This window comes from Lathyrus oleraceus, chromosome 7 (assembly GCF_024323335.1).
Source record: "Lathyrus oleraceus cultivar Zhongwan6 chromosome 7, CAAS_Psat_ZW6_1.0, whole genome shotgun sequence".
In the NCBI taxonomy this organism is placed as follows: domain Eukaryota; kingdom Viridiplantae; phylum Streptophyta; class Magnoliopsida; order Fabales; family Fabaceae; genus Lathyrus; species Lathyrus oleraceus.
The window spans coordinates 317,744,029-317,888,207 of NC_066585.1; positions in this window are offsets into that span (position 1 = coordinate 317,744,029).

A 144,179-nucleotide genomic window follows, 5' to 3' on the forward strand; every position below is an offset into this window, starting at 1 on the left:
ACACGTCCAATACATCACTGGAGCAAACCACCAATCATCTTCTCCGATGACCTTGGCCGGACTGGTTCTCTCATTACCATCAAAAAAACTAAAAAATAAGGACATAATCTTAAAGAGAAAATGGCACTGATCACGAATCTGACCTCAATTCAAACTAACTCCAAGTATATTGAGAGATACATGGAGTTGAATTTTGAGGTGTATGAACTGAGTTGCTTCGATTTGACCTCAAAGCAACTCATTCTTCTTGCCTACATTGGTAGGACTTCATACATCCAAGGATCCAAGAGAATTGATGATAATTGAGAGAGAATCGAAGAGAAGAAAAATCTAGAAAAATACCTTCAATGTTGTGCAGAACTTGATCTCTCTTGCTTCAATTCGTGTTTGATCTTGCTCAAGAAGCTTGCAGAAGTAGCTTAGGATTGGTATAAGGCTTTGGATCCTGGAGTTTTTGAATCCCCAAACAGTCAGATTCAAACTCAAATTCCAAATGAAATTTCTCAGGTTTTCCTTTCAAACATGAGGGTTTCAAGTGTGGGAGGCAAAGATGGTGCGCAAGGGTCCAATTTCTGATGCCAATGGCCTCTTATTTATAGCTCAAGCAAGTGTTATTTGCACCTTTCAAAATATTTCCAAATTTGGCAAAGTGAAGTACACGCTTTCATGGGCATGTACAGGCCCATGAAGCTACTCAATTCAGTCCATATGCAAGTGTAATTGAGTATGAATATGGATTGTAATGCAAGGAAGAAGTGTATTGATGTTTGAAGATTGATCCTTGCCAGTTGATGCATCCATGTTCAGACCATACGCAGACCCCTCAAACCTTGTCCAAAATGAATGAATTTGGACTCTTTGGAAAGGTTAGATCAAGATGAACAACTCTTATGTTGAATACTTTTCCATTTGGAGCTTATATTATGATGAATTTTGAGGTGGAAGTTTGGAAATTCCAACATGTTAAAAATCTTTCTAAGTGTCAAGCCATATGTTCAATTATTCCACCTGGGCTAACTTTTTATATGACCTTCAAATGAGAAACATGTCTTTATCAAAGTTTTAGATATTTCAAAAATATTCAAAATGGTCACAAATTTGACATAATTTGGATTTAGGATGAATGAGTTATGCATTTTTTAAGTTGAGGAAAATGAGTTGTTCAATGGTATTGGTCCAAAATGACCTATAATGTATCCTTATATCACATGCTCATAAAAGTTGAATTAGCTCTTCCTCCAAACATAAATTTTAAGTAGACACCTTTAATTGGATTGTGAAACCTGGAAATCTTTCATCTCATAATGTTTCAACATAAAAAGTTATAGTCTTGGGAAGTTGACTTTCAAATTAGGGTTTAGACAAAATGACCGATCATGTTTCAACATAAAAAATGCATTTCCAAGAAAAACTAGCTCCAGACCTCAACATGAAAGTTGTTCGGAATGTCATTTAGAGTAACTTTTATCTTGGAATCATTTTAATATGATGAACATTTTAGGAGACAGGGTCTAGGGGAACCCAGTTTTGATCAGATGAATTCCTCTGGTCAACCACCATCAACCACCTTGATAGCTTGCAATCCTTTTGACCTTTTGGACTCATGGGAGATAATATATGCATAAGATGATGAAATTTGAAGTGTCCCTTGAAATATTTGATCAATTGGTGAAGAAGCTTGTTGAAGAAGTTACTCAAGATACCTAGATGAACTAGGGTTTCCAAGGCAAACCAATTCCAAACTCTTGAAGATTTATTGATCAAAATAACATATGGAGATCATGGGGAGTCATATGTGATTACTTAGAGAAATTATGGATCATTCCTTGGTTGAGCTCTTAGCAATGAGGGTCTTAAACCCTAGATGTGAACTTGATATATCAAAGGTGATCATGTGCCTCACCTACAAAAGAGTTAGGAAAATGCAAAGACATATTTTTGGTATTTTGGTTAGTAAATGATAAAATAACAAGTATGATACAATCACATGGTGCTTGGTGATCTCTCCCAAAATAAACCCAATTAATGAAGGGTGAGGAGAATGCCAAGGTGTGATCCCAATGCTAATGTATATGATGTGAATAGCATGAGGGATCTTAGGGTCAAAATTAGAGTCTTACAGCCATAACCAGGCTCACCTGAGTCTTCAGTTGGCTGATCTCTTCCTTTAATGCAGCTTGGCCTCGTTGGAGTTCTTCCGCAGTAACTTGATACATGCTTTCAGTTCTGAGCGTATAATGGGAAATCAACTAGATGGGTAGAACAAAAGGTCGTATGAGATTTTGTTTATGAGATGAAAATCATGCATGAATGTGATGTTTTTTTTATGATGCATGAATGTATGATCATGTATGAATGGTACTCAAGCATGGCTTCATAACTATGAGATGTATGAGGTATGAAATTGAGTATAACACTGATTGCTTTCAAACAGGGATTTCACTGGGTATGATATAGGGTTCTTTAGAAACAGGGACCTCAAAGTCATGAATTCATCTAATTGTTTGCCATTTATGGAAAAAGTGTGTCGGTCGACAACTCCATCAAATGAATATATTTACGGGTTAGGTCTTCATACCGATCCTCGTGAGAAAAGCTTCTTGGGGACCCACACTATGCGACCATTGACATTGGGTTCTAGACAAGGTTCTCAGAGTCATGGATTTCCTTGATTGTTTTCCACTTATGTCAATTTACTTGCTAGGCGTTAGCTCTGTCAAGGAAATCTATTCTCAGTGAGGTCTTCGTGCTGACCCTCGGGAGAAAAGCTTCTCAGGGACCCGTACTACGCGACCATAGTTTCTAGTTGGCCAAAGGTTCAAGGTTCTATGAAGGTATTTAGAGTCAGTGATTCTAATGAAAATACTGACGCTTACGCCAAAAGCTTGACGATCATCAATATCCTCAAAATAATCTACTCTAAGTGAGGTTCTCATATCAACCCTTACGAGAAAAGCTTCTCGGTGGCCCATACTACTCAACCTCTCCTATCTCAAGTTTACTCTCTATCTAGACCTGGGTAGAGTGTTTTTCCCATAAGGTTTTTCTTGTAATCAATAATGTCCATTTTGTACTTCATCCTCAAAGAGCCATGTAACATATGAGATGATGTCAACAAAGACATAAAAAACCAATTAGATAAAAAGATAAAAGCAAGAAGAGATAAACGTCCACACAGGCAAAAAGACAACCAAGACCAGGCTTGACTTGCTTAGGGAAACCGAGTCCCCAACAGAGTTGCAACTGTCGCTACACGAAAACTGATCGGACTGACACATAATCGCCACTAGATTTTATTTATCCCTATAAAAATAGGAAAGAGAAAATAATCGATAAAACCCTCTAAAGAAAAAAAGTGAAAAGATTGGTATCGCAACCAAATATGGGTTCAGAAGTCGGTAATGATAGGGGAAGGTATTAGCACCCCTCACATCCATCATATTCGATGGGAACCATCTAGGTTGTCTATATGCATGGGGGTTTATCTATCTTAATGCTTATATGCTATCAAGAAGAAAAGGGGAAATGGTTGGTTTTTTTATTATTGTGCTCGCCAAGGATTGAGATCCTTGTGCCTACGTATCATCATCATGAAATGAAGAATCAGAGCTTCGTAGTTCGGAGTATAAAATGTTTGTGTGTTGGTTGTTTTTACCTTGAAAAAGGTTTTTGGAATGATGCCCTAAGGCGCAAAAAATAAGTTTGATGTGTTGATGTTTTTTTGAAAAGAGATTATTTTTTATAAGAATTTCACTAAAGACTACGGGCAGAGGTGAATATTTCAGTCAAACAAGTCAATTGTCTTGTGTCCAAAATACTCAAAGTAAGGGTAGGAAAGCTCCATTCTTACTCATTCTCCACCACTTAAGGCATGTGGCGTACAATTCTAATCGTATTTTTATTGTATTTTGAATTTGATTAAGAAAATTTGGCTTGACGTTGGATCAAGAGTTTATTGCCTATTGATTTTGAAATGGTAAGATACATAGATATTTACAAAGTAGTAGATGCGAGAAATAAAGGGTCTCATTGTAAGGTATCCCAAGAGAAATCCTTGTGTGTGCAAAGTGACTTATACTAACAAGTGGATAATGGGTTTACGACATGTCTTCCTAGGGTAGTGACATGAATTCCATTCTTACAATAAAAGATTGTAAGTCACTGATGATATTCCAAATTAGAGCAAAAGGTCAAGGATCATGATCCAAGGTTCCAGAGAAATGGTCCTAAGGAGTCCTCTAAGTTCAACAGTGGGTCATAGATGAATTTAGTTTTTTTGGTGTTTTGATTTTATCATGTTTCTGTTCTTTTTGATTATACAATGACAATAAATAAATGACAATAAGAAAAATATAAGATTAGGTCAACAAGTCGATGGTTAGTGATAATAGTTAGTGATTAGGTCAACAAGTCACCTAAGGATAATCTATCCACAAGTCAAAGGACACAAAATATGGTGCACTAAGGGATAACATATCTTTGATTTAATGTGTCAAAAACAATCCTTTGATCATTTATCAACAGGTTTGAATCAAAAAAGATTTAATCGACTGAAGCATCCATATATTAATGATTGGAAGTATGGAAGATTTCATCACCCAAGTAATCACAAATTAAATTTAGATAAGATACAAATTAACCATCTAAATCCAAATGTTAGTGATTAATGATCAATGGAAAGATTTAATTGAGTTAGGACACTTAAGCGTTGTGTTAAGCAATTGTAAGTGGACTTATGTAGAAGCCACGCCTATCTGAGGACGTTCTATAATAATGTATGTGCTAAGCATGTTAGAGGTCTAACACAAAGTTAGTCTCTTGAAACAATTCAACACAAATGAAAAATATAAAGGCAACTGCTCAAGCAACTGAAGGTCTCATCTAGTCATCAAGAGATTAAAACATGATCAACTAAGGGAAACCTATCAACACCTCAAAGTGTCAAGAATGATCCATTGATCATTCATCAACATGTTTGAATTGTCAAAGGTTTAATCATCATTAGGACCAATCATCTATGATTCTTTTGACTATCATCAATCAAATATCAATAATAAAAGGGAAAATGGTCAAAACATAGATGATAAAAAATGATAATAATAATAATAATAAAAGTATTGATGAAATATATTTAGTAAAAAAATTGATTAAAGAATGAATAAGAAACAAAATAAAATTGATTAAAAAAATATTAAGTAAAAAAGAAATAAAGAGAATACAAAAGAAATTAAAATAAAATAAAATGGGGGTATGAGAGAAATCTGGTGGTAAGAAGGAAAAAACAAAAAAAAAACAAATGGGCCCTGGGAAAAGCCCAATCCAAAGGCCAAGTGAGAGGAGAGTTTGAGCTCTCTAAACATTTCCCCCCTCGTTCAAAAGTTTGAAAACACACTTCATCCTGGCTCTGCCGTGGAAGATCTCTAAAGAAGAACTCAATAACACCAAAACCTCTGTTTCCCTCTCCTAAGCATGAATCCCCAGCCTAAGTCTCCTAATTCCTAAGAATGAGGCCTAATCGAAGGAAATAGATCAAGAGCCCTAAACCTAAATTTAGAAATTAAATGTGAGGAAGGAGGAATCAAAGCCTAATTCCTTAGGGTTTTAATTCCTCAGGAAATAAGCTACATGATAGTAACAAGAAAATGGTCAAACAAAGAAGATATGGTTTCTACCTCGTCGGAGAAGACAATTGGAAAAGGCAACGGTTTAGGTAAGTTTCCTTTGTTTTATTTTTGTTTACTTCTCTTCTTCCCATGTTCGAAGTGAGCGAGAGTTAAAGTGAGAGTGAAAGGTTGGCACGAGTGTGAGGGTTGGAGAGATTTTGTGTTATTCTGATTTGTTTAAGGTTTGTGTATGGTGTTTGATGTTGTGTTATGTTGTAGTGTTTTTTCATCCTTTGATATTGCTCAGACCCGATATCCCTGCCGCTTGCTTCTTCCAACCTCTCTTTTATAGTGGAAAGAAAACTAGGGTTTTTTGGTTTTATTTTTGATCAAATGAGGGAAAGAGAGTGGTGGAATTGGAATTGTAGAACATGTCTGCTCCAATATGTGTTTTTGTTCTGAAATGTAACCGTGCCTTTGTACCTTGCTTATCTAGTTTTGGACTATTGTATTTTTTTTCCTTTTTACTGCCTTGCCAAGTGTGTTTTACTGCAGTAAGTGAGTTGGATGAACTTGGTCTTTTGGAATTTGATTGAATTGATGTGGTCATTGTTGTTAATTGTTTTTGATAGTTGCTTGTTGTTGACTGATGTTAAGGTGAGTTGATGCATTTGGGTTGCCGACTTGGCATGGACGGATGAGGTTGTAGGAGTTATAGTTGCTTGTAATGGATTTTTTTGATTGTTGTATGCTATTTCTTGTAAGGTGAATTGGTGATTTAGATTGATGCATTGCAGGCTGTTTGATGAATTGGTTGAAGTTGTTAAGTGGAATTTGTGGCAGGCTAGTTTGGTAAGTTTGATTGCTTGTAATGTTGCTTGATGGATAAAGTATGAATCATGAAGGGTGCATGATTGCAAGGATTATGGGACTGTGATGACGATTGAGGTTATGATGCTGCAAGGGATTGCAAGGTGTGCTTGGATGTTGAATGAATGTTGCAGGTCTAATGTTTGTGCCTTGGTTTGTTCATGATGTAGGTTAATGCAAGGTCTGGCTGGCAAGGCTACAGGATGTTGTGACATGTTGTTGTGTCTATTATGATGTCTTGCTGCAAGGTTTTGTATTGTACTGATGCAAGTTGGTTTTGATGTGTTTGTTGAAGCTTGATGCATTGCATGGTAGATGTTCACTAAGTGATTGCATGACTTGTTTGTATTGCTTTAGATTGATGCTGAAACTGATGCTTGAATGAATTGTGGAATGATAAAGGCTTGGTATGGAAGTTGATGATGGGTGGAAGGGTTTTGAATGGAGCCAATTTTGATGCAGAATGATGCAAGGTTGTTTTGGAGGCGTTAGTGTTGTTTGGCTTGGACTATTGGATGATTGTTGCTTGGTGAAGCTAGCAGAAATATACTTAAACGTATCGAACGCTCGAACATACAACAGAGTTGCCATCAAACTTTATTTATTCCTGAAGGAAAGGGAAAACATCGATAAAACCCAGCGGAAAGACATATGCTAGGTAAGGAAGTCAGTTATGCAAGGGGAAGGTATTAGCACCCCTAACATCCATGGTACTCCATGGGAACCATTTTGATTGTTCTCGCTCGAATAGGTGTGATATCTAAAGATTACTCACAAAAGAATGAGGGAAAAGGAAGGAAATAGATAAAAAGCTCGGTGAGGATTAGGTCCCTCATGCCTACGTATCCTCATGGTGCAATGAGGAATTCAGAGCTTCGTAGTTCAAAGAACTAGTGGTGGGAGATGAAAGAGTTGTGATCAGAGGTATGGTGTAAACCAAAGGATTATATAATTGAACTCCAACAAGGGTGAGAACATGAACGCAAGAGTACAACTGGATTTTACTGATACGTGGGCTAGCATGGATGCCGCTATAAGGTAAAGCCGAAAACAAGGAGAATTAAGTGTTTGGGGACGATCCAAACAACTCTTGGTTCATAAGGTGACGCAAGATGTAGCACAAAGGGTATATTGTATTTGGCTCAAGGAATAGGTGTACCACATGGAGTGAATGAAGGTAGTATATGAATGTAGGGAGATGAACGGAATGAAGTGACCAAAGTCATATAAATGAGTATTTGGTAAGAAGTGACTAAAGGAGTATAGTTTGAAACCAAGAGGTAAAGGTGTATTAGAATCCATAGGAAAAATGGGATTTGTACGATAGAGGGAAACTGACCTTAACTGATACGTGGACTAGCATGGTTGTCGCTATATGGTATGGCCAAAAAAAGAAGGAATTAAATGTATGGGTACGAGCCAAACAACTCTAGGTGCTAATGTGGAATGCCGCTATATCGTCCTAAAAGGATGTATCTGGAATTCCAAGGAAAACTGTATTTCGGTTTCAAAGCAACATTATGTCTCTAGGGTGAACGGTTTATGATCGAAGGTAGATAATGGATCGTGAAAGATATGAATGGTTCCCTAAGGCGGAAGGAGGAATATTTAATAAGTATGCTCACGGAGGATTCGAATCCTCGTTCCTATGTATTCTCACTATGCAATGAGAAAGTCAGAGCAATCGTAGTTCGTGGAACCACAAGAACAAAGAGAGAGATAAGTGATGAAAAGTATAACTTGCACCAACAGAATGGTATCAAGAGGTATTTGTATAAGCAATAGGGCCTTACAAGAATAACCCAATTTTAGGTTAACTTCCATGGAACAAAGAGAGAGATATTTGTCTAAGCAACAGGCCTTACAAGACAAACACCACTTCAAGGAATGATTGTAGTATTGTAGTACAAGGAATAGTGTATCACTTGTTAGGGAACAAATTATTCAAGATCAAAGAAGAATGGTATCTTGGATCCATAAAAGAGATAGACTCTGAATCGAAGAATAAACCAGCGTCTTATCCTAAAAAGAATGAATTAAATGTTTGGGGACGATCCAAACAACTCTCGATTGATGAGGTGGACTGCCGCTATATCATCCTAAATGGATGTACAAGGAGTCCAAGGAGATTTATATTTGATCTCAAAAAGATGGTCTTGATTTATGAATGAAAAATGATTGATTGATAAATAAGACAACCCGTAAAGAATCTGAACTCTCTTCCCTACGTATCCTTATAGTGGAATAAGAAAATCAGAGCTTTTGTAGTTCAGCCCACTAGGGCTTAAAACAAAATGATTGATGAGGCAAAAGAAGATGATTTATTGGAATATGGAATAGACTTGATAGTTATTTGGTAAGAACCACACTAAATTCTATGAGTAAAGGTGGATACGATGAGCAACGGGCCAAATGTCCCACACCCAAAGATATCCTAAATGAGGGTAGAAAAGCTCCAGTTTCATCCCTTCTTTACTAACTAAGGCTCGTGACATTTAATTCTCATCCTAACCTTTAAGTTGTTGTAGAAGATTCTTTGTTGCTTCTTGTGATGATGATCAAGACCTTATCAATCATTCGATTCGAATTGCACTAAAGTCTATGAATAAACGTGAATACAATGAGCAACTGGGTCAAGCGTACCGTACCCAAAGATATTCATAATGGGGGTAGGAAATCTCCTGTCTTGTTCCTTATTTATTGCTTAAGGCTCGTGTCGTAACTTGTATCATAATTGATAAGTTGTTGGTGTAGTCCTTTGCTTGTTGCATGATACTTTGTGAGGAGAGGGACTTGCCAATTGTATGATTTGAATTGTGCTAAAGTCTATGAATAAAGGTGAATACAATGAGGAATTGGGTCATTCATCCCACATCCAAAGATATTCAGAATGGGGGTAGGAATTCTCCAGTCATATTCCTTCTCTATTGCTTAGGGCTCATGCCACACAATTCTAACTTTGGTTTAACAACTTACAGAAAAAGTCTTATTAAGTGACCAAGGGTCTTTTGTCACTCCATACTGTGGGATTATACAAAATCAAAGGATTTAGTTGATCAAAATTGCTTTTGATAAACTTTAATCGAGGGTTTAATTTGATTTTGAAATAGGTTAATCCTAATCTAATGGTTAGAATTAAATTCAAGGGCTATTCCTAAAGCAACATGTAATTGGTTAGTAAAAAAACTTGATTAAAATTCTATGTCAGAATTAATCCTAGGGGATCATGCAATTATTGTTCAACGTTTGATTAAAATTGTATGTGAAATTCTAATCCTAAAGGAAACATGTGCTTCTATGGCTAAAATGACAAAACAAGCCCTTAAGGGGAAAAATGGTCATTTCACTAAATATATTCAATTATTAGCACAAATTAAATTCAAGTCAAAATCTAAGTATGGTTTAAGATTGTAATCGAATTCTAACACTATCCTAAGGTTAGAAATTAATCAAAATCAATTAAACTCTAAAATCAATTAAATTCTAAAATCAATTAAATCCTAATTAAAAATTTATTTCTCAAGAAACTAAAACTACACATCGAGCTATGGATAAAATCGACATCAATAAAGCCAGAGTTGCCACCGCGCTTTTATTGTTTCTAAAGGAAAATGGAAAAAGTACGAACAAGACCAAAAGATAAGAAGTTTTCAAATCAAAACTAATAAAATGTCAGAGATTACAGGTAAGGGGGATGGTTACACAGAGGAATGGTATTAGCATCCAAAGTGTCCTAGGTACTCCTAGGGAGCCCTTTTTTGTGTGCAAGTGTTTTGGTTGAAAAGATGTTTGATAAAAATATAGATTGAGGGGATGAGAAAATAATTCATTAATTATATTTTGTGTTTTACAAGACCTTCGGTCTTATGCCTACGTACCAACATAAAAATGAGAGATCAAAACCACGTAGTTCATGGTAAAAATTCCAAAGGACTTGATGGATTGATTTTAACAAAGTTTAAAAGAAAAAAAGGGCAGAAAAAGGCCAAAGACTTAAATGAGGTTGTTAGTTCTTTTTTGTATTTTGAAAGTAAAGTCAATATGATTAAGTTTATTGACAAGTTTGATTTAAGAAAGTGTTTGAAAATTGAATGGCATAAGGCCAAAGTTTCTACTCATTAAAACAAGTATAAGTTGAAAACACAAACAAAGAAGGTTTTGAAATTAGGGAGAGATTTTGAAATTAAAGAAGTGGGAGGATATGAAGGGACTACTCTAGACAAAAATTAAAAGTTAAGAGTTGAAAAGATCTGACCAATGGGATGCAATCCACAAGACAAAAATGTCTGATACAAACCCATTTCCTTTTGACTTTTAAGAAAGCAATAAGCATAACCACCGAAGAAATCAATATGAAGATCATATGCATCAAATAAAGATGGCCATAACATCCAAGCAAGCATTCCAAAAGCAAGTAGTCTTCAGTGTCTTCAAAATGTATCAGATGAAATATTCCATGTGGAAAAATCATAGAAATAATCATCATATTTGAACAATAAGATCAAAATAACAGCTTAAACACAGAGACAAAGTGGCAGTCAAACCAAAGGGGAACTCAATGCTTGGTATCAAATGAATGGCACTGGCCAAGATAGCTCAGTCTCAAATAATGGCATTGACCATGTCCTCAAAGCATAGGGAAGTTGCCTATTCTAATTTCAAAAGTTCATATCAAGTCCAACAGTCCACCAAGATATTTTCTAAGGTTTTTTTTGTTATTAAGTAGTTTAAGATCCTAAGACCGCAAATAGAACAAAATCACAAGCACACAATATATCCAATCACAAGATATGGCTCAAGTGAGCAAAGCGAAAAGGACTGAAACATAAACAAGTTGCATGAAATGTAAATGGTAATGAATGATAAAGATACTAAAATTTAAATTGCCTTAAGTAAATGACATAAAGAGTAAAGCAAATAATAAAGGAAGTTAGTCAAATGTTAGTGAAGAGTTCAATTTGTTTAAGTCATTCTTTGGAAAACACTCAACCATTTACTCACAAGTATGAAGACATGAACCAAGACATCATCTATGAGAACAACTCCAACTTGGATAAATCAACAAGTATGTCACTAGCTCTCATAAATGGAAAATTTTCCATTCTTCATACAATGCCATGAAGAATGGGAGACTTATAATCTCACTTACATGAATGTTATACCTTTTAGGAAAAAATTTAGCTCTATGTTAAGCAATCGTAATTGGACTTATGTATAAGTCACAACTATCTGAGGCAGGGCAATAAAAATATTAGTGTCAATGCATGCTAGAGACATGGTACAAAGAACCAAACTCCTAAAGCATACCACACACAAAAATAAAATGGGAGGGACCTATCTCAATCAGGCTCATGTTGATTCATCTGACACAAGGTCATTGATGATTCAACTAGCATTTGACTTGTAGAGAAATCATTGGTCAATGATGGATTATGGAAGAAGAGGGATGAAGATGAAGAGTGAAGGGGAAATAGAAACCCAAATTGATCATATGAGGAATTTCACCTGATCAATATTATCCATTCATTTTAAGGGATAAAATGTACATTTCATCAATCCCATAAATCCAATAGTATTCATCAAATGGAAGTTTAAATCAACCATGATCAAGGCCAAACAGAAGATCAAACAACACAAGGTCAACCAAATGGCTCAACAATATTTTTAAACAATTAAACAATTAAAAATCAATTTTAAAATGAATTAAGTTGCATTTTAAAAAAGGGAAAAAACCTCAAATCCCTTCAAATCACCAAATAAATGGCCAAGGGATTTATCTTAGGTCAAACAAGGTTAAAGGACCTTAGACAAAAATATTGAGAATTTTTAGAAATTCAGAAGTATTTAAAAATATTTTAAAATAAGTCAAAAATCATTTATTTCATAAAAAATATCAAAATTAATCCAAAAAATGATTTAAATTCAAAATATGGAAGGGAAAAATATTTAAAGGTTTTTTGTGAAAGTCCCCTATTTTTTTGGATTAAAAGTGAAATTTATATGAATTAAACTAAATAAGAGTATTTAAAATAAAATCAGAAATTAAAATAAAAATAGAAAAAGCAAGGGCCATCAGATCTCCCATTAATTGAGGTGGCATATCTGATGACCACACGCGTAATGTCCATCATAGACATAAGTCAATGTGTTGCAAACATAGTCAATGAAACCAAGGGCCATAATTAGAACATTGAATCAAGATCAGATGGTTGGGACTAAGCCAGCCCACCACCGGAGCTAGGGCTCCGATCATCTTCTCTTATGGACCTCACCGGACTTGTCCACGACCAAAGTGTACCAAAATTCAAGATCTATATACTATTTTAAAGGAAAAATGATAGAGAGCACGAATTTGACCTCTAAATTTCTCAATTCTCACTATACATAGAGATATGTGGAATTGAAAATCGAGGTGTATGAATCAAGTTGCTTCGGTTTAACCTCAAAGCAACTCAATCATGTTACATACATTGGTAGAACTTCAGACAACCAGATATCAAGAGAAATGATGGAGAATTGAGAGAGAATCGAAGAAGAGAAAATTCTGAAAAAATCACCTTCTATTTACAGCAATGGGGCTCGATCTCTCTTCCAAATTGCTTGAGCTTTCTTCTACCAACTTGCAGGAAGTGAATTGGATATGAAAAGAGCTTGGACCATTGGAGTTTCAATCGCAAAACAGAAGGGGAATTGAAGCTCGATTTCATGTGAAATTTTCAAGGTTATCCTATCAATGGAGGGTGGTAGAGTTGCTGAATCAAAGCTTGGGCAAAGGGGTCCTCAATTTTGAGCAGCATGGCATGTATTTATAGGCTTGGGAGTTACTTTCCAGACACTTCCAAATTCTGTCCAAAAATAGCAATGTGGTTGCATGCTTGCATGGGCGTGTACAAGGCCCGAAGAATGATGTGTACAAGTCCAAATTTGTTTCCTAATGATGTTGAAACCTTAATAATGAAGCCATGCATTGTCAATTGAAAAATGATCATGAAAGTTTCCATATGGGGCCATGCATTACACCCATACGCAAGTCACTCAAAAATAATTCAAATGCCATGATATTGGAATTTTTGGAAATCTAACATGAAGGGGAACAACTTTGATGTTGAAACGTTTTGATTTGGAGCTTAGATCATGATTAATTTTGAGGTGGAAGTTGGAAGAATCAAACATAGTTGAAAATTTTCTAAGTTAAAAGTCAAATGACCACTTTTTCCACCTTGAATAACTTTTTCTATAAGCTTAAAATTACTTTGTTTCCTTATTAAAAGTTGTAGGTCTTTCATTACTATTCAATTTGGTCACAAATTTGACACCATTTGAATCTTGCATGAGGGAGTTATGGATTTTAGAAGTTAAGCTAAATTGCTTGTTCAATGATGATGACCCAAAATGACCTATAATGTTTCCTCTTGGTACATGCCCTTGCAAATATAATTTGACATTTCTCAAAGAATAAAAGTTGGAGAAGAGATTTTGAAATTGACCATGAAACTTTGATGGTCTTCAACGCCACAAAAATTGAGCAAGTTATGGTCCTTGGAAGTTGACCTTCCATCTAGGCCACAGACAAAATGACCTATAATCTTTCACCATAAAACAAGACTTTCCAAGAAAAATTAGCTCTTAATATCAACATGAAAGTTGTTTGGAATGTCATAAAGAGTAACTTTGTGCTTGGAAGCATTTTAATATGACAAAAAATTGTAGTAGATAGGGTCTAGGGAACCCTAGATTTGACCAGTTGACTTCTCTGGTCAACCTCTTAGAACCAACTTGCAAACTTGAAGTTATTTTGCTCTTTAGGACTCATGGAGAATCATATATGCTTAAGATGATGTTAAATGAAGTATCCCTTGAGACCTTTGACCAATTATTGAAGATACTTGATGAGGAAGTCACACAAGATATCCATATGAATTAGGGCTTCCAAGGCAAACAAGCTTCAAACTCTTGATGAAATCTTGATCAAAATGACAAATAAAGAACGTGAGGATCCATATATGATGCTCATAACCAATGTGATCCTTTATTTGATTGATCTCTTGCACTGAGGGTCTCAAACTCTATATATGAGCTTGATAAGGCACAAATGGATGCACACACTACCTAAAAAAGAAATAAAACTATAATAGAAATATTTTTGGCATTTTAGTTAGTAAACAAAGGAAAATAAAGTATGATACAATCAAAAGTTCTTGGTGATCTCTCCCAATACAAGCCCAATGAATGAGGGGTAAGGAGGATACCAAGGTGTGATCCCAAAGCCAATGCAAATGATGAGATATCATGAGGGATCTTAGGGTCAAAATTGGGGTCTTACAGCTGCCCCTATTTAAGGACATTCTAGCTGAGGATGTGAAGGTTAAAATCTCCATACCAACTCAGTAGAATGGACTTAAAAAACAACATCAAGAAACAACTTTGGTCCCTAAGAGACCTCATGATGCATATGATATGAATGCAAAAATAATCTTTGTAGGGAATATGTTTCCACAAAGGAAAAGAATCCGGAGATACTTAAAGTCCACAGGAGCACAATGTATTCCATAAGGAAAACTCATTGGGGAGACAGAGACTCTGGGGATAAAAGCTATTCATAGGCCAGGCTACGACTTGAAAACTGCTGGAGACACGAGGGAATTTTCCATGAAAATAAATCATTGGAGAGACTCGGCTGCAGGAAAACTAGATTTGCAGGGGAAGAGAGTAAATCAGAACGGAGCCCAAATACTCAAGCAAAAGGAAATTCAATTTCACAAAGAAATACGAACCCAAACTCAACTAGGGAAGAAAAACTTCAACACCAGGAGTAAAAGAGATATATTATCTACCCCCAGTTATTGGTTAGGAAGATAATATACTCGGACAGAGGGGCATCCGCTACCGGTTAAGGTAAACATATCAAAGATGACTCACTGAGGGAAAATGAGGAATATTCATTACCAGTTACTGGGTAAGAATAACCTACTTGAGAAAAAGAAATCAAATAGGATTTATAACTACATTTTTACTAGGTAGAAGGCCAAAAGAGAGAGTATCCGTCACCGGTTAAAGTGAACATATCAAGGATGAACTCAAAGAGAAGAATATTTGTCACCGGTTAAGATGAACATATCAAGGATAAACTGTCGGGAAAAATAGGATATACAACTACCTTTTTATTGGGTAGAAAACCTCAAAAGAGAGTATCCGTCACCGGTTAGAGTAAACATATCAAGGATAAACTCAACGGGGAGAATATGATTTATATCTACCATTTACTGGGAAGAATACCGAACAAGATAATATTTGTTACTGGTTAAAGTGAACATATCAAGGATATACTCTCTGGGGAAAGAAGGATTTACAACTACCTTTTTACTTGGGTAGAAGACCAAATAAGTAGGATTTACAACTACCTTTTTACTGGGTAGAAGACCAAACAGGAAGAATATATGTCACCAGTTAAGATGAACATATCAAGGATAAACTTGTTAGGGAAACAAAAAAGAAGAATCCGCTGGGGAAATCAAAGAAGTAAATTACCTTTTACCGGTTACTTGGTAAATCACAAGTAAAGTACTCAACCATCAAGAAGGATATTACCGGTTACTAGGTATTAAACTTTTGAGGACCAAAAGATCTATCTAGGTAAGAACAAGAAAGAAACGGTCAAATAAGACTCAAGCCAATGAGGATATAACTCAAAGGGAGTGGTTCCATCCAGATAATGAACTGGGGTGGAAACTGGAATAACAATCATCCACAAGGAAATAACTATGTGGGGAAGGAGAAAGGATAAACTCTTCCTACTTAAGGGGATGACACTCTACAATTGAAGGAGGACATAGACACCAAATCTACATGGGGAAAATAATATCACTAAAGAAGGGGATAAAAAAAAGGTCAATGCGACAAAATGCACAATGAAATATCTGATGTTACATTTTATGCATGTATATGCATGAATATGTATATGATTATGCTGATAAATGAGCACAAAGGGTACAACCTGAAGATCTGAATCATCACAACTAGATACTCGACTAATCACAACAAGAAGGGAGCATCAACTGGAGAACCTGCTAGAGATGAAAATAAATCATCGAGGATAAAAATCCTAGTCTGGTTGGGGAGAGGCATGGAAGACATGCGTCCGACCAACAACTGCTGAAAACTCAGCGCTCTAAGAAGAAAAAAAAAACTGTAGCAACCAAAAGGATCCAAGTAAATCCAAACTAAAACTGAACTCTCAAAAGAGGAGGATATCTTGCTACGGATAAAGCCAAGATTGACAAAGTTCTTGCTTTGAACTCAAACTCTATGGGAACGGAGAAAATACAGACTAGCAAACTCTATGGGGGACAAAAGCACTGCTAAGGATATCGATCAAAATGTTCAGGATAAGAGAGATCTGTTGAGGATCCACATCTCAAGTTAAGGGATATATATATATATATATATATATATATATATATATATATATATATATATATATATATATAGATATATATACATATATATATATATATATATATATATATATATATATATATATTTCAAAGCAACAAGTCAACATTACGGGGAATTTTAGATCAACACCATATCAAATGGGAGACAACCCTGCAGGGGACAACATGGATATTGCTCAGAATCAAATACTGTCTGAATGAAGAGATCTTCTATTAGAAGATGGAACTTTGCTGGGTATCCAAGTCACGACGAAAGGCAAAAATCCGAGTGGGGAACTAGATAAGTTATTGGGGGGAATTCCATCAAAATTAAACTCTGTGGGGCTTCACTAGGGATGCACCAATCTTCTAGGACAACGTAGAGACCACACGAGGATACAAAATCAGTAACAAATTTCTTGGAGATTGATAAATAAACCAATGTCAATGTACCAACATATCAACAAGATCTACAGACTCACACAGGGGAGAAACTTCCACGACTACGCAACAAACAAAAATAAAGGTGTTAGGGATCTGAAAGATAAATCAAGGTTTCACTGAGATCCAGGGTTCATTCACAAACACAAAATGCAAACTAAGGATGAAAATCATAAAGCCTCAGCCGGGGACAGATGATGAACTACAAAGAGAACAACACATCAGCTATATTGGGGATGATAAATTGCTTAGGGAGCAACTCATCAATCATGTTGGGGAGGAATGGCGAATTATTGGGGAGGTAAAAACACCAACAAACTTCTCAAGAAAGACCAACAATGCTTCACACATCAAGAATTATCGTTCTTAGATTGTTGTTGACATTCCTTTTTGAAATCGATTGTTCTTAAAGTAAAGTCCCTATTATTTAAGAAAAATGATTGTTCATTGATTTATTTATTTCAAAATTATAATCATAAAAATTCAACTTTATTAAAACAGAAACAGATAAGAATAACAAACATTTGGATAAAAGCTCAACTTTATTTAATAGAATGGTAGCCCGCAAATGGCGGGACCCCATGGATCTTTACAAAGTTTGAAAATGGTAATTTACATGGAAAAGGGATACATTGAATATAATGACCACTACTCTTCCTACCAACTTTAAAATCCATTGTACTTTTGTCTTTGGTTGAGAATGATGAATCAGAACCAAATGACTGTTCAAAACTGCCTCAAAGATTAGGACAAGCCGGATGCAGTTACTTGCTATAATACCTAATTTTTTCCTAGACTTTCCCAAGGTGGGGTTCTCAATATACTGGGATAAATTTCTATTTTTATGTCTCTAACTTTTTCCTGGATCGCCCTTTTAGGTTTTCAATCCACTGATACGCTCATTTTTGCCTAAGCTGCCCTTTCGGGTTTTCAACTTAGCGATATGTTCTTTTCTTTTTTAGGAGAAGTATTTCTTGACTGCATCAGCATTCACAGGACACATGAAATCTTCACCATTCATAGTTGTAAGAATCAATGCACCGCCTAAGAAGGCTCTCTTAACAACATATGGGCCTTCATAATTATGAGTCAATTTGCCCCTAACATCAGGTTTGAAAGATAAAATCTTCTTGAGCACGAGGTCACCTTCTCTAAACACAGGAGGCTTGACCTTCTTATCAAAAGCTTTTTTCATTCTCTTTTGATATAACTAACCATGACACATGGCATCCAATCTCTTCTTTTGAATCAAATTGAGCTGATGAAACCTGGTCTGACACCATTCAACTTCAGTCAACTTGGCTTCCATCAATACACGCAATGATGGGATCTCAACCTCCATTGGGAGACAACTTCAATGCCATAAACAAGAGAGAAAGGGGTTGCCCCTGTTGAAGTAAGGACGGATGTACGGTACCCATGCAAAGCAAATGGGAGCATCTCATGCCAATTCTTGTATGTTACAACCATCTTCTGTATAATCTTCTTGATTTTCTTGTTCGCAGCTTGAACAACCCCATTGATCTTCGGTCTGTAGAGAGAAGAATTATGATGTGCAATCTTGAAGTCTTTGCAAAGAGCTTCCACCATATTATTATTCAAGTTCGACCCATTATCAATAATGATCTTACTTGGCACACCATAGCGACATATAATATGATTCTTGATTAATCTTACAACAAGTTGCTTGGTGAAGTAATCAATAGCCATAGAATGAAACAATGTTCGTTCGATGTTTTGGGCTCAATCATGCCAATCATATCAATTCCCCACATGGAGAAGGGCCATGGAGAGGAAATGACATTCAACAGTGTCGGAGGAACATGAATTTTATCCGCATAAATTTGACACTTATGGCATTTATTCACAAACTTGCCACAATCATATTTCATTGTCATCCAATAATAACTTTCTCCCAACATTTTCTTTATCATTGCATGTCCATTGAAATGAGTACCAAAGGAACCTTCATGGACTTCAGTCATCAACAAATCTGCTTCGTGTCTATCCACACATCTGAGCAAAACCATATCAAAATTTCTCTTTTAGAGCACATCACTATTTAGGTAGAAGTTGCCAACTAATCTTCTCAAAGTCTTCTTATCTTTGAAAGATTCCCTAGACGGTTAAATCTGACTTTGGAGGAAACATTTGATATCGTAATACCACGACTTATCATCTTTGACTTCTTCAACAACAAACACATGAGCTGGATTATCAAGACGCATCACAATCAAATTAGAAACTTCCTTCCAAAAATTTATCACAATCATGAAAGCCAACGTTGTAAGAGCATCTACCATCCGGTTTTCATCTCGAGGGATATGATGAAACTCAACCTTTGTGAAGAAAGTTAATATTTTCCTTGCATAATCTTTGTATGGTATCAAACCGGGTTGGTTCATCTCCGATTCACCTTTGATCTGATTCACAACCAAAGCTGAATCCCCATAGACATCAAAATATTTAATTTTGAGATCAATGGCTTCTTCGATCCTTATAATGCAAGCTTCATACTCAAACATATTGTTTGTACATTTGAAGGTCAATCTGGCTGTGAACGGAAAATGAGTGTCTTGAGGAGTAACAATCACTACCCCAAGGTCCTTACCATACGAATTAACAACTCCATTAAATATCATGCCCCAACGGGAACCATGTTCTGGCCCTTCTTTAAGCAATGGTTCATCACAATCTTTCATCTTTAAATACAAAATCTCTTCATCAGGAAAATTATACTGCACTGACTGATAATATTCAATAGGTTTCTGAGACACTTCCTTTAATCGCTTCCTGAGCTCGATATTAAATATCATACTCAGATAACAACATCTGCCAACGGGAAATCCTTCTAGTTAAAGAAGGCTTTTCAAAAATGTACTTGATTGGATCCATTTTGGATATCAACCAAGTAGTATGATTCAACATATACTAGCGCAGACGCTTAGCAGCCCAAGCCAAAGCACAACATGTCTTCTCAAGCACATAATACCGAGACTTATAATCAGTGAATTTCTTACCGAGGTAGTAAATTCCATATTCTTTCTTCCCATATTCGTCTTGCTGACCAAGAACACAACCCATACTCTCTTCAATTATAGTAAAATAGATTATCAAAGGTCTTCCTTCAATAGGCGAAGACAGAATCAGAGGCTCAAGGAGATATTCTTTGATACTGTCAAAAGCTTTCTGGCAATCCTCGGTCCAATCACAAGACCGATCTTTCCGAAGGAGCTTGAATATAGGCACACATGTGGCTATCATATGTGAAATAAATCTTGAGATATAGTTCAAGTGGCCGAGAAAACCTCTGACTTACTTCTCATTTTTTGGCGTAGGCATCTCTTGTATTGCTTTGACCTTGGCAAGATCAACTTCAATACCTTTCTCGCTGACAATAAAGCCCAACAACTTACCAGAGCGAACACCAAAAGTAAACTTATTGGGATTCAAGCGGAGTTTATACTTTCTCAAATGCTGGAATAACTTCAACAAATGCTCAACATGTTCTTCTTTAGTCATTGGTTTAGAAATCATATCATCAACATAAATCAGATCATTACGTTCAGTGGGTTTGAGAACCAACCTACACAATGATTTGATATTTTTATTTTAATGGAGTGCAAACAGATATTATGACGGTGTGGGAACAAATTATTGCTTATTTATATTTTTTGTGATTACCATTTTCAGAAAAAGGAAAAAGTAAAAACAAACATCGTAGATGTGGATGAATAAAATTGTATTTTTATTGATGATAAATTTGAAGTGCCCAACAATGTTTCACTTCTCCCTTAGGCATAGGAGAATGATTTTTATTTAAAAAATAAAACAAATTACTTTGAACGATACATAACAACGGGAACGTCTACAGCAACCCACTTGTTGCAAGTCTGGTCGTGTGTCACGAAGTTGGCATAAGCTTCATCTTCATCGTCATCTTGAATAACTGCATCTAAGTGTTGATCATCCCCTTGAATGAACTCTCCACTGCGGAAAACTTGTTGCATAACTTTGATAGTGCTATTGAATGACCCTTGCTGAAATCCCAGACCAACTTTGTTCTTGTTCTCAATAACCAACACGACCCCACTTGTCGGTGCCACCAACTTGAATAAGCTCTCTTGCATCCTTCAGAGAAGATATTGATGCTCGGTCTTCTTCAATTCATCAGCAACAGATAAAGCTTAGAACGGAGTTCCAACTTCTTCTTCAGCTTCTGCATAGGTGAAGGATGACAAATGGCTTACCAAAAGCGCTTTCTCCCCCATCAACAACTATGAGCTTGTCGTTCTTAACAAATTTCAGCTTCATGGATCCATGGCCTACCCAACAAAAAAAAGTAATTTGAAAGTCACCCAGACCTATCTTGACTGGAAGGTCCACCTCTCCAATGACAGTTTTTCGGGAACCGTCAAACACTTTTACCACCACGCCACTGTACCTCATAAGGGAACCTTGATAAGACAATCTTGATAAAGTTGACTTGGGCAACACATTAAATGATGAACCAGTATCAACCAATAGTTTGGACGGAGCATCCTCTTTGCAATTCATTGAAATGTGGAGTGCCAAGTTGTGATTTCTACCTTCCTCAGGAATTTTTTCATCACAAAAGCTCAGGTTATTACATGAAGTAATGTTGGCAACAATGTGGTCGAACTGATCCACAGTAGCATCGTGTTCCACATAGGCATGCTCTAACACTATCACAATACAAAATCAAATATATATAATCACAATATATGGCTCAAATGAGCAAAGTGAAAATGGCATAAAAACATAAACAAGTTAAATGATATTTAAATGACAATGAATGGTAAGTGACTTGTAATTAAATTGCATAAAAATAAATGACTTGAAAGTAAAGCAATATTAATAAGAATTAGTCAAATTTTAGTCAAGGTTAATTATATGTTAGTGGTATTTTGCTTTTCAATTGATTAAGTCATTCTTTGGAGAAAACTCAACCATTTATTCACAAGCATGGATCCTTGAACCAAGACATCTTCCAAAGGAAGTAAAAAAGGCCAAGTTTCCACATAATACCACGAAAGATGGGAGACTTACAATCTCACTTACTAGAATGCTATGCCTTTAGGGTCAAATTTAACTTTATGTTAAGCAATCGTAATTGGACATATGTAGAAGTCACAACTATTTGAGGTCAGAAAATAAAAATTTAGGTGCTAATGCATGTTAGAGATTTGGTATAATGAACCAAACTCCTAAAACATGCCACACATTAAACGAAAAGATCAAAAGGATGGACCTATCTCATCCATACTTGTATTGGTTCATCTGACACAAAGTCACTGATGAACCAATTAGCCTTAGGATATTGAGATTTCATTGGTCAATGAAAGGGATGGGAAAGAATGGGAATGAAGATGAAGAGGGAGGGGAGATGAGAGAAACACAAATTGGTCATGGGAGGAATTTTCTCAAATTAAAATCATTCATTCATTTTGGAAGATGAAATGTACATTTTATCAATCCCCTAAATCCAATGATTTTAATCCAACAAAAGTCAAATCAACCTTGACCAAGGCCCAAACAAATAGTCAAACATCACAAGACTATAAAAATGGCTCAACACAATTTTTACATAACTAACCAATTAAAAATCAGTTTAAAAATGCATTAAAATACAAATTAGTTTGGTCAAAATGTAAAACCTCTTCAAACAGCAAATAAATGGCCAAGAGATTTATCTAGGTCAAGTTAGGTCAAATGACCTTAGACAAAAAAATTTATTATTTTTGAAAAGTCAAAAGTATTTTTAAACAATTAAAAATATGTACAAAAACATTTAATTCATGAAAATATCAAAATTAATCCAAAAAATAATTTTAACTAAGAAAATGAAAGAGAAAATATTTAAAGATTTTTGGTGAAAGTCCCATATTTTTTGGATTAAAAATTAAATTATTATGAATTAAAAAAAAAATAAAGCAATTAAATGAAAAATCAGAAAATACAAAAAAAACAAGGGCCATCAGATCTCCCTCATTAATTAGGGTGGCAGATCTGATGGCCAAGCGCGCGCTTCACACCATACACCTCAGTCAATGCGTCATAGGGATGGTAATCATAAGGAACGACCAGGATTAGAACATTTAAAAAAGATCTGATAGTTGTGAGGCATGGCAACATACCGCCGGAGCTAGCGCTCAGGTCTTCTTCTCCGGTACACCTCACCGGACTGGTCCACCACCAACCACCACCAAAATGAAAAACAAGGACATGGATTTAAAGAAAAAATGCTCAGGAGCTCAAATCTAGCCTCAATTTCTTCCAATTCCAAGTATATTGAAAGATACAGGGATTTGAATTTTGAGGATCATGAACTGAGTTGCTTCGATTTGACCTCAAAGCAACTCAATCTTCTTGCCCACATTGGTAGGACTTCAGCAAGCCAAAAATCACAAAGAATAGTGAAGAATTGAGGGAGAATCGAAGAGATGAAAATTCTGAAAAATTACCTTCGAGGGAGCTTCAAACTTTCTTGATCTTGATTCCAATTGTTCTTGACTTTGTTTCAGAAGCTTGTAGGAAGTGATTAAGATCAGAAAATGGCTTGGACTCTTGGAGTTTCAATCTCAAAACAGAATGAGATTTGAAGCTCGATTTTCAAATGAAAACCTTCAAGATTATCCTTTAATGGTGAGGGTTTAGATTGCAGGTTCAAAGCTTGGGCATGAGGTCCTCAATTCTGAGCATGAGGGGTTGTATTTATAGGCTATGAGATTCATTTCCACACACTTCTAAATTTTGCCATTTTTAGCAATTTTCAATGCATTCTTGCATGGGTGTATGATAGGCCCATCAAGTGATGCTATCAGGTCCAAAAATGCTTGAGAATCATGCTGAAATCATGTCATGTGGCCATGCAATGTTGAAATGAATTTGATCATGAGAATCTTCCAAATGGTACCATGCATTACACCCATGTGCAAGTCCTTCAATATTGATCCAAATGAGATTATTTTTGACTTTTTGGAAAGGTGAGATCAAGGGGAACAACTTTCATGTTTACCACCTTTTAATTTGAAGCTTGGGTCATGATTAATTTTGAGGTGGAAGTTTGTAAAATCAAAGATAAATGCAAATTTTCTCAGTACCAAGTCAAATGTTCACTTTTTCTACCTTGGATAACTTTTGCTATGGACTTCAAATGGAAACCGTTCCTTCCTAAAAGTTGTAGCTCTTTAAAACCTCTTAAATTTGGTCATAAATTTGACCTCATTTGGATTTGTAATGAAGGAGTTATGCATTTTAGAAGTTGGGGAAAATCACTTGTTCAATGGTAATGGCCCAAAATGACCAATAATCTTTCCTCTTGGCACATATATTTTCAAGTTGAATTTGAACATCCTCAAAACATAAAATTTGAATTATACATATTGAATTTTATCATGGAATTTTAATGTCTTTCATATCATAAAAACAGAGCAAGTTATGGTCTTGGGAAGTTGACCTCCTAACTAGGGTTCAAACAAAATGACCTATAATCTTTCACCATAAAAAATCACTTTCCAAGCAAAAATAGCTCTAGACTTTAAAATGAAAGTTGTTTTAAATGTCATTATGAGTAATTTTGACTTGGAATCATTTTCATATGACAAAACATTGTTGGAGATAGGGTCTAGGGAACCCCAGTTTTGACAAGTTGACTTTCTCTAGTCAACCACCATGAACCATCTTGCTAGCTTGCCATTCCCTTGATTATTAGGACTCATGGAGGATCATATATGTATAAGATAATGTAATATGAATTATCCCTTGAAATATTTGATCAATTGATGAGGAAACTTGTTGAAGAAACCACACAAGATGCTCAGATGAATTAGGATTTCCATGGTAAACAAGCTTCAAACTCTTGATGATTTATTGATCAAAATGATATGTAAAGATCATGGGGACCCATATATGGTGCATAAAGTCAATGTGAACCATCTCTGGATTTATCTCCTTCCTTTGAAGGTCTTAAACACTAGATATGAGCTTGGCGAGGCATTGGTGAGTACATACACTACCTACAAAAGTAACAAACTATACATTGATATATTTTTAGTATTTTGGTTAGTAAATAATGAAAAAAAAGTATGATTCAATCAAATATTCTTGGTGATCTCTTCCAAGACAAACCCAATGAATGAGAGGTAAGGAGGATGCCTAGATGTGATCCCAAAGCCAATGCATATGATGAGATAACATGTGGGATCTTAGGGTCAAAATTGGGGTCTTACACACATACTAAAAAAAGGTCAAGAGGGAGGGACCTATCTCAGTCATACTTGTATTAGTTCATATGACACAAGGTCATTGATGAACCAATTAGACTTAAGACGTTAGAGATTTCATTTGTCAAAACCTAAAATCCCTTCAAAACACCAAATAAATTGCCAAGGGATTTATCCCAGGTCAAACAAGGCCAAAGGACCTTAGACAAAAAAATTTCACTATTTTTGAAAAGACATAAGCATTTTTAAATAATTAAAAATATGCAAAAAATCATTTAATTCATGAAAAATATCAAAATTAAACTAAAAAATAATTTTAATTCAAAATATGAAAGAGAAAAATATTTAAAGATTTTTGGTGAAAGTCCAATATTTTTTTGGATTAAATATGAAATTTATATGAATTAAACAAAATAAAAGGATTAAACATAAAATCAGATATTAAAATAAAATAATAAAAAACAAGGGCCATCAGATCTCCCTCATTAATTGAGGTGGCAGATCTGATGGCCACACGCGCGTGTTCCATGGTAGTCTTGAGTCAACCTGATGTACGCGTGGTTACCAATGGCAGTGGACCAGATTAGAACATCCAAACATGATCAGATGGCCAGGAAGTGTGCCAACACACCACCGGAGCTAGGGCTCCAGTCATCTTCTCCGGTGACCTCCACCAGACTAGTCCAACTTCATCTTAATGGAAAATGAAAAACAAGGACACTATTTCAAAGAGAAAATGCTCAGGATCACGAATCTGGCCTCGATTTTCTCCAATGCCAAATATGTAAAAAGATACAGGGATTGAATTTTGAGGATCATGAATTGAGTTGCTTCGATTTAACCGCAAAGCAACTCAATCTTGTTGCTTACATTTGTAGGACTTCAGCCAACCAAAAATCAAAGATAATGGTGAAGAATTGAGAGAGAAACGAAGAGATGAAAATTCTGGAAAATTACCTTCGAGGGAACTTGAATTTTGCTTGATTTTGCTTCCAATTGGCTTTGGCTTGACTTCAGATGCTTGCAGGAAGTGAAATGGATCAAGGAAGGGCTTGGATTCTTGAGTTTCCACTTCAAAATTGAAGTGAAATTGAAACTCAATTTTCAATTGAAAACCTTCATGATTGTCCTCTAATGGCGAGGGTTAGGATTGCAGGTTCAAAGCTTGGGAAAAGTCTCTATAATTCTGACCATGAAGGGTCTTATTTATAGGCAATGCAATTGGTTTTCACACCCTTCCATCAAAATTCCAAAAATAGCAATTCAGTCTTGCATGGTTGCATGGGCGTGTGATAGGGCCATGGAATGATGTAGTCAGGTCAAAATTTCATCATGTGCAATGCTGAAACTGTGGCATGTAATCATGCAATGGAAATTGGAATGTGAACATGAGATTCATCCAAATGGAGCCTTGAAGAGAAACCATGCGCGAGTCATCTAATTCTTGATCAACCCGAAGACTCAGTGGTATCTGAAGACTATCAGATGGTGTGCCTTGTCCTGGTGTGAAGGATGTCCCAACTGATGTTAGAACATCCAGTGAAGTGGTCTTCTGTTCTGGTTAGAAGAGAGATTGACAAAGAGTGTGAATGTGTTCAGCTAAGAGGGTTGAACAGAGGGTGTGCTCTTGAAGACATGAAGATGCGTCTTGTGTTTTCCATTCATCAGTGGTCTGGATTCTCTATGAATCAGGAAGTATGTAAAGGTCCAACTTTGGGATGTTAGATATGCCCATGGGTGAACTCCAATCTTCAAGATGAGAGTGGGGTGTCCATGACAGGGGGAGTTCTGGCCTTGAAGCTACAAGTAATCATCAAGCTTGTGGTCTATGTGTACTCAGATAACCAGGTATGGCACCTTGTCAGCTATCAGGATGCTGTGTCAAGGCTGAGTGAGCTGAAGAATGTCTGACTGAATGTCATGACATTGCCCTGGACAATGCTGCTAATTGTAACACCCTTCTAAAATACCCCAAATATTTAATTTAAATAACAACATATATCAATCAGAGTAAATATGCAATTAAGGGTGTCACACAATTACTTCACACCATTCACCATGATAACTGTCATGCTCTTTTATTAATTCAAAACATAAAGCATTTGCACAATACGCAGCGGATAGAGCTTACATCAATCATGCAAAACATGTAGCATATTACATGTAAACTGGTTCACAACCAACAATAAAACATTTAAAACATCCCATCCCGATGTTACATCTACCAGAGCATGACCCACTAAGGAACTACACTAGACTTCAAGCACTAGCTCCTACCCAATCACTGCTCGTTACCTGAAAAATAGTTGTAAGGGTGAGTTCCTCAATCGATATAATAAGCATTATAAAATATCATGCAATGTTAAGTAATTTAACACATTTCATCATCCTAATCATAACACACATTCAGTAACGGCACATCAACTCAAACATCATACTCAACACCAACATAAAGCACACGTATAATCTCAATTCATACTCAACACCAACACAAAACACACATATAATATTGGAATACATCCATTCATATTATACGCCATACATACACTATGCAATGAGACTCCATGCATGCGGTACCGACTATTCGTGAACATATAGTTCAACTTCACCGACCAAATCCAGGTACGGCTACCAAGCTCACTAGTCCCACTCATTTGAGACCTAGTGACTCACATCACTAATTCCTCACCATGGGAATTAGCTACCACCCCAAGGGCCATACTATGCACGCTAATCACCTAGCATGCAAACATCAACAACAGTCCAAAAAATGACTAACATCACTAATTCCTCACCATGGGAATTAGCTACCACCATAAAGGCCACATTATGCTATGCCAAATCACCTAGCATGCAACATCAACAACAATCCACAATGGACATATGCTCACACTCTAAGCCATAAAACAGTCCATCCACAATTACATACATAATATATACATTCACAACATTATGCATATTTTCACACATCATCAGCATATTTATCACATAATCATATCATGTCATGCCAAATAATTCAGTCACAGTATTAGCACACTCTACTAATACCTATCCTACTCAAAACAACGGGAAATAATCCCTACTATATCACACACCGATATAGGCCAATCACCAATTATGTTCACAACATTAAAATATCAATTTTTCCAATTTCCAACAGTGTTAACCGGTTAACGCCCTGGGTTAACCGGTTAACGCAACACAGAACACGCTTCCTGGCAAAACTTGACAGTGTTAACCGGTTAACGCCCTGGGTTAACCGGTTAACGCAGACAGAACAGCAATATTTTCATAACTCACAACAGTGTTAACCGGTTAACGCCCTGGGTTAACCGGTTAACGCAAGCAAAACAGCAATACTTCACAATTCCTAACAGTGTTAACCGGTTAACACCCTGGGTTAACCGGTTAACGCAAGACAGAAAGCTGTTCCTGCGCTAACACGAAGCAGAATGCAGAATTCTCCGCATTTTCCGCCGTTGGAGGACTTCCGGACCTCCGATTCCGATTCCGTAAAAAGCTATACGTTCGGGAAAACACAACTCACACAAATACAGATTCAATTACAGCTTTAACACAACTTATCCAACACAATTTTTCAGCATTCAACATCCCAATTAGGGTCAATTCAACGGTTTATCACTACCCATTACATGTTAACCCATAATACCCATTAAACGACGATAAACCCCCCCTACCTGAGTTAATCCGGCGAATCTTTAAGCTTTAAGCTCTTCTCTTCTCCAACCTTCTTCCTCTTGCTCTGCCTCTTTGCCCTTTTCCTCTTTTCAGTCGCTTCTCTACTTTCACGTGAAAACTCTTTTTACCAAAATGGAACTCTTTTTCCTTATTTCCAACTTATATATATATTCCAATAATTATTATTCCAATAATAATAATAATAATATTCCAATAATTCCAATTATTTAATTAAATTAATAAATATAATATTAACTTAAATTAAATAATTATCTTATTTTTATCGGGGTGTTACAACTCTCCCCCACTAAAAGAGTTTTCGTCCTCGAAAACATACCTCAAGCGAATAACTCCGGATAAGACTCCTTCATCTGACTCTCAAGTTCCCAAGTCACATTGCCACCTGCTGGTCCTCCCCAAGCTACCTTTACCAAAGCAATCTCTTTACCCCGCAACTGCTTCAACTCTCGATCCTCGATCCTCATAGGTGATGTTTCAACAGTCAGGTTATCTCTCACCTGTACATCATCTATTTGGACCACATGCGACGGATCAGGAATGTACTTCCTCAATTGAGACACATGAAAAACCTCATGCAAATTCGCAAGTGACGGCGGTAAAGCGATACGATAGGCTGCCTCTCCTATCCTCTCCAAAATCTGATAAGGACCAATAAATCGAGGTGTCAACTTCTTCGACTTCAAAGCTCGACCAACCCCAGTTATCGGAGTAACACGAAGAAACACATGATCTCCCTCTTGAAACTCAAGTGACTTTCTTCTCTTGTCGTGATAACTCTTCTGACGACTCTGAGCAATCCTCATCTTCTCCTGAATCATCTTAATCTTTTCCGTAGTTTGTTGAACAATCTCCGGTCCAACCACAACACTCTCACCGGACTCATACCAACATAAAGGCGTCCGACATCTCCTACCATACAAAGCTTCAAACGGTGTCATACCAATGCTCGAATGAAAACTATTGTTGTAGGTAAACTCAATCAAAGGCAAATAACCATCCCAAGCACCTCCCTTTTCCAAAACACAAGCTCTCAAAAGATCCTCCAGTGACTGAATCGTCCTCTCAGTCTGACCATCAGTCTGCGGATGATATGCAGAACTCAATCTCAGCTTAGTTCCCAAAGCCCTCTGCAAACCTTCCCAGAACTTTGATGTAAATCTAGGATCTCTGTCCGAAACAATACTCGACGGAATACCATGCAAACTTACAATCTTCTCAATATACAACTCAGCTAATCTCTCTAACGGATAATCCATTCTGATCGGAATGAAATGAGCCGATTTCGTCAATCTATCAACAATCACCCAAATGGCTTCAAAATTCTTAATTGTTCTCGGTAAACCAGAAACAAAATCCATACTGATACTATCCCACTTCCACTCTGGAATAGCCAACGGTTGCATTAGCCCAGACGGCTTCTGATGCTCAATCTTTACTTCTGACAAGTCAAACAAGAATAACAAAACTCGCAATTTCTCTTTTCATTCCCGGCCACCAAAATAACTTTTTCAAATCATGATACATCTTCGTAGCCCCAGGATGAATACTCAGGCCACTACGATGTCCTTCCTCAATAATACTCTTCTTAAGCTCGGTAACATCCGGAATACACTCCCGATTACCAAATTTCAAAACACCATTCTCATCCACTCTGAATTCACCACCTTGACCTTGATTCACTAGAGTCAACTTGTCCACTAAAAGCACATCGGATTTCTGACTCTCTCTAATCTCATCCAGAATACCACTTGTTAACTTCAACATTCCCAATTTAACACTATTGTGAGTACTCTCACACACCAAACTCAAGTCTCTAAACTGCTCAATTAAATCCAATTCCTTAACCATTAACATAGACATATGCAATGATTTCCGACTCAATGCATCAGCCACTACGTTTGCTTTACCCGGATGGTAATTCAAACCAAAGTCATAATCCTTCAGAAACTCTAACCATCTCCTCTGTCTCATATTCAGCTCTTTCTGATCAAACAAATACTTTAAACTTTTATGGTCACTGAAAACCTCAAATCTTAACCCGTACAAGTAATGCCTCCATAACTTCAGAACAAACACCACAGCTGCCAACTCTAAATCGTGTGTCGGATAGTTCCTCTCATGAACCCTCAGTTGTCTCGAAGCATAAGCTATAACCTGCTTATTCTGCATCAACACACCACCCAAACCCAACAATGAAGCATCACAGTAAACCTCAAATGATTCCGATGGACTCGGTAATATCAGAATAGGAGCAGTAGTTAACCTTCTCTTTAACTCTTGGAAACCTTCTTCACATTTTGAGTCCCAAACAAAAGCTTGCCCCTTTCTAGTCAACAACGTCAACAGTAATGCCAACTTAGAAAATCCCTCAATGAATTTCCTATAATAACCTGCAAGTCCAAGAAAACTCCTTATCTCAGAAACTGACTTCGGAGCTTCCCACTTAGATACAGCTTCAATCTTAGAAGGATCAACAGCAACACCATCTCTTGAAATCACATGACCAAGAAAACTAACCTCTTCTAACCAAAATTCACACTTGGACAGTTTAGCAAATAACTTCTTTTCTCGTAGAACTCCTAAAACCACCCTCAAATGCTCAGCATGCTCTTCTTCAGATTTCGAATACACCAAAATATCATCAATAAACACCACAACAAACTGATCTAGGTACGGATGGAAAATCCTATTCATATACTCCATAAATACTCCAGGCGCATTAGTCACACCAAAAGGCATTACAGAATACTCATAATGTCCATACCTTGTTCTGAAAGCAGTCTTCTGAATATCCTCAGTTTTCACACGTATCTGATGATATCCCGACCTCAAATCTATTTTGCTGAACACACTCGCACCCACTAACTGATCCATCAAATCATCAATCCTCGGCAAAGGATACCGATTCTTGATCGTCACTTTATTCAGTTGCCTGTAGTCCACACACAACCTCATAGTACCTTATTTCTTCTTAACCAATAACACTGGTGCACCCCACGGTGACACACTCGGACGAATAAATTTCTTATCCAACAGATCTTCCAACTGACTCTTCAATTCAGTTAACTCAACAGCAGACATACGGTACGGAGCCATCGACATCGGCCTAGTACCAGGTAAATCAATCGAGAACTCAACTTCACGCTCTGGCGGTAATTCATTCACTTCTTCAGGAAACACATCAGGAAAATCACACACCACAGCTAGATCGCAAATCACCAGTTTATCTTTAGCCTCCAAAGTCGCTAACAGCATAAACAACTCTGCCCCATCTACTACTGCCTCATTCACCTGCCTTGCTGATAGAAACAAACTCTTTCCTTCCTCATTCTCAGGAAAAATCACAGTCTTATCAAAACAGTTGATATAAACTCGGTTAAACACCAACCAGTTCATACCCAGAATAACATCAATCTGCACTAGTGGAAGACACACTAGGTCTATCCCAAAGTCTCTACCAAAAATACTCAAAGGACAATTTAAACAAACTGAAGTAGTAGTCACTGAACCCTTCGCAGGAGTATCAATCACCATACTTCCATGCATCTCAGATATCTCTAACTTAAGTTTCACAGCACAATCCAAAGATATAAAGGAATGAGTAGCACCGGTGTCAATAATAGCTACAAGAGGAAAGCCATTAATATAACACGTACCTCGGATCAAACGATCATCTGCAAAAGTCTCAGCACCCGATAAAGCGAAGACCTTGCCTCCCGACTGGTTCTCTTTCTTCGGATTAGGACACTGTGGGCTAATATGACCCACCTCTCCATAGTTGAAACAAGTCATAGTCTTCAACCGGCACTCTGCAGCCAAGTGACCACCTTTGCCACACTTGAAACACTTCTTCTCAGTACTGGTACACTCATGGAAACGATGTCCAGCCTGACCACATCTGTAACACTTAGCAGGGGCACTGGAGTCTCCCCCACTAGGTCTCCTCATCCCACTCTGTCTCTGGAAACCTTTGCCAACTGCATACGGCTTCCCACGATCATTCTGATTCTTGCCTTTCCTATCAACCCTCTGCTGATAGCTCTCCGCTCTGGCTTTGGTATCCTGTTCAAAAATTCTGCAACAGTCAACCAAATCATAAAACACTCTAATCCGCTGATACCCAATAGCCTGCTTGATCTCGGGACGTAACCCGTTCTCAAACTTCACACATTTTGAGAATTCCCCAGTAGCCTCATCATAGGGAGTGTAATACTTCGACAGCTCTGTGAACTTAGCAGCATACTCAGTAACAGACCGGTTGCCCTGCTTCAATTCCAAGAACTCTATCTCTTTCTTTCCTCTAACATCCTCTGGAAAATACTTCCTCAGGAATCTCTCTCCGAACACAGCCCAAGTGATCTCAGCATTCCCAGCAGATTCCAACTCAGTGCGGGTAGCAACCCACCAATCATCTGCTTCTTCTGACAGCATATGCGTACCGAACCTGACCTTCTGGTTCTCGGCACACTCAGTCACTCGGAAGATCCTCTCAATCTCCTTCAACCACTTCTGAGCACCATCTGGATCGTATGCTCCCTTGAACATTGGAGGATTTTTCTTCTGGAACTCACTCAGTTGACGAGCAGCTCCCATTCCCACAACATTCGGATTTCCCCCAAGTACTCCAGCTAGCATACCCAGAGCCTCAGCAATCGCAGCATCGTCTCTACCTCTTCCAGCCATCTCTATTCTGAGTTAATCCAACAAGATAAAACAATAAGTACTGATAGGGTTACCCAACACCTATCCCGTACAGGGAAAACAGAATAATTATGACTCGACTCGACCGACTATGCTCTGATACCACTAATGTAACACCCTTCTAAAATACCCTAAATATTTAATTTAAATAACAACATATGTCAATCAGAGTAAATATGCAATTAAGGGTGTCACACAATTACTTCACACCATTCACCATGATAACTGTCATGCTCTTTTATTAATTCAAAACATAAAGCATTTGCACAATACGCAGCGGATAGAGCTTACATCAATCATGCAAAACATGTAGCATATTACATGTAAACTGGTTCACAACCAACAATAAAACATTTAAAACATCCCATCCCGATGTTACATCTACCAGAGCATGACCCACTAAGGAACTACACTAGACTTCAAGCACTAGCTCCTACCCAATAACTGCTCGTTACCTGAAAAATAGTTGTAAGGGTGAGTTCCTCAATCGATATAATAAGCATTATAAAATATCATGCAATGTTAAGTAATTTAACACATTTCATCATCCTAATCATAACACACATTCAGTAACGGCACATCAACTCAAACATCATACTCAACACCAACATAAAGCACACGTATAATCTCAATTCATACTCAACACCAACACAAAACACACATATAATATTGGAATACATCCATTCATATTATACGCCATACATACACTATGCAATGAGACTCCATGCATGCGGTACCGACTATTCGTGAACATATAGTTCAACTTCACCGACCAAATCCAGGTACGGCTACCAAGCTCACTAGTCCCACTCATTTGAGACCTAGTGACTCACATCACTAATTCCTCACCATGGGAATTAGCTACCACCCCAAGGGCCATACTATGCACGCTAATCACCTAGCATGCAAACATCAACAACAGTCCAAAAAATGACTAACATCACTAATTCCTCACCATGGGAATTAGCTACCACCATAAAGGCCACATTATGCTATGCCAAATCACCTAGCATGCAACATCAACAACAATCCACAATGGACATATGCTCACACTCTAAGCCATAAAACAGTCCATCCACAATTACATACATAATATATACATTCACAACATTATGCATATTTTCACACATCATCAGCATATTTATCACATAATCATATCATGTCATGCCAAATAATTCAATCACAGTATTAGCACACTCTACTAATACCTATCCTACTCAAAACAACGGGAAATAATCCCTACTATATCACACACCGATATAGGCCAATCACCAATTATGTTCACAACATTAAAATATCAATTTTTCCAATTTCCAACAGTGTTAACCGGTTAACGCCCTTGGTTAACCGGTTAACGCAACACAGAACATGCTTCCTGGCAAAACTTGACAGTGTTAACCGGTTAACGCCCTGGGTTAACCGGTTAACGCAGACAGAACAACAATATTTTCACAACTCACAACAGTGTTAACCGGTTAACGCCCTGGGTTAACCGGTTAACGCAAGCAAAACAGCAATACTTCACAATTCCTAACAGTGTTAACCGGTTAACACCCTGGGTTAACCGGTTAACGCAAGACAGAAAGCTGTTCCTGCGCTAACACGAAGCAGAATGCAGAATTCTCCGCATTTTCCGCCGTTGGAGGACTTCCGGACTTCCGATTCCGATTCCGTAAAAAGCTATACGTTCGGGAAAACACAACTCACACAAATACAGATTCAATTACAGCTTTAACACAACTTATCCAACACAATTTTTCAGCATTCAACATCCCAATTAGGGTCAATTCAACGGTTTATCACTACCCATTACATGTTAACCCATAATACCCATTAAACGACGATAAACCCCCCCTACCTGAGTTAATCCGGTGAATCTTTAAGCTTCAAGCTCTTCTCTTCTCTAACCTTCTTCCTCTTGCTCTGCCTCTTTGCCCTTTTCCTCTTTTCAGCCGCTTCTCTGCTTTCACGTGAAAACTCTTTTTACCAAAATGGAACTCTTTTTCCTTATTTCCAACTTATATATATATTCCAATAATTATTATTCCAATAATAATAATAATAATATTCCAATAATTCCAATTATTTAAATAAATTAATAAATATAATATTAACTTAAATTAAATAATTATCTTATTTTTATCGGGGTGTTACACTAATTCCTTCTAAAACATAAAGTCAGTAGGAATTATGAAGGTGATGTGTCAAATTCTGGTAAATCAGAATAAGCCAGATGGCTACAGCTGTATGGTACAGGGGGAGTAACCATCTGCTGAAGTGTGGGAATTTGACTGTATCAGTGCCAGATGTCAAGTCTCTACTGGAGGTATGACAAGAACCTTGGAAAATGTTAAATACTAGCAGAATGCAGGAAAAAGCCGTGTGAAATGTTAAGACATCGCATGCAACATGTCTGACTGCATATATGGAATAGTCTCCATGCACTGGAACGGCTGTTTTGGAAAAGAAACAGTCAGGAGCTATAAAAGGTATTCAAAGATAATTTGAGATTTTGTTGGTGATTCTCTGACGGTTTCTCAGCAAAAATAAATGCATCTTGACCAAGCATTTATTTCTACCGGAAATTCCTAGGCACGGGGTGGACTATTTAAAGGATGCAATAGCCCTCTTCCTCTCACAAGAAAAACACTCCATTCTTAGAATCATGGGGTATGTTAAGGTTTGGGCAAGCTGTGCCTGGATCTGGTTTTGTGAAGGGTGCCTTTACAAATGTTTAGCTAAAAAGGGGGAGAGAAATATAGTCCTGGGGTTGAGAATGTACCAGAAGCAAGCCAACTGTGGATGTGGCAGCAAACAGAAGTTGGCATCAGGCACAAAATCCACCAACTGGGTTTACCACTTGTGTCTTGTGATCTGAGTTAAGAAGACAGTTGTGCCCTGTGATCTGAGTTACATTGTCTATGTACTCAGCATTACATACTCTTCAGGAAGCTCTCTTGTTGAGGGGAAGGGCTCTGGTACAACTGTGTCTTGTTCCCCTACTTCCTCATGTACACCAACATAGGTGTTTGTGGTGGTGGAGAGAATGACAGAGGCGTACTTGTTTTAGCTAAAATTTGCCAAAGGGGGAGATTGTTAATACCTTGGGATTGGCAGTAATTTTAGTAAAACAAATAATGTAATCACCTCTGTTGTTTTAATATGTTGGGTTGAAGAAATTCAACATCTGGACCAACATGTCATGTACGATGTCACGACATCAGGTCTGTGACATCGCACGTGTGTAGAAAACTGAATTAATTAATTCAGTATATATTCTGGGATCAGCAAGGATATCTGGTGAATATCCTAACTCCCATGTGGAGGTCTTGAAGACTCAATCAGAAGATATATAGGCTCAAAATATGGAGATATATATGGAGAGATTTTAGGATTTAAGACCTTGTTTGTAGCAGAATTTTCTGCTGAAGTTGTAACAGCAAAGAACAAGTCTGCTGCGATTTCTGAAGGCCCAAATCCAGTTGGGTGATTAGGTTATAAATAGCTGATTGTAACCTAGTTTATGTAAGCCTCCTAGAATGAATGTTTAGGGGTGTGTGTAAGGTAAACCTCCCAATCTGTGGGAAGGTTACCATGTGTATCTCAGTGGTAAATCCTGAGAGTGTTTGTAACTCAAAGCGTGTAGGCAAGAGTGATTTTGTTCTTGAATGAAGCTGTGAAGCAAGTTCAAGGTGTGTTAACATTACATTGTATTTGTAGTGATAGGAATGGAAACTGGAGGTTTCTATCTAGGAGTTCCTAGGTATAGATTGCATTGGGTAGGGATTAAGTGAGGAGTTGTAAACGGGTGAGTTTAACTCTGAATTGATACTACTAATAGTGGATCTTCTTCCTGGCTTGGTAGCCCCCAGATGTAGGTCATGTTGGACTGAACTGGGTTAACAATTTCCTGTGTTTGTTTTCCTTCTGCATGTGTTTATTACTGTCATAACTCAACAGGTATTCCAGTCAGCTTATCAAGATGATAACTGACCTGGCATATAGCCTTCAGTTTGAATGTCAATCAGAAAGTTGTAACATTCATCAGGGACAGTACATACTGAATGATAAGTAGGTTAACTGTAGTTCAGTATTTATTTAAGTCTGTTCTTCTCAAGGATGACAGACATGGCTGAAGGATCATAGTGAATCTGTCAAACTGGATGTTTTGACAGTTGATACTGAAGGATGATACTGAAGTAGAGACTAGTTGGTCTTTTCCAGTATTGCAAACTTAGCACAGCGAGTTTCCAGGAACATAACCGAATCAGCATATGTTCTGGATGTCGAACTGAATGTTGTGACATTCATTCCCAACAGCAGGTGCTAAAGTGTAGGATGATTGGTTTTTCTGGTTCAGTATTTTTCTCAGGGATTCAATAGCTTAGAGAAAAACCAGGAAACCAACTACTAACCTACAATTAATGAACCTAACAAATAACCAAATTGTTAGCAATCTAATAAGTGGAAATTAGATTAACATGTTCAATCTTTAATTCAGGAAATACAATTAAAAGATACACACACTGGAACAATGTAACAGATGATGTCCACAAACAACAGTAAGACATCATGCTGATAACTATGGAAGAAAACAACAGAAGTGAGTGCTAGGTTTGATTTCTGTTGAGTCCTTCTTCCTGATGCACAGAACCAGGGGTTCATACATTCTAGGGTGACATAGAATGAGATGTCGTGACATCTATGAACCTGTGCATATTAGTACAGTGGTTAATAACTATCTTGCTGTATTAGGTACAATATTAGATCAGATGTCATGACGTGGAGTATAACATCTGAATTCTGACTACACCAGAATTTCACAAAGGCAAAGGGAACCAAGATGCTAATGATCCTTGAGGCTATGCAAATGCAATGTTATGATGCCATGAGGGATCTTAGGGCCAAAATTGGGGTCTTACAATGATCATGAATGACCAAACCTCTAAACTCACTCTTGTCCATTCTTGATTTGCTTCATAAAACTCTTTGATGTGTATGCTTTTGGTGCTAGGGATTCCACCTTGATTCAAATTTGAGGAACCATTGCCATGAGCTTCTAAGAGAAAGAGTTACAAGATGCCTTGAAGAGCCTTCTAAGAGTTCATTTGATTGTTGATTGCTTGTGTTCGTGTTTATGTGATTGCTTATTCCAAAGGATGGGAGCTACTTGGATCATCCATATGATCTCAAGAGAGGAACTCCTTTTGTGGTTTTGTTCTTATCCCTCACCTCTTTGCATTACTTAGGATCTTAGCCATTCTTCTTCTTCTCTCCACTCTAACCCAAGCCAAAACTTTTTGTGCAAACATTTAACCTTTGTTTTCAAACATTAGAAACCTAAGCATTATGCTTTTGATTTTCAAACTTTCTTTTCATAACACTTATTTTGAATTGAACTTCTAAGTCAACTTTGACCATATTTTGGAAATACTTTTCATTGGTAAATATAACCCATTGAATGGCCACTTTCTTAATCAAATTTTTTCATAACCTTTAGCTATTAGGTTTGAGTTATCCTTGAGGTAGATGTAATACTCACCTATATCCTTAGTGATGGACAATGAGTCTTCCATGCTTATTATAGGGTTAACCCCTCACTAGCATGTTGAAGTTATCCTCACATGGTGGATTTGTGGTTTGGTTGAGTTTTCTCCCTTGGATAACAAAAGATCTTAAGGATTTTGGACCAATCGATTCCCCAACTCATGTTTGAGATTTTTACCCCGAACTACGAGGTTTTGATCCTAATCTTTTTAAGATGGTACGTAGGCAATGGGTTTATCCATCCAAACAAAAATGTAAATAGACTTGTATATTCTCTTCTCATCTCTTCAATCATGTTTGCACAAACAAATTTTTTCACAAAGAAACAACCTTACAACAAGTGTGAAAAGGGCTCTATAGGAGTACCTAGGATGTTTTGGGTGCCTAACACCTTCCCATTGCATAACCAACCCCCTTACCCAGGTGTATGACTCTCCTTTACTAGTTTTTGATTCGATAAAACTATCAGGTTTTTGTTCGCTTTCTAACCATTCCTTTGGATAAATAGAAGTGCGGTGGCGACTCGACTTGTATGATTTACCTTGGATTTAGTCAATATCTCTAATGGTAACGAATACCCCGCTACAATAATGAATACTCATGTATTTCATAAAATGATCCATGTCCCATACCATGATCATCTCTCGATAATCTCCTCAAGATAACTAAAACCATATCCAGAATATTTGGCACTATGGCTTCTCAAACCGCAATTTTCAAATAAACGTGTTCACAAGTAATAATATAATACGTATCCAAATCAGATATGAGTTCAATACTACCAATCTACCCCGTGTTACATGACCAGAGCATTGACTCACTACTTAGTCTCTAAAGCAAAGCACCGGAACTCTCCAGCTAATCTCGAGTGAGTTACCGTCCACTTACTTCCGCAATACTACTCTGTAGTATCTGCACGATGCCATGTAAAGCAACATTCAAACATAAGGGTGAGAATTCAAATCATTATGAAGAAGTATAATAAAGCACAATGATTAAATCAACAATGAACGGAATTCATCACACCTTGTATAACCATGTCAATAATATTAACCAACATTTATTTCACATGTTTCAAGCACACATAAAAACTCAGGGAGTATAATATTACAATCCAATACTATATTCCCAATTATACACATAACTACAATTATCACATAATCACATATTTTGCCAAATTATGTATCTAAACATCACCAAATTCAGTTACTATATCTCATACACACCTCACAATCACATCAATGCAAACAATCAATTATCACATAACTCTAATGTGACTCAATGCAAGACATGTGACTCTAGGCATGTGGTACCGCAATGTGAAACCAATGTTTCAACGCTTTCCGATTCAATATCTAGAATCCAAGCCACGCTTCCGATCCGGACAAGATCAAAGCCACTACGTCTATTTCCAATTAAGGATCAACGTCTGCTATGCCTATTTCCAATTAAGGATCAAGGTCTATGTGAACCCACCGTTTCACCGCTTTCCGATTCAATATCTAGAATCCAAGACACTACATCTATTTCCAATTAAGGATCAACGTCTGCTACGCCTATTTCCAATTAAGGATCAACGTCTATGTGAACCCACAGTTTCACCAGTTTCCGATTCAATATCTAGAATCCAAGCCACTATGTCTATTTCCAATTAAGGATCAACGTCTGCTACGCCTATTTCCAATTAAGGATCAACGTCTATGTGAACCCACAGTTTCGCCGCTTCCACCATGAAGTCGACCATGCCATGAATGAATGTACAAATACCAACACATATGCAATTAAGATCATCTATACCATCTTAACATTCCACATATCACCATAATTCAACTCTATGAATTATCCACCAATGGTACATATACACATTCATAACAATATATCATTCACAAATATAGGCTAATTATCAACTACGCGCACTTAAATTGCATTTCAAAATGAACACAGCTTTTAAAATCTCAGTTTTTCATTTTTCAACAGTGGTAACCGGTTAACATTCGGTGAGTAATCGGTTAACACAAAACAGAATCAACTTCTGGGCAGGTTTTTGAGCAAGTAACCGGTTAATGCTCGGTGGGTAACCGGTTAACGCAAAACAGAATCAGCTTCTGGGTAGGTTTTTGAGCAAGTAACCGGTTAACGCTCGGTGGGTAATCGGTTAACACAAAATAGAATCAGCTTCTGGGTAGGTTTTTGAGCAAGTAACCGGTTAACACTCGGTGAGTAACCAGTTAACGCAAAACAGAATGCAGAATTTTCTACGTTTTTATCGAATCAAAACCTAGTAAAAGAGAGTCAGAGATCTGGGTAAAGGGGTTGGTTATGCAATGGGAAGGTGTTAGGCACCCAAACATCCTAGGTACTCCTAGGGAGCCCTTTTCACACTTGTTGTAAGGTTGTTGTTTTGTGAAAAAATTTGTTTGTGCAAACATTTAACCTTTGTTTTCAAACATTAGAAACCTAAGCATGATGCTTTTGATTTTCAAACTTTCTTATAATGTCACACAAGTAGTTGTGGTTAGACATTACTCTTTCCAATATAGACCTTAGAAGCCAAGGACCTTAGTTTATGAAGCCCGTCTTGGCCTATTCTTAGGATGTAGTGCGAAAGTCGTTCAAGTGTAAGATTTGATACGATTGTTATGCGATACTACACTCATAAGAGTCTCTCTTGAGAATATTTTTGGAATACGAGTAGCCGTTTATCCGATAATATCCGAAAGATGGGATGGTGGCTATGGGAACCTCTTGTAGAACATTTTTGGCAGGTTTAAACCCTAGTACGCTCCCTTTGGGTGGTTCTTAACCGAGACTTCATGCTCGTGACTTGCAATAAACCCTTGAGTCGTGGTTGATCCGTTCATGTGTCCTTAATATCAATGGAACTTGGGTGTTGATAAGGTGTAAACCATAATCCACTAAAATAGATGATTGATATTAAGGATGACATGATCCATCCCATGACCTTTGTTTGGTGTGATTTGCTTGATCCTTGAGTGTGATTGTTGCATTCATGCATTCATGCACCCATTTGCATCCATATTATCAATAATGAAGAAAATTTTCAAGGAATTTAAGAGGTCTATTTGCAAATTTTCAGACTTGGAAAGACAAAGAAGGAATACAAGAAGTACAGTTTCAGACAACCAGATTTGAAAGAGTTAAGGAACCTGACATCCTATGTGTTAGATCCCTTGGGTTTCAAGGCTCATTTTTTGAAGCTTCTTACTCTTCTGACTACTCAGGTGGACGAAGGGTTGATGAGTGTATTGGTGCAGTTTTATGATCCTCTATACCGTTGCTTCACATTTCCGGATTTTCAGCTTTTTCCCACGCTTGAGGAGTATGCCTATCTTGTGGGTACACCAATTCTAGACCAGTTGTCGTTCAGTGGCTTGGAGAGTATTCCTACTTCTCAAGAGATAGCTGACGTGTGGCATATAGATGAATCTCTGGTTGGTGCTAATATGACTACCAAAGGTGGAATTCAAGGTCTCCCTTCTGAGTTCCTCATTACTCAAGCTACTATGTATGGGAAGGCCATGAGTGAGGACGCCTTTGAGGCCATATTTGTACTTCTAATCTATGGGTTAATGTTGTTCCCCAACATCGACAAGTTTGTAGATGTGAACGCTATTAGGATTTTCTCTACTCTTAATCCCGTTCCGACTCTGTTGGGTGACACTTATTTTTCTTTGCATATGAGGAATGCAAAGGGTGGTGGTGCCATTGTGTGCTATTTGCCTCTGTTGTATAAGTGGTTTATTTCTCACTTACCGCAGACGGTCGCTTTCAAGGAGAACAAGGGATGTCTACGGTGGTCCACGAGACTTATGTGTCTCACTAATGATGATATCTCTTGGTACAACCGTGTGTATGATGGCGTGCAAATTATCAACTCTTGTGGTGAATTCTCCAATGTACCTCTTCTTGGTACATGTGGTGGGATTAACTACAACCCTGTTTTGGCACGTCGTTAGCTTGGGTTCCCCCTGAAGGATAAACCCAATAACATTCTGTTAGAGGGTGTGTTCTTTCAAGAGGGTAAAGATCCCCAAGGCTTGAAAGCTAGAATGGTCCGCGCTTCGCGCAAGATTCATAGGAAAGGAAGGAAGGAGTTAGGTCCTAAGAATTGTGTCGCTTTGGAGCCTTACACTGATTGGGTTAGGAAGAGAGCTTCTGAGTATCTCATGCCTTACAAGTATCCGAGACCTACACCTTTGGTTGTGGTTGGGTCGTCAACCCTCCCTAACCAAGAAGTAGAGGAGTTGAGAGACGAAGACCGTTCACGTGCCTGGATCCGTAAACGAGAAGAGTTGCTTCAGCAGATTAAGGAAAGGATGCTTTGATTGAGTTTCTTGAGCATCAGGTTATTGATAATCCTAATGATGCATGGACTTCTCTACTTCCTCAGTCTTCCAAGTTTTGGAAGAGGAAGTACGATCGACTCGCCAAGGAGAAGGCAGATATGGAGGCAGCCTATGAGGAAGAGGTGAAGAGGCTTCGCGCAACTTATCTTCCTGTGTCCCGACCTTTAGATGATTGTTTCTAGGGATCCATAGGATGATTATTTTCCTTTTCTCTTGTATGTGGTTACCACTGTTGTACTTCTTTGATGTAAAACTATTTTCCAGATATTAGTGACAAGATACTTCCAAATATGATAAGTGTGTAATATTTCCAAAATTTGCAAATAGAACTCTAAAGTTCCTTCGAAATAAAAATAAATCATATGCACGAGCATTGCATGCATCATGTGCATAAGCAGGTTTTGTTCCCAGCTTCCTGTCCTATGGTCTAACTCTGTGTTCTTCATTTATTTTGAAGACAAGCTGAGTCACCGGTACTACACCAGAGCCAATTCTTCAAGACTGATGGATCATCTAAAACAAGAAAACCGCGAGCTGAATGAGGAAGTGGCCAGGTTGACTGCCTTGATGGAGTCATTCTTGGCCGCTCCGAGCCAATCTTCTCCAATGCCCTCAACTCCTCCCCAGAGGACGGTCATCTCCGAAATCGTGACCTCTACTGTGCCTGCTGCAACTGCTCACTTCGCACCATCCATGCCAGCCGGGTTCCCTTGGGGAATGCTCCCCAACTTTGTACTAGAGGGTTTCGCCCCTACTCTTGCTTCTCTGCCGACATCTAGCCCGATCCTTTCAGTGCCACCTCCCATTGTGCACACGTTACCAAGACTCGAAGATACCATCTACCACTCTGAACCATCTGAGGGCCCAGATGTTTATGAAAAGATGGATGATATGAAGGACCAATTCCTTGAGCTTCGCAAGGAACTGAAGACTTTGAGGGGGAAGGACCTCTTTGGTAAAAGTGCTGCTGAGTTGTGCCTTGTGCCCAACGTGAAGATCCCCATTAAATTCAAAGTGCCTGACTTTGAGAAGTATAAGGGAAACACATGCCCTCTCAGCCATCTTGTGATGTATGCTCGCAAGATGTCAACACAGACTGACAACGATCAACTCCTCAGCCACTATTTCCAGGACAGTCTGTCCCGTGCCGTTCTCCGGTGGTACATGGGTTTGGAGAGTTCGAACATCCGATCTTTCAACGATCTTGGAGAGGCCTTCGTCAAGCAATATAAATACAATATGGATATGGCTCCTGATAGGGACCAATTGAGAGCAATGTCGCAAAAGGATAAGGAGACCTTCAAAGAGTACGCCCAGAGGTGGCGCGAATTGGCAGCTCAGATAGTGCCTCCCCTTGAGGAGAAACAAATGACCAAGATCTTCTTGAAGACCTTGAGCTCGTTTTACTACGAGAGGATGATAGCCAGTGCTCCCTCAGACTTCACCGAGATGGTGAATATGGGGATGAGATTGGAAGAAGGGGTCCGTGAAGGACGCTTAACCCGAGATGAAGGCTCTTCACCAAAAAGATATGGAAGCTTTACGAAGAAGAAGGAGGGAGAAGCACATGCCGTGTCTTCCCATGTCAAAAGAAGACCCTCTGTGCAGAGGAAGACTACCCGTCCGGTCAATAATCAGCATCAGGTGGCTCATATAGCACTTGTTTTCAGGGAAGCTTAGCACTTTCAGCAACCGCAAACTCAGCAATATCGACAACAACAACAGCAAGCCTACCAGCCTCGAAATAACAACAACAGTGCCAGCACCAGCTATGAAAGGAAGAGGGTCACCTTTGATCCAATTCCGATGACTTATGCCGAACTTTATCCGTCGCTGATCGATAGAAAATTGATTACTCCGCGAGACCCTCCCGCTGTACCTGCTAACCCCCAGTGGTGGTACAAGCCTGAGCTTCATTGTGTGTATCATTCTGGTGCTCCCGGACATGACGTAGAGAACTGTTATCCCCTGAAGACCAAGGTGCAAGACCTTGTGAGAAGCGGGATTTTGTTTTTCGAGGACGTGGGTCCGAACTTAAAGAAGAACCCATTGCCCGAGCATGGGAAGACTGTCAATATGGTCCAGGGCTGCCCTGGCAAGTACAATGTGAAATATGTCAGTCATATCCGACAGTGGCTGGTTGAGATGCATAAATTGCTGTGTGACTATAGCCATTATGAGCATGATCACGACAGATGTAGAGTCTGCTCTATTAATCAGAGAGGATGTCGCCAGGTGCGCAAAGACGTGCAAGAGATGTTGGACGAAGGAGTCATTGAGATCCTTCAGAATAGAAATGTCGATGAAGATGAGCCCGAAGTCAATGTGATTTCTCCGGTATTCCGGATACCCGAACCTGTTGTCATCAAGTATGATGGTAGCAAGCAAAAGGCTTCTCCTACTCTCGTCATCAAACCAGCCGGACCTGTACCGTACTCCTCTGAGAAAGCGGTTCCCTATCGCTACAACGCTGTGGCAGTGGAAAGTGGGAAAGAGGTGTCCCTGCCTTCTTCATCTGTCATAAATATTGCTGATGTTAGCGGTTTGACCCGTAGTGGTCGTGTATTTTCAGCACTGCCAAAGCCTCAAGCTGGTGCCGATTTTGTTGAACGCCCGATTGGGCATGCTGTGAGCACTCCAAATCTGACACTTGTTGTTAAGCCCTCCTCTACGTTGAGAACTCCTACTTCTGTTGGCCTGAGTGGCAATATGAAAGAAGATTGTGATGAGATGCTAAGGCTCATCAAGAGAAGCGAGTACAACGTTGTAAACCAGCTTCTACAAACGCCATCCAAAATATTTGTGTTATCATTGCTTTTGAATTCAGAACCACACCGAGAGGCTCTTCAGAAGGTGTTGGATGTGGCGTACGTGGATCACGATGTCACGATAGAACAATTTGACAGTATTGTTGCAAACATTACCGCTTGTAACAACTTGAGCTTTTTTGACTCTGATCTCCCCGAGGAGGGAAGAAACCACAACTTGGAATTACACATTTCTATGGGTTACAAAGACGACGCCATGTCCAATGTGCTGGTGGACACTGGGTCATCATTGAATGTATTGCCAAAATCTACTCTTACGAAGCTGTCATATCAAGGGCCTCCCATGAGGCAGAGTGGAGTAGTTGTGAAGGTTTCGATGGGTCTCGTAAAACTGTGATTGGTGAGGTCGATCTCCCACTCAAAATCGGACCAAGTGGTTTCCAGATTACCTTCCAAGTTATGGACATTCATCCATCGTATAGCTGTCTCTTAGGCAGACCATGGATTCACGAGGCTGGTGCCGTGACATCCACCCTACACCAGAAACTGAAATTTGTAAAGAATAAGAAGCTGGTGGTGATAGGGGGAGAAAAGGCTCTCCTGGTCAGCCATTTGTCTTCCTTCTCTTATATAGATGCTGAGGATGAAGTTGGAACTCCGTTCCAAGCTTTATCTGTCGCTGAACCTATTAAGAAGGGAACTTCTTCATATGCTTCCTACAAAGATGCGAAGTTGGCCATTGAGCATGGCGCAAATGCTGGTTTGGGGCAAATGATTGAGTTAAAAGACAACAAGTCCCGGGCTGGCATAGGTTATTCTTCTGGGGTTTCCAACATGCAAGGGTTGTTCAAGAGTGGAGGTTTCATCCACACCAGTCAAGACGAGGAGGCTGCTGCCATCTTGGAAGAGGACGAAGAGGATTCTGGCAACTTCGTCATCCCTGGGGGGATCTGCAATAATTGGGTCGCTGTGGATATTCCAATAGTTATCCATAAGTCAAAGTAATGATCATTGTGTTTAAAAACCCTTCTCCCAGGTCAAAAGGAGAAGTGATGACATTGTTGGCGCATAAATACAATGATATTTTCATTCTATAGATTCATGTTAAATGTTTGTTTTTCCGATTATTTTCCCTTTTCACTTTTGCATGAAATCGGTGATCACATAAAACCTAAAAAAAAAAAAGAGAATAAAATCAATCTTTTCATCTGCATAATGATTTGCCTTGTGTGAATTCTAAAGCTCTTTATATCCAAAATCATTATGCAGGTTGATCAAACCCATTGAACATAATGATCCAACACCATCTCCCAACATTGAATTCCCTGTATTTGAGGCGGAAGAAGATGATGATGAAGAGATTCTCGACGAGATTACCCATCTACTTGAGCATGAAGAGAAAATCATTCAGCCGCATCTTGAGAATCTGGAAACAGTCAACTTGGGGTCTGAGGATTGTGTGCGAGAAGTGAAGATTGGGGCACTCCTGGAAGAGTCCATTAAGAAGGGGTTGATTGAGTTGCTACGAGAATACGTTGACGTCTTTGCCTGGTCATATGAAGACATGCCTGGTCTAGATACTGATATTGTGCAACATTTCCTACCTTTAAAGCCTGAGTGCGTGCCCGTGAAGCAGAAACTCAGAAGAACTCATCCTGATATGGCAGTAAAAATCAAAGAGGAAGTTTAGAAGCAAATAAATGCGGGGTTTCTGGTGACTTCTACATATCCTCAATGGGTGGCCAATATTGTGCCCGTGCCTAAGAAAGACGGAAAAGTCTGAATGTGTGGACTATAGAGACTTGAATAAAGCTAGCCCAAAAGATGATTTTCATCTACCACATATTGATATGTTGGTAGACAATACGACTAAATTCAATGTCTTCTCTTTTATGGATGGATTTTCCGGATATAATCAGATTAAAATGGCACCCGAGGATATGGAGAAGACAACATTCATCACACCTTGGGGAACATTCTGTTATCGAGTGATGCCCTTCGGTTTGAAGAACGCCGGAGCCACGTATCAACGAGTTATGACTACCTTGTTTCATGATATGATGCACAAGGAGATCGAGGTATATGTTGATGATATGATTGCGAAGTCAAGAACGGAAGTTGAACATGTTGAGCACTTGTTGAAGCTTTTTCAGCGTTTGAGGAAGTACAAGCTTCGTCTGAATCTCAACAAGTGTACATTTGGAGTCTGTTCCGGTAAGTTATTGGGCTTTATTGTCAGTGAAAGAGGTATTGAAGTTGATCCTGCAAAGGTCAAAGCAATACAAGAGATGCTTGCGCCCAGAACTGAGAAGCAAGTCCGAGGTTTTCTTGGCCGCTTGAATTACATTTCCAGATTCATATCCCACATGACTGCCACATGTGCACCGATATTCAAGCTCCTCCAGAAAGATCAGTCCCATGATTGGACCGAGGATTGCCAGAAAGCTTTTGACAGTATTAAAGAGTATCTGTCTAAGCCTCTGATCCTGTCTCCGCCCGTGGAAGGAAGACCATTGATTATGTATCTGACTGTTCTTGAAGACTCAATGGGTTGTGTCCTTGGTCAGCAAGACGAATCAGGAAAGAAAGAGTATGTTATTTACTACTTGAGCAAGAAGTTCACGGATTGTGAGTCTCGATATTCAATGCTTGAGAAAAATGTTGTCCTTTGGCTTGGGCTGCTAAGCGCTTACGCCAGTATATGTTGAATCATACGACTTGGTTGATATCCAGAATGGATCCAATCAAGTATATCTTCGAGAAGTCTGCTTTAACAGGGAGGATTGCCCGTTGGTAGATGTTGTTGTCTGAGTATGATATTGAGTATCAAGCTCAGAAGGCTATTAAAGGTAGTATTTTGGCTGACCACTTGGCACATCAGCCGATTAAGGATTATCAGTCAGTTCAATATGACTTCCCGGATGAGGAGATTCTGTATTTGAAAACGAAAGATTGTGATGAGCCTACGCTCGATGAAGGGCCAGAGCCTGGTTCCCATTGGAGCATGGTATTTGATGGCGCTGTAAATCAATATGGAAATGATATTGGGGTAGTGATTATTACTCCCCAGGGCACACATTTCCCTTTCACCCCAAGGCTAACCTTCAAATGCACGAATAATATGGCTGAGTATGAGGCTTGTATTATGGGATTGGAGGAGTGCATTAATCTAAGAATCAAGCATCTTGATGTTTATGGTGATTCGGCCCTCGTTGTTAATCAGATTAAGGGTGAATGGGAAACGAATTAGCCTGGCCTCATTCCATATACGGATTATGCGAGGAGGATTTCAACATTCTTTACTAAGGTTGACTTCCATCATATTCCTCGAGATGAGAATCGGATGGCAGATGCTCTCGCTACACTTGCTTTGATGATTGTGGTTAAACTTTGGAATGAAGTTCCCAATATTACTATGATGCGCTTGGATAGACCAACTCATGTGTTTGCAGTAGAAGAAGTGAAAGATGATAAGCCATGGTATCATGACATCAAGTGTTTCCTTCAGAGCCAGATTTACCCACCTGGGACATCTGTGAAAGACAAGAAGACTTTGAGAAGATTATCTGGTAGTTTCTACCTCAACGGCGATGTGCTTTATAAGAGGAATTTTGACATGGTGTTGCTCAGATGCGTGGATAGACACGAAGCAGACCTGTTAATGACCGAGGTCCATGAGGGTTCATTTGGTACTCATTCCAATGGACATGCCATGGCTAGAAAGATGTTGAGAGCAGGCTACTATTGGCTGACAATGGAGTCTGACTGCTGCAAGTACGTGAAGAAATACCATAAGTGTCAAATTTATGTGGATAAGATTCATATTCCCCCGACACCTCTGAATGTGATTTCATCTACATGGCCTTTCTCCATGTGGGGAATTGACATGATTGGCATGATAGAGCCAAAAGCGTCCAATGGGCACAGATTTATTCTCGTAGCAATTGATTCCTTCACCAAGTGGGTTGAAGCAGCACCATATGCTAATGTGACCAGGCAGGTAGTCGTGAAGTTTATCAAGAATCAACTCATATGCTGATATGGTGTACCAGATAAGATCATTACCGATAATGGATCTAACTTGAACAACAAGATGATGAAAGAGCTATGTAGCAAGTTCAAGATTGCGCATCATAATTCTTCCCCCTACAGACCCAAGATGAATGGGGCTATTGAAGCTGCTAATAAGAATATCAAGAAGATTATCCAGAAGATGGTTGTCACGTATAAAGATTGGCATGAGATGCTGCCATTTGCTTTACATGGATACCGCACATCTGTCCGCACTCCAACAGGGGCAACCCCTTTCTCTCTCGTTTATGGCATGGAGGTTGTGCTCCCAGTAGAGGTGGAGATCCCATCAATGAGAGTCTTGATGGAAGCCAAGTTGACTGATGCTGAATGGGTTCAGAGTCGTTATGACTAGTTGAATCTGATAGAAGAAAAGAGATTGACTGTCATGTGCCATGGTCAATTATATCAACAAAGGATGAAGAAAGCCTTTGATAAGAAGGTAAAGCCTCGTGTGTTCCGAGAAGGTGACCTTGTGCTCAAGAAAGTCTTGTCTTTCGCGCTCGATTCCAGGGGCAAGTGGACTCCTAACTATGAAGGTCCATATGTTGTTAAGAGAGCCTTTTTAGGCGGTGCTTTGATACTTACAACTATGGATGGGGAGGATTTCACTCGTCCTGTGAATTCAGATGCAGTCAAGAAATACTTCGCCTAAATAAAAACAGAATAGCTCGCTAAGTTGAAAACCCGAAAGGGCGGCTTAGGCAAAAATGAGCGTCTCGGTGGATTGAAAACCCGAAAGGACGGTCCAGGCAAAAGTTAGAGACATGAAAAAAAGGAATGTATCCCGCTAGATTGAGTACCTCACCCTGGGGCAATCTAGGAAAAAATTAGGGATTTGGCAAGTAACTGCATCCTGACAAGACTTTGTTCTACAACCGTCTTCTGTCAGAGATTCTCGCTCATTCATCATCGACCAAAGCTTCAAATACATCGGATTCAGAATTGGTGGAGAAATGGTCATTATGTTCAATGTAGCCATTTTCCAATATATATCACCAACTTCTAATTTGTAAAGATCTATGGAGTCTTGCCATTTGCAGACTACCATTCCATCAAATAAATTTGAGCCTTTATCCAATTATTTGCACTCTTATTTGTTTCCATTCAACAAATGTTTTGCATGTTTTAATTGAAAAAAATATCATTGTTTTAAATAATCAAATTTTTTCATAATTTGTTTTTAAACAATGTAAACATTCACAAGGACATAAGGATACTTAGGAGATCTTCACTGCTCTCCCAAGGATGGTATGACCCCCAACAGGGTAAGACATTTGTTATTATTCCTGGCATGTTTGTATCCTCTTCCTGCCGGAGCCTTTTGTGGTTTTTCCACCAAGCAAAGTGTGTGATAAGATATTCATCCCTCTTTCCTCCTCAGCAGATGTGATCTTTGGTAGTACGGTATTTAGTCGTGACCTTGGAAGCTTCCTATTGGGTGTTTGGTCCCCACAGAAGTTCTCCTTCCTCCCCTGATTGGTTCCCCAGTAGGGTTGCTTATGCGGCGAATTTTATCTGTGCAAACTCCTATCCCCGGCTGGAATGACTGATGTTCATTCCCCTGCAGAGATCTTTGATTCCTGGTATTTCTTGCCCTCATCAGATGGGATATTCCCCAGTGGCCCTGGCTTCCTCTCTTGAGGTGTAGTACCGGATGTTTGTGAACTTCTTCGTGGGATTTGTTGGTATTGGAAACGTCTGTTTGTCGGCATTCATCATACATAAACCACGCATGTGTGCATATAATTTTCAAACATTCAGATATTCATATTGCATTCTTTGCCATATATCTTTGTTTGCGATCCCCTGCTAGTTGGTAATACATTTCCCCAAGCAGATGTCGATGTCTGAACTCCCCGTTTAGAGTCAGCCTCTTAAGCATAAAGTATGTATCTTTCCTTCCATATTCCCCACCGAGTTATATCCTCATGGATGATGATTATTTATGTTTCCTCCCAACACATATATATGGAGGGGAGTCCCCATTGAGTTATATCCTCACTGGGACGAGTCTTGATTCAGCTTGCCTCTTTAGTTTGATCCTAGATTGGCCTCTTATGACTGTTTCCTGCGCTTCCCTGTGGTATAAATGAATAATTGCTCAGTAATCAGTAATCGTTCATCTTATCCCCGGCGGAGTCTGTGGTTTTCTACCCTTATGCCGGTAGTTGTAAACCCTATTTCATCCCTTTGCAGAGTTAACCTCTTTTTTATCCTAATCGATGACGGTTACCTTTCCGTGGTTTTCTACCCAGTATCCGGTAGATGTAATCCCCTCCTTGATGGTTATCATTATCCAATATTCGGTGTTGATATTCCCTCATTTCTTGGATGATCGCTCTTTTCAGGCAGTTCATCCCCAGCAAGTCATCCTTCATATACCGATTGCCGGTAATGGTTGTTGCTCCCCTTGAATGGTCATCATTATATACCTAGTTTCGGTATCCCGATGCCCTTCTTTATCGGTTGATCTATCCTTTATTAACCCAGTAACTGGTTGTGGAAAATCTTCCATGCGAGTATATTATCTACGTTCTGACGGTAATAGAAAATATATGTCATGCACTCTTTGGTCGAAGCCTTTTGTTCTTCCCTAGTTGAGTAAGATTCACATCCCTTTTTGGAATCGAATGTCCATCCTATAATCAAGTTTGATTTTAGCCCTCTTTAGGATGATGAGTGTCTTGGGAATATTCCCCAACTCACGTTTGGTTGGTCACCTATTATATGCCCAGTAACCGGTATCCTTGGTATTCCTTCCTTCTGCTCCCTATTATGACCTTGTGTCCCCCTGCGGAGTCAGTTTTTCCTGAGCCAAAGTTTACCTTTTTAGGTCTACCTCAGATGATTTTGGACGTTTGATATCTCTCACCTTCGTACCGGTCTTAGATATTCATTCTTCCCAAGCTTGTTGTTCTCTCACCTTTATACCGGTGTTCAGATCGCATGCCTCTTTGAGCTTATTACCCAGTAACCGGTAATACCTCATTTGTTATTTCCCCACCTGAGTCCGGATTTTTATCCGAAGTATCCATTATGGGTAATTTTTGTTGTATTGGCATATTCCCCAATACGTGCATCTTTGAGTCAGCTCGAGTCTTTCCTTTGTTGGGTTTCACTGGTTTTCCTTCGTGCCACTCAGCAAGTTTCAAGTCGTGACCTGCTCACGCATTTGTATGCCTTTACCCCCCGGTAGAGTCTCTGCCCTATAAGGTGGAGTACTCATAGGGATTTTCAGATTCCTTCTGATCTTTTCCTTTGTGGACACATCCCTCCACAGAGTATTACTGTTTGCATACATACATTCACATCATGAGGTCTCTTAGGGACCAAAATTCGTCTCTTTGTTATTATTTAAGCCCATTCTACCCCGTCGAGACGAAGATTTTAACCTTCACTTCTCCGGCTAGAGTGACCTTAAATAGGGGCATTTGTAAGACCCCAATTTTGACCCTAAGATCCCTCATGGCATCACAACATTGCATTTGCATTACCTCAAGGATCATAAGCATCTTGGCTCCTTGCCTTTGGGTGAGATCTCTTATTGTGAGTGGTTTGAGATCACCAAGCATGCTTGAATTGTATATCATTTCTTTTCTCATTTTTGTTTATTAACCAAAAGTACAAAAATATGTCACTAACATCTTTTGTTTGTAGCTTGGGCAATCACAAGGTCGAGAGCTTCAAAGAGATCCTTTGGGCAGAGATATGGCCAATTGAAGATGATAGCAAACATGGTAATGGTTCCCAAAGCTTTCATCCATCAAATATGCCTCCCTAGCATCTAAGTTCATCATTTTGATCAAAGCAAGTCAAAGGGTTTGAGGTTTGTTCCCCAAGGAAACCCTAGTTCATCTGATCATCCACAATGCCTTGCTCTTGAAGAAACCACAGCCCATGATCAAATACAATCAAGGGAAGTCCTTTAATTCATCATTTCATGCATATTTGAACTTATTTGAGTGTACTCAATCATCTATTCATCAAGATATGAGTTGTGGACTTGAGAAGTTGATCAGTCAATTCATCTGACTATTTTGAAATGCACTGAGACCTAACTTTTTATGTATTGGTCAAATGGAGATTATCCCAAAAGAAAACATGTTCTTAAGGACAATATGAACAACTTTCATGCTCATCAAAAATTGATTTGAAGCTTGGAAGGTCATCTCCCATTCCAAGACATTATAGGTCATTTTGACTGAAACCCTAATTTTGGGTCAACTTCCCAAGGACATAACTCATTCATTTTTTATGATTTTGAGGTGGGATCAAATTAATTGGAAAGCTTAAGATGTCTACTTCATATGTTATGTTGAACAAAATTTCAAAATCTCAAAGGAAATACATGTGATAATGCAAAATATTATAGGTCACTTTGGACCAAATGCATTAAAAGGCAAAAAAGTCCAACTTCAAGTGCCCATAAATCTTTCATAAAAAATCCAAATGATGCAAACTTTAAGTCTATTTTCATTGTCTTGAAAAGATCTACAACTTTGATGTTGGAGGTGTGTTCATTTGAGGCATGCATCAGTAAAAATAAGGGCTTGAACATTGGCCAAATTTGGAAACTTTGCCTTTGCATGTTTTGCACCTTACACTTTAAACTCAAATTTCACCAATTTCCACACTTCAAATGGATTTTTTCCCAACATAACAATTGTTCCTTACATCAAAACCTTTCCAACCATTCCTCACATGCTCATGTTTGGATTTGGAAAATGGCATTTTCGAAGAGGAGAAGTTTTAGGCATAATTATGCATAACATGTTGAAACTCATTATACAAGCTGGTGCATTGCCAAATCCACGACCATTTCAGCTCAATTATGCTTCAGAGTGCATTTGGCATTAAATTTGGGCCTTTTGAATGATCATGCAAGCCCATGCAATGAATATCCAATTCCATGCACACGGCTTTGATCACACTTGCCTTGCCTCTCCATCTATAAATAAGAGCCTCACTCCATTCAAATTTCATCCATGAATCAACCTGAAATGCTGCTGAACTGAAAACCTAACCTCTCACCAAAGGAGCTATTTCATTTTTCTTCAATTTTTTCAGATCTAAAATTCAACTACATCTGGTTGAATCTTTGGATATAAAGTTCCTAGACCTCCATCCTTTAGTCCATTGCACTTCTGTTTTGCCAAAGGAAGCAAGGAAAAGAGTTCAGATCTTCGCAATCCAAGGTTGTTCTTCAACTGGTTTTCTCTTCAAAACTCACTACTCTTTGATCTATTTGCCTGGCCATTGTGTTTTCTGAAGTCCTCACATGAGAGGCAAGCCAGTGGTGGCTTTGATTTTGTGTTTTGATGAACTGTAATTTTTATACCTGAATCTTCCAGCTCAGATTTCTTACTCTATAGGAATTTTGAGTGTGATTCAAGGTTACATGGGTGATGTACATCACCCCAGCTTCATTTTGATGTATGGATCATAAATTTTGGTTGAGGTTTGTGAACCTGCAACTCTGGCCGGAGTTCATGTACTCGCCGGAGAAGACGGTGGTGTACACCACCGTCCGTTCACCAGTTTAAATCCAGACCGTTTGATCATGTTTCCAGATTGAATCGTGTCCTTTGGATCTTATGACTTTCAATAATGTTGGATGTTTCTCAGTTGACTCATGCCTTCCATGCGCGCGCATCTCACATCCGTCTGATCAGCCACGTCAATTAATGAGGCTTGATCAGACGCTTGTGGTTTTTTCTGATTTTTGTAATTTCCATTTTATTTCTTTTATTTCCATTATTTTCAAAAATTCATATCTTCTTCATTTTAAATCCAAAAAATATGGGACCAATTGCATTCTTCTCCAAATAATTTCTAGTTTCTAATTTTGATTTTTAATACTTTTTATTTTGTCATTTGATATTTTTTATGAATTTTCTCTTTTCTGGTTATTTTTAATTCATTTGAAATAGTTTTTGATATTCAAAAAATACAAAAATATTTTCCTAACCTATTTGAATGATGATAAATCTATAAAAAATATTCTCATCCATTTTTTAATTGATTTGAGATTTATTTGAGATTTTAGTTCAATTAGGTTATTTTTATTCATTTTTAATTGATTAAAAATAGTTTCTGACTTTTAAAAATGCCGAAATTTTTTGTCAAACTTTGTTTGACCTTGTTGAACTTGGGATAAATCACTTGGACCTTTCAAGGTTGATTTGAAGTGATTTTGAAGTTTGACCTTTCTTTTATTTTTAATTCAAGTTTATTTTAATATTAAAAATGCCAAAAATATTTTGCTTGTTTGTTTGACCTCCAATCTTCATCCCATTTCTGATTTCTCATTGTTTGACTTTGACTTTCAATGTCATTTGGTCAACACACATGGATTGGTACATTTTATTTCACCTTATGCACTTTATTCTTTCCATTTCCTTTTCCATTATTCATCTCTTTCTTCTTCTTCTTCTTCTTTTTCTTTTTGATCAATGAACTGAAGGTTGATAAGTTAACATTGATTAGGGAGACTTAATCTTCCTTGATTCAAATCTAATTCATCTTGATCAATTGATCAAGTGAATGGCTTTGCATTAAGGATAGGTTGTTTCCTAAATCATGCAAAAAGACTTAAACCAATACAAGATCAATTCTCTTCTTCTTTTTTTTGACATGGCAAGTTGTTGGAACTTGGTTCACTAACCAAGACTTCTAACTTGTGTTGTTTCCTACATTATTATTGACCGACCTCAGATAGTTGTGAATTCTACATAAGTCCAATTACGATTGCTTAACATAGCGCTAAATTTGCCTTATGGCACACTAACTACTAACACTAATCATTAACAATTAACATTTACTTTTTGCTCTTTACTTTTTATGCAATTTACTATTCTTGCACATATTTTCCATTTGCTTTTTTCCTTTGCTCACTTGAGCACATGTTTATGTTAATGCAATTTGCCTTTTGCTCACATGAGCACATAATTGTGTATATACTATTGTGCTTGTGTTTTGTTTTGATTGTTGTGAACCAAATGCAAAGAAATGGACAAATGGACTTAGTTTCTAGGATACTCCCTATGCAAAAATTGGAGTAAAAAGGACCTTAATGTTGAAGATGATCATGAATGACCAAACCTCTAAACTCACTCTTGTCCATTCTTGATTTGCTTCGTAAAACTCTTTGATGTGTGTGCTTTTGGTGCTAGGGATTCCACCTTGATTCAAATTTGAGGAACCATTGCCATGAGCTTCTAAGAGAAAGAGTTACAAGATGCCTTGAAGAGCCTTCCAAGAGTTCATTTGATTGTTGATTGCTTGAGTTCATGTTTATGTGATTGCTTATTCCAAAGGATGGGAGCTACTTGGATCATCCATATGATCTCAAAAGAGGAACTCCTTTTATGGTTTTGTTCTTATCCCTCACCTCTTTGCATTACTTAGGATCTTAGCCATTCTTCTTCTTCTCTCCACTCTAACCCAAGCCAAAACTTTTTGTGCAAACATTTAACCTTTGTTTTCAAACATTAGAAACCTAAGCATTATGCTTTTGATTTTCAAACTTTCTTTTCATAACACTTATTTTGAATTGAACTTCTAAGTCAACTTTGACCATATTTTGTAAATACTTTTCATTGGTAAATATAACCCATTCAAATGCTTTTTGTGGTTTCAATGGCCACTTTCTTAATCAAATTTTTTCATAACCTTTAGCTATTAGGTTTGAGTTATCCTTGAGGTAGATGTAATACTCACCTATATCCTTAGTGATGGACAATGAGTCTTCCATGCTTATTATAGGGTTAACCCCTCACTAGCATGTTGAAGTTATCCTCACATGGTGGATTTGTGGTTTAGTTGAGTTTTCTCCCTTGGATTACAAAAGACCTTAAGGCTTTTGGACCAATCGATTCCCCAACTCATGTTTGAGATTTTTACCCCGAACTACGAGGTTTTTATCCTAATCTTTTTAAGATGGTACGTAGGCAATAGGTTTATCCATCCAAACAAAAATGTAAATAAACTTGTATATTCTCTTCTCATCTCTTCAATCATGTTTGCACAAACAAATTTTTTCATAAAACAACAACCTTACAACAAGTGTGAAAAGGGCTCCCTAGGAGTACCTAGGATGTTTTGGGTGCCTAACACCTTCCCATTGCATAAGCAACCCCCTTACCCAGATCTCTGACTCTCTTTTACTAGTTTTTGATTCGAATTTTTTTTTTGGTTTTTGTTCGCTTTCTAACCATTCCTTTGGATAAATAGAAGTGCGGTGGCGACTCGACTTGTATGATTTACCTTGGATTTAGTCAGTATCTCTAATGGTAACGAATACCCCGCTACAATAATGAATACTCATGTATTTCATAAAATGATCCATGTCCCATACCATGATCATCTCTCAATAATCTCCTCAAGATAACTAAAACCATATCCAGAATATTTGGCACTATGTCTTCTCAAACCGCAATTTTCAAATAAACATGTTCACAAGTAATAATATAATACGTATCCAAATCAGATATGAGTTCAATACTACCAATCTACCCCGTGTTACATGACCAGAGCATTGACTCACTACTTAGTCTCTAAAACAAAGCACCGGAACTCTCCAGCTAATCTCGAGTGAGTTATCGTCCACTTACTTCCGCAATACTACTCTGGAGTATCTGCACGATGCCATGTAAAGCAACATTCAAACAGAAGGGTGAGAATTCAAATCATTATGAAGAAGTGTAATAAAGCACAATGATTAAATTAACAATGAATGGAATTCATCACACCTTGTATAACCATGTCAAAAATATTAACCACATTTATTTCACATGTTTCAAGCACATATAAAAACTCAGGGAGTATAATACTACAATCCAATACTATATTCCCATTTATACACATAACTACAATTATCACATAATCACATATTTTGCCAAATTATGTATCCAAACATCACCAAATTCAATTACTATATCTCATACACACCTCACAATCATATCAATGCAAACATTCAATTATCACATAACTCTAATGTGACTCAATGCAAGACATGTGACTCTATGCATGTGGTACCGCAATGTGAACCCAACGTTTCACCGCTTTCCGATTCAATATCTAGAATCCAAGCCACGCTTCCGATCCGGACAAGATCAAAGCCACTACGTCTATTTCCACTTAAGGATCAACGTCTATGTGAACCCACAGTTTCACCACTTTCCGATTCAATATCTAAAATCCAAGCCACTACGTCTATTTCCAATTAAGGATCAACGTCTGCTATGCCTATTTCCAATTAAGGATCAACGTCTATGTGAACCCACAGTTTCACCGCTTCCACCATGAAGTCGACCATTCCATGAATGAATGTACAAATACCAACACATATGCAATTAAGATCATCTTTACCATCTTAACATTCCACATATCACCATAATTCAACTCTATGAATTATCCACCAATGGTACATATACACATTCATAACAATATATCATTCACAAATATAGGCTAATTATCAACTACGCGCACTTAGATTGCATTTCAAAATGAATACAACTTTTAAAATCCCAGTTTTTCATTTTTCAACAGTGGTATCCGGTTAACGCTCGGTGAGTAATCGGTTAACACAAAACAGAATCAACTTCTGGGCAGGTTTTTGAGCAAGTAACCGGTTAACGCTCGGTGGGTAACCGGTTATAGCAAAACAGAATCAGCTTTTGGGTAGGTTTTTGAGCAAGTAACCGGTTAACGCTCGGTGGGTAACCGGTTAACACAAAATAGAATCAGCTTCTGGGTAGGTTTTTGAGCAAGTAAATCACCACAATCAAGAATACTCATCAAAACCTAACAATTTCAAACAACCATACAAAATTAGGGATTTTAACCTAAACATACTTCTACCCATTGATCCAATCATACTAACCCATAATAATAAGGATTCTCCCCCTTACCTCTTCAATTTTCTGGAAACCCTAGCTTCTCTCTTGTTCTTCCCCTCTTCTCCTTACTTTTCCTCTTTTCTTTCTCTGTTGCCGTCAAATGATCAAATGAATCTTACTTCTCACTCTCCTCACCTCTTATATCCTAGTATTATATTTGGGCTTAAAGAATGATACCTCTAATTTAATTATTAGGCCCAATAAGACCTAGTATTATAATATCTCTATTTAACTCAAATAAATTAAACCAACACAGTATACGCACCAAGTTAATTAATATAATCAATTATTCAATTATATCTCATATCAACTAAATAATTAATTAACACACCAAATCAATTAATATAATCAATTATTATACTATCTAACAACCAATTAATTACTTAACACTCCAAATAAATAAAATAGAATATAATAATAATAATATAAGAAATAATTACTAAAATTGGGTTGTTACATTGATAGTTATGGTGAATTCTCTAATATGCCTCTCATTGGTACATAAGGAGGAATCAACTACAACCCTTCTTTGGCTCGTCGTCAACTTGGGTTCCCCTTGAGAGACAAGCCTAATAACACTCAGTTAGAAGGTCTTTTCTATCAAGAGGGTAAAGATCCCCAACATTTGAAGCAGAAGATAGTTCATGCTTGGCAAAATGTGCATACGAAAGGAAAATCTGAGCTTGGTCCGTGCAACTGTGTAGCTTTGGAAGCTTACACTACTTGGATGAAGAAGAGAGCTTTGGAATTGAAGATATCGTATGCTTGTGAAAGACCTATGTCTTTGGTTATGGCTGAGCCATTAACTCTCCCTAACCAAGATGTAAAGAAGTTGGAAGACGCACTCACATGATGAAGCAATAAAAGGATATGTGGGAAGAGCGGTTCCATGCTTTAAGCCGAAAGCATGAGGAGTTGCAACTTAATTCTAAGGACAAAGACACACTTATAGAACTTCTTGAAGACCAAGCAGTGAAGAGACAGAGAGAACCAAAGGGCCCATCTTCCTCTAGTATGCCTCAGCCTTCCGGTGCTTAGAAGAAGATTGTTGACCAGCTTGTCCTTGAGAAGGCTCAGATGAAGACTTCTTTTGAGACGAGATTCGACGCATTCGAAGGAAGTACACGCCTGCAATCAGACCATCTAACATCGTTGTTAGGGGATCCTTAGGATGATTAGTTTCCTTTTCTCTTGTATTTGTATTTTTGTTTCTAAAATTGTTCTCAGTGTAATCCTTCCAAATTATATGAATAAAAGAGATTTTATGGTAAATCAAATTGTTATTATTGTTATTACAATTTGCAAATAAAGAAGTATGTTCCTTGAAAATAAAAACGAATGAAACATTGCATTTCATGCATCATTTGCATAATAGGTTTTCTTCCGCCATATGTCTTATCAGTTATTCTTTTGTGCTTCATCCAAACTGAGTCACCGATACAACACTCGCGCCAATCAACCGAGAATCATGGAGCACTTAGAGCAAGAGAACTAAGAACTGAAGGACGAAATTGCTCGCCTAACTGTTATGATGGGGTCTGTTCTAGCAGCTCAAAATCAGTCTTCTCCAACTCCCGTAACTCCTCCTCCTCAGAGGACTGTCATCTCAGAGGTTGCTACCTCAACTATCCCTGTTGCTGCTACTCAGTCCGATCCGTCTATGCCTGCCAGATTCCCATGGGGAATGCCACCGAATTTCATGCTTGAAGGGTTTGCACCCACATTTGCTTCTATGCCAGCATCTAGCCTGGTCATGTCTATGCCGCCTCCGGTCGTTCATACTCTTCCTCGTGTTAAGGACACCATTTACCATTCTGAGTCGTCTGAGGGCCCTGATGTTTATGAGAAGATGAACAAAATGAAGGATCAGTTCCTTGAGCTACGAAAGGAATTGAAAACATTGAGAGGAAAAGATTTGTTTGGTAAGAGTGTTGTTGAACTTTGCTTAGTGCCAAATGTCAAGATCCCGATGAAGTTTAAAGTCCCTAACTTTGAAAAGTATAAGGGGAATACTTGTCTACTTAGCCACCTCGTCATGTATGCCAGGAAAATGTTTACTCAAACTGATAATGATCAGTTATTAATTCATTACTTCCAAGACAATATGACTGGTGCCGCTTTGAGATGGTACATGGGACTAGATAGTGCAAGTATTCCCACGTTCAATGATTTGGGTGAAGCTTTCGTGAAATATTATAAGTACAATGTGGACAAGGCGCCTAATTGAGACCAGCTGAGGTCTATGTCTCAGAAGCACAAAGATACATTCAAAGAGTATGCCTAGAGGTGGAGAGAGCTTGCTGCTCAGATTAATCCTCCATTGGAAAAGAAGGAGATGACCAAGATTTTCCTAAAGACCTTGAGTTCGTTTTATTATGAACGAATGATTGCCAGTGCCCCTAGTGATTTTACTGAGATGGTAAACATGGGGATGAGGTTAGAGGAAGGAGTCCGAGAGGGACGTCTGTCTAAAGAAGAGGTGTCATTAAGCAAGAAATATGGAAACAGTTTTGTCAGAAAGAAGGAAGGGGAAACTAATGCAGTATCAGTAGGGAGGCTAGGAGGCCTCATGTCAAAAGAAATTGGCAACCATGTCAGCATCATCACCAATTTTCATCAGTTGTTCTGGTATTTTCAAACAATCAATTCGTGCCAGTTCAATAACAACGTCAACAACAGCCGCAACAAAGAACAAACAACTACAACAACAACAATAATTAGCAACAACAAAATTTCGAAAGGAAGAAGGTCTTTTTCGACCCCATTCCCATGTCTTACGCCGAACTTTATCCGTCTTTGGTTCTCAAGAACCTGCTCCAACCAAGAAATCCGCCTCAAATTCTAGACCCACTTCCGTGGTGGTATAAGCCCGAACTCCGTTGTGCCTTTCATCAAGGATCTACCAGTCATGATATTGAAAACTGTTACCTATTGAAGTATGAGGTCCAGAAACTGGTAAAGAGTGGGATGGTGTCCTTTGAGGACCGTGTGCCGAATGTGAAAGCTAACTCGTTGCCCACTCATGGTAATTCCTCTGTTAATATGGTAGATGCTTGTCCAGGAAATTTGAGAGTCTTCAATGTGTGACGTATTCGTAGGTCCTTGGTAGAGATGCATAGGACCCTGTGTACCATCAGTGATTGTGAGCACGACCATGACGGTTGTGCAATTTACAGTGTAAACCCCCGTGGGTGTTTGATCGTCAAGAGGGATATCCAGGAGTTGATGGATGATAATGTAATCCAGATTCAACAGTCAAGGGATATAGATGATGTCAATGTAATTGTTCCTATGATTAAGACCCCTTAGCAGGTAGTGATTCAGTTTGATAGTAGCAACAGTAACAGCGTCAACAGATCGGTATTATCGTTAGTGATACGGTTAGCGGGGCCCGTCTCGTATGCATCCGATAGAGTTGTTCCTTATCAGTACAATGCTAAAATTATGGAGAATGGTCAAGAGGTTCCGTTACCTACAACCAATTTTGTTGTGAATATAGCCGATATTGCAAAGGTGACCCGTATGTTGGTGAGCCATCTGCCATCTTTCACGTATGTGGAAGCTGAGGAAGAGGTTGGAACTCCTTTCCAAGCTCTATCTATTGTTAAGGTAAACAAAACTGGGGCACCCATGTCTTCTTTCAAAGACGCGGAGAAAATTATTGAAGATGGCAGTACAAACCAATGGGGCCGTATGGTAGAGGTCGACGAGAATAAGAACTGGGCCGGATTGGGATTCCAACAAGGGTCGTTTAATACCAAATTTGAAGAAGTGCAACCAAGCTTCTGTAGCGGAGGGTTCATCCTTGGTTATGAACAACACTCAACTGTTGTGATCAAAGGCGATGAAGATGAAGACTACGCCAACTTTGTGACGCATGGCAAGACTTGCAACAATTGGGTTGCTGTTGATGTTCCTATTATTGTCCATCATTCTAAGTAATTTTCTTTTTTCATTATTTTAGAAAAATCCTTCTCATATGCCTAAGGGAGAAGTGAACATTGTTGGGCATTTTTCAAATTATCATCAATAAAATGTAATTCTATTCATCCACATCTATGATGTTTTATTTTTACTTTTTGCTTTTCTAAAAATGGTAATCACAAAAAACATAAATAAATAAATAATTGTCCGTCTGCATAATATTTGGTCATAATTAACTTCTCTAAAATCAAAATATCAAATCATTATGCAGGTTGGTTCCTAAACCCACCGAATACAATGATCCTACTTCCTCTTCAAACTTTGATTCCCCTGTGTTTGAGGCCGAGGAAGAGATTGATGAAGAAGTATCTGATGAATTATCTCGTCTACTTGAGCACGAGGAAAAAGCCATTCAGCCATTCGAAGAGCAGATTGAGCTAGTCAACTTGGGTTCTGAAGATGATGTGAAGGAAGTCAAGATTAGGTCTCAACTGTGTCCAGAGGTTAAGAAGGGATTGATTGATCTTCTCCAAGAGTATTCCAATGTGTTTGCTTGGTCCTATCAAGACATGCCTAATTTGGATTTTGAGATTGTGTAGCATAGATTTCCGTTGAAGCCAGAATGCCCGCTAGTCAAGCAGAAGTTGAGGAGGACTCATCCTAATATGGGAGTAATGATCAGAGAAGAAGTGCATAAGCAAATTGATGTTGGTTTCCTTGTTACCGCTGAGTATCTATAATGGGTGGCCAATATTGTGCCTGCTCTGAAGAAGGATGGAAAAGTCTGCATGTGTGTCGATTATAGAGATTTGAACAAAGCTAGTCCGAAAGATGATTTTCCTCTGCCACACATTGATATGTTGGTATACAATACAACTAAATTAAACGTCTTTCCGTTTATGGATGGATTTTCCGGTTATAATCAAATCAAGATGGCACCCGAAGATATGGAGAAGATCACATTCATTACACCCTGGGGAACATTTTATTATAGAATGATGCCTTTCGGTTTAAAGAATGCTGGTGCAATGTACCAGAGAGCTATGACCACTCTTTTTCATGATATGATGCATAAAGAGATCAAAGTCTATGTTGATGATATGATTGCTAAATCCAGTGATGAAGAAGAACATGTTGAGCATTTGTTGAAGCTATTCCAGTGCTTGAGGAAGTACAAACTCCGCTTGAATCCTAATAAATGTACATTTTGTGTTCGTTCTGGTAAGTTGTTGGGCTTTATTGTCAACGAGAAGGGTATTGAAGTTAATCTTGCCAAGGTCAAAGCAATACAAGAGATGCCTGCGCCCAAAATTGAGAAGCAAGTCAGAGGTTTTCTCGGTCGTTTGAATTATATCTCAAGATTCATATCACATATGACTGCCACGTGTCTGCCTATATTCAAGCTTCTTCAAAGAGACCAGTCTTGTGATTGGATCGAAGATTGCTAGAAAGCTTTTGATAGTATTAAGGAGTATCTGCTTGAGCCTCTGATTCTGTCACCGCCTGTTGAAGGAAGACCATTGATCATGTATTTGACTATGCTTGAAGAAAGTATGGGTTTGTATTCTGTGTTAGCAAGACGAAACTGGAAAGAAAGAATATGTTATTTACTACCTCAATAAGAAATTCACCGACTGTGAGACTCGGTATTCTATGCTAGAAAAGACTTGTTGCGCATTGGCTTGGGCTGCTAAGCGACAACGCCAGTATATGTTGAATCATACTACTTGGTTGATATCCAAAATTGATCCAATCAAGTACATTTTTGAGAAGCCTTCTCTAACCGGGAGGATTTCCCGTTGGCAGATGTTGTTATCCGAGTACGATATTAAATACCGATCTCAAAAAGCTATCGAAGGTAGTGTCTTGGCTAACCATTTAGCTCACTAACCGATTGAAGATTATCAGTCAATGCAGTTTCATTTTCCCGAGGAAAAGATCTTGTACTTAAAAATGAAATATTCTGATGTACCATTGCTCGGAGAAGGGCTAGAACCTGGTTCCTGTTGGGGCATGGTATTTGATGGATTTATTAATCAGTATGGTAATGGCATTGGGGCAATGATTATTACTCCTCAAGGCACTCATTTTTTGTTTACAACTAGATTGACTTCCAAGTGTACAAATAATATGGATGAGTATGAAGCTTGCATTATGGGGCTTGAAGAAGCCTTTGATCTCAGAATCAAGAATCTTGACGTCTATGGAGATTCAACTTTGGTTGTGAATCAAATCAAAGGTGAATAGGAGACGAATCAACCCGATTTGATACCATATAGAGATTACGCGAGGAGGATTTCAACTTTCTTTACAAAAGTTGAGTTTCATCATATCCCTCGAGATGAGAATCGGATGGCAGATGCTCTTGCAACGTTAACTTCAATTGTTATGGTAAAATTTTGGAATGAAGTTCCCAATTTTACTGTGATGCCTCTTGATAGGCCAACTCATATATTTGCTGCCGAAGAAGCTAAAGATGAAAAGCCGTGGTATTTTGATATCAAGTGTTTTCTCCAAAGTCAGATTTACCTGTCTGGGGCATCGTTGAAAGATAAGAATACTTTGAGGAGATTAGCTGGCAAATTCTACCTGAATGATGATGTGCTTTATAAGAGAAACTTTGATATGGTTCTGCTCATATGCGTGGATAGACACGAAGCGGACTTATTGATGACTGAAGTCCATGAAGGTTCCTTTGGTACCCATTCCAATGGACACTTTATGGATAAGAAGATGTTGAGAGCAGGTTACTATTGGCTGACAATGGAATCTGAAACTTTATTTCTCTCAAATTGATTTAATTTTTCTTGCATAGAAAGAGAAGAATTTTCATCGATGAGAGATTCATTGACTTCCTTTGGATTAATCTAGGAATCAAAGGCCATATAATTAATACCTACTTAAGAGAGTGCCGAGTGGTTACCCCCTTTGAAATAGTCCCTAATACGTTTTGGATTGTATGGTATCTTGTTGTTCTCCCTTCCAAAGGTAGTTATAAATTATCACCTTTATTTTTTCTTCGACTTGGTCTTTGATTTTGTATTTATTTTGATCTTTGTGTTTATCTTCATTTGAATCTTTGTCTTCTAAGAGAGTTTTCTCTAAAATATTTGTACGATCAAAGAGATCTACTTTAATATACTTGAGATTAATTTCATCAAAGGTAACATGTATATATTCTTCTATGGTCAGGGTTCGTTTGTTATGACATAAAAAAGTGTCAAGTTATAGTGAGAATAGTCATTCATTATAATAAAGGCATAGTAATTACCACCAAGACTCGTGGTTTTGGATGGGTAAAAAAGATTCATGTGTAAGAGTTGTAAAGGCTTATTTATATGGAAAAAAATTCAATTTAAAGGAGGCATTTACTTTTTACCCTTGTGGCATGCATCACATCATCTATTATTTTCAAAACTGCAAGTTTTGCAGACTGATTAGTAATTCCTTGCGGACCAAATTTGTTTAAATCACCTGTGTCAATATGATTTATTCTCATATGCTATAACCATGATTTATCCTCTTTACTTAACAAGCAAACATCATTTGAAGGTAATTTATTAAAATCATTAGTGTAGGTATTTTCACTTCTTAAACTAGTAAAACGAGTTTGATTATTTTCAATATCTACAACTCTGCATACAGACGAATCAAAAGTTACTATTTTATCTTTGTTTCAATTACAACTCAAACTCATTTAATCATCAAGCGCACAAGCACAACTTTTACTAAGTGTTTCTCTCCTTCATCACTAAAAAAATTCTAAATGTATAAGAAGTTTATAAGAAGATAGTAATAGTAAATCCACGTTGTTTCTCTCCCTCCTACTAAAATAATTCTAGGAGGTCTACTAGACTTATTTACAACATTAAAACTTCAACCTATGGTGTTTTCCTAGTATGAAATTATCACAAAATTGTAGTTTATTCAATTTGTCACTCCATATCAACCATTGTTTAGCAAGTCCAACTAGACCTCTTTCATTGACATGCCAGAATCTCAAAAAATTTATAGCTTGTTTTGTTATGAAAGTATTAACTAGATAATGATACATTAACATTAACAGTGGAACCATCCAAATTTTATGACCCATATATTTTGAAACCTTTAGACATTATCAATGAACCATACAAAATTTTCAACACTCCACGTTCAATTCTAGTACAATAGCCTATATCATCTAACATGCTTACTAATAACATTTTTTTCTTAAGCATTAGAATATACCTCACTTTCTGAATAAGGAACTCATAATCATAAAAAAAAATTAGTCTGGATGTACCAATACTATGAACTTTGGAAGCCTTATTGTTTGAGTCGAACGACTCCACCTTCTTTTAGGTCAAAAATCTCAAAATATTTTTTTCTTAGAAAAATATCATAAAAGAATCCTTAGTCCATAATCCAACTCTTCTATCTCCAAACTTGTTACCACTAGTGTGCCAACACTTTTTGAGGCAATTGGAAAATTTGAACAAAACCACCCTTGCTTCCTCTTTCAGGACAATCCTTTTCGAAGTAACCGATTTTATGACAAGTGAAGCATTTAAAATTTGACTTATCAAAAAAATTGGATTTGGAATTTGACTTAGATCTCTTCCCTCTTCGTGTTTCCTCCTCTCACTCATTCCTCTTGAGACACTTAAGCCTTCACCATTATGGTCAATTTTCAAATCTATCATCTTTGATAACTCTTTTAATCTTACAGTCGTATGGACTTCATCCAAAATAATAGTACATTCCAAACCTTAAATAAGGGCATCCTTAAAATGCTCAAAGGATATGAGAATGATCTTAACTAGAGTAGAGTCTTGTACTCATTGTCAGTTTTCATATCAATATTTTAAAAATCATCAATGATCTTAAAAAATTCTGCCAATTGCTTCATAATAGATTTATTTTCCTCCATACATAAATAATAAAGTTGTTGTTTCATACACAATATGTGAGTTAGCAACTTTCCCATATACAATGATTCGAGCTTGACTCTCGTCTTAGTTGCAACCATCTCCCTCTGAGACACAAGATAATTGCACTTCTGGCCTTATCTTCCATCTCGCTATTTTCTAGTTGTGATAGTGTAAGACCCCAATTTTTACCCTAAGATCCCTCATACTATCTCATCATTTGCATTGGCTTTGGGATCACACCTTGGTATCCTCGTCACCCCTTATTCATTTGGTTTTGCATTGAAAGATATCACCAAGCACTTTTGATTGTATCATACTTTATTTTATTTTATTTACAAACCAAAATACCAAAAATATGTCTATGTGTAGATTTGTTTCTTTTGTAGGTAGTGTGTGTGTCCACTTGTGCCTCATCAAGTTCATATATAGGGTTTAAGACCCTCAATGGAAGAGATCAATCAAGAAAAGTTTCACAATGGTTCTAAGTATCATATATGGATCCCCATGCTCTTCAATTTTCATTTTGATCAAGAATTCATCAAGAGTTTGAAACTTGTTTGCCTTGGAAGCCCTAATTCATCTGGATATCTTATGTGACTTCCTCAACAAGTTTCTTCATCAATTGGTCAAATATATCAAGGGATACTTCATTATAAATCATCTCAAGTGTAAGAGGCAGAGCAAGAGGAAGAAGGTTGGAGAAGAGAAGAGCTTGGGGCTTGAGATTCGCCGGATTAACTCAGGTAAGGGGGGTTTATCGTCGTTTAATGGGTATTATGGGTTAGCATGTAATGGGTAGTGATAAACCGTTGAATTGACCCTAATTGGGATTGTGAATGCTGAAAATTATGTTGGATAAGCGGTGTTAAAACTGAAATTGAACCTGTAGTTGAGTGCGTTGTAATTTCCCGAACGTAGAGCTTTTTACGGAATTGGAATCGGAGGTCCGGAAGTCCTCCAACGGCGGAAAATGCGGAGAATTCTGCATTCTGCTTTGTGTTAGCGCAGGAACAGCTTTCTGTCTTGCGTTAACCGGTTAACCCAGGGTGTTAACCGGTTAACACTGTTTTGAATTGTGTAAATTTGCTGTTTTGTCTGCGTTAACCGGTTAACCCAGGGTGTTAACCGGTTAACACTGTTATGAGTTGTGAAATGTTGCTGTTCTGTTTGCGTTAACCGGTTAACCCAGGGCGTTAACCGGTTAACACTGTTGTGAAATGCCAGAAAGCGTGTTCTGTCTGCGTTAACCGGTTAACCCAGGGCGTTAACCGGTTAACGCTGTGGCAGAGTGGAAAAATTGTTAATTTAAATGTTGTGTGCCTAATTGGTGGTTGCCTATATCAGTGTGTGATATGGTAGGGATTATTTCCCGCTGTTCTGAGCAGTATAGGTATTAGTAGAGTGTGCTAATACTGTGTTCATTTATTTGAGATGATATGATGTTTTGACAAATGTGTTGATGATGTATGATGATATGCATAACGTTGCGAATGTATCTAGTATGCATGTATTTGTGAATGGGCTGTTGTATGGCTTAGGGTGTGAGTATGTGTCCATTGTGGATTGTTGTTGATGTTGCATTGCTAGATGATTAGCATGCATAGCATAGCCTTGGGGCTGTAGCTAATTCCCATGGTGAGGAATTAGTGAGTGAATTATTGTAGATTTGTTGTGGATGTCTGCATGCTAGATGATTAGTGTGCATAGCATAGCCTTTGGGGCTGTAGCTAATTCCCATGGTGAGGAATTAGTGAGTGAGTCACTAGGTCTCAAATGAGTGGGACTAGTGAGCTTAGTAGCCGTATCTGGATTTGATCGGTGAGCTTGAACTATATGTTCAAGAATAGTCGGTACTGCATGTGTGGAGTCTCATTGCATAAATGATGTATGGCGTATAATATGAATGGATGTATTCCAATATTATACGTGTGTGGTGTTGCTATTGAGTATGAATATGAGTTGTATTAGTGTTGAGTATGATGTTTGAGTTGGTGTGCCGTTGCTGAATGTGTAATCTGATTTGGGTGATGAAATGTGTTATTTACTTAACATGACATGATAATTTATAATGCTTATTATATCGATTGAGGAACTCACCCTTACAACTATTTTTCAGGTAACGAGCAATGAGTTGAGTAGAAGCTAATGCTTGGAGTCTAGTGTAGTCTCCTTAGTGGGTCATGCTCTGATAGATGTAACATCGGGAGGGAACATTTTAATTCTGTTGTTGATGATTGTTGAACTAGTTTACATGTAGTATGTTACATGTTTGAATGATCGATTTGATCTCTATCCGCTGCGTATTGTGCAATACTTTATGTTTTGAGTTAAATAATGAGCATGACTAAATATTTATGGCGAATAGTGTGAAATCTTGTGTGACACCCTTGATTGCATATTACTCTGATTGATATGTTGTTATATTTTAATTAAATATTTGGGGTATTTTAGAAGGGTGTTACATCAAGCATATATGATTCTCCATGAGCCTCAAAAATCAAAGTAACTTCAAGTTTGCAAGTTGGTTCAAGGAGGTTAACCAGAAAAGTCAACTGGTCAAATCTGGGGTTCCCTAGACCCTATCTCCTACACGTTCTGTCATATGAAAATGATCCCAAGAGCAACATTGCTCTTTATAAAATTACAAACAAGTTTCATGTTAACATAAAGAGCTAGTTTTCTTGGAAATTCATTTTTTATGGTGAAAGATTATAGGTCATTTTGTCTGTGCCCAAGATGGAAGGTCAAATTCCAAGAACCAGAACTTGCTCAATTTTTATGATATGAATACAATACAAGTTTCATGATCAATTTTAAGATGTCTTATCCAACTTTTATTCTTTTAGAAATGTAAAATTCTACTTGAAAGGGCATGTACCAAGAGGAAACTATAGGTCATTTTGGGCCACCATCATTGAACAAGCAATTTTCCTCAACTTCTAAAATATACAACTCCCTCATGCAAGATTCAAATGGTGTCAAATTTGTGACCAAATTGAATAGGAACCATTTTCATTTGAATCTCATAGCAAAAGTTATTCAAGGTAGAAAAAGTGATCATTTGATTTTTAACTTAGAAAATTTTCAACTATGTTTGAATTCTCCAACTTCCACCTCAAAATTCATCATGATACAAGCTCCAAATGAAGAACATTTCAACATCAAAGTTGCTCCCCTTCATGTTGCCTTTCCAAATAATATAAGATCATAGCATTTCAAGCATTTTCAAGTGACTTGGGGATGGGTGTAATGCATGGCCCCATTTGTGATCAATTTTCATTTCAACATTGAATGGTCCCATGATTTTGTTTCAACATCATTTGGAATTGAGTTTGGACCTTTTGACATCATTGGTTATGCCTTGTGCATGCCCATGCAAGCATACATGAGAACATTGCTATTTTTGGATTTTGAATTGAACTGTCTGAAAAGTAATCCTCATGCTATAAATACATGTCCCTTGAGCTCAGAAATGGATCCCTCTTGCCCAAGATTTAACCTGCTTCTTCTCTAACCTCAATTAAAGGATAATCTTGAGGATTTCTTCTTAAAATCGAGTTTCAATTCTCATTCTGTTTTGGAACTTAAACTCCAAAAATCCAAAACTTTTAATCATCAATATCACTTCCTACAAGTTGGTAGAAGCAAGCCCAAGCAAACTGAGATCAAGATCGAGCTTCCTCACTGCAAATAGAAAGTGAATTTTGTGAAACTTTTCTTCTTTGATTCTTCCTCAATTATCCATCATTTCACTTGGTTTTTGTTTGGCTGAAGTCCTACGAATATAGGAAATTAGATTGAGTTTCTTTGAGGTCAAATCGAAGCAACTCAATTCATACTCCTCAATTTTCAATTCCATGTATCTTTCAATATACTTAGAATTGGAGAGTTTTGAGGGCAGATTCGGATTTCTGGCAATTTTCTCTTCAAATTAGTGTATACACTTTTCATTTTGGTGAAGGTTGATGGTAGACCAGTCCAGCGAGGTCCATCGGAGAAGATGATCGGAGCCCTAGCTCCGGCTGTGTATTGACACCCTCTCATCCCTTTGATCATGCTCCAACACTTTAATCTTGTCCCTTATTTCTGATTACTATCCTTGTGTGTGCATTGACTGAGGTGTTTGGGATAGCGCCTATTGGCCATCAGATCTTCCACCTCAATTAATGAGGGACATCTGATGGCTCTTTTTTTTCTTGATATTTTTATTTTATTTCTGATTTTATGTTTAATCCATTTATTTAGATTAATTCATATTAAAATCACTTTTAATCCAAAAAATATGGGTCTTTCACCAAAAATATTTAAATATTTTGCTCTTCTATATTTTAAATTAAAATCATTGGATTAATGTTGATATTTTTTGTGAATTAATTGATTTTTAACTTGTTTTTAAATATTTTAGAATACTTCTGACTTTCCAAAAATTATGAAAGTTTTTGTCTAAGGTCATTTGACCTTGTTTGGCCTAGGATAAATCCATTGGTTATTTATTTGGTGATTTGAAAGGATTTGAGGTTTTGTCCATTTAAAAATGCATTTTAATTCGTTTTTTTAATTTGATTTTTAATTGCTTAATTGTGTAAAAATATTGTTGAGCCATTTTTATTGACTTTGTGATATTTGGCTTTCTCTTTGGCCTTGATCATGGTTGATTTGAACTTCCATTTATGGGGTTGATGAAATGTACATTTCATCCCCCAAAATGAATGGATAATATTGATCAGATGAATTTCCTCCTATGATCAATTAGGGTTTCTATTTCCCCTTCCCTCTTCATCTTCATCCCTATTCTTCCTCAATCCATCATTGACCACTGAATTCTCTTCAAGTCAAAATGCTAGTTGATTCATCAATGACCTCGTGTCAGACGAATCAACATGAGCCTAACGGAGATAGGTCCTTCCCGCTTTATTTTTGAGTGTGGTATGTTATAGGAGTTTGGTTCTTTATACCAAGTCTCTAACATGCATTAACACCAATATCTTTATTGCACGGTCTTAGATAGTTGTAACTTATATATAAGTCCAATTACAATTGCTTAACATATAGCTAAATCTGTCCCAAAAGGCATAACATTCTTGTAAGTGAGTTTGTAAGTCTCCCATTTTCATGGAATTGTGTTAAGATTTGACGTTTTTTCCATTCATGAGAGCTAGTGGCATACTTGTTAATTTATCCAAGTTGGAGCCTTTCTCATGGATGATGTCTTGGTTCATGTCTTCATCCTTGTGAATGAATGGTTGAGTGTTCTCCAAAGAATGACTTAAACAAATTAAACTCTTCACTAACATTTGACTAACTTCTTATTAATATTTCCTTACTTTCATGTCATTTACTTAATGCAATTTAAATTCCAGTACCTTCATCATTCATTGCCATTTACATTTCTTGCAACTTGTTTATGTTTCAGTCCTTTTCACTTTACTCACTTGAGCCATGTCTTGTGATTGTATATATTGTATGCTTATGATTTTGTTCTGTCTGTGGTCTTAGGACCTTAAAATACCTAATAACAACAAAAAAGACTTAAAAAATATCTTGGTGTACTGTTGGACTTGATCTGAACTTTTGGACTTAGGATAGGAAACACCCCTATGCTTTGAGGACTTGGCCAATGCCATTATTTGAGACTGAGCTATCCTCGATTATGCCTTGCATCTGATACAAACCAGAGTGCCCCTGGTTCATCTGTTATGTTGCCGCTTTGCTTAAACTGTTATTTTAACTCTGTGATTGATATCTGGATTGCTTCTAAGAATTTTCCAAGGAATACTTTCATTTAATACAATGGAAAACTTTGAAGACAACTATCTATTAGGGTGCTTGCTTGGATGTCATGGCTATCTTTATTTGATGTCTTGGTTTTCATTTGATTTTCTTGGATGTTTGCTTATGCTTATTGCTTGCTCAAAAGTCCAAAGGAAATAGGTTTCTATCTGACATTCTTGTCTTATGGATTGCATCCCATTGGTCAGATCTTTTTAACTCTTAACTTTTAATTTTTGTCTAGGATAGTCTCTTCATCTCCTTCCACTTCTTTAATTTCAAAATCTCTCCCTCTTTTTGAAACCTTCTTTGCTTGTGATTTCAAACTTAGACATGTTTTAAATGTGTAGACACTTTGGCCTTATGCCAATGAATTTATTGACGTCCAGTTTATCCATAGCTTGATGGACATGAATTTACTGCTGCAGAAAAAAAAAAGTGGCGACTCTGTTGGGGAGTAATCCTCAGTGGGTTTAACATACTTTTTGTGTGTATATATTTGTATATTTGATGTTTGTTTGTATATATTGTTGTGTGATACTTTGTCTGTTGTGCTTGGTGATCTTTGTGTGGTGAGATAAGTTTTAACCCAAACTTGAGTGCAATCTTAGATATGAGGGTGGTATAGTCATGTTGGCTTTAAAGGAGTAGTCCTATCAGAGTTGACATGAGATCCCCCACTCAGTGGATACCTCTTTGGAGTTACTGGTGTCACACGAGTAAGCCATGGATATGTATTACTTTCTCTAATTTGGGGTTCCGAGAAGCTGAGGACCGTAGAACATTTAATCCAACTTGTCCTATTTAGGACTTAGTGCAGAGACTATTCAAGTGTAGACATTATAACAGTTGTTACGCGATACTACACTCATACGAGTTTCTCTTGAGAATACTATGGGTTGATAAGTCAGTCATCCTAACCTATAGTATCCGATAGATGGGATCACGACTCTGGGAACTTTTTTAGAACATGATCTATAGGTTTTTAGCCTTAGTACACTCCTTTTGGATGGTTCTTAATCTGACTCCATGCTCGTGACTCACAACAAACCCTTTAATTCTTGGTTGATTCGACCAGTCTCGTCAATATCAATGGAACTTAGGTGTTGATAAGGTGAAAACCATAGTCCACCAAAATGGATGATTGATCTTGATGACGACTTGATCCATCCCTTGACATTTGTTTGCGTTTGCCTTGTGTGTGATTGTTGTATTCATGCATACATGTGCATCCTAACATTCATCAAACAAAATAAAGCCTCAAAGAAACTAAGGTCTATTTGCAAATATTTTTAGATCATGGATTGTGAACGAAGGAACACTAAGAAGTACAATTTCTGGTGTCCCGGCTTGAAAGAGTAAGGATGTTGTCATCCTTTGTATTAGATCCCTTGGACTTCAAGGGACATCATGGGAAGCTTTTGTCTGTATTATCTATTGATATGGTTGAAGGACTTTTGAGTGTCTTGGTGCAATTTTATGATCGTCTCTATCGGCGCTTCACTTTTCCTAATTATCAGCTTGTGCCTACATTAGAAGAGTATGTCTATCTCTTGGGTATGCCCGTGTCTAATAAGGTACCTTTCAGTGGATTGGTGGCGATCCTGATATCTCAAGTCATGGACGAAGTTCTTCATTTGAAGAAATCTGAGATTGATGCCAACATGGTGAAGAAAGGAGGGATTCTAGGGTTGAATTCTGAGTTTCTCATTGGTAGAGATACGACTTTTGCTCATGTCGGTAGCATGGACGCTTTTAAAGCCATCTTTGTCTTTCTCATCTATGGTTTAACTTTGTTCCCTAACATTGACGGTTTTGTTGATGTTAACGCTATTAAAATCTTCTTAATTGGGAATCTTGTTCTGACTTTGTTGGGTGACATGTATTTCTCTTTGCATTTGAGGAATTCTAAGGGTGGTGGAACTATTGTGTGTTGTGTTCCTCTTCTGTACAAGTGGTTTATTTTGCACTTTCCTCAAATGCTTGCTTTCTTGGAGAACCGACAATGTTTGCGGTGGTCTCAGAGACTTGTGTCGCTCACTGATGATGATATTATTTGGTATGATTTTGCATTGGGTAGCTCGGATATTATTGACAGTTGTGGTGAGTTCTTTAACATACCTCTCATTGGCATGCAAGGAGGAATCAACTATAACCCAGCATTGGCTCGTCGTCAGCTTGGGTTCCCCTTGAGAGATAAACCTAATAACATTTAGTTAGAAGGTCTATTCTATCAAGAGGGTAAAGATTCCCCAACTCTGGAAGAGTAGAATGGTGCGTGCTTGGCACAATGTGCATATGAAAGGAAGATTCAAGATTGATCCATGCAATTGTGTAGCTTTGGAAGCTTACACTATTTGGGTGAAGAAGAGAGCTTTGGAGCTCAAGATCTCGTACACTTATGAGAGACCTATGTTTGTAGTTATGGTTGAGTCATCAACTCTCCTTAACCAAGATGTAAATAAGTTCGAAGACGCACTTCCCCAGATGAAGCAAGAAAGAGACTTGTGGGAAGAGCGGTTCCATGCTTTGAACTGAAAACGTGTAGAGTTGCAGCATGAGTCGAGAGACAAGGATTCACTTACTGAATTTCTTGAAGAGAGTACAGTGAAGAGACAGAGAGAGACATAGGGTTTAGTTGCCTCTAGTATCCCTCAGCCTTCCGGTGCTTGGAAGAAGATTGTTGATCGACTCGTCCTAGAGAAGGCTCAGATGTAGACAAATTTTGAGTTAGAGATTCGACCCTCCAAAGGAAGTACATTCCCTTGGCCAGTTCATCTGATGCAGTTGCTAGGGATCCTTAGGATGGTATTTTCCTTTTCTCTTGTATTTATGTTTTGGTTTCTGAAATCGTACTCAGTGTAATCCTTCCAAATTTTATGAATAAAAAGAGATTTTTTTGGTCAATTGAATTGTTATTATTGTTTAATGAAAATATTTGAAAATAAGACTTCATATGTTCCTTTAAATTAAAAACAATCAAAAACATCATATTTCATACATCATTTGCATAATAGGTTCCTTCAGCCTGATGTCTTATAGTTCTTCTTCTTTGTATCAGACAAGTCGGCTCATCACTATAACACTCGAACTAATCGCCAGAGAAGAATTGAGCATCTTGAACAAGAGATTAGAGAGCTTAAGGATGAGGTTCCAGACTCACTGCCTTGATGGAGTTTGTGATTTCTGCTCAGAATCAGTCATCTCTGCCTCCTCCCCAAAGAACTTTTATTTCAGAGATTGCTTTAAAATTTGTTGACCGGTCACCATTTTCACTATGTTTTCATTGCTTACCCGATAAGAAACCAAGGATTTTGAGATTCTGTGTACGCATTATGGTACCTTTAAAGTTCATTTTCATTCTCGTAAGTTATTTAAGCAATTTTATTAATTGTCAGTTTTATTGTGTTTTCGTGATTTTATGCTTCGGTTGTCGTGTTTATGCCCTCTAGGTCCACGGAGAAGATCCAATGGACTCGATGCGAGAAAGTGGAAAGTTATGGAATTCGAAAAAAGAAGATTTCCCAGTTCAGGAGGCCTGACACGGCAACCCGTGTCACCTGACACGGGGCATCTCAGGAGGAAGGCCAAGAAAGTACAAGAAATGCCCAAAACAATAGCTTGACACGGTCGCCCATGTCAGCCTGACACAACCGTGTCAGGTCACCTGGGGCGTTCCAGCAAGGAAATAACAAGGCAGAGAGCTGACACGGCCGCCCGTGTCAGCCTGGCACGACCGTGTCAGCCTGGCACGACCGTGTCAGCCCAAAACGCTAATTTTCTAGTTTTCGGGCTTTTTCACCGGGCTTGAGCTGCTGGGATGTTTTGGAGGTTTCCACCTTCTTCCAAGGGATTTTCACTATACCAGGAGAGTTTCTACAAGAGAAAATATCATCTTGGAACAAGGCGAACATAGTATTGTCAAAGAATCAAAGATTACAGAGATCAAGGAATTCGGAGAGCGGAAGGTTTTCATGAGCATAAGCGATTGAAGATCCACATCATCCAATTACTTATAATGTCTATTTTTTATCTTGAATTTGTTTTGAAAAATATGAGTAGCTAAACCCCCCAATGCTAGAGGGTATCCCTGATTTAGAATTATAATGACTATGAGTTTACTATTGCATTTATAATATTGTTTTTACAGTAATCTTTTGATGTACTTAATGCTTTCTCATTCGAACCAATCAAGATTGTTGTGTGGTTATCGATTAGGCAGGACCGCCATTGGTAAGGTTTTCATTAGATTACTCTATAGTAGATATCACCTAGGACTAGGGATACCCTGTATGAATCAGAGCATTATGGATATAATAAAGCTTAACTTCACCCTAATTGCCCATGGACATAGAAATTAGGGTAGGATGATTAAAGGTTTTTTCCCAAGGACTTGGGAGAAAATACCCTTGAGAATTGGTGGTAATTGATATTTGTTGATGCAATAATGACTCAGAGTTGTTACATGGATAAATCATACACCTTCCATAGCATTGTTCCTCATACCTTGCAAACCCTTATTTTTTATTATTATTTTCATTGGCCTTTATTTTTATAATTTTGAATTAAAAAACCCTAATTATAATTTTTGTTCAATTGAACGATGAATTGAACTCAATATTAACTTGCAGTCCTTGAGATCGACATTCGGGGAATTTCCCCTTTATTACTATAATAGGAAAAATAGTACACTTGTTATTTCTCTGATCATATTTTTGGCGCCGTTGCCGGGGACTGCCAAAATATAGAGTTAAATTTTAATTTCAATTAAAATTTTATTGCTCTGCAATAAAATTATTTTTCTGTCATTTATATATTTTTATTCACTAATATGTGTATGCGAGGAGAGCCCTCAGCAGAATTTCTTTTTGACGCAGAAATTGAGAGAACCCTTCACCGGAGATGTAGAAACACTAGATTGGATTCCAAAGAAGAAGTTCACTCTGATCACTGAGATTCAGAAAAAGAAACAATGGCTGAAATTCCTTCAGTTCCACCGCCACCACATCAGGAAAGACTCCTAGGTGACTATGGAGGGAGAGGAAAATGCACCGGGTGGTAGATTGACCATTGTCAACCAATCGGTGAATGTGACGAACTTTCAACTGCTTCCTAGCACAATCAATCAACTTAAAGAGGCGGAAGAGTGGTTCTACTCTTTTCCAGCTGGCAGTATTACATCATGGGAAGAGATGGAAACAACTTTCCTAAATGAGTATTATCCCGCATCAGTATTTCTGAGAAAAATGTATGAAATCTTGAACTTCAAACATAAAGATGGTGAGTCTTTGGGAGATACCTGCAAAAGATTCAAAAGGATCCTGGTAGCGTGCCCAACTCATAATATGGATCATACTGAACAAATGCAAATGTTTGTCAATAGGCTGAAAATAAAGACAAAACAGATAATTGATATAGCAGCCGGTGGCTCAACTAATTTCTCAACAGCCACCGGTATTAAAAGGATCATTGAAGCGATAGCCGCAAATGAGCATCTGGAATTATATGATAGGTGTACAAGCAAACCCAAAGGAGTCATTGACCTGAAAGTAGAAGCAAATAAAATCTGTTTGGAAGATACAATCGCTGCTCAAGTAGAAAAGAAATTGAAAGCAATGAATATAGGTACTCAGCAGGTAGCTCAAATTCAACCTTCTCAGATCATCACGTGTGAAATCTATAATGGACCTCACCACACTGTGTATTGCTTTGCAACTCCTCAACAAATTGAAGAGATAAAATTCTTAAAGCAGAATAATCCCTACTCCAACACTTACAATCCAAGTTGGAAAAATCACCCAAACTTCTCATGGAATGATTAGAGAGGGAATGTTCCACAACTGGGTCAACGTCAATATCAAACTTAATATCAACAACAACAAGCTCCAAAAAAAGCAGACTAGGAGATTGCCATTGAAAATATGATCGCTCAATGTCTGCAATTCCAAGAAGAGACTAGAAACAATTATAAAAACAACATTGCCTCTATAAAGAATCTTAAAGTTCAATTGGGTCGGATAGCACAACAACTAGCAAGTTCTCGAACACCAGGTTCCTTACCAAGTGAAACAGTTCAAAATCCAAGAAATCAGGAAAATATTAGTACTGTCACGACAAAAAAGAAAAAGGTCTCTAAAAAGGAAAAAGTTATACCACATGGCAAGCCAACTGAAGAGGAAATTAAAAAGGAGACTAAACCGGTGATTAATTTGCCCTATCCTCAAAGAGTGACAAAGAAGGAACCAAGCAAGTCAGACTTTGAGAAATTCATGACAATTTTTAAAAATGTAGAAGGTCGTATGTATTTGTTTGAAGCACTTGAGAGAATGCCCATGTACAAGAAATTCATGGAAGAGGTAATGGCTGAAAAGAAACCAACAACAGAAGAACTGGTAGCCTGGAAGGAAAAGTATAGTGCAAATTCACTGGAGTCGTAAATTCCAAACAAACAGAAGGATATTGGATTGGTAACAGTACCATGCACAATTAAAGGAAGAACCTTCAAAAGGGAACTAATAGATTCTGGAGCTAGTGTGAGTTTGATGCCATTATCAATCTATCACAGCTTGGGTATTAAAAATGTCAGTGATACAAAGACAAATCTGAAGTTTGGGGATCACTCGAGAAAGAATGCATATTGTATAGTAGAAGACGTACTGGTAACAATAGAGGACTTGAGTTTTCCGATTGATTTTGTAATCCTAGACATACCTGACGATGATGAGGCGCCCATCATTCTAAGTCGACTTTTCATGTAGACAAGTCAATGCAATCTTGACATGGACCAGGGCAAGTTAACCTTGAAAGCTCACGACAAAGAGATAACATTGAATGCTATTGAAGACCAGGAGCTAGAGGAAGATACAAAATCTTACTATCAAGTAGGCTTAATTAGGACAGAGGCAAGAAGGAAAAGTAACATACCAACATCAGAGAAAGATATAGGAAGACCTTTTCGACTCTCACCACTACCATTAGCCACCCTGAATGGAAAGACTCCCATCTCCATTCCAAACACCAAGAGAAAGAAAAGAAAATGAAAACAAGGTAAGGATATGGAGGTTAAAAGGGACTCGTGGCACAAAGGAATCCATACTGATGAAAGAGACAGCTTCCTAGTTTTGGACAAGAGATGCAACAAGGTTTGAAGGCTGAAGTACCCCCCATAACAAGGGGAATGAATCGTCGAGTCATGTGACTTTAAACGAAGCGCTTCGTGGGAGGCAACTCATGCATTACTATTTCTAATTATTGTTTGCGTTTGTTTGTTATTTTAGGTTTGCACAGTGCCTTGCATAAAAGGGAGAAGGTACTCACATGGAAAAATTTGGAAAAATGAGCAAAACAACAGCCTGACGCGGCCACCCGTGTCATCTGACACGGTCCATGTCAGGAATACTGAAAGCCACGCCCAACCAAGAGAAGAGACAGTGGCTTGACACGGCCTCCCGTGTCAGCTGACACGACCCGTGTCAGGCCTATAGATTTGAAATTTGTTTGGAAAATTCAAATTTCGTGTGAGCATGTTGCACTTTCCGCCCCAGCCCCCCTCAGTGGGGCACTATGAGTCTCCCTCCTTCTATTATATTCTAAAACATTGAGGTCAATGTTTAGTTCAAGTGTGAGGGAGGTTTTCCTATGCTTTTTATCTTCATTTTTGTTTTGGTTTATGTTTTATTTGATTAGTTCCTAATTTTTACCGTTCACATTTGGTTTATTTTTACTGTCGGGTATCATGTGTTGCATGTATTTCAGGTTCTTGGTATTATAGTTTGGTGAGGTAATGTCAATAGCGGTAGTTGATGAAATGATCACTCCACTTACTATTTGTTGTGAAGGATCTTCCCAGAAAGTCGATACTGCTGAAGAAAAGATCTAACGCAATTTCTAAAGCTCAACTAATGTAGGTTCCTTGTGCATTCTAAGTTGACTAAGAAGCTGCACCATACTCAAGGTATTGTGGATGTTGTCAAGCTTTAACTAACATGGTGAATGCATAAAAATCCAAACACATTTGTCATCATGAGCGATATTCAGGTATGTCTTTATCACTCTGACTTTGTGTAGGTTATCTGGGAGTTTCACTTCATGTATACACATACTGAGGCACATTGTTTGATTATAGCCCTGACCTTTCTAGCCATCCCGTTAATGTTATCCTTTGTTAACCTCATTTGAGCATGTACCCTTTGTTTATCTAACCACATAAATGTAACCCGCGGCCCAAAACACTTCCTTACCCTATTCAGAGTCAATGTGTTGTCATTAAACTGTGTTAAATTCTAAGTTTGGGATAAACCCCGTAAGTATCAAAAACCAAGGTGAGTACGAAAAAATAATAATAAATAAATAAGAAGAAGAAAAATGACGATCAAAAATTTGAGAAAACGAAATATAGTCGATGGTTTAAAAGAAGCACTCACTGAAGGAAGAGCACTCAGTTGAGAAAAAAGGAGAGAATATCAAAGAAAAACTAAGCAATTGAAAAAGAAAAGAATAAAACACAGTGAAAAGAATATTAACATTGGCTCTGAATCCAAAACCACTTGTTTTACTTTTTTTTTGTATTTACCACACCATAACCCAAGCCCCATTACAACCCGAAAGACCTCAAAAAGTGTGTGTTGTGTGTAGTTTATATGAAAGGAGAAACTATTTAAACTTATGAGTTGATATTGCATATTTTGAATTGGGAGTGAAAACACTTAAACCCCGAGAGGCTTGGTGAGAGTGTGATGTAAGGTAACAGGTGAAGCGGTACCTCAATGAGGAAGTGCAACAGAAAACTCATTAGGAAAAGCAAGAACTATAAAAGGGAGAATGAAGGAGTTGGCAAAAGATCACAACAGTATCATGGTAAGAATACAAATTTTGGGAAGTGACACTTTGTCGTATAAGACATTACTTGGGGATAAGCAATGAAGTAAGTTTGGGGTTGTGATTGGTCACCATTTTCACTATGTTTTCGTTGCTTATCCGACAAGAAACCAAGGATTTTGAGACATTGTGTACGCATTATGGTACCTTTAAAGTTAATTTTCGTTCCCGTAAGTTATTTAACCAATTTTATTAATTGTCAGTTTTATTTTGTGTTTTCGTGAGTTTACGCTTCGGTTGTCATGTTAATGCCCTCCGGGTCCATGGAGAAGATCCAATGGACTCAATGCGAGAAAGTGGAAAGTTCTAGTGTTCGAAAAAAGAAGATTTACCAGTTCAGGAGGCCTGACACAGACCATGTCAGGAGGAAGGCCAAGAAAGTACAAGAAATGCCCAAAACAGTGGCCTGACACAGCCTCCCGTGTCATCCTAATACGGCCGTGTCAGCAAGGAAATACCAAGGCAGAGAGCTGACATGGCCGCCAGTGTCAGCCTGACATGGTCGTGTCAGTCCAAAACGCTAATTTTCCAATTTTCGGGCTTTTTCACCGGGCTTGAGATGCAGGGACTTTTTGGAGATTTCCTCCTTCTGCAAAGGGATTTTCACTATATTAGGAGAGTTTCTACAAGAGCAAAGATCATCTTAGAACAAGGAGAACACAGTATAGTCAGACAATTAAGGATTATAGAGATCAAGGAATTCAGAGAGCGGAAGATTTTCATGAGCGGAAGCTTTTGAAGATCCACGTCATCCAATTACTTGTAATGTGTATTTTTTATCTTGAATTTGTTTTGAAAAATATGAGTATCTAAACCCCCAAATGCTAGGGGTGTCCCTGATTTAGAATTGTAATGACTATGAGTTTACGATTACATTTATAATATTGTTTATACGGTAATCTTTTGATGCGCTTAATGTCTTCTCTTTCAGACCAATCGAGATTGTTGTGTGGTTATCGATTAGGCTGGATCGCCACTGGTAAGGTTTTCATTAGATTACTCTACAACAGATATCACCTAGGACTATGGATACCCTATATGAATCAGAGCATTCTTGATATAATAAAGCTTAACTTCACTCTAATTTCCTATGGATATAGAAATTATGGTAGAATGATTAAAGGTTTTCTCACCAAGGACTTGGGATAAAATACCTTTGAAAACTAGTGGTAATTGATATTTGTTGATGTAATAGTGACTCAGAGTTGTTACAGGGATAAATCATACACCTTCCCTGGCATTGTTCCTCATACCTTGCAAACCCTTATTTATTATTATTATTTTCGTTGGCCTTCATTTTTATAATTTTTTGAATTTAAAAACCGCAATTATAATTTTTGTTTAATTGAACGATGAATGGAACTCAATATTAACTTGCAGTCTTTAAGATCGATATTCAGGGAATTTCCCCTTTATTACTATAACAGGTAAAATAGTACACTTTATATTTTTCCGATCATCTATGTATGTGGTTGCTAGCCAGTCGGTGCCTACCATGCCTGGCGGATTCCTGTGTGGAATGCCACCAAAATTTGTGCCTGACGGTTATGCTCCAACATTTTCTTATATGCCAATATCTAGCCCGGTCCTATCTATGCCTCCTCCCATTGTGCATACTTTTCCCCGTGTCGAGGATACCATTTATCACTCTAAGTCGTCCGAAGGTCCCCATGTTTATGAGAACATGGACGAGATGAAAGACCAATTCCTTGAGCTGAGAAAGGTCTATTTGGTAAGAGTGATGCTAAATTGTGTTTGGTACCCAATGTTAAGATCCCAATCAAGTTCAAGGTCCCAGACTTTGAAAAATATAAGGGGAATACATGCCCTATGAGTCATCTTGTCATGTATGCTCGAAAAATGTCTACTCATACCGATAACGATCAACTACTCATCCATTACTTCCAAGACAGTCTAACTGGTGCTGCACTCAGATGGTATATGGGATTAGATAATGTTAATGTTCATACTTTTAATGACTTGGGAGAGGCTTTTATCAATAAATATAAGTATAATATCAATATGGCTCCCGATTGGGATTAGTTGAGATCAACGTCCCAGAAAGATAAAGAGACATTCAAGGAGTACACCCAAAGATGGAGAGAGCTGACTACTCACATTAATCCACCCCTAGAGGAAAAAGAGATGACCAAGATCTTTTTGAAGACCCTGAGTTCATTTTATTATGAATGCATGATTGCTAGTGCTCATAATGATTTCACTGAAATGGTGAACATGGGGATGCGGTTGGAAGAAGGTGTCAGGGAAGGACGATTATCTAAAGATTAAGCATCTTCAAGCAAGAAATATGGTGGTAGTTTATCCAAAAAGAAGGAAGGAGAAACCAATGAAGTGTTCGTAGAGAGGCAGAGGAGGCCTCATATGAATAAGAATGTTATACCACGTCGGCAACATCATCAGGTATCATCAGTTATTCCTGTTTTCACTAATAACCCAGCAAATCAATCAGTTCATGTTCAGCAACAACAGCAATAACCACAACAACGTACCAACTACAACAACAACAATCATCATCAGAATTTTGAGAGGAAGAAGGTCTCTTTTGACCCTATTCCAATGACGTATGCATATATATGTCCTTCTTTGGTTGTCAAGAATCTGACTCAACCAATAAATCCTCCACAAATTCTTGAACCTTTGCCATGGTGGTTCAAGCCAGATTTTAACTGTGCTTTTCATCAGGGAGCTCCCCGCCATGACATTGAAAACTGTTATCCTTTGAAGTATGATGTTCAGAAGATGATCAAGAGCGGTATGGTGTCCTTTAAGGACCGAGCACCTAATATTAAATCCAACTCATTACCTGCTCATGGAAATGCTTCCGTGAACATGGTGGATGGCTGTCTTAGGGATTTTAGGGTCTTTGATGTGTGTCGTATCCTGAGGTTGTTGGTAAAAATTCATAGATATTTATACTTGGTAAGTGATTGTAAACATTGTAAGACCCCAATTTTGACCGTAAGATCCCTCATGCAACTTCATCATATGCATTAGCATTGGGATCATACCCTGGAATCCTCCTCACCCCTCTTTTATTGGGTTTGTTTTGGGAGAGATCACCAACCACCATGTGATTGTATCATACTTGTAGATTATCATTTTTACTAACCCAAATACCAAAAATATGTCTTTGCATTTACTCTTTTGTAGGTAGGGCATGATCCCCATTGATCTAGCAAGCTCATATCTAGGGTTTAAGACCCTCATGGCTAAAAGCACAACAAAGGATGGATCCACAATGTCTCAAAGCATCATATATGAGTCCCCGTGATCTCATATATTACTTTGATCAGGTATTCTTCAAAAGTTTGGAGGTAGTTTGCCTTGGAAACCCTAGTTTATCGGGTATCTTGAGTAACTTCTTCAACAAGCTACATCACCAAATGATCAAATTTTATTAAGGGACACTTAAAATTTCATCATCTTATGCATATATGATCTACCAGGAGCCAAAAAAGTCAAGAGAATTGGAAGTTAGCAAGATGGTTGATGGTGGTTGGCCAGATGAATTCATCTAATCAAAACTGGGTCTCTCTAGACCCTATCTCCTATAACTTTCACCATATGAAAATTATTCCAAGAGAAACGTTACTCTAAATAACATTCCAAACAAATTTCATGTTGAGACCTAGAGCTATTTTTTCTTGGAAAGTCATTTTCTATGTGGAAACATTATAGGGCATTTTGTCTAAACCCTAATTTGAAAGTCAACTTCCCAAGGCCATAACTTGCTCAATTTTTATGAGATTAAAGATTTCCAAGTTTCACAATAAAATCCAAGATGTCTACTTCAACTTTTATTTTTGGAGAGATAATTCAACTTTTATGAGTATGTGATATGAGGATACATTATAGGTCATTTTGTACCAATACTATTGAACAAGTGATTTTCCTCAACTTCAAAAATGCATAACTCTATCATTCTAAATCCAAATGATATGAAATTGGTGACCATTTTGAAGGTATTTGAAAGAGATACAATGTTAATGAATACACTTGTTTCATTTGGAGCTCACATGAAAAGTTAAGTAAGGTGGAACATTGAGGTATATGACTTGACACTTAGAAAAAAATTCAACATGTTGAAATTTCCAAACTTCCACCTCAAAATTCATCTTGATCCAAGTTCCAAATGGAAAAGTGTTCAACATCAAAGTTGTTCCCCTTGATCTAAGATTTCTAAAGTGTCCTATTTCATGCATTTTGGATCAGGATTGCTAGGGCTGTGCATGGTCTTAACATGTCTGCATCAAGTGGAAAGATCAAATGTCCAACACACCATTTCACATTGCCTTGCTATTCAACCTTCTTGAGACTTCAGAATAGTTATATTTGGACCTAAATGGATTACTTCATGGGCCTGTACACGCCCATCCAAGCTTGCATCATGCAATTGCCAAAATTGGAAATATTTTCAAGTGCGCAAATATCACTCCCTCGTGCTATAAATACAAGGCCTCTGAGCTCATTTGAGGGATCCCTTGCGTGCCAGCTTTGCCCCCTCTTTTCAAACCCTCACAATTCAAAGGAAAACCTGAGAATTTTCAATCTGAAAATTGAGTTTGAATCTCACTGTTTGGAGATTCAAAAACTCCAGGATCCAAAGCTTTGCTCCATTGCCAAGCCACTTCTACAAGCTTCCTGAAGGTGATCAAGCAAAGTTTGAAGCAAGCAAGATGCAGTTCTGCACATCATTGAAGGTATTTTCCAGAAAATTTCTTCTCTTTAATTCTCACTCAATTCTATTGGATCTTTGGTTGTCTGAAGTCCTACCAATGTAGGAAAGAAGATTGAGTTGCTTTGAGGTCAACTCCAAGTAACTCAGTTGACACACCACAAAATTCAACTCCTCATATATTTCTATATATGTGGAGTTAGTTAAAATTGAGGTCAGATTCGTGCTCTACGCCATTTTTTCTTTTAGATCACGTCCTCCTTTTCATTTATGTGATGGTGATGACTCAAAGAGTCCGGCGAGCCTCGTCTGAGAAGGTGACCGGAGTTTCAGCGTCGGTGGTGTGCTGGATAGGTTATGAGCCATATGGTAAGTTCAAATCGTTTTAATCTTGAGCGTTGCTTTTGAATATCATTGGTGTGACGCGCTGACTCGTGTGTTTGGTGGAACACGCATGTTAGACCACTTGATCTACCACCTCAATTAATGAGGGAGATCAAGTGGTCCACGTTTTTTCTGATTATTTGAATTTCATTTAATTTGTTTTATTTTCATTAATTCATATTAATTTTAATATTGATCCAAAAAATATGAGAGTTTCACCAAAAAAATTTTAAAAAAATTCTCTTTCATATTTTGATTTAAAATTATTTTTTGGATCATTATTAATATTTTTCATGATTTAATTGATTTTATGAATATTTTTAATTGTTTAAAAATACTTTTAAGTCTCCAAAAATTCTGAAAATTTTTCTCCAAGGTTCTTTGACCTTGTTTGACCTATGATAAATCTCATGGCCATTTCTTTGGTATTTTGATGAGATTTTAGGAATTTGACAAACCATATTTAATTTAATTCATTATTTTTAGTATTTTTAAATTGAATAAATGCCAAATAATTGTATTGAGCCATTTTGATTGTTTATATAAGTTTGACTAGTGTTATTGAGCCTTGGTCAAGGTTGATTTGACTTTGTTAGGTTAAGATCATTGGATTTAGGGGATTGATGGAATGTATATTCCGTCACCCAAAATGAATGAATGATCTTAATTTGGTATAAGTCCTCCTTTGTACAATTTGAGTTTTTATCTATTCCCCTCCTTCTTCATCTTGTCCCCCTTTTTTCTGCATTCATGTCATGGTCCTATGATATCTCAAGGTCCTAAGGCTAGTTGATTGAAAAATCAACATAAGTATGGATGAGATTAGGCCACATATTTTGCATATTCTTTTTGTGTATGGTATGTTTCATGAGCATAGTCCATTATACTATGTCTCTAACATGCATTAACACCAAAATTCTATTGCCCAGCCTCAAATAGTTGTGACTTCTACATAAGTCCAATTACGATTGCTTAACATAACGCTAAATTTTTTATACAAAAGCCATAGCATTCTAGTTAGTGATATTGTAAGTCTCCCCTCTTTCATGGTATTGTGTGGAAACTTGACCTTTTTTCCTTCCTTTGGAAGATGTCTTGGTTCAAGGATCCATGCTTGTGATACGTGGGTTGAGTGTTCTCCAAAGAATGACTTAAACAAAAAAAATAAAAAGCAATACTAACTTCTAACTCATTAACAACTAAAATTTAATTCCAAGTCTTTTACTTTTAATGCACTTTATCTTTAAGCTTTATTCATTTGCCATTATTCATACCATTCTAATTGTTTATGTTAATGTCATTTTCACTTTGTCCACTTGGACCATATTTTATGATATATTTTGCTTGTGTATATTGTGTTTGTTTGTGTGGTCTTTGACCATTAATGTACATAATAAGAACAAAAACCCTAAAAAAACTTCTTGTGTGGACTGTTGGTTTGATCTGAGACAATTGGAATTAGAATTTAGGCAACACTCCCTATGCAAAGGACTTGGCCAATGCCAACTTTCATGTAACCAATTGCTTGTAATTTGAAACTTCATCTGATACATCATTGAAGATCCGTCTGAGTTCATCTGCAACATGATCATTGTGAAGCTGTTATTTTGAACCTATGACTTGTGGAATTCCTCTGTTACATGGGCAAATTTGAAGAAGATCATGGAGTGGCTAAAGCTTGGATGTGGCTATATTTATTTTATGCCTTGCTCTTCAAGTTAATATGGTGTGCATTGTTTGTTGCTTGATTCTAATGTCCAAGGGAATTTGGGGTTTCTATATGACATTCTTGTCTATTGGATTGCAGCCCAATGGTCAGATCTTTTCAACTCTTAACTTTTAAATTTATGCTTAGGATTAGTCTCTTCATCTCCTCCCCATCTCTTTAATTTCAAAATCTCTTCCTCCTTTTAAAAAACTTATTTGCTTGTACTTGTCTTTTTTTAAACTTTGACCCTTTGCAAATTAGAAACTTTGGCCGTATGCTTAACTATACTTGTAAATCAAACTTGTAAATAAACTTAACTATACTTGACTTAAAATTTTCAAAAGCCAAAAAGAACCAACTTATTCAAACCATTTTTTTAGGCCCTTGTGCCTTTCAAACTTAATTTTTGATTAAAAAGCAATGCATCCACTTTGAAATTTGTATCACGAACTATTAGGTTTTGATCCCTCATTTTTATGTTGGTACGTAGGCACGAGTCCGAAGGTCTTGTCAAACACAAAAATATAATTAATGAATTCTTTTCTCATCCCCCCATTCTATTTGTTTGTAAACATCATTTTGTACAAAATACATATGCACACAAGAAAGGGCTCCCTAGGAGTACCTAAGACACTTTGGGTGCTAACATCTTCCCTCTGTGTAACCAATCCCCTTTCCTGTAATCTTTGACATTTTATTAGTTTTAATTTGAAAACTTCTTATTTTTGGGTTTTGTTCGTACTTTTCCCTTTTCCTTTGGAAACAATAAAAGCGTGGTGGCGACTCTTGTTATTTGATGTCTTTCTTATCCATAGCTTGATGATCACGAATTTACCACTACAGAAATTAAGTGGCGACTCTGTTGGGGAGTAGTCTCCAGTGGGTTTAGCCTACTTCTGTGTGTGTATATAATTGTATATATGTGATGTATGTAAATTTGTTTGTGTGCTATAATCTGCTTGTTGTGCTTGGTGATCTCCGAGTGGTGAGATAAGTTATAACCCGAACTTGAGTGCAATTAAGATAGGAGGATGGTATAGTCATGTTCGACTTGTGTGGAGTAGTCCTTAACAAGTTGGCTTGAGATCCATCTGCTCAGTGAAGACCCTTTTGGACTTGGAATGTCACACAAGTATTTATGGTTAGGCACTACTATCTCTAATTTGGGTCCGAGAAGCTAAGGACCGTAGAACATTTACCCCTCTTGGCCTATTTAGGACGTAGTGCGGAGACTGTTCAAGTGTTGACTTGATAACAGTTGTTACATGATACTATACTCAGATGAGTTTCTCTTGAGAATATTATGGGTCGATGAGTCAGTCATCTTAACCTGTAATATCCGATAGATGGAATTAAGACTCTAGGAACTTTTAGAACACATCTGCATGTTTTTATCCTTAGTTCACTCCTTTGGGATGGTTCTTACCCAGACTTCATGCTCGTGATTCACAACAAACCGTTGATTCTTGGTTGATCCAATCAAGTCTTGTCAATATCAATGGAACTTGGGTGTCGATAAGGTGTAAGCCATAATCCACCAAAATGGATGATTGATCTTGACAATAACTTGATTCCTCCCTTGACCTTGATTTGTTTTCCTTATGTGTGGTCCCTTACTTGTGATTGTTGCATTCATGCATTCATGCGCATCATAACATCCATCACACGAAAATTTCAAGGGACTGAGGTATTATTTGCAAATACTTCAAGACCATGGATTATGGATGAAGGAACACTAAGGAGTACAGTTTCAGATGTCCCGACTTGAAGGAGTTAAGGAAGCTAGCATCTTTTGTATTAGATCCCTTGGACTTCAAACAACGTCATGGGAAGCTTCTATGTATCTTGTCTGCTGATGTGGTTGAAGGACTCTTGAGTGTATTGGTGCAGTTTTATGATCCTCTCTATCGTTGCTTCACTTTCCCAGATTATCAGCTTGTGCCTCCGTTGGAGGAGTATTCCCATCTCTTGGGGATACCTATTTCTAGTAGAGTGTCATTTAGTGGGTTGGAAGAGATTCCCAGATCTCATCTTATTGCTAAAGCTCTTCACTTGAAGAAGCCTGAGGTAGAGGCTCATTTGGTGAAGAAATTAGGATTGTTTGGGTTGCCATCTGATTTCTTCATCAAGGAAGCTACTGTTTTTGCCCATGCTGGTAGTGTGGACGCTTTTGAATCTATCTTTGTGTTGCTCATCTACGGATTAGCTTTGGTCCCTAACATTGACGGTTTTGTTGATGTTAACGCCATTAGAATTTTCTTAATTGGGAATCATGTGCCTACTCTGTTAGGTGATATGTAATTTTCTTTGCATTTAAGGAATTCTAAAGGTGGAGGAACTATTGTCTGTTGCATCCCTCTTCTGTACAAGTGGTTTATTTCGCACTTGCCTCAGACGCCTGCTTTTTTGGAGATCAAACAATGTCTACGGTGGTCTTAGAGACTTATGTCTCTCACTAATGATGATATAGTTTGGTATGATCCTTCTTTGAGCAGTTTGGAGATTATTGATAGTTGTGGTGAATTCTCTAATGTGCCTATCATTGGTACACAAGGAGGAATTAACTACAACCCTGCTTCGGCTCGTCGTCAACTTGGGTTCCCCTTGAGAGACAAACCTAATAACACTTTGTTAGAAGGTCTTTTATATCAAGAGGGTAAAGATCCCCAACATTTGAAGCAGAAGATTGTGCATGCTTGGCATAATATGCGTAGGAAAGGAAGGTCCGAGCTTGGTCCACGCAATTGTGTAGCTTTGGAAGCTTACACTCTTTGGGTGAAGAAGAGAGATTTGGAGTTGAAGATGCCTTATCCTTGTGAGAGACCTATGTCTATGGTTGTGGTTGAGCCATTAACTCTCCCTAACCAATATGTAGAGGAGTTGGAAGACGCACTCTCCAAGATGAAGCAAGAGAAGGATATGTGGGAAGAGCGTTTCTGTGCTTTGAGCAAAAAGCATAAGGATTTGCATGTGGAGTCTAAGGACAAAGATGCACTCATTGAGCTACTTGAAGACCAAGTGACAAAGAGACAGAGAGAGCCAGAGGTTTCATCTTCTAGCATGCCTCAACCTTCCGTTGCTTGGAAGAAGATTGTTGATCAGCTTGTCCTCGAGAATACTTAGATGAAGGCTTCTTTTGAGACCGAGATTCGATGCATTAGAAGGAAGTACACACCTGTAGCCAGATCTTCTAACGTTTTTGTTAGGGATCCTTAGGATGACTAGTCTCCTTTTCTCTTGTATTATTCATTTAGTTTCTGAAATTGTACTCAGTGTAATCCTTCCAATTTATATAAATGAAAAGAGATTTTTGGTCATATCAAATTATTACAATTGTTGTTATATATATATATATATATATATATATATATATTTGCATTTCATTTCATGCATCATTTGCATAAGCAGGTTTCTCTTTCGCCAGATGTCTCATCGGTGTTTCTTCTGTGCTTCAGCCAAGATGACTCATCAGTACAATACTCATGTCGATCACTCCAGAATTATGGAACATCTTGAGCAAGAGAATAGAGAGTTGAAGAACGAGATCGCCCGCCTGACTGCCATGGTGGAGTCAGTTCTAGCTGCACAGAGCCAATCTTCTCCAACGCCCACAACTCCTCCTCCTCAGAGGACTGTCATTTCAGAGGTGGCTACCTCTATCATGCCTGCTGCTACCGCTTATTTCGCACCTGCTATGCCTGCCGAATTCCTGTGGGGAATGCCACCGAACTTCATGCCTGAAGGCTTTGCACCTACTTTTACTTCTATGCCGGCATCTAGCCCGGTCATGTCTGTACCACCGCCTGTAGTGCACACCTTACCACGCGTAGAGGACACCATTTATCATTCTGAGCCATTGAGTGTCCGGACATTTATGAGAAAATGGATGAGATGAAAGATAACTTTCTTGAGTCGCGCAAGGAGTTGAAGACTTTGAGAGGTAAGGACCTTTTTGGGAAGAGTGCTGCCGAATTATGTCTGGTGCCGAATGTAAAGATTCTAGTGAAGTTCAAAGTTCCTGGATTTGGAAAATCAAAGGGAGCACATGTTCGCTCATTCATTTGGGAACACATAAACTGAGGTGCTTCAATTTGACCTCAAAGCAACTCAATCTTCTTGCCTATATTGATAGGACTTTAGACAACCAAAACTCAACAAGAATAGTGAATAATTTAGAGGGAATCGAAGAGAAGAAGTTTCTGAAAAATTACCTTCGAGTTGATCTAATTCCACTTGATCTTGATCTAGATTTGATTGCTTTCTCCTCCTCTTGCTTGAGAAAACAAATGAGATGAAAAGGGAAGTGAATTTATGGAGTTTGAACTTCCAAACAGAAGATGAAGTTCAAGCTCGATTTCAAAAGAAACCTTCGGAAATTCTATGGTAGTGGGGGTTTGAGTTGGTCTAGCAAAGCTTGGGCAAGGTGTTAATGTTGAATCTGAAGCCTTAAGCTTGTTTAAATAGGCAATGCACTTGATATTTTCACCACTTGAAATTTGGACAAATTTAGAAACTCCTTTGCATGGGTGCATGGGCAATCATTTGGACCTTAGGAATGATGCAATCCACTCTCAATTCGTGTACAAAGTGTGCTGAATGCATCATGTGTAAGCATGCAAAAGAATTTGATCACTTGAAATCCAATCTTGCCAAAACACTTTCCATAATGAAACCATGCGCAAGTCCCTCAATTTTGATCCAAATGAGAGGATCTTGGACGTTTCGGAAATGTGAGATCAAGGGGAAGAATTTTCATGTTGAACACTTTTTCATTTAAAGCTTGGATCATGATTAATTTTAAGGAACATATTTGAAAATTTTCTAAGTCCCAAGTCAAATGTTCACATCTTCCACCTTGAATAACTTTTTCTATGGAATTCAAATGAGAAATGTTCCTTCATCGAAGTTGTAGCTCTTTCAAACCACTTAAATTTGGTCACAATTTTGACCTAATTTGGATTTGGCGTGAAGGAGTTATGCATTTTAGAAGTTGAGGAAAATCACTTATTCAATGGTAATGGCCCAAAATGACATATAATGTTTCCTCTTGGCACATGCATTTTCAAGTTAAATTTGCAATTCCTCCAAACATAAACGTTTACGTAGGCATATTGAATTTGATCATGCAATTTTAATGGATTTCATATCATAAAAAATGAGCAAGTTATGGCCTTGGGAAGTTGACCTCCAAACTAGGGTTTGGACAAAATGACCTATAATCTTTCACCATAAAAAATGACTTTCCAAGAAAAACTATATCTTGACTTCAAAACCAAAGTTATTTGTGATGTCATTTTGAGTAACTGTTCTCTTGTAATCATTTTCATACGACAAAAAGTGTAGGAGATAGGGTCTAAGGATCCCCAGTTTTGACTAGTTGACTTCCTTTGGTCAACCACCATGAACAAACTTGCTAGCTTGACATTTTCTTGACTTTTGGAACTCATTTAGGATCATATATGCATAAGATGATGTAAGGTGAAGTATCCCTTGGAATATTTGATCAATTGGTGAAGAAAATTGTTGAAGAAGTCACACAAGATACCCAGATGAATTAGGGTTTCCAAGGCAAACCAACTCCAAACTCTTAATTATTTCATGATCAAAATAACATATGAAGATCATGGGGATCCATATATCATGCTTAAAGCCAATGTAAACCAATTTTGATTGAGCTCCTTGCATTGAGGGTCTTAAACCCTAGATATGAGCTTGATAGAGCATATGTGAGCATACACACTTCCTACAAAAGAGTTAAACTATACATTGACATATTTTTGTTATTTTGGTTAGTAAACAAATAAAAATGAAGTATGATACAATCAAATGTGCTTGGGGATCTCTCCCAATGCAAACCCAGTGAGTGAGGAGTAAGGAGGATGCCAAGGTGTGATCCTAATGTTGATGCATATGATGAGATAGCATGGGGGATCTTAGGGTCAAAATTGGATTCTTACAGTAAGAAGTTCACTGACTATGAGACTCGGTATTCTATGCTTGATAAGACATGTTGCGCATTGGCTTGGGTTGTTAAGCGTTTACGCCAGTATATGTTGAATCATACTACTTGGTTGATATCCAAAATGGATCCAATCAAATACATTTTTTAGAAGCCTACTTTAATTGGGAGGATCATCCATTGGCAAATGTTACTATCTGAGTATGACATTAAATACCGATCTAAAAAAGCTATTAAAGGTATTGTCTTGGATGACCATTTGGTGCACCAACCCATTGATGATTATCAGTCAGTGTAGCATGATTTTTCTGATGAATAGATTTTGTATTTGAAGATGAAAGAATGCGATGAACCATTGCTTGAAGAAGGCTCAGAACCTGATCCCCGTTGGGGCATGGTATTTGATGGAGCTGTTAATTCGTATGGTAATGGCATTGCGGCAATGATTATTACTCCTCAATGTGCTCATTTTCCGTTTACAGCTAGATTGACCTTCAAAAGTACAAACAATATGGCTGAGTATGAAGCTTGCATTATGGGGATTGAAGAAGCCATTGATCTCAGAATTAAGTATCTTGACGTCTATGGAGATTCAGCTTTAGTTGTGAATCAGATCAAAGGTGAATGGGAGACGAATCAACTCGGTTTGATACCATATAGAGATTATGCAAGGAGGATATCAACTTTCTTTACAAAGGTTGAGTTTCATCATATCCCTCGAGATGAAAACCGGATGGCAGACGCCCTTGCAATGTTGGCTTCCATGATCGTGGTGAAGTTTTGGAATGAAGTTCTCAATTTGACTGTGATGCGTCTTGATATGACATCCCATGTATTTGTTGTTGAAGAAGTCAAAGATGAAAAGTCATGGTATTATGATATCAAATGTTTCCTACAAAGTCAGTTTTACCCGTCTAGGGAATCCTTGAAAGATAAAAAGACTTTGAGAAGATTAGTTGGCAACTTCAACCTGAATGGAGATGTGCTTTACAAGAGAAACTTCAATATCATTTTGCTCAGATGTGTGGATAGACACGAAGCAGACCTGTTGATGATTGAAGTCCGTGAATTGGTACTCATTCCAATGGACATGATATGGCAAAAAAGATGTTGAGAGCAGGTGGTTACTATTGGCTAATAATGGAATATGATTGTTGCAAGTTTGTGAAGAAATGCCATAAGTTTCAAATTTATGCAGATAAGATCCTTGTTCCTCAGACACTGTTGAACAACATTTCCTCCCCATGGCCTTTCTCCATGCAGGGAATTGATATGATTGGCATGATTGAGCCTAAAGAAGCAAACAGACATCGCTTCATTTTGGTGGCTATCGATTACTTCACAAAGTGGGGTGAAGCGGCATCGTATGCGAATGTGACCAAGCAAGGTTTGGTCTAATTTATCAAGAATCAGATTATATACCGTTATGGTGTGCCAAGTAAGATCATTACTAATACTGGATCAAACTTGAATAATAATATGGTGGAAGCTATTTGCAAAGATTTCAAGATTGCAAGTCATAATTCTTCTCCCTACAGACCTAAGATGAATGGGGTTGTTGAAGTTGCAAACAAAAACATTAAGAAGATGATTGTGACGTAGAAAGATTGGCATGAGATGCTCACATTTGCTTTGCATGGGTACCGTACATCCATTCACACTTCAATAGGGGCAACCCCTTTTTCTCTTGTTTATGGCATAGAGGTTGTGTTTCATGTGGAATTGAGATCCCATCATTGCATGTGCTGATGGAAGCAAAGTTGACTGAAGCTGAATGGTGTCAGATCATATTTGATCAGCTCAATTTGATTGAAGAGAATAGATTAACTGCCATGTGTCATGGTCAGTTATATCAACAGAGAATGAAGAAGGCTTTTGATATGAAGGTCAAAAATCGTGTGTTTTGAGAAGGTGACCTCGTGCTCCAGAAAATTCTATCTTTCAAACCTGATGCTACGTGAAAATGGGCTCATAATTATGAAGGCCCATATGTTGTTAAGAGAGCCTTTTCAGGCGGTGCTTTGATTCTTATGACTATGGATTGTGAGGAGTTCACTTTTCTTGTGAATGCCGATGTAGTCAAGAAATACCTTGCCTAAAAAAATAAAGAACGGATCACTAAGTTGAAACCCCAAAAGTGCGGCTTAGGCAAAAATGAGCGTCTCGGTGGATTGAAAACCCGAAAGGGAGATCCAGGAAAAAGTTAGATACATAAAACAGAAAAATTTATCCTGGTAAATTGAGTACCCCACCATGGGGAAATCTAGGAAAAATTAGGGATTATGGCAAGTAACTGCACCTGGTTGGTCCTGATCTTTGTAGCAGTTTTGAACAGTCATTTGGTTCTGATTCATCATTTTCAACCGAAGACAAGCATAGTGGATTTCAAAGTTGGTATGGAGAGTATTGGTCGTTGTATTCAATGTAGCCCTTTTCCATGTAAATTACCATTTTCAAACTTTGTAAAGATCCATGGAGTCCCGCCATTTGCGAACTACCATTTTATTAAATAAAGTTGAGCTTTTATCTAATTGTTTCTTATTCTTATTTATTTTTCTTTTAAAATTGAATTTATTTCTCTTCCCCAGGCAATTTATCATCCCCGATAGAGTTGGTTGGTTGATCCCCAAACAGTTCATGTTTTATCTCCAGTAGAGTTGGTGTGTGTTTCTCTTTGTAGTTCATCATCTATCCCCAACTAAGGATTTATGATCTTCATTTACATTTATGTCTTTGAATGAACCCTGGATCTCCTTGGAACCTTTATTTGGTTTTCAGATCCCCGACGCCTTTAGTTGTGCGTTTCATAGTCGTGATAGTTTCTCTCCTGTGTGAATCTGCAGATATGGTTGATATATTGGTACCTTGGGTTTGGTTTATTTCTCAATCTCCAAGAAGAGTCTGATGACTATTGTTTTACTTTTGAGGAAGTTGTTGTTGATCTTTGTATCCTTGTGTGGCCTTTGATTTGTCCTGGAAGATTTTTGTATCCCTAGTGAAGCCCCACAGATATGTTGGTGGATAAAATCCTAAGTGAAGCCCCACAGAGATGTTGGTGGATGAAATCCTCAATAGATTGTTTGGTTCTCCCCCACTAAATTTTTTTACCTATTGTTGTGACTTGAGACCCTAGCGGAATTCCATTTTCTGATAGAAGATTTCTTCCTTCAGGAAGTATTTGGTTCTGAGCAGTATTGATGATGTCCCCTGCAGGGTTGTATCCCATTTAATATGTTATTAACTTAAAATTCCCCACAGTGATAACTTGTTGCTCTGATGTGGATCCTCATTTGATCTCTCTTTATCCTCAGCGTTTCGGGTTAGATGCATGTTCCCCATGCCTTTCCCCATCCAGAGTTGAGCTTTGATTTGGATTGATGTATCCTCAATCTCCCTTGAGATGTGGTTGTGTGCCATCCCCGAGAATTGAATTTATTTTGAGTTAGGATTTATATCCTCGATGATTTATTTTCATCCCTACCAGGTTCTCTAATTGGTGTTTCCATCTTGTTGAGATTAGCAGAGTATCTAGTTGTCACGATTCAGATCTTCATTGTTTGTATCCTTTGTACTCGTTTGTCAGCATAATCAAATACATACTCATGTATATACATGAATAGAATATAACATCAGATATTTCATTGTGCATTGTTATCACAATGACCTTTTTTTTCTGATATCCTGCTTTGGTGATATTATTCCCCAATGCAAATTTGGTGTGTCTGTCCTCCTTTCAATTGTAAAGTGTTAGCCCCTTAAGTAGAAAGAGTTTATCCTTTCTCCGCCCCACTAAGTTATTACCTCGTGGATGATTGTTATTTCGATCTCCTCCCCAGTTCATTATCTGGATGGAACCACTCCCCTTGAGCTATATCCTCAATGGGTTGAGTCTTATTTGACCGTTTCTTTCTAGTTCTTACCTAGATAAATCTTTTGGTTTCCAAGAGTATTACCCAATAACCGTTAGTATCCTTCTTGATGATTAAGTACTTTACCTATGTTAATTTACCCAGTAACTAGTAAAAGGTAATTTACTTCTTTGATTTTCTCCAGCGGATTCATTTCTTTTGTTTTCCCAATAAGTTTATCCTTGATATGATCATCTTCATCGATGACGGATATTCTCCCTATCTGGTACTCTACCCAGTAAAAAGGTAGTTGTAATTCCTTCTTTCCCTAGAGAGTTCATCCTTTATATGTTCACTGTAACCGGTGACAGATTTTCTCCTTTTTTTTATGGTATTCTACCTAGTAACCGGTAGTTGTAATTCCTATTTCCGTTATTCTTCCTAGGAAATGGTATATATAAATCCTATTCTCCTCTTTGAGTTTATCCTTGATATGTTCATCTTAACCGATGACGGATACTCTCTACTTGGTCTTCTGCCCAGTAACCAGCAGTTGTAATTCCTATTTTCCTCAGCAGTCTATCCTTGATATGTTCATCTTAACAGGTGACGAATATTCTTCCTTTGAGTTTATCCTTGATATGTTCACTTTAACCGGTGACAGATACTCTCTCTTCGGTCTCCTACCCATTAAAAAGGTAGTTGTAAATCCTATTTGGTTTCTTTTTCCCAGTAGGTTATTCTTGAAGGAGAATTGCCATCCAAGGCGCAGCGGAATTTAAAAATTTCTCCATTTAGTGATCCTTACGAATGGGCATGGTCAGTGATAGAATCGTTACCTCTTGTGGAGATTCAAACCTTTGGTGCAGATCTCTTGTAACGATCAAAACCTTGGATACAAATCCACGGAGCGATCACGAACGTTGAACGATGACAACGTCTCTACTCAGTCCACACGAACGGGTTCCTTCAATCTCAGTGCTAGTTGGTACGAATGAAGGTTTTGAGTGAGAGAGAGAGGGAAACGAAATTCCAAGTCTTCACTTGAGTTTTAGTCTCAGTCTGAGTCTGAGTGACAATGCTTCTACCCAAGGGTTCTATTTATAGAACCACTTGTGTGGACTTCAAGCTAAAAATCCCACTTAAGTGTTTCTTGGCTCATATCTTATAATATGCCCAAAATCACTTAAGCGTGTGGTACCTTACCATATTTCGTATTCCACTTAAGTGCACCATACCTTACGATGTTCCTTAGTTACTCTATCTCTCATCAATCCGTCCTTTGTGTGTGACCCTGTAGGTTTTCGCGACGTTGGCAATTATATTAAATCACGCATTTAACATAATAAACAGTGAGGGGTATCTAGCAACACATCACTGCTACCCAAGACACGAAAATATCATGTGATCTGACAAAACCTCCTGTGATAATAATTATGTGTATAATTACCCCTTTGCCCTTATGTCTATACTGAACACAAGGTATAGACCGTGTCATCCTTGTCCAGTTCAATATTGAGCCCATAGACATTTATCCTGTTACGCAGGATGGGCAAATTCCATCTAGGACACTCATGTCCCTCAGCATGCTTTGTGGAGTACCCATCAACTGTCTTTATGGTTATCCAGTTACGGACAATGTTGGATCAACAATAAAGCACTCGACTCTACATCTAGGATCCATAGTGGTTTCAGGTCGAAGAGTGGTATACACCATTATCACCATGAGAATAACTTATGACACTTTGCATAACTTTCTATATAGTATTCTCATAGCGGGTCAATCCAGTATAAATATTACTCTTAATATTCATACATATGTTTAAGACTTGATAACTCTTTATCCATGATCCATGAGATGTGATCATCAGTCTACAAACATAATAGTCTTAATGCTTTAATGTTATCCCACTTCACAATAAAGCTCGACTACGGATACTTTAAGAATAGTGTCATTATGTTTAATGTGATCTCATGATTAAGTCATACTTGATACATTAAACGGACTATCTATTCTAGGGACTTTATTAAACAAACATAATAAAGAAAAAGCCTTTTATTATTAATAAATAATTCGATACAAGTACCAAAAGTATTGGCCTCTAGGGCTTACACCAACAATTCTTACCCAGCAAACAGTAATGAATATTCCTCATTTTCTTCAATGAGTCAGCCTTGATATGTTTATCCTAACTGGTAACGGATGTCCCTCGGTCTGAGTATATTATCTTCTTACCCAATAACCTGTGGTAGATAATATATCTCTTTTACTCTTGTGTTGAAGATTTTTCTTCCCTAGTTGAGTTTGGGTTCGAATTTCTTTGTGAAGTTGAATTTCCTTTTGACTTGAGTATTTCGGCTTTGTTCTGATCTACTCTCGTCCCCTGCAGATTCCTTTCTCTCCAGTTCGAGTCTTTCCACTGATTTATTTTCATGGAAAATACCCCCTTGTCTCCAGTAGTTTTCAAGTCATAGTCTGGCCTACACATAGCTTTTATCCCCAGAGTATCTGTCCCCCCAGTGAGTTTTTTCCTTATGGAATGCGTTGTGCTCCTGTGGACTTTCAGTCTCTCCAGATTATTTTCCTTTGTGGCAATATATTCTCCGCAAAGATTGTTTTTACATTCATATCATATGCATCATGGGGTCTCTTAGGGACCAAATTTTTTTTCTTGATGTTGTTATTTAAGTCCATTCTACCGAGTTGATACGAAGATTTTAACCTTCACATCCTCGGCTAGAATGTCCTGAAATAGGGGCAGTTGTAAGACCCAAATTTTGACCCTAAGATCCCTCATGACATCTCATCATTTTCATTGGCTTTGGGATCATACCTTGGTATCCTTCTCACCCCTCATTCATTTGGGTTTGCATTGTGTAAGACCCTAATTTTGACCCTAAGATCCCTCATGGCATCATATCATTTGGTCATTGCATTGCCTCAAGGATCATAGCATGTGTGACTCCTTAACCCTTGGGTTGGGACTTGTGTGAGTTTGGTTTGAGACCACTAAGCATGGTTGTATTGTATATTATTTCTTTTCTTATTTTTTTTACCAACCAAAAGCACAAAAATATGTCACTAACTCTTTTTATTTTGAAGTTCAAGTGATCATGTGCTCCCATGCTCCTAGGAGGCTCCTAAGCTCAATGAAGTGGCTAGATGAAGATGAGAACAAGCATGACAATGGTCCAAAAAGTTCCTAATCATCATATATGTCTCCCAAGTATCTCAAATAGCCGATTTGGTCAAGATAAACCAAAGGGGCTTGAGGATTGTTTCCCAAGGAAACCCTAATTCAACTGTGCATTGACTGTGCCTTGCTCATGAAGCAACCTCAACCTATGATCAAATTCAATCAAGGGAAGTTCTTTCACTAATTATTTTTTGCATATATGACCCTATGTGAGTATCCTCAATCATTCATTCATCAAGATTTGAAGTTGAAGCCCGAGTGTGTGCCTGTGAATCATATATGCAAAAAATGAGTTCTTCTAATGTTTATGAAAAAAAGTTTAAACAAAGGTGGTCATTGGAACCACAAAAACAACTTGAAGTGAGTTGTATTTACAAGTTAGAAGTATTTACAAAATGAAGTCAAAGTTGAATTAATGTTTATTCACAATGAGTATTAATGAAAAGATTTTGAAAAATCAAAGGCATATGGCCTAGGTTTCTAATTTGAAACAAAGTCAAAGTTTGCACATAAATGAGTTTGGCTTGGGTTAGAGTGGAGAGAAGAAGAGAAGGGCTAGTCCTAAACATGCAAAGATAAGAGAAGAGCTAAAACCCCTTGGAGTTCCTTTTCTTGAGATCATAAAGATGATTCAAGATGCTCCTTTCCTTTGGACTTAGCAATCATTCCAATGACCACCATTATTTTATGCATATATGATTCAAGATGATATCGTGCAACATTTTTTGCCATTGAAGCCGGAGTGTGTGCCTGTGAAGCAGAAGCTCAGAAGAACTTATTCTGATATGGCAGTGAAGATTAAAGAAGAAGTTCAGAAGCAAATTGATGCGGGGTTTCTGGTGATTTTTACATATCCTCAATGGGTGGCCAATATTGTGCCAGTGCCTAAGAAAGATGGAAAAGTCTGAATGTGTGTGGACTATAGAGACTTGAATAAAGCTAGTCCGAAAGATTATTTTCCTCTACCACACATTGATATGTTGGTAGATAATACAGCTAAACTCAATGTCTTCTCATTTATGGACGGATTTTCCGGTTATAATCAGATAAAAATGGCACCCGAGGATATGGAGAAGACAACATTCATCACACCTTGGGGAACATTCTGTTATCGAGTGATGCCCTTCGGTTTGAAGAACGCTGGAGCCACGTATCAACGAGCTATGACTACCTTGTTTCATGATATGATGCACAAGGAGATCGAGGTGTATGTTGATGATATGATTGCAAAGTCGAAAATGGAAATTGAACATGTAGAACACTTGTTGAAGCTTTTTCAGTGTTTGAGGAAGTATAAGCTTCGTCTGAATCCTAACAAGTGTATATTTGGAGTCCGTTCCGGCAAGTTATTGAGCTTTATTGTCAGTGAAAAAGGTACTGAAGTTGATCCTGCCAAGGTCAAAACAATACAAGAGATGCCTGTGCCAAAAACTTAGAAGCAAGTCCGAGGTTTTCTTGGCCGCTTGAATTACATTTCTAAATTTATATCCCACATGACTGCCACATGTGCGCCTATATTCAAGCTCCTCCGGAAATATCAACGTCATGATTGGACCGAGGATTGCCAAAAGGCCTTTGACAGTATCAAAGAGTATTTGTCTGAGCCTCCGATTCTGTCTCCTCCTGTTGAAGGGAGATCATTGATTATGTACTTAACTGTGCTTGATGACTCCATGGGTTGTGTATTAGGTCACCAAGATGAATCGGGGAAGAAAGAATATGCCATATACTACTTGAGTAAGAAGTTCACTGATTGTGAGTCTCGGTACTCAACGCTTGAGAAATCATGTTGTGCTTTGGCTTGGGCCGCTAAGCGCTTACGCCAGTATATGTTAAATCATACAACTTGGTTGATATCCAAAATGGATCCAATCAAGTATATCTTTGAGAAGCCTGCTTCAACTGGGAGGATTTCCCATTGGCAGATGTTGTTATCTGAGTATGATATTGAGTATCGAGCTCAAAAAGCTATTAAAGGTAGTATTTTGGCTGACCACTTGGCACATCAACCAATTGAGGATTATCAGTTTGTTCAGTACGACTTCCCTGATGAGGAGATTCTGTATTTGAAGGTGAAAGATTGTTATGAGCCTACGCTCGATGAAGGTGCAGAGCCTGGTTCCCGATGGGGTATGGTGTTCGATGGCGCTGTTAATCAGTATGGAAATGGTATTGGAGCAGTGATTATTACTCCTCAGGGCACCCATTTTCCTTTTACAGCAAGGCTAACTTTCAAATGCACGAATAATATCGCGGAGTATGAGGCCTGTATTATGGGATTGGAAGAATGTATTGATCTTAAGATCAAACATCTTGATGTTTATGGTGATTCGGCCATTGTTGTTAATCATATTAAGGGTGAATGGGAGACGAATCAGCACGGCCTCATCCCATATAGAGATTATGTGAGGAGGATTTCAACTTTCTTTACTAAGGTTGACTTCCATCATATTCCTCAAGATGAGAATCGGATGGCATATGCTCTTGCTACGCTTTCTTTGATGATTGTGGTGAAATATTGGAATGAAGTCCCCAATATCAATGTGATACGCTTGGATAGACTAGCTCATGTATTTGCAGTTGAAGAAGTGAAAGATGATAAACCATGGTATTATGATATCAAGTGCTTTCTCCAGAGTCAGACTTACCCGCCTAGGGCATCTGTTAAAGATAAGAAGACTTTGAGGAGATTATCTGGCAGTTTCTACCTTAATGGTGATGTGCTTTATAAGAGAAATTTTGACATGGTTCTGCTCAGATGTGTGGATAGACACGAAGCAGACCTGTTGATGACTGAAGTCCATGAGGGTTCATTTGGTACTCATTCCAATGGACATGCCATGGCAAAGAAGATGTTGAGAGCAGGCTACTATTGGCTGACAATGGAGTCTGACTGCTGCAAATATGTGAAGAGATGCCACAAGTGTCAGATTTATGCACGATTCATATCCCCCCGACACTACTGAATGTTATTTCTTCACCATGGCCTTTCTCCATGTGGGGAATTGACATGATCGGCATGATAGAGCCAAAAGCGTCAAACGGTCACCGTTTTATTCTCGTAGCTACTGATTACTTCACCAAGTGGGTTGAAGCGGCATCATATGCGAATGTGACCAAGAAAATGGTTGTGAAGTTTATCAAGAACCAACTCATATGATATGGTGTGCCAGACAAGATCATTATTGATAATGGATCTAACTTGAACAACAAGATGATGAAAGAGCTGTGTAGCGAGTTCAAGATCGCGCATCATAATTCTTCTCCCTACAGACCCAAGATGAATGGGGCTGTTGAAGCTGCTAACAAGAACATTAAGAAGATTATTCAGAAGGTGGTTGTTACGTACAAAGATTGGCATGAGATGCTTCCATTCGCCTTGCATGGCTATCGTACATTTGTCCGCACTTCAACAGGGGAAACCCCTTTCTCTCTTGTATATGGCATGAAGGTTGTGCTCCCCGTGGAGGTTGAGATCCCATCAATGAGAGTCTTGATGGAAGCCAAGTTGACTGAGGTTGAATGGGTTCAAAGTCGTTATGACCAGCTGAACTTGATAGAAGAGAAGAGATTAACTGCCATGTGCCATAGTCAGTTATATCAGCAAAGGATGAAGAAAGCTTTTGATAAGAAGGTCAAGCCTCGTGTGTTCCGAGAAGGTGACCTCGTGCTCAAGAAAGTCTTGTCTTTCATGCCCGATTCCAGGGGCAAGTGGACTCAAAACTATGAAGGTTCATATGTTGTTAAGAGAGCCTTTTCAGGCGGTGCTTTGGTACTTACAACTATGGATGGGGAGGATTTCACTCGTCCTATGAATTCAGATGCAGTCAAGAAATACTTCGCCTAAAATAAAAACAGAATAGCTCGCTAAGTTGAAAACCCGAAAGGGCGACTTAGGCAAAAATAAGCGTCTCGATGGATTGAAAACCCGAAAGGGAGATCTAGGAAAAAGTTAGAGACATGAAAAAATGAATATATATATATATCCTGCTAGATTGAGTACCTCACCCTGGGGCAATCTAGGCAAAAATTAGGGATTTGGCAAGTAACTGCATCCTGACAAGACTTCGCTCTACAACTATCTTCTATCAGAGATTCTCGCTTAGTCATCGTCAACTGAAGCTTCAAATACATTGGATTCAGAGTTGGTGGAGAAATGATCATTATGTTTAATGTAGCCCTTTTTCTAATATATATCACCAATTTCAAATTTGTAAAGATTCATGGAGTCTCGCCATTTGCGGACTACCATTCTATCAAATAAATTTGAGCCTTTATCCAATTTTTTGCACTCTTATTTGTTTCTGTTCAACAAATGTTTGCATGTTTTAATTGATAAATATCATTGTTTTAAACATATAAAGTTTTTATAAACTGTTTTAAATAAAGTGAACATTCACAAAGACTAAAAAGGATAGTGGGAATGTCTTTAGTGCTCTCCCAAGGATAGTATGATTTCCAAAAGGTAAGACATTTGTTCATACTTCTGGCATGTTTATATCCTCTTCGTCATCTTTTAGGTTGTCTCCCCCAGCGAGCGCAAAAAGAACGAAACCTCTTCAACTCCCTAGAGAGTCTGGAGTGTTAGCCTCGATCTTTTAGAGATGTGTATACCTCTATATCAGGCACTAACATTTGTGTTTTATCAATTATATGGTTGTTATCCCGTGTGTGGACTGACCTAAAATCCCTTATAGATTGATAAAAGTTGATATGCTATTCATCAGTGAGTTTGTCTTTCCCCAATGAGCAGAAATTCCTATCATGAGTAGAAATCCTTGGCGGAGTAAGCATGTGTTCTCTGCAAAGCTATCTTTCAGATATCTCCTTGGCAGTAGTTGCCTAGAGCAGTTGATGAAGGGTTTGTTCCCTTTTCATCCCCAGCATGGCACGTATCGACGTAGGATTCGTTTCTGATTCCCTCAGCCCGGACAGTTCCTCCAGAGATACTTATAGTTATCCCCAGCAAGTTGGCTTACAGCTCATCCCCAGTAGGGTTGCTTGCAGCAGGCTATCCCTAGTTTGGTCGCCTATGGTCCCTTCCCAGTGGAGTTGCCTGATCCTAGCTTGACGGTTGTATCCCCTCTGTGGTTGAAGATTTCTTCCAGTATTGGATAGCGATGAGGAAGATGCATTGTTTCCTTCCCCGGCGGAGCATTTGTTCTCTCTCTCCCCTTAGCATAGTTGTTTCTCCAGCAGTTAGAAGGGAGTGCTTGATTGATGTGTATCTGATTGGTGGTTGTTCCCCACATGATCTCACATCATCCCCTGATAAGATCCCCAGTAGAGTTCTCCTACGACAGATCTTATTGATATCTCTGCATATTCCCGAGAATCGTTGGAAGATCCCAGACAGTTGGTAGCTGTGACTTTGCCTATCCCCGGCAATGACTCTGCATGATCCCCATCGGTGGTCTGTAGCTCTTGGTATTTGATGCATTCCTCACCAGAATTTATTTATCATGTGGGCCCGGCTTTTCTCTTTTGAGACGTTATACCGGATGTCTGTCCATTGATTCTCGGACTTGTTTGTGTTAGATATGTCTGTTTGTCAGCATTAATCATACATAAACCGCGCATATATATGCATAATTATAGCATTCAGATATTCATGTTGCATTCTTTTCCATATATCTTTGCTTGTTATCTCCTGCTATTGGTGAAACATTTTTCCCCAAGCAGATGTATGTGTCTGATCTCTCCATATAGAGTCAGCCCCTTAGGCAGAAAGTGTCTATCTTTCCTTCTATATTCCCCATTGAGTTATGTCCTCATGGATGATTATTGTTTCAGTTTCCTCCCCAGTTGTATCCTCATCGGGTTGAGTCTTGTTTAATTGCGTCTTTCTAGTTTGTTCTTAGATTGACTCCTTTTTGTTATTCCCCTGCAGTTCACTGTGGTTTAATTGTTCAATTGCTCAGTAACCAGTAATTGTCCATCTTTTCCCTAGTGGATTTATGTGGCCTTCTACCCAGTAGCCGGTAGTTGTAAGTCCTATTTCTGTGGTTTTCTACCTAGTAACCGGTATATGTAATCCCCTCTTTGTTGGTTATCTTTATCCAATATTCGGTATTGATATTCCTTCGTTTTGAGTATTTCATCTAGTAACCAATGATATATCTCTTGGATAATTGCTTTTTGTCAAGCAATTTATCCCCCGCGAGTCATCTTTCATTTACCCTTGTTTGGTAATGATTGTTTCTCCCTTTTATTGGTCAGCATTTTATACCCAGTAACCGGTATCCCGATGTCCTTTCTTTTCGGTCGATTTATCCTTTATTAACCCAGTAACCGGTTGTGGATAATCCTCCATGCGAGTATGTTATCTATGTTTTGACGGTAATAGATGATATATCTCATGCGCTCTTCAGTCGAAGTTTTTTCTTCCCTAGTTGAGTAAGATTCGTATTTCCTTATGGACTCGAATGTCCATCCTGTAAGTTGAGTTTGTTTTTTCAGCCCTCCTTTTCGGATGATGAGTATTTTGGATTTGTTCCCAATTCATGCCTGGTTGGTCACCTATTATATGCCCAGTAACCTGTATCCCTGGTGTTCCTTCCTTCTGCTCCCTATTATGACTTTTTTATCCCCTGTGGAGTCAGACTTTCCTGAGATGAGATGTGCCTTTTGGGTCCTCCTCAAACGTTTCGGATGATTGATATCTCTCACCCTTATACCAGTCTTTGATATTCTTTATCCTTGAGCGTGTTGTTCTCTCACCCAGTAACTGGTGTTTTGATAACATGTCTCTCTTTGAGTTTATTACCCAGTAACTGGTAATATCTCGTTGTTTCTTCCTCAGTTGATTATCCTTATGGATTTCCCCATATGAGTCCAGATTTTTATCTGATGTATCCTTTGTGGATAGTTTTGTTGTATTGGCATATTCCCCAATACATGCATTTTTGCATCATCTCGAGGTCTTTCCATCGATTCATTTTCATGGAATCCCTTCGTGTCTCCCAGCAAGTTCTCAAGTCATGACCTACTCATGCATTTTTTACCCTATTTCTCCCCAGAGTCTCTGTCTCCCTAATGAGTGTGCTACTCCTATGGACTTTCGGTCTTTCCCTGATTTCTTTCCTTTGTGGCCATATTTCCCCACAGAGTATTAACGTTTGCATGTATGCATCTGCATCATAAGGTCTCTTAGGGACCGAAATTCGTCTCTTTGTTATTATTTAAGCCCATTCTACCTCGTCGAGACGAAGATTTTAACCTTCATATCTCCGGCTAGAATGACCTTAAATAGGGGCATCTGTAAGACCCTAATTTTGACCCTAAGATCCCTCATGGCATCATATCATTTGCTCATTGCATTGCCTCAATGATCATAGTATGTGTGGCTCCTTAACCCTTGGGTTGGGACTTGTGTGAGTTTGGTTTGAGACCACTAAGCATGCTTGTATTGTATATTATTGCTTTTCTTATTTTTTTTTACTAAAAAGCACAAAAGTCTGTCACTAACTCTTTTTATTTTGAAGCTCAAGTGATTATGTGCTCCCATGCTCCTAAGCTCAATAAAGTTGCTAGATGAAGATGAAAACAAGCATTACAATGGTCCACAAAGTTACTAATCATCATATATGTCTCCTAAGTATCTCAATTTTCCAATTTGATCAAGATAAACCAAAGGGGCTTGAGGATTGTTTCCCAAGGAAACCCTAATTCAAATATGCATTGAATGTGCCTTGCTCATGAAGCAACCTCAACCTATGATCAAATTCAATCAAGGGAAGTTATTTCACTCATTATTTTATGCATATATGAGCCTATGTGAGTATCCTCAATCATTCATTCATCAAGATTTGAAGTTTGGCCTTGAGAAGTTGACTAGTCAATTCATCTGACTAAACCGATGATCACTGAGATACAACATCTGATGTGTTTATCAAATGAAGATGACCCCAAGAGAAACAATGTTCTTAAGAACCATATGAGAAACTTTTATGTTCATCAAAAATCCATTTGAAACTTTGAAGGTCATCATTCATTCCAAAACATTATAGGTCATTTTAATTGAAACCCTTTTTGGGTCAACTTCCCAAGGACCTAACTTCTTCATGTTTTATAATTTTGAGGTGAGACCAATTGCATTGGAAATCTTAATATGTATAATTAAAATGTTAGGCTGTGAAAATTTTCATAATCCCCAAAGAAACACATGTGATAATACAAAACATTATAGGTCACTTTGGACCAAAACCATTGAATTTGAAAAATGTCCAACTTCAAGTGCCCATAACTATCTAATTAAAAATCCAAATGATAAAAAATTTAAGTCCAAATTTATCATTTTGAAAAAATCTACAACTTGTATGTTGAAATTTTTTTCATTTGAAGCTTGCATCAATGAAACAGAAGGGCTTCAAGTTACTTATTTTTGGCAAAATTTTCAAAGACATGTTTTGTACCCTAAACTTCAAAGCCAGTTTTCATAATTTTCCAAACTCCAAATGGATTTTTGCCCAACATATCTTTTTTCCTTATGTCAAGATATTTCCAACCATTAATCACATGACCATGTTTGGATTTTCCATGTTTGACTTTCGAAGAGCTTAAGGTTTATGTTCAAATATGCAATTCACATTGAAACTTCATGCACAAGCTAACACCAGGCCAATTGCACGTCCAAACCATCTGTAAATGATCTCAGCTTGCAATTCCATTCAATTTTGGGCCTCACATGCGCCTGTAAAGGCCCATGCATGGAGGACCCAATCTTCATGCACACGAGCATTTCACTACATTGCCTTCAATTCAGCTATAAATAGAGGGCCTTGCTCATTCAAAGTTCAACCTCGAGGTGATCTGAAACCCTGCTGAATTGGAAACCCAACCTCACTCAAAGGAATTGCAATTTTCATTTCTCAATTTCAAACTTGAATTTCAACATCCTTAGTTGATCTTCAAGTCCTAATTCCTTAGCCTTGCATCCTCATTACCTCAAGATCAAATTGGAATCAAAGGCTTGAAGAGATCGTGGTGTTTAAAGCTGCAATTCAAAGGTATATCACTCAACTTTTTTGATCTAGATCTTGGTATACAATGTGAATTTCTCTGGTTTGAATTGTTTTCTGAAGTCCTCGAGCAAGAGGCAGACCAACGGTGGTCTTAATTTCATGATTTGAGACATTTTGGTTTGTGCACCTTGATTTTCAACCTCAGATTTCTCATTACATGGAAACATTGAGGAAGATCCAAGGTTACAGGGGTGATGTACATCAACCCAGCTTCATTTTGGTACCACGTTTGTTTATTTTTATTAACTTTCAAAAACCTGCGCGTGGTGGCCGGAAGTTGTTAACTGGCCAGAGAAGATGGTGGTTTCCACCATCATCCCCACGTGGATGCTTCATGGTCATTAGATCTTGTGGAAACGTTTTAATCATGTCCATTGCGTTGGTTGACTTATTTTAATTCCGTTTGTGGCGCGCTTGACCAAGGCATATGGTGTGTCCTCACTTCTGAACCATGTGATAAGGCCACGTCATTTAATGAAATAGATCCAAGCGCCCCTGATTTTTGCTATTTTCTATTTACTGTTTAAATTTCTTTTAATTCCTTTTATTTTCAAAAATTCATAAACCTTTTATTTGAAGTCACAAAAATATGAGACCAATGGCAAAAAAATTCTTGAAAAATCTAGTTTCATAATCTGATTTTTAATTATTTTTGTGACTTCATTTAATATTTTTTGTGAATTATTTTGTTTTTAATAGTTTTTAATTCATTTTAAATACTTTTTGATATCTGAAAATTCAAAAAAATATTTTCTTAACACATATGGATCATGATAAGTCAATGAAAAATAGTCTCATCAATTTACTAATTGATTTGAGATTTATTTGAGATTTTAATTCATTTGTGTTATTTTTCATTGTTTTTAATTGTTTTAAAATAGTTTCTGATTTCAAAAATTGTTGAGAAAATTTGACAAATCTTGTTTGACCATGTTAGACCTATGAGAATTTAATTGGACTTGTCTAAGTTGATTTGAATTGAATTTGAGGTTTGACCATATTTTGTCCATTTTAATTATGCATTTATTTTAATTCCAAAAATACCAAAAAAATATGTTTGACTTGTTGACCTCTAATCTTCATTTCTCTTCTGTTTTACATTGGTTGATGATGATTTGATTCACATTTGATCATTGTGTTTTGATACTTCATTTGAATTCTCCTTTTATCCATTTCATCTTCATCTCACTTCTTCTTTTTATTTTGGCCAATGAGTTAATGATTTGTGGTTGGTTTTGACATATGAGAGGCTTAACCTTCTTTGATCTAAATCAAACTCAACTTGATCAAAGATCGAGTGAGTTGCTTTGTGATAGGTTGCTTCTTGGTCAAGCAAAAAACCTAAAGTCCATACAAGGCTTTTCTTCTTTTCTTTTGGCATGGAAAGTTTTAGGAGCTTGGCTTACTAGTCATGATCTCTAACTTGTGTTTATTTGCCTATAGTTTTATTGCCCGACCTCAGATAGGTGTGACTACTACATTAGTCCACTTACGATTGCTTAACATAGCGCTAAATTGTCTTATGACACACTAACATAACCATTAACTACTAACTTTAAATTCAAGCATTTAATTTCTTGCAATTTACTTTCTTGCTCATTTATTCATATTGCTTTTCTCTTTGCTCACTTGAGCTCATATTTTATGTTTATGTCATTTTCGTTTTGCTCATTTGAGCTCATTATTGTATATAATTATATTGTTGCTTTGTGTTTGTTTTGTTTTTTTCTTTGTGTGAACCCAATGCAAAAAGGAGAAAGGACTTAGAATTAGGACCTAACCTATGCTTAAAGGAGTTCAAGAGCAACTAGGCCTCATGCCTTTAGAATGCTAAACTTGTTGAAGAGAAACTAGGCCTCATGCCTTTAGAATGCTAAATCTTAAAGTTGACTTCAAAGGACTCCTAATCTAAACTTATGCTTTGTCCATTCCTCTTATTGTGTTCTGAACTTTTTGATGTTTGCTCTTGTGTGATAGGGATCCCATCTTGAGATAGTAAGAAGGATCATTGTCATGAATAGCCAAGTTAAGAGAGACAAGCCAAATGGAGATCCTAGAAGCGTGATTCTAATTTGTTTTGATTGCTTGAATGATTGCTAAGTCCAAAGGAAAGGAGCATCTTGAATCATCTTTATGATCTCAAGAAAAGGAACTCCAAGGGGTTTTGTCTCTTCTCTTATGTTTGCATGTTTAGGACTAGCCCTTCTCTTCTTCTCTCCACTCTAACCCGAGCCAAACTCATTTATGTGCAAACTTTGACTTTGTTTCAAATTAGAAACCTAGGCCATATGCCTTTGATTTTTCAAAATCTTTTCATTAATACTCATTGTGAATAAACCTTATTTCAACTTTGACTTCATTTTGTAAATACTTCTAACTTGTAAATACAACTCACTTCAAGTTGTTTTTGTGGTTCCAATGACCACCTTTGTTTAAATTTTTTTTCATAAACATTAGCGATAGGTTTGAGTTATCATAGTGGTTGATGTAAACCTCACCTTATCCTTAGTGATTGGACTATAAGTCTTCCATACTTATTATAGGGTTAAACCCCCTCACTAGTATGTTGAAGCTCTCCTCACATGGTGGATTGTTGGTTTAGGTTGAGTTTTCTCCCTTTGATAACAAAAGACCTTAAGGCTTTTGATCAAATCAATTCACCAATCTTTTGAGATTTTTACCCTGAACTACGAGGTTTTGATCCTACCTTTGTGATGGTACATAGCCAATAGGTTCATCCATTCAAACAACAAAATTATAAATATAATATATTCTCTTCTCATCCCCCTAATCTTGTTTGCACAAATGTTTTCATAAATACCAACCTACAATACACATTTGCAAAAAGAGGTTCCCTTAGAGTACTAAGGATGTTTTGGGTGCTTAAAACCTTTCCATTTCATAACCAACCCCCTTACTCAGATCTCTGACATTTTTATTAGTTTTTGATTTGATAAAACTTCTTACTTGGCTTTTGTTCTCTTTTTAGCCTTTCCTTTGAACAAATAAAAATGCGGTGGCGACTCGAATGGTATGCTTACTTTTGATTTAGTCAATAAATCTTAAGGTAACGAATACCCCGCTACACATTGGGAGAGATCACCAAGCACTTTTGATTGTATCATACTTTATTTTCTTTTGCTTACTAACCAAAATACCAAAAATATGTCTATGTGTAGCTTTGTTTCTTTTGTAGGTAGTGTATGTGTCCACTTGTGCCCCATCAAGTTCATATCTAGGGTTTAAGACCCTCAATGCAAGAGATCAATCAAGAAAAGGTTCATAATGATTCTAATTATCATATATGGATCCCCGTGCTCTTTAATTGTCATTTTGATCAAGAATTCATCAAGAGTTTGAAACTTGTTTGCCTTGGAAGCCCTAATTCATCTGGGTATCTTATGTGACTTCCTCGGCAAGATTCTTCATCAATTGGTCAAATATATCAAGGGATGCTTAATTATACATCATCTCAAGCATATATGATTCTCCATGAGCCCCAAAGGTTAAAGTAACTTCAAGTTTGCAAGTTGGTTCAAGGAGGTTGACTAGAAAAATCAACATGTCAAATTTGGGGTTCCCTAGACCCTATCTCCTACATTTTTTGTCATATGAAAATGATTCCAAGAGAAATGTTACTCTTTATAACATTCCAAACAACTTTCATGTTGGGATCAAGAGCTAGTTTTGCTTGGAATGTCATTTTTTATGGTGAAATATTATAGGTCATTTTGTTTGTGCCCTAGATGGAAGGTCAAGTTCCAAGAACCAGAACTTGCTCAATTTTTATAATATGAAGACCATACAAGTTTCAAGATCAATTTTAAGATGTCTTATCTAAATTTTCTTATTTTATAAATGTCAAATTATACTTGCAAGGGCATGTACCAAGAAGAAACATTATAGGTCATTTTGGGCCACCATCATTGAACAAGCAATTTTCCTCAACTTATATAATCTATAACTCCCTCATGCAAGATTCAAATTGTGTCAAACTTGTTAGTAAATTTAAAAGGAATTAAATATATATAACTTTGAAGAAGGAACCATTTTCATTTGAAGCTCATAGCAAAAGTTATTCAAGGTGGAAAAAGTGATCATTTGACTTTTAACTTAGGAAATTTTCAACTATGTTTGATTTCTCCAACTTCCACCTCAAAATTCATCATGATCCAAGCTCCAAATGGAAAATGTTTCAACAACAAACTTTCTCCCCTTCATGTTACCTTTCCAAAGAGTCCAATATCATGTCATTTGGAGCATTTTTAGTGTCTTGCACATGGGTGTAATGCATGGCCCCATTTGGAAATATTTGTGATCAATTTTCATTTCAACATTGCATGGTCCCATGATTTTGTTTCAGCATCATTTGGAATTGAGTTTGGACATTTTGATATCATTAGTTGGGCCTTTTGCATGTCCATGCAAGCATGCATGAGAACATTGTTATTTTTTTATTTTGAATGGAAGTGTGTGAAAAGTAATCCTCATGCTATAATACATATCCCTTGAGCTCAGAAATGGATCCCTCTTGCCCAAGCTTTCACCTGTTTCTTCCCTAACCTCCATTAAAGGATAATCTTGACGATTTTTTTCTTGAAATCTAGTTTCAATTCTCATTCTGTTTTTGAATTGAAACTCCAAGAATCCAAGCCTTTTAATCATCAATATCACTTCATGCAAGTTGGTAGTAGCAAGGCCAAGCAAATTGAGATAAAGGTCGAGCTTCCTCACTACAAACAGAAGGTGAATTTTGTGAAACTTTTCTTCTTCGATTCTCCCTCAGTTCTCTATCATTTCACTTGATTTTTGGTTGGCTGAAGTCCTACCAATGTAGGAAACAAGATTGAGTTGCTTTGAGGTCAAATCAAAGTAACTCAGTTCATACTCCTCAATTTTCAATTCCATGTATCTTTCAATATACTTATAATTGGAGTTTTGAGGATAAATTTGGATTCCTGGAAATTTTCTCTTCAAATTAGTGTATACACTTTTCATTTTGGTGAAGGTTGATGGTGGACCAGTCCAGTGAGGTCCACCAAAGAAGATGACCGAAGCCCAAGCTCTGGTGGTGTGTTGGCACCCTCTCATCCCTTTGATCATGCTCCAACGTTTTAATCTCGTCCCATGTTTCTGATTACCATCCATGTGTGTGCATTGATTGAGGTGTTTTTGTGGATAGCGCGTGTTGGCCATCAGATCTGCCACCTGAATTAATTAGGGAGATCTGGTGGCCCTTGTTTTTTATTTTAAACCAAAAAATATGGGACTTTCACCAAAAATCTTTAAATATTTTTCTCTTTCATATTTTGAATTAAAATCATTTTTTCGATAATGTTGATATTTATTGTGAATTAATTTATTTTTAACTTGTGGTTAAATATTTTAGAATACTTATGACTTTCCAAAAATTATGATTTTTTTTGTCTAAGGTCCTTTGACCTTGTTTGACCTAGGATAAATCCCTTGGCCACTTATTTAGTGATTTTAAGGGATTGAGGTTTTGTCCATTTAAAAATGCATTTTAATTCATATTTTTAATTTGATTTTTAATTGCTTAATTGTTTAAAAATATTGTTGAGCCATTTTCATTGACTTTGTGATATTTGACTTTCTGTTTGGCCTTGATCATGGTTGATTTGAACTTCCATTTGATCAATACTAATGGATTTAGGGGGTTGATGAAATGTACATTTCATCCCTCAAAATGAATGGATAGTATTGATCAGATGAATTTCCTTTCGTGATCAATTTGGGTTTCTATTTCCCCTTCCCTCTTCATCTTCATCCCTATTATACCCAATCCATCATTGACCAATGAATTCTCTTTAAGTCAAAATGTTAGTTGATTCATCAATGACCTTGTGTCAGATGAATCAACATGAGTCTGACTAAGATAGGTCTTTCCCACTTTATTTTTGAGTGTGGTATGTTTTAGGAGTTTGGTTCTTCGTACCAAGTCTCTAACATGCATTAACACAAATATCTTTATTGCTCGGCCTCAGATAGTTGTGACTTCTACATAAGTCCAATTACGATTGCTTAACATAGAGCTAAATTTGTTCTAAAAGGCATAGCATTCTTGTAAGTGAGATTGTAAGTCTCCCATTTTTCATGGCATTGTGTGAAGATTTGACCTTTTTTCGATTCATGAGAGCTAGTGGCATACTTGTTTATTTATCCAAGTTGGAGCCCTTCTCATGGATGATATCTTGGTTCATGTCTTCATACTTATGAATGAATGGTTAAGTGTTCTCCAAAGAATGACTTAAACAAATTGGACTCTTCACTAACATTTGACTAACTTCTTATTAATATTGCTTTACTTTCAAGTCATTTACTTAATGCAATTTAAACTTCAGTACCCTTATCATTCATTGCCATTTAAATTCCATGCAACTTGTTTATGTTTCAGTCCTTTTCACTTTGCTCACTTGATCCATATCGTGTGATTGTATATATTGTGTGCTTGTGATTTTGTTCGGTTTATGGTCTTAGGACCTTAAAATACCTAATAACAACAAAAAAAAACTTAAAAAATATCTTAGTGGACTGTTGGACTTGATCTGAACTTTTGGACTTAGGATAGGTAACACCCCTATGCTTTGAGGACTTAGTCAATTCCATTATTTGAGAATGAGTTATCCTTGACTGTGCCTTTCATCAGATGCAAACCTTGAGTGCCCCTGGTTCATTTGTTATGTTGCCTCTTTCCTTAAACTTTTATTTAACTCTGTGATTGATATCTGATTATTGCTTATGAGAATTCGCCAAGGAATATTTTCATCTGATACATTGGAAGACATTGAAGATAGATAGCTATTGGAGTGCTTGCTTGGATGTTATGGCTATCTTTATTTGATGCCTTGGTCTTCATTTGAGTTGCTTGGATGTTTTCTTATGCTTATTGCTTTCTCAATAGTACAAAGGAAATGGGTTTCTATTTGACATTCTTGTCTTGTGGATTGCATCCCATTGTTCAGATATTTTTAACTCTTAACTTTTAATTTTTGTCTAGGATAGTCTCTTTATCTCCTCCCACTAATTTAATTTCAAAATCTCTCCCTCTTTTCAAAACCATATTTGCTTTTGATTTCAAACTTAGACATGTTTTAAATGAGTAGAAACTTTGGCCTTATGCCAGTGAATTTTCAAACTCTTTTTCTTAATCAAACTTGTGAATGAACTTAACCATATTGACTTTAATTTGAAAAAGACAAAAAGAACTAACAACCTCATTCAAGTCTTTGACCTTTTTGTGCCTTTTTCTGTTAAACTTTTGATTAGAATTAATTCACCAACTTCTTTGAAATTTTTACCACGAACTACGAGGTTTTGATCCCTCATTTTTATGTTGGTACGTAGGCATAAGACTGAAGGTCTTGTCAAACACAAAAATATAATTAATGAATTCTTTTCTCATCCCCTCACTCTATATTTTTATCCAACATCATTTTGACTAAAACACTTGCACACAAAAAAGGGATCCCTAGGAATACCTAGGACACTTTAGGTGTTAATACCTTCCCTCTGTGTAATCAACCCCCTTACCTGTGATCTCTGACATTTTATTAGTTTTGATTTGAAAACTTCTTATATTTGGGTTTTGTTCATTCTTTTGCCCTTTTCTTTTGGAAACAATAAAAGCGCGGTGGTGACTCTGGGTTTATTGACGTCTAGTTTATCCTTAGCTTGATGATCATGAATTTGCCGCTACAGTTAGGCTTGAAGGTATCAATGCATCACCCTTATGCTTTCACATGCCTTTATTAAATTAATATTTCTTGCATCTTCACCTTCCACACACCAAAGTCATTGTCTTCAGAAAACTTCTTGATGTCTCATTTGGAACCCATGATGCTTACTTGTAAACTTAATCTTTTTGTCCCGTGGTGAGCACCACTTATTGTTAAATTGAAACGTTCAACGAATCATCCAAACAAGCATTTTCCAGAAAATCTTATGATTCTCAAGAACAACAATTATGAGAATTGGTGCAAGCAGATAACGGTTTTGTTCTGTTACCAAGATCTTTGGGATCTTGTGAAGGAAGAAGTAGCAACGCTTGCAGAAGACACGACAGATCAAGAAAAGGTTGCACATAAAGAATTAAAGAAGAAATATTATAAAGCTCTCTTTATAATCCATCAATGTGTTAATGCAGACAATTTTGAAAAGGTTAGTGATGCAGAGTCAGCGAAAGAAGCATGGGAAATTCTAGAGAAATCGTTTGAAGGCGTGGAGAAGGTGAAAGAGGTGAGGTTACAAACTCACAAAAGAACATATGAATTGCTTCAGATGGAAGACAATGAAAGCATAACTGATTTTTTCACCAAGGTTATGAAACTGGTGAATCAAATGAAGGTATGTGGAGAAGTGTTGACATCAAGATCTATTGTTGGAAAGATCTTAAGGTTGTTAGCTCCAAAGTTCAACCACGTGGTAGTAACCATAGAAGAGTCGAAAGATTTGTCAAAAATGACAAAGGAAAAGCTTCAAGGGACGCTTGAATCTCATGAACAAAGAATGGTTGAAAAAGTTGCAAGAAAGTCAAAGAGTGATATGGATTTGCAGGCATAATCAGCAAAAGAAAGGAAAGGCAAAGGAAGCTGGAATGACAACAAAGGCAGAGGAAGTTACAACAACTCGACTGGTTGAAATCAGCAAGAAGAAGACTAGTCGAGTTAGAGAAAACCCTAGAACCAAGGCAACCAAAGAGGTGGTGTTGCACGTAGAGGAAGAGGTGGTGGTCAATAGCCAGAAAAGAGTCACATTCAGTGTTACAATTGTCAGAAGTATGGTCATTATTCTAGTGATTGTCAAGAAAAGAAGAAGAATCAAGAAACTTATGCAAAGCTGGTGAAACATGAAGAAGAAGAGACATTGTTGATGGTTACAACAAGAGATGAAGAGAGATTCAAGGACCGGTGGTACTTAGACTCAGGATGCTCATCACACATGTTTGGAAGTAAGTATTAGTTTGTCAACATAAAGCCCTTAATAAAGAACATGGTGAAATTTTCAAATGACAACACTCTAGTAGCTGAAGGTGTTGGTGATGTTCTGATTATGAGGAAAGATGGCAAGAGGTCATTAATTTCAAATGTGTTATACATACCAGGCATGAAGAGTAATTTTCTCAGCATAGGGCAGTTAATCAAAAAGAACTACAAGGTGTCGATCAAAGACAAGATGATGAGATTTCTCGACTCAAATGGAAGGTTGATCTTGAAAGCTCCAATGTCTCAGAATAGAACCTTCAAGATTGAAATAAATGTGATAGAGCATAAGTACCTTGCAACAGCAGCCATCATAGATGAATGGATATGGAATTATAGACTTGGCCATCTCAATTTCAAAGACATCAGAGATTTGAAGCGAAGAAATATTGTTTCAGGATTACCAGAAATCGAAATTCCAAACGAAGTGTGTGAAGAAATATTGTTTCAGTAAGGATGCAGGAAGCGGGTTGAAGGCAAATCTTGAAGTCATATACTCTGATGTATGTGGTCATCTCCAGGTGGATTCAATTGGAGGTAACAACTACTTTGTTACATTCATAGATGATTTCAGTCGAAAATTGTGGTCTTACCTGATCAAGAAGAAAAGTGAAGTGATAGAGGTATTTGCCAAGTTTAAATCTATGGTCGAAAGATAGAGTGATCGAAAGATCAAGATTTTGAGGACTGATGGTGGTGGAGAATATGGGTGGAAAGATTTGGATGCATTATGTGTGAAAGAGGGGATTGTGCATGAGGTGGTGCCACCCTACACTCCACAACAGAATGGAGTCGTAGAAAGGAAGAATAGAACCATTATAAATATGGCTAGAAGTATGTTGAAAGGCAAGCATCTACCCAAAGAATTATGGGGAGAAGCTGTGTCGACTGCGACATATACCCTGAACAGATGTCCGACGAAAAAGCTAGAAGGAATCACGCCAGAAGAATGTTGGTCTGGTGTCAAGCCTAGATTGAGTCATCTGAAGGTGTTTGGATCTATAACACATAGACATGTGTCACATCAGTTGAGAAGAGAACTTGATGACAATACTTTTGGTACTTGTATCGAATTATTTATTAATAATAAAAGGATTTTTCTTTGTCATATTTATTTAATAAAGTCCCTAGAATATCTAGTCGATTTGATGTATCAAGTGTGACTTAATCATGAGATCCCATTAAACATAAGTACATTATTCTTAAAGTATTCGTAGTCGAGATTTGTTATGAAGTGGGATAACATTTGAAATTCTGGTATCAGATATAAGATGTCGAAGGTAATGTCACGACACTAATATCTGAACAATACAAACAGGATAAAAGATAAAGAATAGTAATGCAAGAGACACAAGCAATTATTAACCTAGTTCGGTGCAAACTCACCTACCTCTGGGGGCTACCAAGCCAGGAAGGAAATCCACTAAACAGAATTAGTTCAAAGACTCTCAATAAACAACTTCAAGTTACAGTCTTTTCACCTAATCTCTACCCGTGTGACTTCTACCTAATAACTCTTAGATATGAGATCCTACTCACTCCCCCTCAATCACAACAGTGATATAAAACAAGAATTACAATGAAAAGAAGACACTCTTCAAAGACACATACTTGATCTTGCTTAAAAGCTTCAATCAAGTAAACACACACTCATGCTTCAAAGCTTAGAGTGGACAAATTACAACTCAAAAATCAGTCTAATTCAATCATCTATGGATGAATGAATGGCTTACAATACACACTACCACACAAGACTAAAACCCTTATTCTCTCTCAATATTTTGTTCGTTATTTCTTGTGTATAAAACCAGGTTTTCCATGCCCTATTTGAAGAATCGTTTTGTTGGGCTTGGACATCATAAAACCCTAAAACTATTTTCCATTCATATCTTCTCATGACAGTTGATTATATCTCGTTGGAAAAAAAATCAATCTGGTTGTAATTACTGATTGAATGGCGCGTTTAATCATCTCTTCAATCATACATAGATTAGCATAAAAAACGCAATCACACAATACATAACATTCAGACTGAATATTATGTATACAGATGTCATGACATCGAGTCTGACATCTCAGTAAAATCCTGCATATTCACATTTTAAACATCCTGCAGGTACATGTTATCTTATGTCAAGACAACACTTGTGACAACTTGTGAACACTCTAGGTTTTACCAAAATTACTGCCAACACATAGAACCAACAAACTCCCCCTTTGGCAAATTTTGGCTAAAACATACATCAGACCATTTGTTCAAGAGTAAAAAAAACACATCAGCAGTTTAGCAGCAGAAGTAATAAAACACACATTGACTAGCTATAATAGCAACTAGTAAACACATATTAAACACATATGTACTTTTTCTCCTGTCATCTGTTTATAGCCTAGCTACTTCATAGCACATATTAACTGCAGCTCTCCTTTAGCTACTTCTCCCCATTTTTAGTCAAAATAGACCAAAGAGACCAATGTGACAAAATAAATGTCTATTAGTCAAAGAGAATGTCACATAGAATGTTAAAACATATTGTCAGGTGTTACAGAACCACAAATATACACAGCTTAACAAGCTGGGATAAAAAGAATCTAGAGAAATCACAAAGAACCTAAGAAATACATCAAGGCATCAAAACATGACTGCCAAAAAAACCATCAAAACATGAATATCTAGAACATCACATCATCATAAAAGTGGGGAGCATTCTTCAACAAAACTAAGTCAGAGGAACTAGCCTTTGCATCAGCTCCAAAACCAGAACTACCACTTGATTTATCTTGAGATTCAGACCTCTCACTAGAGGTATGGGCTTCTGTTTCCTTGGCTTGTCCAATATTATCTCTATCAGCTTGCTCCAAGCTATCAATCAGAACCTCCAAAGCTTCTTTCCTGGCTTTAGCTACCCTTATCCCAGTCTCCAATTCCTTACAGGTCTCTTTCAGTTCAGCAATCAGACCACCTTGAGAGGTTGGCTTCTTCACAACAGATGTCATGACAATGTCATTGACATAACTGCCTTCAAATAATTTGTAATGAATTGACAGCGGAGGTTTTCTTCTACTAAGGATATCACTTGTGCTCAGGATTCCAGGTTGTTGGCTCAGGATTATCCCACAAATCATTGAGGGAAAAGCTATGGGCAGCTTCACTATATTTGTAGAAGCATGTTTGACAATTTGTTCAAACATGAATCTATCATAATCAAGATTAAGCTTGGTTCCAATAGCAAATATGAGCCTTCCAAAAGCATTTGAGATTGTAGAGATGTGATTTGTTGGTACCTAGTTTGTTGACCCTATCTTGTGCAAGATATCATATTTCACAGTTAGCTTTCCAGCAGAGAGATGCTTCTTGCTAGGCCACTCCTTGACCTGTCAAGCAGCTATTTCCTTACAGACCTCATTGTCTGTGGCCTCTAGTTCACAAGCACCTTTTGTTCCTCTTCCTAGGAACTTATTGATCACAGTTGGAGAAAAATTGACACACTTCCCTCTAACAAACACCTTACAAAACTCTTTGTTGCTTTTATCAGCAATGTCCTTAAGGTTGTTTACCATAAATTCTCTAACTAGACCTTCAAAACACTGAGATAACCCACTAATAGTTTTCATTAATCCAGCAGATTTAATCAGGTCCATGACCTCTTTAACCTCCATAACATCCTTTCCCATTTCTCTTTCCACAACCACTCTCCTTTGGATTACAAATTTCCATTTTGCTGCTCCATCTTCAAGATGGAAGGAAATATTATCCAACTGTACAACAGCAACTTTGGCAGGGGATTTTCTAACAATTGACCTTTTGACAGGAGTGATGTCAGGGACATCGTCTTCAACATCTTCATCTGAATCAGAAGTTTCTCTTACTTTTCTCTTCTTTACCTCCACTTTACTCCAAGACTTTGAGGGGCCTACAGCAGTACCCTTCTTAGCAGTTTTGGCTGTCATCATCTCAGCCACAGACCTACCCTTTCTGGTCTTCATCCTCTTAGAAACACTTGGCTTCAAGTGATGAAGCAAGTTATCATCTTCATCATCTGAGCTCTCATCTTCCAAGTCAATCACCTTCTTAGCAGAGTCATGCTTCTTAGACTGAGAAGCATCTATAGATTTCTTACAAGGCAAGGTTTGCCCTAAAGAGCATAATCCTTCAGCAGCTATATCTTTTTCAGACCTAGATGACTCATCATCTTTCTCATTGTGAGGTCCAACCTCAGGAGAGGGGTCCCTTCTTGATAGAGGAGTAGAAACTCCCTTTATTTAGTGTTCTTCATTAAGGATCCTCGTGACAAGATTTCTAATGACATGATCAGTATGATGCATGTCATCCTTAGAGCTAGGGTTATTAGAATTGTTACCTTAAGCATGTCCTGCAATGGAGGATGAACCAGGAGCGTCGCCTGGGATGAATGACAGGGGAATCACTACCAAAATGTCTTCATTAAGAAAGTCCATAGAGGATGTTCTAGCTTTGTGCGCAGGTTTGGTGTTTTTAGAACCAGAAGGTGAAGGATGTTGTGACATCTTGTTGATCTTGTGGAACAGTTTCTGTTGCCCTAGCATAGAAGGTTGATGAAGTTGAAGGAAGGTGGAAGTGTTTGAGCAGAGGTTGCGTGTGAAAATGCTATAGATGGAAGTTCCAATACTAGGTGATGATTTATCATAAATGGGGCACTTTCTTTTAAGTGGGTAGACAATATTTTTATTACCTTTTCCACTCCAAATTAATTTCTATAAGTTCTCATAGATACAAATCCCTAATTTCCCTCTTAGAAATTCAAATTGATTAGCATCCAAAGCCTTTGTAAATAAATCAGCTAATTGCATTTCAGTAGTAGCATGCTTCAGGGCTATGATTTTCTCTTCCAGTAGTTCTCTAATAAAATGATGACGAATATCAATATGTTTTATCCTGATGTGCTGAATAGGATTCTTAGAAATATTTATAGCACTTAGGTTGTCACAGTACAATGTCATGACATTTTGCGTGACATTGTATTCAAGCAACATCTGTTTCATCCAAACCAGTTGAGAACAACTACTTCCAGCTGCTATGTATTCAGCTTCAGCAGTGGACAGGGACACACAATTTTGGTTTCTTACTAAACCATGATATTAAGTTGTTCCCCAAGAAGAAACATCCTCCTGATGTTCTTTTCCTATCATCAACACTTCCAGTCCAGTCAGCATCACAATATCCAGTCAGCATAGATCCAGATCCATGAGTATACAACATCCCATAGTCACTAGTGCCATTGACATACTTCAGTATCCTTTTCACTTGGTTTATGTGACTGACTTTTGGTTCAGTTTGATATCTAGCACAAACACCTACAGCAAAAGCAATATCAGGTCTGCTTGTTGTGAGACATATCAGACTTCCTATCATGCTTCTGTAAAGACTTTGATCTACACTAACACCATTTTCATCTTTGGAGACTTTCAGATGTGTAGGAGCAAGTGTCCTTTTATGACTTGCATTCTCCATTCCAAACTTTTTAACAATGTTTTAGGCATATTTGCTTTAAGATAGAAAGATAGAATCTTCCATCTGCTTGACTTGTAGTCCAAGAAAATAGGTCAACTCTCCAACAAGGCCTATTTCAAATTCAGACTGCATTTGTTTAACAAAATGTTCTACCATCTGATCTAACATCCCACCAAACACAATAGCGTCCACATATATTTGAGCCACCATGAGTTTTCCTCCTTCATTCTTAACAAATAGGGTCTTGTTAATGCCTCCCTTCCTGTATCCATTGTTAATGAGGAACACTGTGAGTCTGTTATACCAAGCCCTAGGAGCTTGTTTCAAACCATAGAGGGCTTTCCTTAGCTTATACACATGTTTTGGAAGATTTGGATCTGTAAATCCTTTAGGTTATTCAACATACACTTCCTCATTTAAGTAACCATTCAAGAAGGCACTTTTTACATCCATTTGGAATAGTTTAAACTTCAGAATACATGCCACTCCAAGCAATAGTTTAATGGACTCAAGGCGAGCTACAGGGGAAAATGTTTCATCAAAGTCAACTCCTTCAACTTGAGTGTATCCTTGTGCTACTAATCTTGCTTTATTTTTAGTAACCACCCATTGTTCATCATATTTATTCTTGTACACCCACTCTGTTCCAATGACATTTATTCCTTCAGGTCTTGGAACCAGTTCCCATACTTCATTTCTCTTGAATTGGCCTAACTCTTCCTGCATGGCATTGATCCAGAATTCATCAATCAAGGCTTCCTTGACATTCCTGGGCTCAATCTTGGACACAAAACAGCCAGGTGAGATCACTTCCCTTGATCTAGTTGTGATCCCTTTATTTGGGTCTCCTATAATGAGATCTTTAGGATGATCCTTCTGAATTCTGATAGAGGGTCCCTTATAAATTTTATCAGCTTCAGGTTCAGCTTAAGTGAGTTCACTCTCATTACTTTTGTCTGGGAAATCAGCTGGGGGATCATTTAGGGATGTCTCAACATCGTTTGTGACATCAGTATGTTGATCATCAACCACAACATTTATAGATTCCATCATTACTGTTGTTCTGGAATTAAAGACTCTAAATGCTTTGTTGTTTGTTGAGTAGCCCAGAAATATTCCTTCATCACTCTTCAAGTTTGGAATTCCTCTGACAGCTTCAACAGATATAATCCTCTTCATTCCTTTAAGATGCAAATGGCCCAATTTTTGATGCCATATCTTCACTTCTTCTTCTTTGGCTAGAGTACACATTGATGAATAACTAGTTTCTTGAGAACTCCATATATAGCAGTTGTCCTTAGACCTGACTCCTTTCATGATCACTTCATTTTCTTTACTAGTAATTAGACATTCAGTTTTTGTGAAGTTTACAATTAGACCTTGGTCACATAGTTGACTGATGCTTATTAGGTTTGCAGTCAGTCCTTTAACAAGTAAAACATTGTCAATGTTAGGGACTCCAAAGCAGTTTAGCTATCCAATTCCGTTGATTTCACCCTTTACTCCATCACCAAAGGTTACATGGCTGGTGGCATGAGGATGAAGGTCAGTTAGCAGGTTTTTGTTTCCAGTCATGTGTCTGGAGCATCGACTGTCAAAATACCAGTCTTCTTTGGCTGAAACTCTGAAAGAGGTGTGAGCTATTAGGTTAGTAACACCAGTCCTAGGAACCCATTATTTTCTATTGACAGTGATGTGATGTTTGGGTCTAGGTTGATGATGAGAAGGACTAGGATAGCCATACAGTTTAAAGCAAAATGGTTTTATGTGATCAAATTTTCCACAGTAATGACATCTCCATCTTTGGTGTTTTCCTTTCTACTATCTTCCCTTATGATGTTGTGACAAATGATGTGACATATTTGGTTTGCTACCAGTGTGACTACACTCAGATTTGGATTCATTGAACCCCAAGCCAGACTTGTCTTCTGCCATTTGTCTAGTCTGGAGAATTTTGTCTAAGGTGTCAGATCCATTGTTTAGCATTCTGACATACTTTGTCATCTCATCCAGCTTGGAATTCAGGAACACTGCTTCAGTCTTTAACTTAGAGATGGTTTCCAAGTGTTCTGCCTTCTCATTCTCCAATTGTGTTATCACTTTCTTCTGACTTTCGACTTGTTGACACACTTCTTCACTTCAATGACATAACTTTCTGTAGGTAGTGGCTAACTCATCAAAGGTTACTTCATCATCACTTGAGTCTTCATCAGACCCTTATCTTCCAGTCAATGCAGTCACAAGATTTAAAGACTCTTCTGTTTCACTTTTATCAGACCAAGTAGCAACAAGACTCTTCTTCTGTTTCTTGAGGTAGGTCCCACATTCAGCTCTAATGTGTCCATACCCATCACATTCATGGCACTGAACTCCTTTTCCTTCTTTGGACTTTACATCAGATCTTATTCTTCTTCCAGCATTATTGGACCTACTGATGTCAGATGAGATGTTCTTGACATTAGACTTAGACCTTAAATCCATCTTTTTAAGAAGTTTGTTGACTGTCTTCCCATTAAAGCTACATCAATTTCTAGATCTTCATCAGTATCTTGACCACTTTCTTCCTCTTTCTCTTCAGTGTTTGACATGAAGGTTATGCTTTTGACTTTATTTTCAGATCCATCAGACATTCGCAACTCAAATGTTTGGAGGGATCCAATTATCTCATCCACTCTCATATTGGAAATGTCTTGAGACTCTTCTATGGCTGTCACTTTCATGGCAAATCTCTTAGGAAGTGACCTAAGTATTTTCCTCACTAGTTTTTCATCTGACATCTTCTCACCCAGGGCTCCTGAGGCATTAGCAATTTCAAGGATGTTCATATGAAATTCATGAATATTTTCATCTTCTTTCATCCTCAAATTTTCAAACTTGGTAGTGAGCAGCTGCAGTCTAGACATCTTCACTCTAGAGGTGCCTTCGTTAGTGGTTTTGAGAATATTCCAAGCATCTTTAGCCACCTCACAGTTGTTGACCAATATGAAGATGTTCTTATCAACCCCATTGAATATAGCATTCAATGCTTTAGAGTTCCCAAGGGCTAGATCATCCTCCTCCTTGGTCCATTGTTCCTCACCCTTCTTATCAGTTGTAGCTTCTCCTTCTTTAGTAACAACTGGATGTTCCCAGCCTGTTAAAATAACCTTCCAAGCCTTTGAAGGTGAGAAAAACAAGAAAGGGGGGTTTGAATTGTTTTGTAAAATAAGTGCTTTTTGCAAAATAAAATCACACAGGATTTTATACTGGTTCGCTTATAACACAAAGCTACTCCAGTCCACCCAGCCAAGGTGATTTTGCCTTCAACAAGGACTTAATCCATTGATCTTGAAAGATTATTACAACCAACGTCTAAGAGAAGGATCTCTTAGTCCTCTCAAGTATACAGACTGCGCAGAGTCACTTGAGGAATTAAAACAATTGAGGTAAAAACAGAAATTGTAATCTAGAGTGCTTCTAGGATAAAGCAGATATTACAGCAATTAGAGCAGATAAGAATTTTCACGTAATGAGCAAAAGCTCGTGAAAGATTAGAGAGAGAGTAGAGTAATTTTGTGCATTCAGGTGTGTCTCTCAATGAGGTTCATCGTTCTTTATATAGAGGTGAAAAACGACCGTTTGTAATAATGGCAGATATTTAGTCTTGATGAGAGTTTAATGCCTTAACTTTGGTTTTTCTTGCCAGAACAAGTTTGTCTCCTTGAATAACTTCTTTCCAAATATAGTTTCTTTCCATTTGAAGTTGAAGTTGTCGTTACTCTTTCTGGATAAGGAAATCCATTATCAGAGTCTGCGTTACTCTGTTAGACTGAGATCTTGAGATGTGGCTTCAGAGCTTCTGATAGTCCTCATCTTTTAGATTTCCAGTGTTGTCTTTAGATGATCTTGAGACTTCTGGAATTTCTGATATACCGTTGCTCAGAGTCAGAACTTCTAGAGCGCGCTTCCTCTTCAGATGCTTCTGATATTCTGATATGTTGTTTTGCTTAGAGTCAGAACTTCTAGAGCGCGTTTCTACTTCAGATGCTTCTGATCTTCTGGTAATTTGTATCTAATTTGATTTTGTATCTGATGACGCGATCAAATTCCTTTCTTCTTGTTTAAAGTCCTGCACACTTAGAGACTTTTCGTTAGAGTGCCATTTTTGGTTTCATCCTTTGTTATCATCAAAATCCTGGAATCTGTTGTAGAACTATTTTTGTTCTTACAATCTCCCCCTTTTTGATGATGACAAAACAAACTCAAATTACAGATAAAACATTAAAGATTTAGAGTTTATCAGATCAGATAGAAGTGAGCTCCCCCTGAGATAGGCTAGGGAGTTCAGAAGTTCTTACCAGAGCTTCCAAGCAATGAAGTTGAAGTTTCTCGATACCTTCTGCAATTTCTTAAGTCCAGTGTTAGATGGATTTATTTTATAGAATAGTATGTTTGCAAAGTGCTTAAGGTATTAGACAATTTTTCATCAGAGCTATTTGATTTCTCCCCCTTTTTGTCAGAATCAAAAAGACATAGAAAATAAAGCAGGAAGAAAAATATATATATATATATCCAGATAAGAAAAAAAAAACATCAGAGACAAAGACAAGCAAAAACAACAAGCAAAAAATCCGAAGTGCCTAAGGGTTGGGAGGAGGAGGCATTCTCTGAAGCAGTTGAGTCAGCAGGTTCTGGATGTTGGCGTTGACTGTGTCCTGTTGATCCAATCTGGCTCGGACTTTCTTCTGCTCTTTCTGAAGTTCTTCAAGGGTCTTGAGAACTAGAGGGGCAAAAGTAGAGGACTCCCCCTGAGTCAGAGCATTCTGTTCTTCAGCGGCTTTAGCTTCAGCTTCGGCAGCAGCCTTTGCTTCAGCTTCAGCAGCAGCAGCAGCAGCTAGAGCTTTGGCTTCAGCTTCCCGTACCCTTTGAAGTTCTTCTTGTCTTGCTCTTTCTTCTTCTATCCTTTTGGCTTCTTCTTCAGCTTCTCTGGCCAAGCGCTTCTGTAGTCTTGCCTCAGCATCTCTAATGAAGTCATTTCTGACTTGCTCGGAGATGTGCTTCAGTTTAAAGGCCTCAGATGTCATCCAGCCAATGACTCTGTTCCAGTGTGTCCTAACAGAGTCAGGATCATCACTGATACCAGAGTTGATGGTCAGAGACTTGACCTTTTCAACTGATGCTCCTGCAAACAGCATAATTGCTTCCTCTAGGGTTGGCAGGGAATGTTCTGGTTCAGATGGTTGAGGTGGAGAGTTTGGAGGGCTTAGGTTGAGAGTTGGAGGTTCAGCGGAAGTGTTTGGAGGGGTAATGCCAGAGGTATTGAGGTCAGAGGGTTGAACTTCTGATGGAGTGACGGTTGGTTGTTCTGTGGGTGGTGAAGTTACTTCAGGTTCAGGAGGAGGTTGTTGTGGTTGTTGTGAATTACAGTTCAGAGTTTGGAGTTGGGCTAGAGTGGGAGAAGCGGGGTCAGAGGGTTCTGTGTCAGAAGAAATGACAAAATAGGGAGGTGATTCTGGGGCTGAGGATGAGGAAGAGGTTTGATTCATTTCTTCAGCTTCAGATAGTGGTAAGGAGGTATTGGCAAGGTTGAATTTTGGTAGTGGTTGAGAGGTTCTGGTTGTTGAAGGAGGGGTTTCAGATGTGGTGTAGAGGGGTGTAGGTAGAGGAAAAGACGAAGCAACTTGCTGAATAGAGGGAGCAGGAGAGGCAGACTTACCAGAAGACTCTTGCAGAGGTGCTGGAGGTCTTGATTCAGAAGATTCCCCTAGCTTCGCTTTCTTCGCCTTGGATGCCTTCTCAGATGGACCTCTTTTAAACTTCACGAATTCTGGAGCTGTATCTGGCAATTCGCTCAATCTGAATTCTGAGATGTCCACTCCTTCATCCTTTAGACGTTGGAGATAGTGGAGAATTGCTTCTTTGGGTTCTTCCTTGTAGAACATACAGAGACCATTAGGAATTTTCCTCTGATCTTTTAAAGCTTCCCATGAGGTGTCCAGAGTAGGTTTAACAAAAATCTTCTCCAGAATCCCCATGCTCTTTAGATTCCTGGAGTTCAGAGGCCTTCCATTTTCTATTGCCAAGTCTTCCATGAGTCGGTGTTTTACCAGATGGTCCACGAGACCATTTTCTATCAGCACATCTGAGAGGAGTCTTCCCAGAGGAATGTAGGTTCTGGGTTTCATGTTATTCCTGGTTTCCCGTACAGAATCTCTGAGGTATTTGAAGAGGAGTGCTGGGAGGCAAAGCTTCAGACCTTTATGAATACAATACATAATACATTTCTGATCTGTATTGATGTAATCTGATGAGTTTGATGTTGGGCGATGATGAATAGTTCCCAGAATGATTTTGAGCCACACCCAGAGATTCTGATGTAGTTCCTTGTTCTTTGAGGTGTTGCCTTCTGTGTTGAGTTTGAAGATTGTGGGGTTGATTTCATGAGCAATGTATTTCGCCCTGGGATTTATGTTGTAAATTCTTCTTCCTCCAGCTTTTTCCATGTTCAGCAAGGCAGCGATTGACTTTTCAGTAATCACAATTTTTACACCCAAAACGTAGGAGACGATGAAATGATCGTCAGCATCAGCAAACCTCCAGAATTCCTTAATAAAATTTGGGTAAACTGGACCGTAGAGGCGTTGAAAGTAGTTTCCCCAACCTTGTTGATGAAGTTCTTCAGTGAGGTCTACGCCATTTCTCTTCATGTTGTTAAAATCCACCAGGGATTCACACAGCACGTCCAGTTTCTCGAAAGGAGTTGCAAGATTTATATGAGGCTCACGGTCAAGAATGTGAGGCTCCTTGTATACTGGTGTTGTAGTTACGCCTGTAACGGTTGGAGTAGAATTACTTGTGCTTTGAGCTGCGTTGCTGGAGTTCATTTGCTGAGAATAGTTGAACACAGATTGTTGTTGAGAATCCATTGTTGATGAAGAACGAGATGAAGATGAACTGTTTGCAAAAATGCCTGAGAGAGCTGGGTTGAAAGAGTGAGTGAGAGTGAAGTGTGTGCAAAGTGTGAGAGGAGTGTTTAAATACCCAAAGGAAACGCATGCAAAACGACACACAAATTAGAGTTTAGCACAAAAACCAAGTTAACACGCTTAGAGGGAGAAATGATTATGGCTCATTAATGAATGTTTAATCCCAATAGTTTGCACACTGCTCGAGGAGATCTCAAGAGTCTTTCCTTGATTACTGCTAGACAGCTGTCTAGAAGTTCCAAGGTTAGACGCAAGTCACTCCACGTGTTTGCTTTATCTAATCTTCAAGAATACCAAACGAATGGTTCCTGGAGATTTCTAACTCAGATATTTTCTTAACTAGGTAGAAGTATCAGAATCAGAGGCAGAATCTTATTTGTTTATGTCAGAGTCTCATTTTACAGCTTCAGAGGCACAGTTTATTCAAGGCAATTTTGAATGTTCAGATTTTCCAAGATAAAGAGAAATCTATCTTCATCTAAAGGCTTAGTAAAGATATCTGCCCATTGATGATCTGTATCAACGAACTTCAATGTTACTATCCCTTTCTAAACATAGTCTCTGATAAAATGATGTTTTATTTCAATGTGCTTAGCTCTGGAGTGTAGAATGGGATTCTTACTTAAACAAATGGCAGCAGTATTATCACAAAAGATAGGAATGTTACTCTCGAAGATTTGCAGATCTTCTAACTGATTCTTCATCCAGAGCATCTGAGTTATGCACAGTGATGCTGAGATGTATTCAGCTTCTGCTGTGGATAGAGCGATAGTTGACTGTCTTTTGCTAGCCCAGGATATCAGATTGTTTCCTAAGAGCTGACAATTTCCAGATGTGCTTTTTCGTTCCAATCTATCTCCTGCGTAATCTGCATCACAGTAACCCGAAAGTCTATACTCTGATGTTTTCTCATACATCAGGCCCAGGTTAGGAGTTCCTTTCAGATATTTGAAAATTCTCTTAACTGCTGTTAAGTGAGTTTCTCTAGGATCTGATTGGAATCTGGCACATAGACAGACACTAAAGAGAATATCAGGTCGAGTAGCAGTCAGATAGAGAAGGGAGCCTATCATACCACGATAGAGCTTCTGACAAACCTTTTTACTGACTTCTTCCTTTTCAAGAATGCATGTTGGATGCATGGGAGTCTTTGCAGAGTTGCATTCAGCCATGTCAAATTTCTTCAAAACATCTTTTATGTATTTGCTTTGATGGACGTACGTGACTTCTGAAGTTTGGTTAATTTGAATTCCCAGAAAGAACTTTAGTTCTTGCATTAAGCTCATTTCAAATTCTGCCTGCATTAACTCAGAGAATTCTTGACAGACAGAGGCGTTAGCTGAACCAAAAATAATATCATCAACGTATATCTGGCATATCATGAGATCATTGTTAAGGTTCTTACAGAAGAGTGTGGAGTCAACTTTCCCTCTAATAAAATTGTGTTCCAGAAGAAAGTTACTTAAACGTTCATACCAAGCTCTGGGAGCTTGTTTAAGTCCATATAAAGATTTTTTAAGTTTAAAAACATGTTCTGGAAATTTTGGATTTTCAAAACCTGGAGGTTGGTTGACATACACTTCTTCTGATATATAACCATTAAGGAATGCGCTCTTGACATCCATTTGATATAATTTAATAGAATGGTTTATAGCGAAAGATACAAGAAGACGAATAGATTCTAACCTTGCGACTGGAGCAAAGGTTTCATTGTAGTCAATACCTTCTTGTTTACTGTAACCTTGAGCTACCAGTCGAGCTTTGTTTCTGACGACTTCTCCTTTCTTGTTCAGCTTGTTTCTGAATACCCATCTGGTTCCGATAACGTGAGTGCTTCTGGGCTTGGGAACAAGATCCCAGATATCATTCTTTGTGAATTGATCTAATTCTTCTTGCATGGCTAGAACCCAGTCGTTATCTTGAAGTGCTTCATCACAGGACGTAGGCTCGATCAGAGACACTAGTCCCAGAGGAGTCTCTTCAGAAGTCCTGAAGGTAGATCTGGTTCTGACAGGTTCGTCCTTGTTGCCCAGAATCAATTCTTCAGATACGTTGAGGCGACTTTTAGCTTTCTTTGGGATTAATGGAGGATTAATTTCCTCAGAATTCTGAGTTTCAGTTGCTTCTGGAGCTTTGTCAGATCCTGCAAGAGTGATTTCTAAATCTGCAAAATTTTCAACTAGCTTTGACTTTTCAGGGTCAAGCTTATCGTCAAATCTGACATGAATTGATTCTTCAACAATTTTGGTTTCTGTATTGTATACTCTGTAGCCTTTAGAGCGTTCTGAGTATCCTAACATAATACCTTTCTGTGCTTTGGAATCAAATTTGTTCAGATGTTCTTTAGTGTTTAAAATAAAGCAAGAACAAATGGATGAAAATATGAAATGTTTGGTTTCCTTCCTTTACACAGTTCATAGGGAGTCTTTTCCAGAATAGGTCTTATGGAGATTCTATTCTGAATGTAACACGCTGTATTTACAGCTTCGGCCCAAAAGTGCTTAGCCATATTAGTTTCGTTGATCATAGTTCTGGCCATCTCTTGGAGTGTCCTATTCTTCCTCTCTACAACTTCATTTTGTTGTGGAGTTCTAGGGCAGGAGAAATCATGGGATATTCCATTAGAGTCAAATAATTCCTCAAAGGATTTATTTTCGAATTCCCCACCATGATCACTTTTGACTCTGACAATTTTAGAGTCAAATTCTTTTTGCACTTTGGAGCAGAAACTGGTGAATATAGAGTGAGACTCACTCTTGTGTTTTAGGAATTTCACCCATGTCCAGCGACTGAAATCATCAACAATGACTAGTCCGTACTTCTTTCCATTGACTGATGCTGTTTTCACAGGACCAAATAGATCAATGTGAAGAAGTTCCAGAGGCTTAGAGGTAGTAACAATAGTTTTCTTTTTGAAAGATGTTTTTGAAAATTTTCCTTTCTGACATGCTTCACATAGAGCATCTGAAGAGAACTTCAGTTTAGGTAGGCCTCTGAACTCGAGTTTATTTAGCTGAGATAGTTTCCTCATGCTAATGTGGCCCAAGCGTCTATGCCATACCCATTGCTCTTCGTGAACAGACATAAGACATTTTACATTTTGTTCTTTTAAATCAGAAAGATTAATTTTATAAATATTGTTTTTCCTTTTGCCTGTGAATAGGACAGAACCATTATTTTGATTTATGGCTTTACATGTTTTTTGATTAAAGATCACATCATAACCGTTATCACTTAATTGACTTATGGATAACAAATTATGCATTAATCCTTCTACGTAAAGGACATCAGATATAGAGGGAAGAGTACCATTACCAATAGTTCCGGAGCCTCTGGTCCTTTCTTTCTGATCTCCTCCGAAGCCTACGAATCCAGCGTCTTTAAGTTCCAGGCTTTGGAACATAGACTTTCTTCCCGTCATGTGTCGCGAGCATCTAGAGTCCAGGTACCATGACTGGTGTTTGAACTTTGCTGCATAGGATATCTGCAACATAAACAATCTTATCTTTTGGTACCCAGAGTCTCTTGGGTCCTTTCTGATTAGTTTTCCCAGAGTTTCTTACCACTTTGGGTTTTCTAGCATTTTCAAATTTTTGCTCTTGTGTGTGTGTATAGTGATATGAAAATGGAGATTTAAGTTGGTCACTAGTAGAAGTTTTATCTTCCTTAGGATCATACCCAATTCCTTTTCTATTGTTCTGACTGACTCCATAAATCATGGATGCCATTACACTCCTTCCTATCCCATTTTTCAGAAACTTTTGAAAGGCTTTTTCGTATTTAAAAATTATAGTATTTGAAGTTTGTGGAGCTTGAGATAACGCTTCTTCTAGTTTTAAACAATTTTTCTTTGCTGCATCTTTTAGTGATGTTAAAACTTTGTTTTCATCTTTGAGTTCTAGAATTGTCATCTCAAGTTTGCCACATTCTTCAAATTTTTCTTCAAGACAGCCTTTTATTGCTTTAAATTTTTGTTTTAGTTTCTAATATGAGCTAAGAGTTTCAGACAAGCATGATTCTAAATCAGATCGAGAGAGTTCAGTGAATACCTCTTCTGATTCAGATTCTTCATCTGAACTGTTCCTGGATGTGGTAGCCATGAACGCCACATTGGCTTGTTCATCAGCGTCAGATTCTGATGAGTCAGATTCACTATCATCCCAGGTAGCCATTAATCCCTTCTTGGTTCTGAGGGGATTTTTCTTGAAGCTTTCTTTTCTGGAGCTGTCTTTCTTTAGCTTGGGGCATTCATTCCTGTAGTGACCTGTTTCTTTACATTCATAACAAGTAACATCTTTGTTAGTTTTACTTTTTGAGGTTGATTCTGATCGATCCCCTCTGGGTCTTGGTCTTCTGAAGTTGTTGTTCCTCTTTTTCAGAGTTGTTTAACTCTTCTGGTCAGGAGGGACAATTCTTCTTCATCATCAGAATCTTCCTGTTCAGAGTCATCCGCATCTTCTGTTTCGGCCTGGAATGCTTTGTTTCTGTCAGATTTGCGTCTTTCAGATCTGCATTTTAATGCTACAGACTTGTTCTTCTTCTGGGGCTCATCTTCCTCTAGTTCTATCTCATGGCTTCTAAGGGAACTGACAAGCTCTTCAAGACTGATGTTGTTCAGATCCTTTGATAGCTTCAGAGCAGTGACCATGGGTCTCCACTTCTTTGGCAAGCTTCTGACTATGTTTTTGACGTGGTCTGCAGTTGTGTATCCTTTGTCTAGAACTTTGAGACCTGCAATAAGAGTTTGGAATCTAGAGAACATTACCTCTATGGCTTCGTCATCCTCCATTTTGAAGGCTTCATACTTTTGGATTAGAGCCAGAGCTTTTGTTTCTTTGACCTGAGAGTTTCCTTCATGAGTCATCTTCAGAGAATCAAGTATATCTTTAGCTGTTTCCCTGTTGGTGATTTTTTCATACTCATTATAGGATATGGTATTGAGAAGTATCGTTCTGGCTTTGTGATAATTCTTGAATACGCGCTTCTGATCATCTGTCATCTTACTTCTGGGAACTTCAACTCCAACATTAGTTACAGGAGGTGTGTATCCATCTGTGACAATGTCCCAGAGATCAGCGTCATAGCCTAGAAAGAAACTTTCAATTCTATCTTTCCAGTAATCGAATTTCTCTCCATCAAAAACAGGAGGCTTAGCATTGTAACTGTCTCTTTCATTTGTCTGGGCCATAGTTTTTCTCGTTCTGGATCTCTCTACACGGTTAAATGTTTGATTGGAAAATCAATAACAGAGCCGAAGCTCAGATACCAATTGAAGGTGAGAAAAACAAGAAAGGGGGGGTTTGAATTGTTTTGGAAAATAAGCGCTTTTTGCAAAATAAAATCACACAGGATTTTATACTGGTTCGCTTATAACACAAAGCTACTCCAGTCCACCCGGCCAAGGTGATTTCACCTTCAACAAGGACTTAATCCACTAATCTTGAAAGATTATTACAACCAACGTCTAAGAGAAGGATCTCTTAGTCCTCTCAAGTATACAGACTGCGCAGAGTCACTCGAGGAATTAAAATAATTGAGGTAAAAACAGAAATTGTAATCTAGAGTGCTTCTAGGATAAAGCAGATATTACAGCAATTAGAGCAGATAAGAATTTTCACGTAATGAGAAAAAGCTCGTGAAAGATTAGAGAGAGAGTAGAGTAATTCTGTGCGTTCAGGTGTGTCTCTCAATGAGGTTCGTCGTTCTTTATATAGAGGTGAAAAACGACCGTTTGTAATAATGACAGATATTTAGTCTTGATGAGAGTTTAATGCCTTAACTTTGTTGTTTCTTGCCAGAACAAGTTTGTCTCCCTGAATAACTTCTTTCCAAATATAGTTTCTTTCCATTTGAAGTTGAAGTTGTCGTTACTCTTTTTGGATAAGGAAATCCATTATCAGAGTCTGCGTTACTCTGTTAGACTGAGATCTTGAGATGTGGCTTCAGAGCTTCTGATAGTCCTCATCTTTTAGATTTCCAGTGTTGTCTTCAGATGATCTTGAGACTTCTGGAATTTCTGATATACCGTTGCTCAGAGTCAGAACTTCTAGAGCGCGCTTCCTCTTCAGATGCTTCTGATATTCTGATATGTTGTTTTGCTTAGAGTCAGAACTTCTAGAGCGCGTTTCTACTTCAGATGCTTCTGATCTTCTGGTAATTTGTATATGATTTGATTCTGTATCTGATGACACGATCAGATTCCTTTCTTCTTGTTTAGAATCCTGCACACTTAGAGACTTTTCGTTAGAGTGCCATTTTTGGTTTCATCCTTTGTTATCATCAAAATCCTGGAATCTGTTGTAGAACTAATTTTGTTCTTACAGCCTTACTATCCAAAGATTTTAAGGAGGCTACCATTCGAGGTTTCCAGTAGTCATAGTTGGATCCATCCAAAATAGGTGGTCTATGAACAGATCCTCCGTCTCTATCCATAGTACCAGAAAGTAACGTCCCTAGATCTCACCCAGAACCAGAGCAGGATGCTTGCTCTGATACCAATTGAAATTCTAGTATCAGATATGAGATGTTAAAGGTAATGTCACGACACTAATATCTGAACAATACAAACAGGATAAAAGATAAAGAACAGTAATGCAAGAGATACAAGCAATTGTTAACCCAGTTCGGTGCAAACTCACCTACGTCTGAGGGCTACCAAGCTAGGAAGGAAATCCACTAAACATAATTAGTTCAAAGACTCTTAGTAAACAACTTCAAGTTACAATCTTTCCACCTAATCTCTACCCGTGTGACTTCTACCTAAGAAATCTTAGATATGAGATCCTACTCACTCCCCCTCAATCATAGCAGTGATATAAAACAAGAATTACAATGAAAAGAAGACACTCTTCAAAGACACATACTTGATCTTGCTTAAAAGCTTCAATCAAGTAAACACACACGCATGCTTCAAAGCTTAGAGTGGACAAATTACAACTCAAAAATCAGTCCAATTCAATCATCTATGGATGAATGAATGGCTTACAATACACACTACCACACAAGACTAAAACCCTTATTCTCTCTCAATATTTCGTTCGTTATTTCTTGTGTATAAAACCAGGTTTTCCATGCCCTATTTATAGAATCGTTTGGCTGGGCTTGGACATCATAAAACCCTAAAACTATTTTCCATTCATATCTTCTCATGGCAGCTGATTATATCTCGTTGGAAAAAAATCAATTTGGTTATAATTACTGATTGAATGACGCGTTTAATTATCTCTTCAATCATACATAGATTAACATAAAAAACGCAATCACACAATACATAACATTCAGACTGAAAGTTCTGTATACAGATGTCATGACATCGGGTCTGACATCTCAGTAAAATCCTGCATATTCACATTTTAAACATCCTGCAGGTACATGTTATCTTATGTCAAGACAACACTTGTGACAACTTGTGAACACTCTAGGTTTTACCAAAATTTCTTCCAACACATAGTGTAAGACCCAAATTTTGACCCTAAGATCCCTCATGGAATCATATCATTTGCTTAAATGCATTGCCTCAAGGATCATATCATGTGTGGCTCATTAACCCTAGGGTTGGGACTTGTGTGAGTGGTTTGAGACCACCAATCATGCTTGTATTGTATATTATTGCTTTTCTTATTTTGTTTACTAACCAAAAGCATAAAAATATGTCACTAATTCTTTTTGTTTTGAAGCTCAAGTGATCATGTGCTCCCTTTGCTCCTAGGAGGCTCCTAAGCTCAATGAAGTGGCTAGATGAAGATGAAAGCAAGCATGAAAATGGTCCACAAAGCGCCTAATCGTCATATATTTCTCCCAAGTATCTAAATTTTGCAATTTGATTAAGATAACCTAAAGGGCTTATCAAGATTTGAAGTTTGGCCTTGAGAAGTTGACCAGTGAAGTCATCTGAATAAACTGAGGATCACTGAGATATAACGTTTGATGTGTTTGTCAAATGAAGATGACACCAAGAGAAAAAATGTTCTTAAGAACCATATGGACAAATTTCATGTTCGTCAAAAATCCAATTTGAAACTTGGAAGGGCATCATTCATTTCAAAACATTTTAGGTCATTTTGACTGAAACCCTAATTTTGGGTCAACTTCCCAAGGACCTAACTTCCTTATTTTTTATGGTTTTGAGGTGAGACCAATTGCATTGGAAATCATAATATGTCTACTTAAAATGTTATGTTGGACAAAATTTCATAATCCTAAAAGAAACACATGTGATAATACAAAACATTATAGGTCACTTTGGACCAAAACCATTGAATTTGAAAAATGTCCAACTTCAAGTGCCCATACATTTCTAATTAAAAATCCAAATGATGCAAAATTTGAGTCTAAATTGATCATATTGAAAATATATACAACTTTGATGTTGGAGGTTTTTCCATTTGAGGCTTTCATCATTTAAATAGAAGGGCTTGAAGTTGCTTGGTTTTGGCAAAAAAATTCAAAGGGGACCTAGACATGTTTTGTACCCCTAACTTCACATCCAGATTTCATAAATTTCCAAACTCCAAATGGATTTTTTCTCAACATAACTTTTGTTCCTTATTCAAAGAGATTTCCAACCATTACTCACATGACCATTTTTGGATTTTCCATGTGGGAGTTTCGAAGAGATGAATGTTTATGTGCATTTTGGCATTTCACTTCATAACTTCATGTGCAAGCAAATACCAGGCCAATTGCACGTCCAATTCAACTCATTATGACTTCATCATGCATTTCCATTCATTCTTGGGCTTTGTAAGCGCCTGTACAGGCCCATGCATGAAGGATCCAAGTTCCATGCACACAAGCTAAACACTACCTTGCAGCATATTTCAGCTATAAATAGAAGTGCTTGCTCATTCAAAAAGGAACCTCAAGGAGATCTGACACGCTGCTGAAGTGAAACCCCAACCCTCACTCAAAGGAATTTCAGTTTTCATTTTCAATTTCAAGCTTGAATTTCAACATCCTTAGTTGATCTTCAAGTCTTAATTCCTTAGCCTTGCATCATCATTACATCTCCAGATCAAATTTGGATCAAAAGCTTGGAGAGATCGTGCTGTTCAAAGCTGCATTTCAGAGGTATATCACCAAACTATTTTGATCTGGATCTTGCTATACAATGTGAATTGCTTGAGTTTGTGCTGTTTTTTGAAGTCCTCAAGCATTAGGCAGGCCAGTGGTGGTCTTAATTTCATGAATCGTGCCATTTCAGTTTGTGTACCATGAACTTCTAGCTCATGTTTCTCCTTAAATAGAAACATTGAGGAAGATCCAAGGTTACAGGGGTGATGTACATCACCCCAGCTTCATGTTGATAACCTACTTTTTCATTTTCATTAACTTTTGAATCCCTACGCGTGGTGGCCAGAAATAGTTAGCTGGCCGGAGAAGATGGTGGTTTCCACCACCATCCCCACGTGGGAGCTTCCAGGCCATTGGATCTGGAGGAAACGTTATAATCTCAGCCTTTGATCTTGTTAACTCATTTTAATTACAAATGTAGCGCGTTTGACTTGTGCCTTTCGTGCCTCCGCACTTCTGAACCGTGTGATCATGGCCACGTCATTTAATGAATCATCTAATGGCGCTGCTTTTTTCTATTTTCTTATTTTCTGATTAATTTCTTTTAAATCCTTTTATTTTCAAAAATTCATAAATATTTTATTTGAAGTCACAAAAATATGAGACCAATACCAAAATTTCTTTTGAAAAATCTAGTTTCATATTTTGACTTTTTATTATTTTTGTGACTTCATTTAATATTTTTTGTGAA